Genomic DNA, 126,095 nt, shown 5'->3' with positions numbered 1-126,095 from the left:
ATTAGTTTTCAAATTTGAAAACACTTTTTTTGTTTTCTTTGTTGCTTTATTTATTTTATTTTGTTTCTACTTACAACAAAATATTTATTGTTGCTATTTTTATTTTTTTAAGTTTTTTTGTTTTGTTTTATGCATTATTTATTTTCTTTTGGTTTTTTGCTTTATTTTTTAATTCTTTTTGCTTTTAGGTCAGCAAAATTATAAACTCTCTGTTTGTGCCATTAGTTTTCAAATTTGAATTCTTTGAAATTTGTGTGAATCACAAGTTTGTGAGCTCAACAAGGCGTAGAGGGACGGGCTTATAAACCGGTGTGAGCGCCCTTCGGTTGGCGAGGTTTTCAAATTCATAGTTTTCAAATGAACTCTGAAAAAGTTGGCATAGCATGTGCATGTACAAAACGGACAATGGTATCATACTCGTCTGTTACAAAGTTGGCATGGTATCATCATAATAGTTGTGGGAGAAAGTCTTCACTTTTTCTTCGCTTGTGTCGTTTGCTTATTGCGCCGTAACCATGGATAATCTTCATCGTTTATCAGGATGATTGGGTCAGCCTTGACTTTGAAGGGGGGAATTTCATGAAACTTTTCATACTCTTCAGACATGTCTGTCTTGCCCTCCACTCCCAGGATGTCCCTTTTTCCTGAAAGAACTATGTGGCACTTTGGCTCATTGTATGATGTATTCGCTTCCTTATCTTTTCTTTTCCTCGGTCTGGTAGACATGTCCTTCACATAGATAACCTGTGCCACATCATTGGCTAGGACGAACGGTTCGTCAGTGTACCCAAGATTTTTCAGATCCACTGTTGTCATTCCGTACTGTGGGTCTACCTGTACCCCGCCTCCTGACAGATTGACCCACTTGCACTTAAACAAAGGGACCTTAAAATCTACTCCGTAGTCAAGTTCCCATATGTCTACTATGTAACCATAATATGTGTCCTTTCCCTTGTCGGTTGCTGCATCAAAGCGGACACCGCTGTTTTGGTTGGTGCTCTTTTCATCTTGGTCAATCGTGTAAATGTATTCCCATTTATCTTGTATCCTTTCCAAATCATTACAGTCGAAGATGGTCCCCTGGACAACAAGTACATCTCATCACAAATAGTGTTGTCACCTCTGAGACGTGTTTCCAACCAACTGCTGAAAGTCCTGATGTGTTCACATGTAATCCAGTCGTCGCACTGCTCCGGGTGTTTGGAGCACAGACTGTTCTTGTGTTCATCGACATACGGGGTCACCAAGGTAGAGTTCTGTAGAACTGTGTAGTGTGCTTGAGACCAAGAATATCCGTCCCTGCATATTATTGAGTCCCTTCCAAGCGTGCCTTTTCCAGTCAGTCTCCCCTCATACCGCGATTTAGGGAGACCTATCTTCTTAAGGCCAGGAATGAAGTCAACACAAAACCCGATGACATCCTCTGTTTGATGGCCCATGGAGATGCTTCCTTCTGGCCTAGCGCGGTTACGAACATATTTCTTTAGGACTCCCATGAACCTCTCAAAGGGGTACATATTGTGTAGAAATACGGGCCCCAGAATGACAATCTCGTCGACTAGATGAACTAGGACGTGCGTCATGATATTGAAGAAGGATGGTGGGAACACCAGCTCGAAACTGACAAGACATTGCGCCACATCACTCCTTAGCGTTGGTACGATTTCTGGATCGATCACCTTCTGAGATATTGCATTGAGGAATGCACATAGCTTCACAATGGCTAATCGGACGTTTTCCGGTAGAAGCCCCCTCAATGCAACCGGAAGCAGTTGCGTCATAATCACGTGGCAGTCATGAGACTTTAGGTTCTGGAACTTTTTCTCTGGCATATTTATTATTCCCTTTATATTCGACGAGAAGCCAGTCGGGACCTTCATACTGAGCAGGCATTGAAAGAAGATTTCTTTCTCTTCTTTCGTAAGAGCGTAGCTGGCAGGACCTTCATACTGCTTCGGAGGCATGCCCTCTTTTTCGTGCAAGCGTTGCAGGTCCTCTCGTGCCTCAGGTGTATCTTTTGTCTTCCCATACACGCCCAAGAAGCCTAGCAGGTTCACGCAAAGGTTCTTCGTCACGTGCATCACGTCGATCGAAGAGCGGACCTCTAGGTCTTTCCAGTAGGGTAGGTCCCAAAATATAGATTTCTTCTTCCACATGGGTGCGTGATTCTCAGCGTCATTCGGAACAGCTAGTCCGCCGGGACCCTTTCCAAAGATTACGTGTAAATCATTGACCATAGCAAGTACGTGATCACCGGTACGCATGGCGGGCTTCTTCCGGTGATCTGCCTCGCCTTTGAAATGCTTGCCTTTCTTTCGACATTGATGGTTGGTCGGAAGAAATCGACGATGGCCCAGGTACACATTCTTCCTGCAGCTTCCCAGGTATATACTATCGGTGTCAAGTAAACAGTGCGTGCATGCGTGGTATCCCTTGTTTGTCTGTCCTGAAAGGTTACTGAGAGCGGGCCAATCGTTGATGGTCACGAACAGCAACGCCTTTAGGTCAAATTCCTCCTTTTTGTGCTCATCCCACGTACGTACACCGTTTCCATTCCACAGCTGTAAAAGTTCTTCAACTAATGGCCTTAGGTACACATCAATGTCGTTGCCGGGTTGCTTAGGGCCTTGGATGAGAACTGGCATCATAATGAACTTCCGCTTCATGCACATCCAAGGAGGAAGGTTATACATACATAGAGTCACGGGCCAGGTGCTGTGATTGCTGCTCTGCTCCCCGAAAGGATTAATGCCATCCGCGCTTAAAGCAAACCATACGTTCCTTGGGTCCTTTGCAAACTCATCCCAGTACTTTCTCTCGATTTTTCTCCACTGCGACCCGTCAGCGGGTGCTCTCAACTTCCCGTCTTTCTTACGGTCCTCACTGTGCCATCGCATCAACTTGGCATGCTCTCCGTTTCTGAACAGACGTTTCAACCGTGGTATTATAGGAGCATACCACATCACCTTCGCAGGAACCCTCTTCCTGGGAGGCTCGCCGTCAACATCACCAGGGTCATCTCGTCTGATCTTATACCGCAATGCACCGCATACCGGGCATGCGTTCAGATCCTTGTAGGCACCGCGGTAGAGGATGCAGTCATTAGGGCATGCATGTATCTTCTCCACCTCCAATCCTAGAGGGCATACGACCTTCTTTGCTGCGTATGTACTGTCGGGCAATTCGTTATCCTTTGGAAGCTTCTTCTTCATTATTTTCAGTAGCTTCTCAAATCCTTTATCAGGCACAGCATTCTCTGCCTTCCACTGCAGCAATTCGAGTACGGTACCGAGCTTTGTGTTGCCATCTTCGCAATTGGGGTACAACCCTTTTTTGTGATCCTCTAACATGCGATCGAACTTCAGCTTCTCCTTTTGACTTTCGCATTGCGTCCTTGCATCGACAATGACCCGGCGGAGATCATCATCATCGGGCACATCGTCTGGTTCCTCTTGATCTTCAGCAGCTTCGCCCGTTGCAGCACCATCGTGCACATCGTCTGGTGCATCTTGATGTTCAGTAGCATCACCGTATTCAGGGGGCACATAGTTGTCATCGTACTCTTCTTCCTCGCCGTCTTCCATCATAACCCCTATTTCTCCGTGCCTCGTCCAAACATTATAGTGTGGCATGAAACCCTTGTAAAGCAGGTGGGTGTGAAGGATTTTCCGGTCAGAGTAAGACTTCGTATTCCCACATATAGGGCATGGACAACACATAAAACCATTCTGCTTGTTTGCCTCAGCCACTTCGAGAAAATCATGCACGCCCTTAATGTACTCGGAGGTGTGTCTGTCACCGTACATCCATTGCCGGTTCATCTGCGTGCATTATATATAATTAAGTGTGTCAAAAATCATTACAGAACATCATGAATAGATAATTAAGTGACCAAATTAATAGAAGTTCATCATCACATAAAAACCAAAGTACATACATAGTTCTCATCTAACAACATAAAGCTCTGCAGAGCATCTAAATTAATTAAACCATACATTGAAACTATGTAAAACATTTCAATGCGAAAACAAATGCGATCATAATCGCAACCAAGGTAACAACTGATCCAACGGCATAATGATACCAAGCCTCGGTATGAATGGCATATTTTCTAATCTTTCTCATCTTCAAGCGCATTGCATCCATCTTGATCTTGTGATCATCGACGACATCCGCAACATGCAACTCCAATATCATCTTCTCCTCCTCAAGTTTTTTTATTTTTTCCTTCAAGAAATTGTTTTCTTCTTCAACTAAATTTAACCTCTCGACAATAGGGTCGGTTGGAATTTCCGGTTCAACAACCTCCTAGATAAATAAAATCTATGTCACGTTGGTCGGCATAATTTTCATAAACAATAAATGAACCAATAGTTATGAAAAGATAATATATACCACATCCGAATCATAGACAGGACGAGGGCCGACGGGGGCGGATACCAAAACCATCGCACTATATAAGATGCAATAATAAAAGTAAGAAAATAATACAAGTATCTATCTAAACATACAAGTAAGAATATTTTTCCTTTCAGAAAGAAGATAAGAACAAGAGGCTCACCACGGTGGTGCCGGCGATGAGATCGGCGCGGGTGATCGACGGCGCTGAAGACGGGGACGGGGCGTGACGGACCGCTAAACCTAGATAAATATTGAGGAAAATGGAGCTTGGCGGTCGAGCTTGGAGAGGAGAAACCTTAAGTAGTGTGGCTCGGGCATTCCATCGAACACCTTGTGTGCATAGGAGGTGAGCTAGAGCACCACCAAGCCCTCTCCCCATCGGCCAGAAAAAACAGAGTAGTGTGCTCTGCTCTTGCGCGAGGGGGTATATATAGGCACCACCATTGGTCCCGGTTGGTGGCATGAACCGGGACTAAAGGGAAGCCTTTGGTCCCGGTTCAATGCCACCAACCGTGACCAATAGTGATGGGCCAGGAGCCAGGCCCATTGGTCCCGGTTCGTCCCACCAACCGGGACCAAAAGGTCCGGACGAACCGGGACCAATGGCCCACGTGGCCCGGCCGGCCCCCTGGGATCACGAACTGGGACAAATACCTCCATTTGTCCCGATTCGTGGCAGAACCGGGACTAATGGGCTGAACCGGCCTGGGCCATTGCCCCCTTTTCTACTAGTGGTGGGCCCTGAGATACCTCTCTGTCATACGGAGTGACAAATCCCAGTCTTGATTCATGCCAACTCATCAGACACCCTCGGAGATACCTATAGATCACCTTTATAGTCACCCAGTTACGTTGCGACGTTTGGTACACACAAGGTATTCCTCCGGTGTCAATGAGTTGCATGATCTCATGGTCATAGGAACATATAGTTGACATGCAGAAAACTACAACAGTAAACTTGATACGATCATATGTTGCGTTTATAGTCTGGGTCTTGTCCATCACATCATTCTCCTAAAGATGTGATCCCGTTATCAAATGAGAACTCATGTCTATGAAACCGTAGCCATCTTTGATCAACAAGCTAGTCCGATAGAGGCTTACTAGGGACATGTTGTTGTCTATGTATCCACACATGTATTTGAGTTTCTGGTCAATATAATTATAGCATGGATAATAAATGATTATCATGAAGAAGGAAATATAATAATAACCACTTTGTTATTGCCACTAGGGCATATTTCCAACAGGCGCAAGGCCTGTTGGTGGGCGACCTTCGTCCTGGGGTGTATGCGGCCGGGTAGATTGACCCATGTCCAGATCTTCTGAATCTAGCTCCAGCAGTCCGGTGTGTGGCGTTGAGCTTGGAGTCCGAAGACGACATCCATAGGTAGAGGCGTTGGGCGTGGTAGCGGTGGTGCAGACCTGAAGGGACAACGGCGGAGTTTCAGCGGCTTGGTTCCGATAGGTGAGGCATGGTGGTAGAGGCGACATTTCTTCACCTGGATTCGGACGGTGTTGTCTTTGACCTAGGGCTCGCGCTTGGGCAGACCAAATCAGGGCCCGAGGCGGGTCGGTGCTCTTGTTTCGAGTAAGGGTGGCTAGGCTTAGTCCGGATAGTGAAGCAGGCAGCGAGGTGTCCCTCCTCGTGGGCATGGTGTGACGTGGAGGTGGTCGTGCCATCGCTACATCGTCGAACAAATGGATGACAATGACCACAGACGTGGCGTCGTGTGAGCTTGGCTGGGACAAGGCCACGGGCTATGACCGGGGCCTGCTTCACGGCGGCCATCGGTAGCCACTGGATCCCTAGTCCATCGGGATTGCCTAGGGACGGAGGCGTTAGCACTTCCTACCATGGAGGTGCTGACCAGAACAAATGGCTAATGCCGGGCTAGGAGCCGTGGGGGTGCCTTCACTTCTACTACCGTTGTTGGTGCGTTGTGAAGTGGGAGGTTGGCGGTGTTTCGGACCTTGAATACCGGGTGGCCGCTCCAGAAGGCGGTCTACATGGTTGGCTGTACGGTGTGCGCCATGGCGACAGTGGTGGTTTTCCCCCTTAGTCGTGTGGGCAGTGAGGGGTGGAGTGACAGGTGGCTCGGGCATGCTCTTGGTCTCTAGCTATGGCGGCGTCCCGATCCGGCTGGAGGCCTCGTGGTGGCACGGAGGAGCAGCCGAACGAAATCTCTGCTCTTTATCGCCACCGACGGCGATGCTTGTGGGTTCCACTTTCTTCTTGAAGACTTTGTTGTAGTGCTCCTCTCCATGTCCGAGTTCCGGGTGTAAACCTTTGTCCGGTGAAATCAACAGTGGCGACGCCTAGCGCCGTTCTCCCTCATGAGGAAGTTCTTGTGGAACTTAGGTGTTATAGGGCGTAGCGCGGGTTTCGTTCTTCCCGTGCTTTATTTTGGTAGCATCGTCCTGTGCGTCATGCATGATCCGATTGTCTTGAGATTAGGCTTCCACATTGCTTTGTACCGTTCGGTCGTATAATTTGCCCGTGTTGTTGTTTCATATATAAAGCGGGACGACACCTATTTCGAGACATCTTCACGTATGTACTTTCTACATCAAGCTTTGTAGGTTTTGGATCCAGCCACATCGTCGCCGTCTAAACCGTGGCTATTAAAAAAAAGAGGATAAACCTCGGCCTCTACATCAGAATGATTGGTTAGACTTTGATTGGTTAGGCTTGTCTAAGTCTAAGTCTAAGCCTAAACTGTGGCTTAGACTTGTGATTGGTTAGGCTTGTCTAAGTCTAAGTCTAAGCCTAAACCGTGGCTTAGACTTGTGATTGGTTAGGACTGTCTAAGTCTAACTCTAAGCCTAAACCGTGGCTTAGACTTGTGATTGGTTAGGACTGTGTGTATATATACACAACCCATGGATCGAATAGAATGCCCTCTAAACCTTGAGTACGTGGTGACCAGTGACTCACTGACAACGTACGGCCATAATGAGCACGGCGCTACTTCGGCTGATAGCTCTGCTGTTCCTCCTCCCGCCTCCCCTCCGCCACTACCTCTCGCCAGCAAGCGGCGGCAGGGCCAGCCAGCTCAACGTCAAACACCCCATCATCCTGCTCCCCGGCTTCAGCTGCTCCAACCTCGAGGCGCGGCTGACGGACGAGTACGCGCCGTCGCAGCCCCGCTGCGGCGCCCTCAAGGGCCAGGGGTGGTTCCCGCTGTGGAACGACACCTGGGCCATCGTCAACCACGACTACCTGCCCTGCTTCGAGGAGCAGATGAGCCTCGTCTTCGACCCCATCCTTGATGACTACCGCAACATCCCCGGCGTGGAGACCCGCGTGCCGGACTTCGGCTCCACCCACGGCATCACCTCCAAGAACGACGCGTAAGTGTACATGCACTACGTACTGGTACACAAACTGTGAATTGATTATATGCTCGTGATGTGCGTCCAGGGGTCGCAACGAATTCTGCCTGATAAAGCTCCGCGACGAGCTGGAGGCGCTGGGTTACCGCGACAGGGACACCCTCTTCGGGGCTCCCTACGACCTGCGGCACGCCCCACCGCCGCCCGGCCAGCCATCCCGGGTCTACTCCGACTACTTCGCCCGCCTCGTGGAGCTGGTGGAGCACGCGAGCGACAAGAACGGGGGCAAGCCGGCCATCCTCCTCGGGCACAGCTTCGGCGGCAGGGTCCTCCTGGACTTCGTCACCTCCACGCCCCTGCCGTGGAGGCAGAGGTTCATCAAGCACCTGTTCCTCGTCTCGCCCACGACCCCCACGGGCTTCATGCTCGCGCTCACCAACCTAGCCTCCGGGTCGTCAGTCGTCCAGCTCCCCACCGTCTCATCGCTCGCACTGAGGTCCATGTGGAGGACCTTCGCCAGCTCCCTCCTGTCCATGCCGGCCCCTAGGGTTTTCGGCCGCAGGCCGCTCGTCATCACCAAGGAGAGGAACTACTCCGCCTACGACTACCCAGATTTCCTCGCGGCGCTCGGTTTCAGCGCCAACGGGATCGTGCCCTTCGTGAAACGGGTGCTCCCCACGATGGTGCGCATCGACGCGCCGATGGTGCCGACCACGTACATCAACGGCGTCGGTGTCCAGACGGCGGAGCAGGTAATGTACCTGGATGGTAACTTCGACGTCGCCACCGAGACCGTATACGGCGACGGAGACGGTACCATCAACGCGGCTAGCATTTTGGCGTTTGCCAAGGAGGTGGGCACGCAACATCGCCGGAATAATGACATACCCTTCAAGTTCGTTAAGATTCCTAATGCTACGCACGCCGGTATTGTCATCGAGAAACATCCGCTCGCTAGAGTCATGGCTGAGCTTCTGGAAGCTAATTCTTGAAGAGTCGCCATGTGGGTTACTATTTGTGTTTCCACACTTGTTATGTATGTTACCGATGTTTATGCTACTATCATTCGCAGAAAGAGAGAGAGCGTAGAGGTGCTGTGCTATCGATGTTTATGCTACTTGTTATGGATGTTTCCGTACTAGTTATGGATGGATGTTATCGTCGTTAAGTGTAGAGATACAAAAGCATTTAGATCACTAAATTAGTTATCTAAACGCTCTTATAGTCCCTCCGTCTCAAAGATACACATTTTAGTATTAGATACATCCGTATCTAGATAAATTTAAGACAACTAATTTGAGATGAAGTTATATTTCTTTATTGAGGGAGTACTATCATAAGAGAGAGAAGGCGTAGAGTACTATCGATGTTAATTAATGCTACTTCTTGGGTGTTCTTCTTACTCATCGCGTTAAGAAACTACTTGCTACCATAATGCATGCTGGGTCGGCCTAATCGAGCACATGCTTGCGGTTCCTCTCCCGCAGCAGAACAAAAAAGTGCTCCATGCGTCTGAGGGAAGATCTATTTCATAATAAAAGCACAATAGGTTTTCCTTGGAGGCATCACGTTGATCTACATCATTATAATTATTTCGACCATTCGTTTTGCAATTTAATAGATCACAGCCACTAGATCTACATAAACATACATAAAGAGATTGTACCGTTGGATTTGCATTATAATGCCTCAATAGATCATAACCATTGGATATATATATATATATATATATATATATATATATATATATATATATATATATATATATATATATTCACACCGAACGAAATCATATCTAATAGATCTACAAAACTACATCTAAATATATTACATTGTTAAATTTATTTAATCATGCCTAAACAAACAATGTCCATTGGATCATCATAATTTATCTATCTAAATTATATATTAAATTGTACTCCCTCCGTCCACAAATATAAGATGTTCTAACTTTTTCAGGTTCAAATTTATATAGACATGTTTTATTGTGTTTGTTCACTCATTTTAGTCCGTATGTAGTCTATTGAAATACGCGAAACATCTTATATTTGTGAACAGAGGGACTCTAATACCAAGGGGAAAAAGATCTGCTAGAAATTCTCAGAAAAAACAGAATATCCAACCCTTTATTTGTTGGACTAATAAAGCGAAGTTACTATTTATGTAATTTGCACCGATCTATCAAGTGGACCCTATCAGATAACGGACAAGCCTGGAAACTATGAAGACATAAGACCTCATGTGAAAAAAAAGGGAAGTAATATGAGCGCACAGATCTAATCTGGTCCGCTGAAACTCTAAAAACATGTACTCCCATCCTCCCATAATATAAGACATTTTCGTAAGTTAAAAAATCTTGCAAAAACCTCTTACATTGTGGGGCAGAGGGAGTGGTATATTTTTTTCAATAGGACACTAGGAATCTCTTCCACGTAAAAGCAAAAGACTTCTTTTTCGAAAAAACTTTAAATATATTCATCAATTGACATGCATGTACAAAGAACACTAGCTAAAAAATAATAGAAATTGCATCTAAACCCGTAGACCACCTTCGACGACTACAATCACTGGAGCGAGCAGAGGGCACGCCGCCAACATCGACCCTCGTAGACCAGAGCCGGGCCAACCATGTTGTAGTAGACATTCTGGAAGTTGCCGTGCTAAGACCCCACATGACCAACGCACTATGACAACAACCGTCACTGATGAACAGTAGTGTGGATCAAAAGGATACATCCTGTAGATACATGAATACGGATGAACAAAAAATGGGTCGACGGAGATCCACCGAATGCCAAAACCAACTGAATCCCACGAGATCCACCGGAGGCACACCTTCACACTATCTTGAACAATGCTAGACGCACAACCGAGATAGGGGCTAGGCAGGGAAAACCTTATTCAATCTTGAGGGACCCGTTGCCGTTTTGCCTTTCTGAGCAGGATACAAACCCTAATCGGTCTAAAAATTACCTAAAAACAGAGCAAGAGACAGGAAATATTCCCTCTGTACGTCCGGAATTACTTGTGAGTGAAATAGACGTATCTAGACATGTTTTAGTTCCAGATACATCATTTTTATCCATGTCTGCCACAAGTAATTCCGGATACAGGGGGTATTCAATTGCTTTAATTATTTCTTGGGGAAGAAGGTTCACTCCCCAAGTTTTAATCTGCTGCTTGTATCGAATGTATTATTCTCCATTTTAGCCGTTTGTTTAGCCGCCAAAGAAAAGGAGACTTGTACAAGAAAGAAACAAATGAACCAAGCCGAAAAACAAAATCACTCAAACCATGCTCGGCCTTATGGCCAGTAAGCATGCTTGAGTGATCGATTGGACAATCGGTTTGCGTATGCATGTGAGGAATCAATAGGAAAAGACTGTCACACGTATTATTTGCAATTAATGGCTATTTGACAATACAAAAATTAATAGTTAGTATGAATTTTACTTCCTCTATAAACTAATATAAGATGTTTTAGATCACTAAAGTAACCAATGATTTGAAACATTTTATATTGATGTACAGAGGGGGTATTTTTTAATTTCTTTAGTTGAATCTAGGCTGGGCCTTACAAATCTCACATGCAGCTTTCTTTTGTATGCTGTCCTTTGTCTTGCCAATTAACAACATGTGAAGTGTTTATAATCTATTTTCTATTGTCTTTATATGATGAATAGAGTCACAACCACACGATAATATGAGAAAAACGAAGGTAGCTAAGTTGCTCTTCTAAGACTTGAGAACTAAGTACCTCGAAAAGTAGGAAGTTATTACTGTGATGTGAGATGGGCAAATTTAGTTGCGAGAAACTATACATTTGTATGCAATGACACAATAATTTAGCCATTAATAAATAAGAAATGGAGCATAGATGAAAGTACACCAATAATTTAAAGGTGAAAAGCTATATATTGATTCGCATACTATTTTTCAGATTGAAGTGAATAATAAGGTCACTCACAAAATTGAAGCCATGGACTAATACAAGGCCGATTAAACTAGTGAGTTCACATATACACATTGGTTAAGGTCGATTATACAAATTAAGTAATTGTAACTTAATTGCATTTGTTGCAATCAAGAAAGTAATATAAAGATTGGATACAACTATAATTTAATTTACTGTTATGAGTCGGCATGATTAAATTTATGTGTCCAAATCCTATTAACATTTACATTTGTCAAAAAATTATATACTCCATTCATATTGTAAATAGATGATGTTTTCGATATTCGCTAATTCTCCTATATGCATCTTTGACTGGTTGTTTTCATCGCCATATCTTATTAAAACTTAACCAAAATTAAGTACTGCAAATAATTTTCATGGAAGACCCAATGATATTATTTTCAACCTACCTAATACAGATTTTTTTTCTCAAAATTTTTGCAAGTTAATATTTTGGTATCTATTAGTAATCAATATAACTGTAACTGCACATTATTTAAAATTTGTCTATTTACCGTGCGGGTAGTCCATTTTATTCGGTTCTCACAAAGTGTTGGAACAAAATTTGTATATATATTTCGACGGCACATACAATACCTCTTAAAATATATTTTCATGAGAAGATATGTAACACATATTCCGAATATCTGAAATAATCATTATAATAATGAATGCATAAAAATATACTAACTCAAGAAATCTCTATAACTTCTATAGCGTAGGCAATCTTGGTTAGTAATGCATCCATTTAAAAAATAATATTAATGAATTCCAAAAATCAAAACCTTGCTATATTGACCATGCTAATCTTTTTCGTTCAAACTTACTCAAGCTTTGGGAAGCTTAGCTTTTTAACAAATTAATGCATCTTGTCTTTTAGAATGGAAGAAGTATAATTTCTAAAGTACTGTAAATAGTGATAGATAACTAAAGATGTAGCCTGCACATGTGCATCATCCATTTTGTTAGTTATTGAAAACGAAAACGCTCCCTAGGGGAAAAGCCGGTAGCGCCAGGCTTCGAAGAAAGCGGGTGCTAGTTTTTTTTTACAAATTTAAAAATGTATTGCAGCAAAAAAAGATCACACATTCTAAATTGGTTTCTCAGTTTCAAAATATGTTCATGAACTTTAAAATATATCACTCATTTTTATAAAATACAAAAAAAAGTGAGGGAATGTTTACAAAATTTTAAAATGTACATAAATTTATAAATGTTCAGATATTTAAAAATCTTCATCCTTTAACATTTTTTCATGAACTTTGACAAAAGGTTCACAACTTTTAAATGTTTTCAAGAATTAAAATATTCATAAATTTTAAGAAATTCACACAGTGTGAAAAATATACATGAATTTATAAACATGTTCAATATTAAAGAAAAAACCTTTAAAAAAGAGAGAAATATGGAGAAAAGCCATGGAGAAAACACACAAAAACCATGTCGCTCTCAGCATGCACGATTTTTAGCGTTTGGAAACAGTCCTTCACTATAGGTGATTAATAGAAGATTCCTCACTTCTTTTCGTGTTCCTAAGCCCCTAAGTAAAACTAGATTTTTCATCATTACATGGCCCTAGTAATTTTGCCCGTACTCATTCCTCTTGTTTCCTTCTCCAAATTAGATTATATATGAATGAACTGGTCGGTGACTAGAAGCTGGGACAGGTGACAAAAACAAATGGATTAATGCAAATAGTACTACTTGTTCAGTGTATTTTTTTTCTGACAGATGACAAACTATCAATGGAAGAAGATGATCATAAAGCTTTTCAGTGTAACTGAATTTTAATGTTATTTTGTGTCAAGTTGTCTTTCTATTGGAAATTTGTAATGGCTACCCATTTTTGTGGTAAATATAAGCTATAAGACACTTTTGAGGGGGGTGGCTTTTTGGCTCCCGGGAGCATTTGCTGCTGGGTGAACAGTAATGTAAAAAAAATGTTAGCGAAAAATTCTAAATCTTTTTTTTAGATGATTGTATCAGTGTCGCAAACATGCATGACAATTTTCATGCGAAATGGAGCGGCGCGTTTCGTCGGCAACAAAACAAATTTGGGATGACATTTTGGGGTAACTTTCGGTGTTCAATTTGTTTTTCTTGTACAAGCCAAAATGTTAATCATTTTGCCTCAAAATTTGTAGGTGTCATTTGGATGTGACGAAGTACACAAAAAAATTGTCATGATATTTTTTTTCAAATTTTTCTTTTGGCCCCGGGAGCAATTGCTCCTGGAAGCCAAATTGCCTTTCCGACTTTTGAGTGTCTTTTCTCTCAAAAAAAGATAAACTATAAAAGAGGTTGGAGTACTCTGGTCATCTGGTGGTACTTGTTTGGTTGCACCACATGAATCAGCAATTAATGTTGTTTAATTACACCACAGAAACAACACATGGGCCTGCCTAGGCCGCGCACAGCTATCACCGGACCATGGCTGCCTTCCTCATTGATTTTCTTAAACTATGCTGACATATATTGTCGATCACTGCTGCAAGAACATGTGGCTCTAATCATGCATCATTTCAATTAAGTTCTCTGCCCTAGACAGGGAGAATCTGATTAGCGTTAGCAGTAACGTATCCAGTTTAGTAGTCAAACCAAGTATCTTTCCGGACACATGTAGTACATTGAGTGATTGATCACATAGAAATCCACAACATATATTAGTTACTTTTATCCATCGAGTTCTGTGCACTACAGGGTGATCCTCCTCTGTTTCGTGATACAGTGTGCACTGATTTTCGCAAATAGTATTAGCAATATAGTGTGATGGCCTGAACCATTGAAACTTTTATCTCTAAAATGTACGGTTACTCAGATTTATGGTATGTCTACACAGTAGGCTTTGCTTCGATGAGATCTTCGAAACAAAACCCGATGTCACTATCTTGGGACATGATTTGCAACATTTATGATTTTTTGAAGATCTGGTTCCACCACAAGGGACCTAGCCATTTGAAGTATGCTCAGTTTGCCTTTTCGGTTTGCTAAGCCCCTAACCAAAACTAGATATTTCACCCTTCCATGGCCCAGTAGTTTTGCCTCCACTCATCCATTTGTTTCTCCAAAGCAACTTGTATGCGAATGAGCTGGTGAGTGAACTGGTCTGTCACTAGAAGTGTGTAGAGACGACAAAGACAAATGGATTAACGCAAACCATATTGTAGTCGCGCGCTATGCGCAGAGCCTTGTAAATGCAAGGGGAAGAAGTACAGCATGTTCATTGTATTTTCGATTCTCCGGCAGATGACGAGCTATCAATGGAAGAAGACGATCAGAAAGCTTTTTAGTGTAACTGAACTGTTTTTATTTTAGTGTAACTGGACTGTTTTTTTTTTGAACATCAGTACAGATGCAAACGCTCATACACTCATCCCTATGAACGCACACACGCACACCCTATCCCTATGAGCACCTCCGAGAGACTGAACCGGCATGCCATCTTGAAATTTACGAAGTCACCGTAGGCACCTCGTCGTCGACGGGAACGTCTCCTCCCACTGAAAGCGCATCGCCGGAAATCCTGAAATAAATTCAGAAATAATGCGAGCACCAGGACTTGAATCCTAGTGAGCTGGGGATACCACTATCCCTCTAACCATCCAACCACAGGTTGGTTCGCGTGTAACTGGACTGTTGAAATGTTGTTTTGTGTCGCTTTTGTGTATCTTCTCTCTCATATACACAAAAGAAAACAAAATGCAAGAGAATGGGGTACTTTTTTGTGGGGAAGAGGATGGGGTACTAATGCGCGCTCGCCCGCTGAAGCGCTCGATTTCGAACACGGCTAGTTAGGAAACAATGCAATCCGTTTAATTACGTGAGGCTTAGGCTGGACCCGCCTTGGAAATCAGGGGAAAGGTTGTGATTACGTAAGGGCATGTACAATCGTTCCGACGCTGGGTGTCTGTAAAACTTCTCCACGTCACGTACTAATAAAAGGCACGTGCCATGCACGTACAGACTTGAGAATTATTGCAAAATGGTGTATGTAATTGAGAGGGATTGAAGTCATTTTTATTTACTATATAATCAGGTTGTTAGTATTTGTTAACTTATTCAAGTAAAGTCCATACACATGCATGCATATAGTGATTAGTCAATCTAATTGAGTAGATGTTTACGTAAAAAAGTATTGGTAGAACAATGGGAAAGCTGGGCCAAAATATTTGCAAAACGAATTGATAAGAGAAAGTAGAAAAATTGAGAGATCGAGGTTTTTTTTAAGTAACAAAGCAGCTTTTGGGCTCTCAGGCACCCGTGCTCCTTGTGAGCAATTTATCAAATATGCTTAGTAATAACAAAGAAAAATCATGCATGCAGAATGGGTTGTTCTTAAGCATAGCAGAAGGTTTAAAAAATGATAGGGCTACCAAGATTTGCATGTCGTACAAAAAAAAACAATAGAAACATTCCAGAGTTCTTATTTTTTGCACAGGCCATATTCGTTAGAATTATTCTACGAAAAAGTATCAGTTTAGTAAACCTGCAGATTACTACATGTTTCATTTTTTGACAAAAAAAATGAGAAAATATTTCTGGCACCAAGAGTACTGGTGCCCGAGAGTGAAATTTTGAAAGTAACAATCTTATATTTTACTTGTTGTTTCTAATCTGCTAAATGCATCCTTACAGAGGCTGCAGGTTCCATGTGTGTGTTTTTTTCTCCCTCACCACGCTGCATAGTAGTACTCTTTGCCTCGTAGGTTGACAGTACTGTGGTCAGTGGGGCAGCGTCTTTTTATCACGGGGGCCTGCGAAAGATTCTAGGTGCCAGTGGCCGGTAGAAGAATCGCGAGCCTGCAAGTACTCTGCCCATGGCAGTCTAGCAGCACCAAAATGAACCCCCACCGCGAATCCCTGCGTGCTGGCCCGTTAGATTGGCCTATCCTATGGTCTATATATAAGGCCACGTAGTCCTCTATCCAGAGCAATTGAATCTGAGCCGTTCAATAACAAAGATCCAACGGTCCGTATAACTTGATACTAGTATACTATATAAGAGTATAGATATAGATATAGATATAGACATCGTAACGGACAGCATATACAGCGGGGAGTCTATTTGACTACCGCTAATCACCAAATTTCACGGGAAAGGAGAGAGGTAGTTTCCGTGGAAGATGGGATCCCATCGACGATGCTCTCGGTACAACGGGAAATAGACTGTCGGTAATCAGCGATTTTCACGCTAATAGAATGTCGTTATTTCTACCGACGGACTATGCTATTTATTTCTTCTCTTTCCCCCACAGCATCTAATTTCCTACGTGGCATGTGTTGCAGACAGCTGACTAAACACTGTTGTACATGCCCTAAGGGAGAGAGTTTAGGCAGATTTAGGTGTGGCCTACCCTGAAAATCAGGGGGCGGTGTGATTATGTTAGGAAGCAAGCAGGGGAAAAAGGAATGAAAATCGATCATGCGTATCTCTCGAGAAAAGCGGTCGGCCGGCTGGGATAGATCGCTCCATGCATGGGATCACTCTAGGGATGAAAACGGAGCGGAAATGGACGGAACTGAGTGCTATCATATTTGTTTTCATATTTTTTTGCAGAAGCGGAAAAGAATACAGAAACCCCGGAAATGAATATGGAAACAGATACTACCGGAAACGGACACGGAGCGAATACAAAGCGGATACGGAAACAGAAATAGGCATTGATCGGAACTTAAAAACCCCTTGAATCATAGAGAAATACACACAAAAACAAACAAATTTAATGAGTTGTTAACATGGCTACAAAATAATATCATTATGTTAGCAACTTAGCGTAGTATTGTAGTAGTACCGGACAATTTTGTATAGGATCAAGCTGAGTACATGTGTGGTAGTAGAAGTTGGGCCTTAGATCCATTATACTAATTGTGTCATTGTGTTCAACTTAACGTAGTATTGTAGTAGTACCGGACAATTGTGTATAGGATCAAGCTGAGTACATGTGTGGTAGTAGAAGTTGGGCCTTAAATCCATTCTACTAATTGTGTCATTGTGTTCTCTTTGGTGGTTGGGCTACATAGCAGCTATAGGTCTATAGTAAAAATAGAAATTTCATATTCACGGAAACGGAAAGTTCCATTTCCATGTATGTTCCACCGGAAAATACCGTTCCGTTTTTGTTTCCGTTTTCGCATAAAAAATTCCATTTCCACTTTCGTTTTGCAAATTTCCATTTCCGTTTTCATATTTCCTCTCCGTTTTCATTTTTCCTCCGGAAAAACAAAAAGTTTCCACTCCATTTTCATCACTAGATCACTCGCTGCAGCGAGAGAAGGCAAAGGAGTAGTCGCTCTCCAGATACTTGTTTTGTTGCACCACATGAATGAGCAATTAATGTTTTTTTTTGAGACACATGGGCTTGCCTGGTCCACACACACAGCTATCACCGGACCATGGATGCCTTCTTCACTGATTTCATTATTCGAGTTAGATGAGTTTATGTTGTTGTGTCATACTTTTTTATACGTCTGATTCTTTATGAAAGTAAAATCTTTTATTGACACAATGGCGAAGATATAGTGATTCAACATCCTGCACTTCTAGGGGGTCGTTCCCGGCTCAAGTACGTTCATCGATCAAAGCTTTCCATCTTTTTGGATGGGTGACCCAAGACACTTTCAAAAATCATTATTGGTAATGTTCGTGCGGATGAAAGAGTGATAAGATCGTTGTTACAGTTAAATTGCAGTCTCTTTATCGAAGTCTTTGGAGTATTTCTTCGAACAGAGATTGACATCGCGAAAAATGTGTTTTCAAGAGATTTCACGGTAGTTCTTAGTCATATGAGTTACTTTGTATTTTATTCATCTTAGGTCCAAATCAGTGTACTCCTTCTGTTCCTATATATAAGGCCTTTTAGAGATTCCAATAAATACCATATATGGAGTAAAATAACTGAATCTATACTCTAAAGTGCATCAATATACATCTGTCTGTAGTCCCTATTGAAATCTCCAAAAGGTCTTATATTTAGAAATGGGGGGAGTACTTGTAATTGTTATGAGTATGAATAAAATTACAAGTGTTTTAACAAAAATATCTATGCTGCCATATTTTGTCGATAGCTGCTGCAAGAACATGTGGCGCTAACCATGCATCAACCCAATTAAGTTATCTGCCCTAGATAGAGGGTGGAGACATCTGGGCACTCCATGAATGCTCGCTCTTATTGAGTTCTGATGCTAGGGTCACGGTCGCCCCTGATACTGTTTCTTCGGAACCTGCCATATTCAAAGCTAATCAAACGGTCGCCCAGGCTCTTCAGGGTGGTGCTAGTGTACAATTTAGCGGGTAATTTTAACATGCACCCTCTTACCTTCTCTTTTTACATGAAAAGTAAGAAGGTAAGATTTAATCAGACCACCACCTGATCATACAATGGTTCAGATGTATTATACAGTCTTTTGATGTGAAAAGAAGAGGCAAGAGGAACCATATTAAAATTTGCCACAACTTAACCGAATATGTTGCCCACCACGCATGGCTTGAAGAGACTGGCCCCCGTCGAAAGGTAGTTACGCAAAGCCACTACCTATGAGATTGGAGTAACTAATTGGTACTCTCTCCGTCCCATAATATAAGAACGTTTTTGACACTAGTGTAGCGTAAAAATGTTCTTATATTTTGGGACAGAGGGAGTACCATATTTAGGACAGCTCACACCTAACCATCATTTTTTAGGCTAATGAGTAACACACACCACTAATCGTCAGATGAGGTCGGCAAAACAGTATCACCAGACCGTGACTGCCTTCCTCATTGATTAAACTGTCCTGCCATATTTTGCCGATTCCTACTGCAAAAGCATGTGGTTCTAACCATGCATTAACCTAATTAAGTAAGTTCTCTGCCGCAGATCTTGGAGCCATCTGGGCACTCCTTGAATGCTCAACATATCTAGGTTAGTAGACAAACCACGCATCTTGTCAGCCACATGTAGTAGTAGATCGAGTGATAGTACATGGAGTGATCGATCACATAGAAATCCGCAACATATATCAGTTTCTTATATCCATCACCTGCCGTGCCGTACAGGACGATACTCCTCCATTTCATGAAACAGTGTACACTGGTTTTCTCAAAGGACTGGAAAATAGTACAAACTCCCGTGCTTAGCAATATAGTGTGACGGCATGCACGCACCACCGAAACCTTTATCTCTGAATTGTACCGTTACTAGGATTATGGTATATCTCCATAGTTGGCTTTATTTTGACGACGACTTTTGAAACAAAACCCCATGTTGCCCGCAGGGTGCATGATTTATAGCGTTTGCGTACAGTCCTTCACTATAGGCGATGAATAGAAGATTTCATACTTCTTTTAGGTTTGGGACCCTAAACAAAACTAGATTTTCCATAATTCATGGCCCTAGAATTTTTCCCATCACCCATCTTACTAATTTTTTTCTCCAAATTAAATTATATGCAAATGAACTGGTCAGTGACCAAAAGTGGGAGAGATGGCAAAGACAAATGGATTAATGCAAATCACATTGTAGTATCGTGCACAGAGTAATTGCAATATGGAGTAATGAACTTTACATTTTTTTATTCTTTAGATATGCCCTTTAAATCGAAACGGAGTAGTTAGCACGAAACGAAGATGGGTAAGCTTGAGATTTGTTAGGGTCAACTAATGATGGAAGGCACATGGAATTATCAGGGCATTCACATCGAAGGAGGCGCACTAGTGCTTGATGCAAGCCAATCAAGAACAACACATGTCAGAACTCGGAAGAGGGCAGGGTCGGGGAGAGAGACTCAGTAGTACACTTACTGCAGGTTAAATAAAACTGGAGGAGAAAAAGATGCCTTCAACCACAATGTATCTTAGAGGCACTTGTACGTTTAAACTAGCCTTCCATCTTACCGGAAACTGCATATGGGAACGGGCAGCAGAGAGCCCGTTATTCTTTTTTTCAGCGAATGTTCATTTTCACACAGCTCAAAAGACTCTGCAAAAAAGGACACACATAAGCATATATTTGTAGTGTACAGGTTAAATTTTCATATGTGTTGTACACAAAAAGAAAAATACATAGATTAACTGGGATTTTTCTTCGTTATATTTTGGCCATATTTTTTTCTTTTTTGTGCAGGCTACAAATAATGCTACATACTCCCTCCATTCCAAAATATAGTGCGCCCGCGCTTCCCGAGGTTCAACTTTGACCGTAAATTTAACCAACAAGACCAACTGCGGCGGAAGAAAAAATTATATAATTGAAAACTTCTTTCGAATACGAATTCACTGATATAATTTTTGCTCCCGCCGCAATCGGTCTTGGTAGTTAAATTTACGGTCAAAGTTGAAGCACGTAGATAGAAGAAGCACTACATTGTGGAATGGAGGGAGTATTATTTAATGGAAATTTGTAGATACTTAGAGAACATGTATATGTATTTGTAGAAAATTATGAGTTTTCGAAACTCTTAATAGTATTTTCATTTGTTTTCAAGTTTTTTTTAGACAATCATTTGTTTTCACGTAACGGGTTTCATGGAGCCGTCCTCCACAAAATTCTCGTCTCCCCTTCTTACGTGCGACTAGATCATAACATGACGAACCAACGTGGTGAGCTTCCAGTCCACAACACAATGAGCCAACTGCAACGCGGCGCACCCTGTGTCAACACGTTCCTAGACTCAGCACGGCATCTCCCTCTGCCTCAGTTTGGTGGGTGTTGTAGATAACAATGGTGATTCTTGCAAAAGAAAACAAGGGCAGTTGCTTGATTTACCTGCCAGTCGCTGAATTAAGAATCAACCTATATATTCAGATTTCAGATCATGAATTTCCGACAGGGAGAACCTGATTAGTAGTAACATATCCAGGATAGTAGTCATACCAGGCATCTTGCAGGCGACATGTTACATCAAGTGATCGATCACATAGAAATCCGCAACCTATATTGGTTTCTTATGTCCATCAAGTTCCATGCACTACAGGGTGATACTCCTCCATTGCATGATACTGTGTGCAAGGGTTTTTTCTTTTTTTCTTTTCTTTCGAAATGGCAGGATTCCTACATTTATATGAAGAAAAGTTTCTCAACAGTCTCATCATTTAGCTTGCGGCCGATAATCCCAAGGCTAAGTTGGTGAGCGACATCTGGTTTTTTCAAAGGACTAGATAATTGTACGAACTTCAGTCATTAGCGATATAATGCGATGGCATGCATGCACCATTGAAATTTTTATCTCTGAAATGTACTGTTATTCGGATTTATCCATAGTTGCCTTTGTTTCGACAAGATCTTGCACACAAAACCACATGTCGCTCTGGGGATACGATGCACCGCAAGCATCGGTGCATCAGATATTCTCCACATAGTTGCCTTCCTCATTGATTAAACTATACTGCCATATTTTTGTCAATTACTGCTGCTAATCATGTGGCTCTAACCATGCATCAGCAGAATTAATTAAGTTCTCTGGTGCAGACAGGCCATGGAGCCATCTAGGCACTCCTTGAATGCTCAGCACCAGCTCTTATTCAATTCTACGGCTAGGCTCACCATTGCGCCTCATACTGTTTCTTCTACCCCTGCCGTATTCAAAGCCAATCGCATGGTCGGTGATGCTCTCTGTGGTGCTGCTAGGATGCAACTTAGCCGAATATGTCCCAGACCATGTCTTGAAGGGATGAGACGCTATCATCTACTATTCCGACGACCTCAGCCACCGCGCGCGTGCGTGTCGGTTAGACTCGAGTGGTCGAGGCTTCAGGCCATCTCTCCATCTTTGACACAAAACCACAAGTCGCTCTGAGGATGCGGTGCACCGCAAGCATCGGTGCATCAGATATTCTCCATGCATCAGCACAATTAATTAAGTTCTCTGCTACAGACAGGGCATGGAGCCATCTAGGCACTCCTTGAATGCTCAGCACCAGCTCTTATTCAATTCTACGGCTAGGCTCACCATTGCGCCTCATACTGTTTCTTCTACCCCTGCCGTATTCAAAGCCAATCGCATGGTCGGTGATGCTCTCTGTGGTGCTGCTAGGATGCAACTTAGCCGAATATGTCCCAGACCATGTCTTGAAGGGATGAGACGCTATCATCTACTATTCCGACGACCTCAGCCACCGCGCGCGTGCGTGTCGGTTAGACTCGAGTGGTCGAGGCTTCAGGCCATCTCTCCATCTTTGACACAAAACCACAAGTCGCTCTGAGGATACGGTGCACCGCAAGCATCGGTGCATCAGATATTCTCCATGCATCAGCACAATTAATTAAGTTCTCTGCTACAGACAGGGCATGGAGCCATCTAGGCACTCCTTGAATGCTCAGCACCAGCTCTTATTCAATTCTACGGCTAGGCTCACCATTGCGCCTCATACTGTTTCTTCTACCCCTGCCGTATTCAAAGCCAATCGCATGGTCGGTGATGCTCTCTGTGGTGCTGCTAGGATGCAACTTAGCCGAATATGTCCCAGACCATGTCTTGAAGGGATGAGACGCTATCATCTACTATTCCGACGACCTCAGCCACCGCGCGCGTGCGTGTCGGTTAGACTCGAGTGGTCGAGGCTTCAGGCCATCTCTCCATCTTTGACACAAAACCACAAGTCGCTCTGAGGATGCGGTGCACCGCAAGCATCGGTGCATCAGATATTCTCCATGCATCAGCACAATTAATTAAGTTCTCTGCTACAGACAGGGCATGGAGCCATCTAGGCACTCCTTGAATGCTCAGCACCAGCTCTTATTCAATTCTACGGCTAGGCTCACCATTGCGCCTCATACTGTTTCTTCTACCCCTGCCGTATTCAAAGCCAATCGCATGGTCGGTGATGCTCTCTGTGGTGCTGCTAGGATGCAACTTAGCCGAATATGTCCCAGACCATGTCTTGAAGGGATGAGACGCTATCATCTACTATTCCGACGACCTCAGCCACCGCGCGCGTGCGTGTCGGTTAGACTCGAGTGGTCGAGGCTTCAGGCCATCTCTCCATCTTTGACACAAAACCACAAGTCGCTCTGAGGATGCGGTGCACCGCAAGCATCGGTGCATCAGATATTCTCCATGCATCAGCACAATTAATTAAGTTCTCTGCTACAGACAGGGCATGGAGCCATCTAGGCACTCCTTGAATGCTCAGCACCAGCTCTTATTCAATTCTACGGCTAGGCTCACCATTGCGCCTCATACTGTTTCTTCTACCCCTGCCGTATTCAAAGCCAATCGCATGGTCGGTGATGCTCTCTGTGGTGCTGCTAGGATGCAACTTAGCCGAATATGTCCCAGACCATGTCTTGAAGGGATGAGACGCTATCATCTACTATTCCGACGACCTCAGCCACCGCGCGCGTGCGTGTCGGTTAGACTCGAGTGGTCGAGGCTTCAGGCCATCTCTCCATCTTTGACACAAAACCACAAGTCGCTCTGAGGATGCGGTGCACCGCAAGCATCGGTGCATCAGATATTCTCCATGCATCAGCACAATTAATTAAGTTCTCTGCTACAGACAGGGCATGGAGCCATCTAGGCACTCCTTGAATGCTCAGCACCGGCTCTTATTCAATTCTACGGCTAGGCTCACCATTGCGCCTCATACTGTTTCTTCTACCCCTGCCGTATTCAAAGCCAATCGCATGGTCGGTGATGCTCTCTGTGGTGCTACTAGGATGCAACTTAGCCGAATATGTCCCAGACCATGTCTTGAAGGGATGAGACGCTATCATCTACTATTCCGACGACCTCAGCCACCGCGCGCGTGCGTGTCGGTTAGACTCGAGTGGTCGAGGCTTCAGGCCATCTCTCCATCTTTGACACAAAACCACAAGTCGCTCTGAGGATGCGGTGCACCGCAAGCATCGGTGCATCAGATATTCTCCATGCATCAGCACAATTAATTAAGTTCTCTGCTACAGACAGGGCATGGAGCCATCTAGGCACTCCTTGAATGCTCAGCACCGGCTCTTATTCAATTCTACGGCTAGGCTCACCATTGCGCCTTATACTATTTCTTCTGCCCCTGTCGTATTCAAAGCCAATCACACGGTCGCTGATGATCTCTGGGGTGCTCCTAGGATGCAACTTAGCGGAATATGTCCCGACCATGCCTTGAAGGGACGAGACGCTATCATCTACTATTCCGCCGACCTCAGCCACCGCGCGCATGCGCGTCGGCTAGACTCGAGCGGTCGATCTTCATGCCATGTCTCCCACTAGTGATTATCGAAGTCTTTGGAGTATTTCTTCGAGTAGAGATTGATATCGCGAAAAAGGTGTTTTCAAAAGATTTTATTGTAATTCTTAGTCATATGAGTTACTTTGTATTTTATTGCATCTTAGGTCCAAATCTGTGTATGGAGTACTTGTAATTATTACGGGTATGAATAAAGTTACAAGTGTTTTAAAAAAATTACTATGCTGCCATATTTTGTCGATCACTGTGGCAAGAACATGTGGCTCTAACCATGCATCAACCCAATTAAGTTCTCTGCCCTAGACAGACGGTGGAGCCATCCGGGCACTCCATGAACGCTCGCTCTTATTGAGTTCTGATGCTAGGGTCACGATTGCCCCTGATATTGTTTCTTCGGTCCCTGCCATCTTCAAAGCTAACCAAACGGTCGCTGAGGCTCTCCAAGGTGCTGCTAGTGTACAACTTAGCGGGTAACTTTAACACGCTCCCTGTTATTCCCTCTTTTTATATAAAAAGTAAGAAGGTAAGAGTCAATCAGACCACTACTTATCATAAAATGATTCAGATCTAATATACATCGATTTTCATGTGAAAAGAAGAGGTAAGAGGAACCATATTAAAATTTGCCACAACTTAGCCGAATATGTTGCCCACCACGCATGGCTTTATGAGACGGGCCCCATGAAAAGGTAACTACGCAAAGCCGCCATCTATGAGATTAGAGTAACTAATTGGTACCATATTTAGGACAGCTCACACGTAACCATCATTTTTAAGGCTAATGAGTAACACACACCAGTAATCGTCAGATGAGGTCGGCAAAACAGTATCAGCAGACCGTGACTGCCTTCCTCACTGATTAAACTGTCCTGCCATATTTTGTCGATTCCTACTGCAAATACATGTGGTTCTAACCATGCATTAATCCAATTAATTAAGTTCTCGGCCGCAGATCTTGGAGCCATCTGGGCACTCCTTGAATGCTCAACATATCTAGGTTAGTAGACAAACCACGCATCTTGTCAGCCACATGTAGTAGTAGATCGAGTGATAGTACATTGAGTGATCGATCAGTTTCTTATATCCATCGACTTCCGTGCCGTAAAGGATGATACTCCTCCATTTCACGAAACAGTGTACACTGGTTTTCTCAAGGGACTGGAAAATAGTACAAATTCCAGTGCTTAGCAATATATTGTGAAGGCATGCATGCACCACTGAAACCTTTATCTCTGAAATGTACCGTTACTCGGATTATGGTATGTGTCTCCATAGTTGGCTTTATTTTGACGGCAACTTTTGAAACAAAACCCTATGTCGCCCTCAGGGTGCATGATTTGTAGCGTTTGCGTACAGTCCTTCGCTATAGGCGATGAATAGAAGATTCCTTACTTCTAAAATGTTTGATATGCCCCTAACCAGAACTACATTTTCCGTCATTATATGGCCCTAGTAGTTTTACCCCCACCCATCTCTCTCGTCTTTTATCCAAATTAAAATATATGCGAATGAGTTGGTCAGTGACCAAAAGTGGGAGAGAGGGCAAAGACAAATGGGTTAATGCAAATCACATTGTAGTATCGTGCACAGAGCAATTGCAATATGGAGTACTGAACTTTACATTTTTTTTTATTCTTTAGATATGCCCTTTAAATCGAAAGGGAGTAGTTAGCAAGAAAATGAAGATGAGCAAGCTTGAGATTTGTTGGGTCAACTAATGATGGAAGGCACATGGAATTATCAGGGCATTCACATCGAAGGAGGCGCGCTAGTGCTTGATGCAAGCGAATCAAGAACAACTCGTGTCAGAACTCAGAAAAGGGCAGGGTCGGGGAGAGAGCCTCAGTAGTACACTTACTGCAAATTAAATAAAACTGGAGCAGAAAAGATGCCTTCAACCACAATGTAGCTTAGCGGCACTTGTACGTTTAAACTAGCCTTCCATCTTACCGGAAACTGCATATTGGAACGGCACGAGGATCCTCTACCGTTCGGCAGCGTGCCGTTCTACCACTGACATGTGGGCCTGTGGAAAACCTGGCCCACATGTCAGCGGCCCAACGTCACCTAGCGCACGGCAGAGGAGCCGTGTCCATTGGAACGGGCAGCAGAGAGTCCGTCATTCTTTTTTTTAGCAAATGTTCATTTTCACACAGCTCAAAAGACTCTGCATAAAAGGACACACATAAGCATATATTTGTAGTGTACATGTTAAATTTTCATTAATACATATGTTCGTATGTGTTCTACACAAAAATAAAAATACATAGACAAAAGCTAAAAGGCATGTTCTACAGGACAACTGTTCGACCCGCAATGTTGTATGGCGCTGAGTGTTGGCCGACTAAAAGGCGACATGTTCAACAATTAGGTGTGGCGGAGATGCGTATGTTGCGATGGATGTGTGGCCACACGAGGAAGGATAGATTCCAGAATGATGATATATGGGATAGAGTTGGGGTAGCACCAATTGAAGAGAATCTTGTCCAATATCGTTTGAGATGGTTTGGGCATATTTAGCGCAGGCCTCTAGAAGCTCCAGTGCATAGCGGGCGGCTAAAGCGGGCGAAGAATGTCAAGAGAGGCTGGGGTAGATCAAATTTGACAATGGGAGGGGTCCGTTAAGAGAGACCTGAAGGATTGGAGTATCATCAGAGAACTAGCTGTGGACAGGGGTGCGTGGAAGCTTGCTATCCATGTGCCAGAGCCATGAGTTGGTCGCGAGATCTTATGGGTTTCACTTCTAGCCTACCCCAACTTGTTTGGGACTAAAAGATTTGTTGTTGTTGTTGTTGTTGTTGTTGTTGTTGTTGTTGTTGTTGTTATAGATTAATTGGGATTTTTCATCGTTATATTTTGGCCATATTTTCTTTTTTTTTGTGCAGGCTACAAATAATGGTACATATTATTTGATGGAAATTTGTAGATATTTAGAGAACATGTATATGTATTTGTAGAAAAATTTGAGTTTTTAAAACTCTTAATAGTATTTTAATTTGTTTTCAAGTTTTTTTTAGACAATCATTTGTTTTTCAAGTAACGGGCTTCATGGAGCCGTCCTCCACAAAATTCTCGTCTCCCCTTCTTACGTGCAACTAGATCATAACATAATGAACTAACGCGGTGAGGTTCCAGTCCATGACACAATGAGCCAACTGCAACGCGGTGCACCCAGTGGCCAACACGTTCCTAGACTCAGCACCTCATCTCCCTCTCCCTCAATTTGGTCGGTGCTATAGCTAACAATGGTCATTCTCGCAAAAGAAAACAAGGGCAGTTGCTTGATGTACCTGCCAATAGCTGGATTAAGAATCGACCTATATATTCAGATTTCAGATCATGAATTTCCGATAGGGAGAAGCTGATTAGCAGTAACATATCCAGGATAGTAGTCAAGCAGGCATCTTGCAGGCGACATGTACCATCGAGTTCCATGCACTAGAGGATCACATAGAAATCCGCAACATATATTACTTTCTTATGTCCATCGAGTTCCATGCACAAGAGGGTGATACTCCATTTCATGATACAGTGTGCACTTGTTTTTTCTTTCGAAATGGAAGAATTCCTACATTTATTAAGAAGAAAAGATTCTCGACCATCTCATCGCTTACCTTGCGACCCACGATCCCGTGGGTAAGTTTGTGAGCAACATCTGGTTTTTTCAATGGCCTGGAAAATAGTACAAACCAGATGGACGCTGGTTTTGTTCTGAGTATGAATAAAGTTACAAGTGTTTTAAAGAAAATTAACTATGCTACCATATTTTGTCGACCACTGCTGCAAGAACATGTGGCTCTAACCATGCATCAACCCAATTAAGTTCTCTGCCCTAGACAGATGGTGGAACCATTTGGGCACTCCATGAACGCTCGCTCTTATTGAGTTATGATGCTAGGGTCACGATTGCCTCTGATACTGTTTCTTCGGTCCTGCCGTATTCAAAGCTAATCACACGGTCGCTGAGGCTCTCCAGGGTGCTGCTAGTGTACAACTTAGCGGGTAATTTTAACATGTTCCCTTTTACCTTCTCTTTTTACATGAAAATTAAGAAGGCAAGAGTTAGTCAGACCACTACTTAATCGTAAAATGATTCCGATATATTATAAACTCTTTTTTTTCATGTAAAAAGAGGTAAAAGAAACCATATTAAAATTTGCCACAACTTAGCCGAATATGTTGCCCACCACGCCTGGATTGAAGAGACTGGCCCCGTCCAAAGGTAATTACGCGAAGCCACCACCTGTGAGGTTACAGTAACTAATTGGTATTACTACCATATTTGGGACAGCTCACACCTAACCATCATTCTTAAGGCTAATGAGTAACACACACCACTAAGGCTGGTCACAATGGGCAAGAACATAAGTTAGTTACTTCACACTTCCCTAGACTATGTTACTACCTCCATAGTGGGTAGGAACATCTATGTAGTGTCATGCAACAAAGTATTTATTAGGTTATAGACTCATTGTTTCTTGGAGTGTGTGATGTTCCGGTAACTTAGCTAGTTACCACAAGCACCTCTCTCTTCATTAAATACGTGCCACATAAGCAAAGTTGTATTGGAGCGTGTGATGTTACTTCTAAGTTTCTCCCCACTGTGACCAGCCTAATCGTGGGATGAGGTCAGCAAAACAGTATCACCGGATCTAGGGCAGAGAACTTAATTGGGCTCTAAAACCATGCCATATTTTGTCGATTCCTACTGCAAAAATATGTGGCTCTAAAACCATGCATTAACCCAATTAATTAACTTCTCTACCGCATATCTTGGACCCATCTGGGCACTCCTTGAATGCTCAGCAGTCAGCACTGACCATGCATTGAAGGGACGGGACACTCTCATCTACTTTCTCCTTTTCTAAATATAAATTTTTGGAGAGATTTCACTATGAACCACATACGAATGTATGTAGATACATTTTAGAATATAGATTCACTCATTTTGCTTCGTATGTAGTCCATAGTGAAATCTCTAGAAAGACTTATATTTAGGAATGGAGTACTTTACGAGTGCATCAGATATCCCTCCCATCAATTTGGTTGGCGCTATAGCTAACAATGGTGATCTTCACAAAAAAAAAAAACAAGGGAAGTTGCTTCATTTACCTACAAATGGTTGAATTAAGATTTCAGATCACGAATTTCCGACAGGGAGAACCTGATTAGCAGTAACATATCTAGGTTAGTAGACAGACCACGCATCTTGCCAGCCACATGTAGTAGATCGAGTGATAGTACATTGAGTGACCGATCACATAGAAATGTGCAACTTATATTGGTTTCTTATTTCCATCGAGTTCCGTGCAGTGCAGGATGATACTCCTCCATGTCATGATATAGTGTACACTGGTTTTCTCAATGGACTGCAAAATAGTATGAACTTTAGTGTTTAGCAATATAGTGTGACGGCATGCATGCACCATTATATCACTGAAATGTACCGTTACGCGGATTTATACTCTTTATGGTATGTCTCCATAGCTGCCTTTATTTCTATGACAACTTGGAAACAAAACTACATGTCGCTCCCAGGGTGCATGATTTAATTTGTAGCGTCTGCGTACAGTCCTTAGCTATAGACAAATGGAGTTTGATAAGCCCCTAACTAAAACTAGATTTTTCGTCATTAGAGCATCTCTAGCAGACCTTGTATATCCCCGACCTGCGAAACTTGTTTATAATTCGTGGAAAAACGTCTTTGCGGGCTGCCGCTGGCGCCGGCCGAGCAGACCCCGCATAGTGGAACTGTAAAACTGTTTTACAGTTCCGCTATGCGCGGTCTGCTCGGCCGGCGCCCGTGGCGGCCCGCATATCAGATGCGGTTTTATCTGAATTTGACACATATGCACATATTCAGAAAATACTAATTTGCATTTTAAGAAAAATGTCAATATTACAATACAATAATCATCCAAATTACAATAATTATTCAAATAACCGAAGCAAACTAAATAATTCGATACAAAACTTGTCCTGAATCGAACGAATTGTCGAGCAAAAACGTGTTGCACGGGCTCAATTCCATCTAAATTCACAAATAAGCGTGCCGTGTTAACTAACTATGCATACCTCTCGGCACAAGCACTAGTACAAACTCACCGGCTGCTTAGGGGCGGTGGCTCTCCGGCGGCGGATCCCGAGGTGGTGACGGCGACTAGGGGCGGCTCGGTTGCGGTGGATCCCGGGTGGTGACAGCGGCTAGGGGGCGGCTCGGATCGGCGGATCCGGAGAACCAGTGCAGCGGCTCTGTGGAAGAGGGTAGGGGCGCTGCCGCGGAGCGATTCTGCCCGCAGATGTGGCCGGAATCGCCGGTGGCGGGCGGCGGCAGAAGGGGGTGGGGAAAGGGCGCGGGGTGAAATGCCCCTCCCGTCAACCGCTTTCCTGGGATACGGGGCACCGTAGGGGCGAGGCCGAAACCAGCGTTTTCGCGGGTTGGGGTCGGGATTTTGCCGCGTCCCTCAAAAATTTTTACGGGTCGGACGCGTTTGCAAGGTCTGGTCTGGCAGCATTTTGTGTGCCCACCCGTATTTTGACGGTTATTTTGCGGGTGACGGCTTTATACGGGGTCTGCTAGAGATGCTCTTACATGGCCCTAGTAGTTTTACCCCCACCCATCTCTTGTTTTTTTCTCCAAATTAAAATGATTGCGAATGAGCTGGTCAGCAGTGACCAAAAGTGGGAGAGATGGCAAAGACAAATGGAGTAATGCAAATCACATATGTAGTATCGTGCCCAGAGCAATTGCAATATAATGAAATTTACATTTTATTTATTTATTTTAGATATGCCCTTTAAATAGAAAGGGAGTAGTTAGCCGGAAAACGAAGATGAGCAAGCTTGAGATTTATTGGGGTCAACTGATGATGGAAGGCACATGATTTATCAGGCGCTAGTATGGGCATTCACATCGCGAAGGAGGCGAGCTAGTGCTTGATGCAAGCGAATCAAGAACAACTCGTGTCAGAACTCAGATTTGCAGCCAGTGCTTGATACTAGCATGGGCAGGGTCGGGGAGAGAACCTCGGTAGTACAATTATTGGACGTTAAATAAAACTAGAGCAGAAAATGATTCCTTTTTTTTTTGAGACAGCAGAAAATGATTCCTTCAACCACAATGTATCTTAGCGGCAGGTTGTACATTTAGGCCTTGTTTGGTTTCCTCGAATCCTCTCGGGATCCCCGTCTAATCCATGGGGAGGGAGCCCACAGGCTAAGAGCATCTCCAGCCGTTGGAGCCCCCCAGAACAATCGTCGAACCAAAAATAGCATGTCTCGGGGGGCAAAACACTTTCGTAGGATGAAACCTGAGTATGTTTTTCCAGCCGTTGGTGCACCCAGGATAATCGCCAGGCAAAAGGTGATTGGGTGGGCCAAGAAAAAGGACGCGTGGGGGAATATAATTGCTTGTTGCTTCCGCCGGCACCCCCAAGAGCCCCCCAGCGCGCTGAGTTTGGCCTGGGTTTGCCGGCTCTAATTTGAGGTCTTGGGGGCACGGCTGGGCCGTTTTTTTGCCCTTTTTACATTGCCGGTGCAGAAAAGGTGATCATGGGGCGGGGGGGGGGGGGGGGGGGGGGGGGCTGGAGATGCTCTAAATCTGAACCGAGCAGGCCCCCGACAGGGTTTGTCAACCCTATCCACCTCACTTTCCTGGGCGTCAAATCCACACCTCCCGACGTCGGGGAGGAAACCCACGTCTCTATTGTGACACTGAAGCCTCGCGACCGAACATCTCTCTGGCGACCGCCTCCGCTCTACCTCGCGACGTCCTCCGCCTCCCTCCAGCACAACCACGTCCTTCTGCTTCCTACGACCCCCCCCCCCCCCACCCCTCCTCATCAAAGAGATGTTTAGAATTATCTGGAATTTGATTTCTTATTTCAGATTGTTTTGGTGGCAGGGGTTCTTCCCCTTGTGTTTGTGAAATTGCCCCCTAGGGTATTCTCGCCATGGATTTTCCTTACCGTACTACCAAACAAAGCCTTAAACTATTCCTCCATCTTACTGGAAACTGCATAATGGAACGGGCTACAGAGAGTCCACCATTCTTTTTTTTTTCAGCGAATGTTCATTTTAGCACCTCAAAAAAATCTGCAAAAAAGTATACACATAAGCATATATTTGTAGTATACATGTACACAATTTCATTAACATATATGTTCATACCTGGTGTGCACAAAAAGAAAAATACATTGATTAAACGGAATTTTTCTTTGTTATATTTGGGCCATATTTTTGTCTTTTTTCTGCAAGCTACAAATAATGGTACATATTATGTAATAGAAATTTATAGACACTTAGCAAAAATGTATATATATTTTTAGAAAATTTGGAGTTTTGAAACTGTTAATAGTATCTCCATTTGTTTTCAAGTAACGGGCTCCATGGAGCTGTCCTCCCCAAAAATCTCGTCTCCCCATCTTACGTGCGATTAGTTCATAACATAATGAACCAACGCGGTGAGGTTCCACGGCAATGAGCCAACAACTGCAACGCGGCGCACCCAGTGGCCAACACGTTCCTAGACTCAGCACCGCATCTCCCTCTCCATCAATTTGGTGGGTGTTATAGCTAACAATGGCGATTCTCTCAAAAGTAAACAAGGGTAGTTGCTTGATTTACCTACCAATGGCTCAATTAAGAATCAACCTATGTATTCAGATTTCAGGTCATGAATGTCCGACAAGGAGAACCTGATTAGCAGTAACATATCAAGGATAGTAGTCAAGCCAGGCATCTTGCAGGCAAAATGTACTACTTCCTCTGTTCCTAAATATTTATCTTTTTAGAGATTTTAACAAATAACTACATACGAAGCAAAATGAGTGAGTCTACACATGGCTGCCTTCCTCATTGATTAAACTATACTGCCATATTTTTGTCTATTACTGATGCTAGATCATGTGGCTCTAGCCATGCATCAGCACAATTAATTAAGTTCTCTGCCACAGGCAGGCCTTGGAGCCATCTAGGCACTCCGTGAATGCTCAGCACCAGCTCTTATTCAATTCTACGGCTAGGCTCACCATTGCGCCTCATACTGTTTCTTCTTCCCCTGCCGTATGCAAAGCCAATCACACGGTCGCTGATGCTCTCCGGGGTGCTGCTAGGATGCAACTTAGCGGAATATGTCACAGACCATGTCTTGAAGGGACGAGACGCTATCATCTACTATTCCGACGACCTCAGCCACCACGCGCGTGCACGTCCGCTAGACTCGAGCGGTCGATCTTCATGCCATGTCTCCACTAGCGATTTATGTCCTCCCTACTTCTTAAGTGGGCAGAAGAAATTGACTACGAGGAGCCGAGGAGCCCCTTTATAAAATTCTTGTTTCTGTAGGGGCCTAGCAAACCTATAAAGAGGAAGTAGCAAAACAATATACTCAATAGCTTTATTGGGGGCCAATAGCTCCTGTGCGACATTTTTCATGGGAATTGGAAAGAGTGTGATGTAGTTCGAATGAATGGTTGTGATGCACGTCTTCGAAGCCAACAATAACTCCAATGCGACATGGCTCTGTTTAATCGTGAAATGAAAAACACGAGGGGTTAGCGATTTGAGTTATGACACGCGGGACCCACCAGTTACTCGCATGCGGGTGGGACCCACAACTTATCCACACAAGCATGCCCGTGCTCATCAGCGCGCCCCGACCCGAGCCACCCACGAGCCCGAGCCAGCCCGCCCCCCTCCATTGCTTGCCCTGCCCCTTTCCTTTCCCACCTTCTTCTTCCGCTGCTCCGGCAATGAAGCGCGCCGCCGGCGAGTGATGTCTAGCTCGACTTCGGCCACCCGTCAATCACGGACGCAGTACGGTCCACTGCCGTTGACAAGATGCCCCAATTGCCCGTGCATGGAGCCTCTGAAGCGTTTGACTTGTGTGAGGGAAGAAAATGGCAACTGTGGGCGCGAGTTTGTGAAATGATTGAGCAAGCTACAGCCGGGGCAGGTTAGATCTGTGTTCTTGACCAATCCTATGGTCTAATTTCTCCCGATTTCTTTCTTTTTTCCTCGAATTAGGGCGGTGGATCTGGGTGGTGGATCTAGGATTCATGCGCCGCCGGCCCCCTGTTTTTCAGGTTCTGATGAAATGTGGGCATTTTGAGTGGCTCGATGACTATGTTGAAAGGTTGCAATTGGAGAGATCAACCCCAACCTAAGAGCTCAATTTTGGGGGGCGGCTTGCCGTGGAACAAGCCCCCAATTTGGCGGATAGCGCCGATCCGATGATGCACCGTGCAGAACTGAAGTGTGAATTGAAGAAAATCGGCAAGCAACTAAAGCATCTGATCAATTTGAAGCAGCAAGCAAATATGATGGCTGGAGCATTTTATGGTTGTGTCATTGCTATGGGTTTATTTTACTTGATATTCATCAATCGCTAGAATTTGTTAGAGTTTCAGTTGGTTAGTCAGCTAGTTTCAGGGGTGCCCAGTAGTTTGAGTTAGCGAGGGATCATTTGTTAGATGAATTTGAATTTGTGTGAAGCAAAACTTGCTTGAATTGTTGTAATGATATTCTCAGGGGCCCTATTCAGTGTTCATGCTCTGTTTCCTCTGTTTTTGTTCTTCAGTTAACAAAGTACACACCCAAAATCAGTTTTAGTAAAAGAACAAAACTGGGCTGCCGAAGAGATGTTCGGCCGTGAGAAAATGGGCCCTGAGAAAATAACCATGCCCAAATAGAGACCAGCCCACCCACGTAAGGGCACCAGCCCACCTCTATCTTCGGCAAATAAAATGTTACTTGTTTTTACTTTGGCCTTTTTCTTGCACTAAATTTTGTGATGGATCATTTTTTGATGCACTAAAACTAATGCATGTCTACGGTTCCATGAACTAAATGAGTTGCATGCTCGCATGAAGTGCCCGAAGTAAATCAGTTTGCATTTCCTAGTTGCACCCATGTCCATAGTGGGTTTGCATGGGGCTCCTAGTTGCATGTCCATGGTTTGGCCAATATTTTGAAGATGGTGTGTGTGGTGAGGGCGCCCGTGTGGTGATTGGGGTGTAGAAACCCGGGCCCGTGGCAACCCATAGCAATACATGAATAATAAGCAAAAACAACCCATAGCAATCCACAAATAATAGCACGAAACACACAATATATATAGTAGCAAAACGATTATATAGAAGCATAAAGATTGCAACCCATAGTTCCACGATAGCCTTACAACTCCATGATAGCCTTACAACTTAAAGTACTAATAAAACTTAATAATAGTAGCATAATGATTACAACTTAAAAAAACTAATACGATAGATCTCGCTAGATAGATAGGGGGGCACCAAATGCGGGTTCTTCGGGTTCTTCTTCTCCTCCTCCTCCGGGGCCACCTCGCTCCTCCGGGCGCCGCCCTTCACTCCTCCCCCCTCCCCCCGCGTTGTTGATGGGGTACGGGAGCGTGTGCATAACGCCGTTGTTGGGGAAGATGCCGTTGAAGTCGGTGTAGATATTGTAGGTTGTGAAAGCTATGAACTCACAACCAACCCAATACGCTCGCCCGAGGAGATGGAAAGCATCGAAAGGGTTAGTGAACGTGGCGAGGAGCCCAACCACAATGCCGTTGTGGTTGACCTCCTCAAGATGGTACATCCAAGGAGAGCCACGGGGGAGGTGGCGAAAGCCGGCCCCAAGGAAGAACTCCGTTAACTCCCTTGCGCCCCTCCACCTCGAGATCGCCCAAACCCTAAGGGTTCTCTCTACATACACTCCATCCCGGTAGAGCCTTTCCGGCATGGTTGGGGGAAAGCGGTAGGTGGGGCCTGTGTACTGCATGGTGGCGGGGTGGCTCGAGGGCTCGATCGGGTTTGATGGAGAAGAAGGAAGAAGGAGGGCAGAGGAGGCGGATGGGGTGTGGATGAGGAGGGAGAGGAAGAAGATAGTGCCCGACTTAAATAGCCCAAGTGCTACGTTGTTTCACCCCGTAGAATTAATGGGCGGGCGGCGTTTGGTGGCGCCCCATGAAAGTGTGTACACGAGCGTGGGAAACGGGCTGTGATCCTTCTGTGCCACCGGTCGCGGGTCAAGGGGGACGGGCTCACGCACGCGTCTATGCCGTCATGGGTCAAGGGGACACGCCTGCCTGGGTTCTTTGCGTGTGCCGCCTGTGCATTCATGCCCTAGCCCATTAATTTGCACATCTTGCTAGGGCCTGGCTAGAGGGCAACGTTCGGTCGATGGGAGACGTGACAATAATGGACGCCTTCATTTGCCCATCTTGTAACGGGCAGCACGCCGTTTGAATTTCATCGATACCCACATCGATACCCCATGCCAATATTGCGTCCTCAAAGAGGAGCACGCCATGTACAGCACGCCATGCAGCGTTGGCTTTTTGGTTGTCTTCATCGGGCTGCTGCATTGTGGCCGGGTGCATGCTTTGATGCGACGATGCATTGGTTCTAATGGTAGGCATGCGACAGCTTACTGCGTCGATGGGGGTGGCGGAGCAGGGCTACGTCGAGGGCATGCATGCAACGCACGGGGCGCAGTTCTGCAGGTGGGCATGCATGCTGCGGGTAGGCTCAGGCACGCATGCAATGATGGAAAGGGCACTGCGTAGGCTTGGTCCATGCACCGCGTCAACTCTTGCCGTTGGATTCAAATGAACGGTCCCGATGCCCCAATGAGAGAGGCTGATCCAAACCCCACCGATTCAACCAATCAGTGCGTCTCATGCGGATCGATGCACACTGATTCAACCAATCAGCGCGTCTCATGCGGATCGATGCACACTGTAGCTAACCCTAGCGCCTGATCTCAACCATCCACGCACAACGATCGACGACCCGGTAGTGTGCGGGGTTTTGAGGGGTTTTGAGAGGGGTTTTGAGGGGTTAGGGTTGAGCATAACTAATTCAAAAAAAATCAAAAAAATATAAAACTTGCGCACATAGTCTTATTATGTCGTGTAGTAATGAGAAAAAAATATAAATATGGTTTACATATATTTTTACGAAAAATCCTTCACAAAATTGTCATTCCTCGAACAATGTAGTATGGAGTTCAAGGGAGAGAGTAGTGGGCACCCGAGAGAGTAGGTGGGGTTTTGAAAATGAAAAGTGTGAAAACCTCACCAAAACTTCATTTTGGATTGACTAAGAAAGATCTTAACTTACTTTTCTCATTTTCATGTTTTAAACTTGTTTTATATATAATTTTTTTATTAAACCTTGTTTTCTCAAAAAAATAGAAAATTAATTCAATAAATAGTGAGACTTTAGATTTACACTATATAGGTAGAATAGATGTGTAGAAAAATTATTTGGCTAGTTTAGACAAGGTGCCAAAAAAACTTGCTTATATATGAGGCCGTTTACCCTACCTTTGGAGGTCATTGAGACACACTTTTCATGACTATGAGTTTAACTTACCAAAAGGGCTCGGAATGATCAGCAAGCAAACATAATTTTAGTTGAGGTACTTTAGATAGCATTAAAACATCAATACCCCATCCCTAATCAAATTTGAGCCCAAATTTGAATTGAAATTTGAATTTTATTTGGCTGGTTTAGACAAGGTACCAACAAACAAGTTCGAATAGAAATACGGGGATACATAGTGACTACCAGTACGCATCAAGTTACAAATATTATTACATGCCCCAAATTTTCAAACTGTTCTCTGTTCTACCTCTTCCTACCACGTCGCGTGCCCTTATTCGCCTTAGCACTCTTGTTTTTGGTTCTACTACACACACAAGTTCACTGATCATCTTGGTTTTCTTCACTGGTCTTTTCAACACCTCGCCAACACCCTCATGATCAATGTCTTCAGTCTCAATGTTGACAGCAGTTTCAGTTTCTTCGGTGTGTACCTCAACATGGGTTTCTTCAGTCTGAACCTCGACACGCTCAGGTTCAGTTTCAACCTCGAGAGCAGTTTCTTCGGTGTGTACCTCAACATGGGTTTCTTCAGTCTGAACCTCGACACGCTTAGGTTCAGTTTCAACCTCGAGAGCAGTTTCTTCAGTCTGAATGTTGACTGCAGCAGGGTTTCTTCAGTCTGCTCAGGCTCAGGCACACTTCTCTTCTTTCTACCGCCATTGGCTCTTGCTTTTTTTGTTGGCCAACACTGTTCAACAACAAGGGGTTTACTTGCTCGCTTCCTCCTGGCCATTGGGAAAATGTTATACATATAGTAATTAGGAAGAAGCACCAAATCAAAACACAGACAAATAAACAAGAACATACTTTGGCTTATCAGGAGTGTAGCGGTATTTGACAGATCCCACTCTATGCCCAAGTTCTTGGCACAACTTGCATCTATTTTTGTTACCTTTTTGGGCCCTTTTTGGCTTTCCATCTTTCTTTCCCTTCTTACTACTCCCACCTTTCTCAAACCATGCCTTGTATCTACTCTGTTTAGGCCTGCCAGCCTTTCTTTTCGTCAAGGGAGGACACATGGAAAATTCAATGTCCACTTCAGGCCACTGAGACTGATCTATAAGTGCTGGAATTGGAGTAGCATATGCAGCTTTGAATCTTGCTACCGAATAATATTCATGCAAATATGGGTGCATGTTTATCTTCGGTTGGGATGCTAAGAAGAGAATGGCATGCTCACATGGTTTACCAGTGTGTTGCCACTCGAGGCAAGTGTAATCATGCAATTCAGTGTTAACAACATGTCTCCTTCCAGTTTTGTTATCTCTAACTTCAGCACCCCAAGGTGAAGATTTTTCAACAAACAAATGTGAAAGATTTCTGCTCCTATTGACCACCTGTTGTACCACTGCTGGAAGCTTATCACCTTGCAGACAATCACCTATCCTTCTTCTCAATTCCCACAACCGCATGAGCATGATCCTGATTTGGTCAACCATGTCATGCACAGGCAAATCTTTTAACTCCTTCACCTTGTTGTTAAAACTCTCTGCCAAATTGTTGTTGATGTGGTCACACTTGATGGCAGTGTTGAATGCTGATCTGTACCATAACAAAGAATGGTGGGTGTTCAGCCATGGACCAAACTCATCACATGTTGCCATTATCTTATCAAGATGATATTTGTGTGTCTGTCTAGTGTAAGATCTTGCTGCTGGCCACATGCGCCCAAATTCTTCTCCTCTAAATTTTTTGATCAAATTCATCCACAAATGACCGAAGCACTCCCTCTGCTCAGCATGTGGGAAAACATTTTTCACTGAATTTTCAAGCCCCTTACATGCATCTGTGTGTATAGCCAAAGGTGACACTGGCCCTAGGCATCTTTTCAACTGGATCATGAACCATGTCCATGAAGCCTCTGTTTCTGACTGAAACAAGCCAACAGCAATAGGAAACATCCAGTTGTGTCCATCTAGAGCATTGCATGCTGCCAACTGACCAGTCCACTTGCCTGTCAAAAATGACGAGTCTATGCTCAAATATGGACGGCACCCTGCTTTGAACCCATCGATGCAAGGCTTCAAAGCCATAAAAACTTGGAGAACTTGACTTCACCTGAGGGTGATACCTCTGTATCTATCTCCACAACACTGCCAGGTGACCTCTTTTCATTGCCCTTTGTTTTGCCTTTCACACTGTGGTATATTTCAGTTTAATGGGCTACATCTTTTCCAAGTCTACTTTGAGTTTCTTGGCAGTAGTGTTTGGTGTTTTGGCTAAAATTGGGGTGATCTTTTCTGCAACCCAAAGTTGTGATGTCATGGTTGATACTGTCTGTGAACTTGTAATACAAGTATGTTGATTGGGGATTTGGTTAACCCTGACAGTACTTCCATCAGGTTGCATTCTAGCAGATATGTACCGCTTGCAAGGCTTCACACTACCATCAAATCCTCTGCACCTCACATAAAACTTCTTTCTATCAATCCAAACAGTCTTGGCATCAAACTCATGTTTCACTGCATAAGTCTTGAAACATATCATAAACTCCTTCATGCTTGGGAACAACTTGCCTACTTCAATGACAGGGTTTTCTTTGTCATACACATGCACCAGCTCATCATCATGTGCATCATCTACTTCATCTGTAGTTTGTTCCATCAACTGTCCATCTACTTCTTCATCAGCATTAGTAGGCAAACAACATTTGCCCTTCTCCTGGTTATCTCTGTCATCAACTGGAATGCCAAAAAGTTTGGCCATCTCAATGTCAAGCATTGGTGCAATGACCAAATCAGTAGGCTCATCTAATTCAACTACATTCCAATCAACAGTTGCTGCAGTTTCAGTTTCAGTTCCAGTCACATGTCCCTCTTCGGCTATTACTGTATGTTTAGTACACATGGGAATCAATGGCCTCTGTGTAGCCCAATCATCGTCTACCATCTGCGCAGCCAATTGTGATGGCACATATCCAACCTTCGAAAAAAATGTTCAGATCAACGAGCTCAGCAAAAAAATTAGCCCGTTTGCTTGTCCAGCCGTTTTGCCGATCGATTTCTTCAACAATCTGTTCACCATCTTCCATTCTAACATACTCTCCTTTCCAATCATCAAACCGCAACAGTGATACTTCTTGCTCTGGACCCCAAACAATATTCTCCCCAATTTTTTCCACCCATTTCTTCACTGCCGTCTCTCCCATGTTCTGTAGAACTTGTGGATCAATCTCTGTAAACTCAACCTCCCATTTAACAATTATGTCTCTCTCAATGTTCTGTATGCTACCATCAACTAATTTTGCCTTTGACTAAAAGAAATTGACTGTCAATTCGAAGGTCCGAGCGGCAGCATCCCCTCTATCTGTGGCGGACAGTGTGAGCCCGTGAGAAAGAGCAGATGAGGCCACCCCCTAATTGCATGCAAAATTGGATCGGAGAGACGCGCATTACCAATTTGAAGTTGAATCTGGCGGCTCCATCTCAGTATGCCCATGGGCTCCCCTCACAACCTATCGATTCCGTAAGCGCAAACAGAGGAAACGAGCTGAGATCTACGGGCCCGAGAGAGGAACGGGAAGGCGACTTGTGACGCCCGGATAATTAAGCTGCAGTAAACCGCTGCTAATGATGCCATGTCACCTTGGTTATTGTTGATAAACTCGCGTCGGTTCGAAACCCAGTTCACACTTCAAATTTAACATCAAGGCAACATCAAAAGTTTTCAAACATTAAAACTAAAATATTCGAGAGGTGACAAATAATTCATAGATAATTATGGTGGAGAATCCACATTTTTAGAAAATATTTAATGCACTAAAATAAATAAAACTGTGGCTAAAATAAATATATAAATACCATTTAAATAATAAAAATGTACCAAGTATTTTATTATTGCACCAAACTTTTTGAGGTAGTGGGCTATATTATAACAATATTTAAGAGTTTGTTTTGTATTTTATAAAAACTGAAAATAAAGTGTAAGTAAAATAAAACAGAAAAGAAAAGTGGAAATAAAACAAAACAAGTAAAAGGGACCTCCCTGGCCAACTGGGCCAAACGGCCCCCGCCGACTAGCCCACTGGCCCGGCCGACCCATCCCCACTCCCTTATCCCCAGAGGCGACCCAAACCCTAACCACCGACACCCCACTGCCGCCCCACCCCACGATCCCCCTCATCTCTGCCCTCCCCCCTCGATCTGGATCGGGGGGGGGGGGGGCGCACGCCCGATTCCGCCGCTGCCCGACGCGGCCCGGCTCCGACCCTATCGCTCTGACGCCGTCGCCCTGGACCTCCCCGCTTCGTCCTCAACCGCCCAACGCCGGACCGCCTCGCCTCCCCCTCTTCCCCGATCTGGATGCGCCGCCGCCCGAGGAGCTCGCCGGATGCCACGACGTCGGAGCCACCCCGCCGGCCTGCATCCTCTCCGCCGCTCGTCCCCGTCGCCCTCCTCGCGCCCCGCTGCTCTGACCCTACTCCTCCTCTGTGAGCTCCCGCCACTCTCCTCGCACACCCTCGCCCCGCGACCATCGCCGCGCCCCGCGCGCTCCGCGGGCGGGCCGCGCCCTGGACACGGGCGGCACCGGCTGGCCGTGCCCGTCGTCCCGCGCCCTCTACCGCCCCGGGGCCGCGACCTCCTCCCCGTGCAGGACTCACCCCGCCATCATCTGCGCGCGTGCCCGCCGTGGCCGCGTTTGGTCACCAGACCACACCGCCTCGCCTGCCCATTGCCGTGCTCCGGCACCTGAAGCCCCTCTGCCCCCTGCGGCCTTCGGCCTGCGCCGAGTACGCGCTCGACGCGCCGGGCCCGTGCCTCGGTCGCGCTCACCGCGACCCCGCCTCCTTCGTGCCCGCACGTCGCCGTCCTTGCCTGGCCCCGCGAGCGCACGGCCCCTGCCTCCCTGCATCGCCGACGCCCCACCATGCCCCGCCAGTCCCGCCCCGCGGGTGGCCTGGGCGAGTGCGCGCTTGGGTGCGCCCGCACCCGGCACCCCAGCGCCCGCTAGCAACCGCCCTGCGGTGGCCTTGTGTGCCACTGACTAGGGGGCCCCACACCTCAGAACAAAAACTAAAAAAAGGATTTTTTATATAAAAAAATATAATAATAATAATTAAAATAACAATTAATTATTTACTTAAATAATTAATTAACTTAATTAATCCTGTTAGTTAATCTAATTAAGCCTAATTAATTAACCTAATCACTTTAAATAAATTGGCTAATCCTGTTTAGTTAACTGTGTCAATGACAGACGGGACCCACACGTCAGTTTGACCCAGTCAACCCCCTGTTGAGTGCTGACGTCATGATGACGTTAGCAAACACTATTCTGGATAATGTTAGTTTAAATTAATTAAATAAATTTTAAGAATGATTTAAAACTTTAGAAAATCATTTAAAATAAATCGTAGCTCAGATGAAAATACTTTCTACATGAAAGTTGCTTAGAACGACGAGACGAATCCGGATACGCAGCCCGTTCGTACGCCACGCATCCCTAACCTATGGAACCTGCAACTTTTCACCTCTGGTTCATCTGTCCAAAAACACGAAACACCGGGAATACTATCCCGGTTGTTTCCCCCTTTTCCCGGTATCACCTATCCCTGCGTTAGGTCACCCCTAGCACAACGTATTGCCGCGTCTTGCTTTGTGTTACATTTGATTGCTCTGTTATTTATTGTGTTCCCCCTCCGTTACTTCTTTCCGGTAGACTCGGAGACCGCTGCCGATGTTCGTGTGTTCGACAACATCGAAGACGACCCCTCCTACTTGCCAGAACAACCAGGCAAGCCCCCCCCCCCTTGATCACCAGATATCGCCTATTCTTCTCTATACTGCTTGCATTAGAGTAGTGTAGCATGTTACTGCTTTCCGTTAATCCTGTCCTGATGCATAGCCTGTCCTTGCTACTACTGTTGTTACCTTTATCTGCAATCCTACATGCTTAGTATAGGATGCTAGTATTCCATCAGTGGCCCTACATTCTTGTCCGTCTGCTGTGCTATACTATCGGGCTGTGATCACTTGGGAGTTGATCACGGGTATATACTATATACTTTATACATGATACATGTGGTGACTAAAGTCGGGTCGGCTCGAGGAGCACCCGCAAGTGATTCACGAATTGGGGGCTGAAAGGACATTTTTCCCAACGGCCCTCTGTGTGGATCTTTGTGGCGGAGCGACAGGGTAGGTTGAGACCGCCTAGGAGAGAGGTGGTCCTGGCCCTGTTCGGCGTTCGTGGATACTTAACACGCTTAACGAGATCTTGGTATTTGATCTGAGTTGGGTCGTTGACCCTATACGCACTAACCGCCACGTGGGACAAGATATGGGCAACCGGCGTCGTGGTATCAGCCGAAGCCTTCGTGACGTCAGCGACTGAGCGGCGCGCGCCGGATTGGACTGGAACGCCTGCTAGACTAGGTCTGCTTCCGGCCGCGTACGCAACGTGCAGGTGTGCTAAGGGCGATGGGCCCAGACCCCTATGCGCTTAGGTTTAGACCGGCCTGCTGACCTCTCTGTTGTGCCTAGGTGGGGCTGCGACGTGTTGATCTTCCGCGGTCGGGCATGACCCAGAAAAGTGTGTCCGGCCAAATGGGATCGACCTTGTCAGGTAATGTGGTGCACCCCTGCAGGGAAATTAATCTATTCGAATAGCCGTGATCTTCGGTAACAGGACGACTTGGAGTTGTACCTTGACCTTATGACAACTAGAACTGGATACTTAATAAAACACACCCTTCCAAGTGCCAGATATAACCCGGTGAACGCTCTCTAACAGGGCAACAAGGAGGGGATCGCCGGGTAGGTTTATGCTATGCGATGCTACTTGGAGGACTTCAGTCTACTCTCTTCTACATGCTGCAAGACGGAGGCTTCCCGAAGCGTAGTCTTCGACAGGATTAGTTATCCCCCTCTTATTCTGGCATTCTCCAGTTCAGTCCACTGATATGGCCCTTTACACATATACCCATGCATATGTAGTGTAGCTCCTTGCTTGCGAGTACTTTGGATGAGTACTCACGGTTGCTTTCTCCCCCCCCCCTTTTTCCCCCTTTCCTTTCTTTCTGGTTGTCGCAACCAGATGCTAGAGTCCAGGAACCAGACGCCACCGTCGACGACGACTACTACTACACCGGAGGTGCCTACTACTATGTGCAGCCCGCTGACGATGACCAAGAGTAGTTTAGGAGGATCCCAGGCAGGAGGCCTGCACCTCTTTCGATCGGTATCCCAGTTTGTGCTAGCCATCTTATGGCAACTTGTTTAACTTATGTCTATACTCAGATATTGTTGCTTCCGCTGACTCGTCTATGATCGAGCACTTGTATTCGAGCCCTCGAGGCCCCTGTCTTGTATTATGATGCTTGTATGACTTATTTATGTTTTTAGAGTTGTGTTGTGATATCCTCCCGTGAGTCCCTGATCTTGATCGTACATGTTTGCGTGCATGATTAGTGTATGATTGAATCGGGGGCGTCACAAGTTGGTATCAGAGCCGACTGCCTGTAGGAATCCCCCTTTCCAACTCCTTGGCTGAAGTCGAGTCTAGACGTTGCAAAAACTTTTACTAACATGGCTGTGTGTCTTACGGGCACACGTCGCCATTGGGTGGTAGTAGGATCTTTTATTCCTCGACCTATACTCTGGGACTCTGACATCTCTTCTATTCAGGTTAAACGATTTTACTAACTCGGACTCTAGGTTCTCGATAATACTTTCTCCTGGAGAGCCCCTTATTACAGATGATCGTCTGCTGCACCAGAAGGATCCGAAGATAATCTCCATGTTTTCTCGAGACTTGTCCCCGTTGCTTTTGCAATTCCCTACCACCGAAATATCCCTATGGATAAATACTTACACCTGTCGTTCTTACTTTTATTCACAATTGATCTTGTTATTACAAGATACCTCGAGAATACTTGTGCCTACTTCCTTGCAGTTCTTTGCCCCCTGAATACCCCTACAAATATTTTCTCGCACTTATCGAGTATTTGCTCATCCCAATTGATTCAAGTAATTCACAAAGGTCTTCAAAATGCTATTCGATCTTCCGAAAATCCTCAACAGCTTATTGCTCCTGAAATTCTTACTTGCTTGCATTTTGGTTAATCCCATAAGTCTAGTAATCTTGTTGACATCCATTGTCATTATCATTTTGATCCTATTGATTCAACATGAGTGCGAATGCATGCAATCATTAGTTGATCCTTTTAAATTATCTTTCTGGCTCAGACGTCATTTTGAACATGAGCTTGTTATCGACCAATCTATTTGCCGTCAAATGTACCCTTAGGTCTATTGAACTTATCCACCCTTGATCAGAGCGTCTGCTCCTGATCCCTTGATTTGAAAATCATAATTCCTTTGCTATTTAAACATTGAATTATTCAGATCTTCTATGAACCGATGCATTTGCATTCTTTCTTCCTCTGATTGGGTATCGATACTCACATCAGCTCCACTGTGGATCGCCATATCCACTGTTGGGTTATTATATCCGACAGTGTCCTTCATAATTAATTACCTTGTGAGTTCTTTCTCCGATACATAACGCCTTTGGTAAATTGTATCCTCTCCTTTTGTCAACCATGCTCTGCTTTCGAGCTGGTGATATTTACTCTTGAAGCTTATGGTATATGTTCGTAAGAAGCCCCGATGGGATTGAACCAACGCCTTCCCTCATCGGTGTGAACCCGAAAGATTTCACGGGTCATACTTATCTGGTATTGCACCAGGTAAAACTTTCAACAACTAAGGTCATCTTCGAAATACAAGAGGTGAATGGAAGATTATGCATTGAGGAAGTGGGTGTCGACCTTGAACTTTGTGTTCATGCCCATGGACATGATGTAGATCCTATCATAGAAGCTTCTTCTAATGATAACTATTTCCTTGATATGAAATCATCTGGTATCTATATATTGATCATTTGCAATCGTTGTTCCGACCATGTTCTCCTTTTAAATACCATTTCTCGGACAAGTTGAAGTACTTGTCTTCTGCAGAGCAATACCCTAGTCCAACCTCTATTATGATCTACCTTCGAGTATTACCCCGTGGTATCTCGATAATATCACAGAACCATATTACTTCTTATGAGTTCTTCTTCAAGTATTATTTCTCACCGATTCCAATTTTCCTGGGTTCTGGGTTGTCGTCAACCGAGAACACTGATAAGTGAATCAATTCCGCACTTCGATTCAATAACTCTAAGTATTCTTCATTGCTTATGAGTTTATTAATCCTTCAAGTCATTGCTAGCCTGATCGGCTATATCATTATCCTGCAACTTTTTAACTGTGCTACCTGGCCCCTCTTTCACGGAGCACAGATTTAGATGGTAAGCTAATCTTCCGTGATCTTCCTCGTCATATCATTTCTCCTTGAACAGACTTGATTTTGAGTTTGTGTCGTACCCATGGTTCCAATAACCTTTCGCTTCGTTTGACTCGATGTCGTCGCTGATTGATTACATCTTCATGAAATCTCTCGACAAATGTGTCGTGATCATCATCAACCTTATGAGCTCTTCCAGGATATCAATCGGATTCATGAAGAGAAATACCATCCTTGCCCTTGATGAGTCGTGTTATCATCGGCCACTTTATTGCCTTCCCTCCGTCACAAACTTGTTCGTGTTTTGTGTTATACCTTGAGTTCGTTGCTACCCAGCATTGTTCTCCTTTACATTGTAGTATTACCATCTGTTATGTCAAAAATGTTGTGAGGATTTCACCACCTCTTAAGAAATTCTTGTTACAGTGATGCTTCTCACCATCACCATTCTTTTCTTGGCCCCCGTGTTGAGTGAACTCTGTTGTGGGAATTTGATATCTCTAGCAACCCTATTGTTTTGAAGTGAATGGCCGATAGTTTCGTTATCGAATCACCATTCTAACTTTGAATGTCCTACTTGGTCCATATTTCCAGGTGCATTTTCGTTCAATATTTAATTGTGGAAACCCATCATTTGGAAATCTTGATGAATTGTCGTTGAGTCCATCAGCCACATCCTCTTCCTCTCCTTGGTTTAATGATGAACTCTTGTTTCGGAACTCGCTCACACAGTTCAATTCCCGAGAATCTTACAATGTCATCTCGACAATTGGTGTTGCACCTTTCTTCTCAGGCATCGTGAGTCTGAGTTATCCTGCCACCTATCCAAACTGAATCTCGGCCTGATATGATGGTTGGAACATAATTCCAAGAGTTATAACGTTGGTCTTTATATGGCCCAGTAAGGTGATGTCATGCCTAGCATACCTAGCCGGAGGACCTATTGTTATAGTTTCCTTTTTGGCAAGGTTAGTCATTCTTCCGTGAGGAAATGGTAAGACTTATTCTATAAGTTGTTCCTGATGGATCCTTTTGTTTCCAAAGTCTGATCTTCACCTGTTGACCATGTCAATGCTACCTTGAAGCATGTCTGTGGTACTCTAATCATCGATAAGAACATTTGAAGCGCCATGCTAAATTTCCTTTATCAATTAGTCAAACACCCTTGTTTGGGTAATGTCATGAACTTCCTCTTCCCTAGCCTAAATGGATTTCTACGTTATATCATGTCATGGATATCATGCTCTGCTTGTCCTTGGGAAGGATATACCCTTGAAATATGTGTTTAAACACATTTTCTCTTCCATTATTCTGTTTAATCTGATAATCATATTTTCCTTTCCATTATTTGGTTTAACCTTTCTTATGATCTATATGATCTAAGCAGTAATATTCTCCTGCTTATGTAAACACCTCGGTGTACAATCGTGTCGGTAAGACCCTGTTACTATTGTTAATGACATTCCGGTAACCACCAACGGACGAGAACTTTGCATATTGGTCCGCCTCGTTCAACGAGCAGGAAGATGGTTCTCTTCGTCCCTCGCCCTTGGTACCGACGTTGTTACCGACATAACTGACAGGTTATTCTCTGGCATGCCTTGCTATCATAACCGTGCAAGATGTCACCGCTCTTTCAATGTTTAACCCACATGGTGGGCCCATAACCCACAGTTCCATAGGATCGAAACTTGACTCTCCCGCACCCCCTGTTCCCAAGGTTCTTCCTCGCGTGTGACCTCGTATGTAATTCACGAGCCACCTTCCGAGAGATCATCAAATCTGTTACCGGACGCAATACTTATTCCCGATTGCTTTGAGCCCCTTTCGAGTCCTGTTTCAGGCATCGAACGGTTGCCTGCTCGCTCGAAACATCCCATGAAACCTCATTACTTGGTTCTCGATATTTTCTTAAGTTGCAATTCGAGAGCTACTTTCTGCCACCTTCCCTGATGTTATCGACCAGATAGTCAACCTTTTAGAGGTTCGTTCTCCTGAAATACCCCCCTTATTCTTTCGTAAGTACGATGGAACCCCCGAAGAAAGGATGACGACTTCATCTTGATGACTTGAAGCAAAAAAATAATAATAAATGAAGACATCAATATATTGGATCGACCACTTCCAGAAGAGCAACCAAGACCGAGAAGATCCGTTAGAATTTCGTAACCAGACCTTTCCCCCGTTTTCCACCTCTTAAATCTCGGGACGAGATTTCTTGTAGTGGAGGAGAATTGTGACGCCCGGATAATTAAGCTACAGTAAACCACTGTTAATGATGCTACGTCACCTTGGTTATTGTTGATAAACTCGCGTCGGTTCGAAACCCAGTCCAAACTTCAAATTTAAAATCAAGGCAACATCAAAAGTTTTCAAACATTAAAACTAAAATATTCGAGAGGTGACAAATAATGCATAGGTACTTATGGTGGAGAATCCACATTTTTATAAAATATTTGATGCACTAAAATAAATAAAACTGTGGCTAAAATAAATATATAAATACCATTTAAATAATAAAAATGTACCAAGTATTTTATTATTGCACCAAACTTTTTGAGGTAGTGGGCTATATTATAACAATATTTTAGGAGTTTGTTTTGTATTTTATAAAAACTGAAAATAAAGTGTAAGTAAAATAAAACAGAAAAGAAAAGTGGAAATAAAACAAAACAAGTAAAAGGGACCTCCCTGGCCAACTAGGCCAAACGGCCCCCGCCGACCAGCCCACTCGCCCGGCCGACCCATCCCCACTCCCTTATCCCCAGAGGCGACCCAAACCCTAACCACCGACACCCCACTGCCCCCCCCACGATCCCCCTCATCTCTTCCCTCCGCCCCCCCTCGATCTGGATCGGGGGGGCGGACACCCGATTCCGCCGCTGCCCGACGCGGCCCGGCTCCGACCCTATCGCTCCGACGCCGTCGCCCTGGACCTCGCCGCTTTGTCCTCAACCGCCCAACGCCAGACCGCCTCGCCTCCCCCTCTTCCCCGATCTGGATGCGCCGCCGCCCGAAGAGCTCGCCGGAGGCCACGACGTCGGAGCCACCCCGCCGGCCTGCATCCTCTCCGCCGCTCGTCACCGTCGCCCTCCTCGCGCCCCGCTACCCTGACCCTACTCCTCCTCTGTGAGCTCCCGCCCCTCTCCTCGCACACCCTCGCACCGTGACCATCGCTGCGCCCCGCACGCTCCGGCCCCGCGCTCGCCGCGGGCGGGCCGCGCCCTGGACACGGGCGGCGCCGACCGGTCGTGCCCGTCGTCCCGCGCCCTCTACCGCCCCGGGGCCGCGGCCTCCTCCCCGTGCTGGCCTCACCCCGCAATCGTCTGCGCGCATGCCCGCCGTGGCCGCGTTCGGTCACCAGACCACACCGCCTCGCCTGCCGGTTGCCGTGCTCCGGCACCCGAAGCCCCTCTGCCACCTGCGGCCTTCGGCCTGCGCCGCGTACGCGCTCGATGCACCGGGCCCATGCCTCGGCCGCGCTCACTGCGACCCCGCCTCCTTCTTGCCCGCACGTCGCCATCCTTGCCCGGCCCCGCGAGCGCACGGCCCCTGCCTCCCTGCGTCGCCGGCGCCCCACCGTGCCCTGCCAGTCCCGCCCCGCGGCTGGCCTGGGCGAGTGCCCGCTCGGGTGCGCCCGCACCCGGCACCCCAGCGCCCGCTAGCAACCGCCCTGCGGTGGCCCTGTGTGCCACTAACTAGGGGGCCCCACCCCTCAGAAAGAAAACTAAAAAAAGGAATTTATATATAAAAAATATAATAATAATAATTAAAATAACAATTAATTATTTACTTAAATAATTAATTAACTTAATTAATCATGTTAGTTAATCTAATTAAGCCTAATTAATTAACCTAATCACTTTAAATAAATTGACTAATCCTGTTTAGTTAACTGTGTCAATGACAGACGGGACCCACACGTCAGTTTGACCCAGTCAACCCCCTGTTGACTGCTGACGTCATGATGATGTCAGCAAACACTATTCTTGATAATATTAGTTTAAATTAATTAAATAAATTCTAAAAATGATTTAAAACTTTAGAAAATCATATAAAATAAATCGTAGCTCAGATGAAAATACTTTCTACATGAAAGTTGTTCAGAACGACGAGACAAATCCGGATATGCAGCCCGTTCGTCTACCACGCATCCCTAACCTATGAAACCTGCAACTTTTCACCTCTGGTTGATCTGTCCGAAAACACGAAACACCGGGAATACTTTCCCGGTTGTTTCCCCCTTTCGCCGGTATCACCTATCCCTGCCTTAGGTCACCCCTAGCACAACGTATTTCCGCGTCTTGCTTTGTGTTACATTTGATTGCTCTGTTATTTATTGTGTTCCCCCTCCGTTACTTCTTTCCGGTAGACTCCGAGACCGCTGCCGATGTTCGTGTGTTCGACTACATCGAAGATGACCCCTCCTACTTGCCAGAACAACCAGGCAAGCCCCCCCTTGATCACCAGATATCGCCTATTCTTCTCTATACTGCTTGCATTAGAGTAGTGTAGCATGTAACTGCTTTCCGTTAATCCTATCCTGATGCATAGCCTGTCCTTGCTACTACTATTGTTACCTTTACCTGCAAACCTACATGCTTAGTATAGGATGCTAGTATTCCATAAGTGGCCCTACATTCTTGTCCGTCTGATGTGCTATACTATCGGGCTGTGATCACTTGGGAGGTGATCACGGGTATATACTATATACTTTATAAATGATACATGTGGTGACTAAAGTCGGGTCAGCTCGAGGAGCACCCGCGAGTGATTCACGGATTGGGGGCTGAAAGGACCTTTGCCCAACGGCCCTCTGTGTGGATCTTTGTGGCAGAGCGACAGGGCAGGTTGAGACCGCCTACGAGAGAGGTGGGCCTGGCCCTGTTCGGCGTTCGCGGATACTTAACACACTTAACGAGATCTTGGTATTTGATCTGAGTTGGGTCGTTGAACTTATACGCACTAACCGCCACATGGGACAAGATATGGGCAACCGGCATCGTGGTATCAGCCGAAGCCTTCGTGACGTCAGCGACTGAGCGGCGCCCGCCGGATTGGCCTGGAACGCCTGCTAGGCTAGGTCTGCTTCCGGCCGCGTACGCAACGTGCAGGTGTGCTAAGCGCGATGGGCCCAGACCCCTGTGCGCTTAGGTTTAGACCGATGTGCTGACCTCTCTGTTGTGCCTAGGTGGGGCTGCGACGTGTTGATATTCCGCGGCAGGGAATGACCCAGAAAAGTGTGTCCGGTCAAATGGGATCGAGCGTGTCGAGTAATGTGGTGCACCCCTGCAGGGAAGTTCATCTATTCGAATAGCCGTGATCTTCGGTAACAAGACGACTTGGAGTTGTACCTTGACCTTATGACAACTAGAACTGGATACATAATAAAACACACCCTTCCAAGTGCCAGATATAACCCGGTGATCGCTCTCTAACAGGGCAACGAGGAGGGGATCACCGGGTAGGTTTATGATATGCGATGCTACTTGGAGGACTTCAGTCTACTCTCTTCTACATGCTGCAAGATGGAGGCTGCCAGAAGTGTAGTCTTCAACAGGATTAGTTATCCCCCTCTTATTCTGGCATTCTGCAGTTCAGTCCACTGATATGTCCCTTTACACATATACCCATGCATATGTAGTGTAGCTCTTGCTTGCGAGTACTTTGGATGAGTACTCCGGTTGCTTTCTCCCCCCTTTTCCCCCCTTTCCTTTCTTTCTGGTTGTCGCAACCAGATGCTGGAGTCCAGCAGCCAGACGCCACCATTGACGACGACTACTACTACACCGGAGGTGCCTACTACTACGTGCAGCCCGCTGACGACGACCAAGAGTAGTTTAGGAGGATCCCAGGCAGGAGGCCTACGCCTCTTTCGATCTGTAGCCCAGTTTGTGCTAGCCATCTTATGGCAACTTGTTTAACTTATGTCTGTACTCAGATATTGTTGCTTCCGCTGACTCGTCTATGATCGAGCACTTGTATTCGAGCCCTCGAGGCCCCTGGCTTATATTATGATGCTTGTATGACTTATTTATGTTTTTAGAGTTGTGTTGTGATATCTTCCCGTGAGTCCCTGATCTTGATCGTACACGTTTGCGTGCATGATTAGTGTACGATTGAATCGGGGGCGTCACAAGTTGGTATCAGAGCCGAGTGCCTGTAGGAATCCCCCTTTCCAACTCCTTGGCCGAAGTCGAGTCTAGACATTGCAAAAACTTTTACTAACATGGCTGTGTGTCTTACAGGCACACGTCGCCATTGGGTGGTAGTAGGATCTTTTATTCCTCGACCTATACTCTGGGACTCTGACATCTCTTCTATTCGGGTTAAACGATTTTACTAACTCGGACTCTAGGTTCTCGATAATACTTTCTCCCGGAGAGCCCCTTATTACAGATGATCGTCTGCTGCACCAGAAGGATTCGAAGGTAATCTCAATGTTTTCTCGAGACTTGTCCCCGTTGCTTTTGCAATTCCCTACCACCGAAATATCCCTATGGATAAATACTTACACCTGTCGTTCTTACTTTTATTCACAATTGATCTTGTTATTACAAGATACCTCGAGAATACTTGTGCCTACTTCCTTGCAGTTCTTTCCCCCTGAATACCCCTACAAATAGTTTCTCGCACTTATCGAGTATTTGCTCATCCCCAATTGATTCAAGTAATTCACAAAGGTCTTCAAAATACTATTCGATCTTCCGAAAATCCTCAACAGCTTATTGCTCTTGAAATTCTTACTTGCTTGCATTTTGGTTAATCCCATAAGTCTAGTAATGTAAATATGGTTTACATACATTTTTACGAAAAATCCTTCACAAAATTGTCATTCCTCGAACAATGTAGTATGGAGTTCAAGGGAGAGAGTAGTGGGCACCCGAGAGAGTAGGTGGGGTTTTGAAAATGAGAAGTGTGAAAACCTCACCAAAACTTCATTTTGTATTGACTAAGAAAGATCTTAACTTACTTTTCTCATTTTCATGTTTTAAACTAGTTTTATATATAATTTTCTATTAAACCTTGTTTTCTCAAAAAAATAGAAAATTAATTCAATAAATAGTGAGACTTTAGATTTACACTATATAGGTAGAATAGATGTGTAGAAAAATTATTTGGCTGGTTTAGACAGGGTGCCAAAAAAACTTGCTTAAATATGAGGCCGTTTACCCTACCTTTGGAGGTCATTGAGACACACTTTTCATGACTATGAGTTCATCTTACCAAAAGGGCTCGGAATGATAAGCAAGCAAACATAATTTCAGCTGAGGTACTTTAGATAGCATTAAAACATCAATACCCCATCCCTAATCAAATTTGAGCCCAAATTTGAATTTTATTTGGCTGGTTTAGACAAGGTACCAACAAGCAAGTTCGAATAGAAATACGAGGATACATAGTGACTACCAGTACGCATCAAGTTACAAATATTATTACATGCCCCAAATTTTCAAACTGTTCTCTGTTCTACCTCTTCCTACCACGTCGCGTGCCCTTATTCGCCTTAGCACTCTTGTTTTTGGTTCTACTACACACACAAGTTCACTGATCATCTTGGTTTTCTTCACTGGTCTTTTCAACACCTCGCCAACACCCTCATGATCAGTGTCTTCAGTCTCAATGTTGACAGCAGTTTCAGTTTCTTCGGTGTGTACCTCAACATGGGTTTCTTCAGTCTGAACCTCGACGCGCTCAGGTTCAGTTTCAACCTCGAGAGCAGTTTCCTCGGTGTGTACCTCAACATGGGTTTCTTCAGTCTGAACCTCGATACGCTCAGGTTCAGTTTCAACCTCGAGAGCAGTTTCTTCAGTCTGAATGTTGACTGCAGCAGGGTTTTCTTCAGTCTGCTCAGGCTCACGCACACTTCTCTTCTTTCTACCGCCATTGGCTCTTGCTTTTTTTGTTGGCCAACACTGTTCAACAACAAGGGGTTTACTTGCTCGCTTCCTCCTGGCCATTGGGAAAATGTTATACATATAGTAATTAGGAAAAAGCACCAAATCAAAACACAGACAAATAAACAAGAACATACTTTGGCTTATCAGGAGTGTAACGGCATTTGACAGATCCCACTCTATGCCCAAGTTCCTGGCACAACTTGCATCTGTTTTTTACCTTTTGGGGCCCTTTTTGGCTTTCCATCTTTCTTTCCCTTCTTACTACTCCCACCTTTCTCAAACCATGCCTTGAATCTACTCTGTTTAGGCCTGTCAGCCTTTCTTTTCGTCAAGGGAGGACACATGGAAAATTCAATGTCCACTTCAGGCCACTGAGACTAGTCTATAAGTGCTGGAATTGGAGTAGCATATGCAGCTTTGAATCTTGCTACGGAATAATATTCATGCAAATATGGGTGCATGTTTATCTTCGGTTGGGATGCTAAGAAGAGAATGGCATGCTCACATGGTTTACCAGTGTGTTGCCACTCGAGGCAAGTGCAATCATGCAATTCAGTGTTAACAACATGTCTCCTTCTAGTTTTGTTATCTCTAACTTTAGCACCCCAAGGTGAAGATTTTTCAACAAACAAATATGAAAGATTTCTGCTCCTATTGACCACCTGTTGTACCACTGCTGGAAGCTTATCACCTTGTAGACAATCACCTATCCTTCTTCTCAATTCCCACAACCGCATGAGCATGATCCTGATTTGGTCAACCATGTCATGCACAGGCAAATATTTTAACTCATTCACCTTGTTGTTGAAACTCTCTGCCAAATTGTTGTTGATGTGGTCACACTTGATGGCAGTGTTGAATGCTGACCTGTACCATAACAAAGAATGGTAGGTGTTCAGCCATGGACCAAACTCATCACATGCTGCCATTATCTTATCAAGATGATATTTGTGTGTCTGTCTAGTGTAAGATCTTGTTGCTGGCCACATGCGCCCAAATTCTTCTCCTCTAAATTTTTGATCAAATTCATCCACAAATGACCGAAGCACTCCCTCTTCTCAGCATGTGGGAAAACATTTTTCACTGAATTTTCAAGCCACTTACATGCATCTGTGTGTATAGCCAAAGGTGACACTGGCCCTAGGCATCTTTTCAACTGGATCATGAACCATGTCCATGAAGCCTCTGTTTCTGACTGAAACAAGCCAACAGCAATAGGAAACATCCAGTTGTGTCCATCTAGAGCATTGCATGCAGCCAACTGACCATTCCACTTGCCTATCAAAAATGATGAGTCTATGCTCAAATATGGACAGCACCCTGCTTTGAACCCATCGATGCAAGGCTTCAAAGCCATAAAAACTTGGAGAACTTGACTTCACCTGAGGGTGATACCTCTGTATCTATCTCCACAACACTGCCAGGTGACCTCTTTTCCACCTCCTCTTTGAAGTTGTAAAGCATCCTAAATGTATTTGCCCAATCACCATATAAATTTTTCATTGCCCTTTGTTTTGCCTTCCACACTGTGGTATATTTCAGTTTAATGGGGTACATCTTTTCCAAGTCTACTTTGAGTTTCTTGGCAGTAGTGTTTGGTGTTTTGGCTAAAATTGGGGTGATCTTTTCTGCAACCCAAAGTTGTGATGTCATGGTTGATACTGTCTGTGAACTTGTAATACAAGTATGTTGATTGGGGATTTGGTTAACCCTGACAGTACTTCCATCAGGTTGCAGTCTAGCAGATATGTACCGCTTGCAAGGCTTCACACTACCATCAAATCCTCTGCACCTCGCGTAAAACTTCTTTTTATCAGTCCAAACAGTCTTGGCATCAAACTCATGTTTTACTGCATAAGTCTTGAAACACATCCTACACTCCTTCATGCTTGGGAACAACTTGCCTACTTCAATGACAGGGTTTTCTTTGTCATACACATGCACCAGCTCATCATGTGCATCATCTACTTCATCTGCAGCTTGTTCCATCAACTGTCCATCTACTTCTTCATCAGCATTAGCAGGCAAACTAGATTCACCCTTCTCCTGCTTATCTCTGTCATCAACTGGAATGCCAAAAAGTTTGGCCATCTCAATGTCAGGCATTGGTGCAATGACAAAATCAGTAGGCTCATCTAATTCAACTACATTCCAATCAACAGTTGCTGCAGTTTCAGTTTCAGTTCCAATCACATGTCCCTCTTCGGCTATTACTGTAAGTTCAGTACACATGGGAATCAATGGCCTCTGTGTAGCCCAATCATCGTCTACCATCTCCGCAGCCAATTGTGATGGCACATATCCAACCTTCGAAAAAATGTTTAGATCAACGAGCTCAGCAAAAAAATTAGCCCTTTTGCTTGTCCAGCCATTTTGCCGATCGATTTCTTCAACAATCTGTTCACCATCTTCTATTCTAACATACTCTCCTTTCCGATCATCAAACCGCAACAGTGATTTCTTGCTCTGGACCCCAAACAATATTCTCCCCAATTTTTTCCACCCATTTCTTCACTGCCGTCTCTCCCATGTTCTGTAGAACTTGTGGATCAATCTCTGTAAACTCAACCTCCCATTTGACAATTGTGTCTCTCTCAATGTTCTGTATGCTACTATCAACTAATTTTGCCTTTGATGGAAAAAAATTGACTGGCAATTCAAAGGTCCGAGCGGCAGCATCCCCTCTGTCAGTGGCGGACAGTGTGAGCCCGTGAGAAAGAGCAGACGAAGCCACCCCCTAATTGCATGCAAAATTGGATCGGAGAGAGTCGCATTACCTATTCGAAGTTGAATCTGGCGGCTCCATCTCAGTATGCCCACGGGCTCCCCTCACAACCTATCGATTCCGCAAGCGAAAACAGAGGAAACGAGCTGAGATCTACGGGCCCGAGAGAGGAATGGGAAGGCGAGTAGGGTTTGAATTCACTCACCATTTTCTGAGGACGAAGGCTCCGCCGCCGTTGAGAACGAGGGCTCCGCCGCCGCCACCGAGAATGCAAGATTCGCCGCCACCGGAGAAGAAGGGGGGCAGAGTGGCGGGCCCGGCACGGTCGGGCGGCAGGGCACGGTCAGCTGTTTTGAGGAACAATTAAGTTGGACCCACATGTCCTAACATAAACGGGCGGGCTTGGTTGACGACCAATTTAACCACATTTAAGAGCCATGTTGTGCGTGGGCTATTTACCTGCTCAAATGTGTCGCACCACAGCCATTCGCTCGAACAACGTCGCACACTTGCCAATTCACCTCAAAAACGTCGAACAGGAGCTATTGGCCCCTTTATTGGATGGTAACATCCTATATATACATAAGGGAGTGATCCCCATTAACTTATTTATCCTAATATGCAAGTATGGCAAATCATCATACAATTATGAATGAAATAAGGCCCACCTCAACATGGAACCATGCAAACATGCAGACATAAATTTTATTTTATTACATATAATAAATATTTTACAAGTATAGATAATCAAATACTCCTTCCATCCGAGGAATCTTGTCCCTCAAATTGATGTATCTAGCACCAAATTAGTGCTACATACATTCATTTGAGAAACAAGCTTGTGACAACTTTTTTCGGACGAAGAGAGTAGTAAGTTGTATGTATTTTAATTTTGATTCACATACTATTAATCTAAAATTTTATATTCCACACAATCAAATATCAATGAAATATATTGCAACCGATTATGCAGCAACGCGCGGGGTATCAAGTAGTTCATGATAAGTACTAGTATAAATATTCAAACCCAAAAGAAAAACACATGACAACTCTTTATTAGCTATTATTAGCTTGTAGAATCTCAGCCATGACCCTACGGAGTGCATGTTCCTCGATGACAATGCCAGCGTGCGTAGCATTAGGAATCTTGACGAACTTGAAGAATGTGTTGTTTCGTCGTTGTTGCGAACCCAACTCCCTAGCGAACGCCAAGATGCTAGCAAGAGTCGCGGCCCCATCTCCGTGGCCATACACCGTCTCCGTGGCGGCATCGAAGTTGCCTTCCAGGTACATCACCTGCTCCATTGTCCGGAAGCCAATGCCATTGAGGTACGTAGTCGGCACCATCGGCGCGTCGACGCGCAGCATTGTCGGGAGCACCCGTTTCACGAAGCGCACGATCTCGTCGGTGCTGAAACCGAGCGCCGCAAGGAAATCAGGATAGTCATACGCCGAGTAGTTCCTCTCCTTGGTGACGACGAGCGGCCTGTGGCCAAATACCCTGGGAGCCGGCATGGACAGAAAGGAACTCGCGAAGGTCCTCCACATCGGCCGCAAGGCAAGCGATGAGACGGTTGGGAGCTGGACTGCGGACGATCCTGAGGCTAAGTTGGTGACCGCCAGCATGTAGCCCGTGGGGGGCGAGGGCGAGATTAGGAACAAATGCTTGATGAACCTTCGCCTCCACGGCAAGGGCGTCGAGTTGAGGAAGTCCAGGACGACCCTGCCGCCGAAGCTATGCGCGACCAGGATGACAGGCTTATCCCCGTTCTTCTTGCTCGCGTGCTGCACCAGGCCCATGAGACGAGCGAAGTAATCGGAGTAGACCTGGGATGGCTGGCCGGGCGGCGGTGGAGCGTGTCGTAGGTCGTAAGGAGCTCCGAAGAGGGTATCTCCATCGCGGTATCCCAGTGCTTCCAGCTCGTCGCGGAGCTTTATCAGGCAGACTTTGTCACGACCCCTGGACATGACCAACAATCGTATAATTAACTAAGAACAGTCTTCTATTTGTATATTGTTGAAATAAGATGGATATATTAGCCTATATTGTATGAGAACAAGAAAGATATATGCCACCAATTTCATGCTTATTTACACCCCACGAGAATCGCATTGGTTAGACAAAATTGTGTACCAATAAAGGCGGTAAAGGAGAATAAGCTACGGCATCTTCTCCGTCCCCAGAGACATGCTGTTTGGTGGGCGATTGAACTGAGATAGCTACAGGAGGGGGAGTATGAGTAAGCATGGAGAAAAAGTTGGTTGTAATTAATAAACACTGCCGTAGGAGGAGCCGCCAACCTCATCCCCGTCTCGCCCTCCTCCTCCCTCATCCCCCTTCGCCGCCGCCGGCTGAGACCTCCGGCGTGCCTGGGTGGCGCCGGCGGCGGCGGACGTCCCTTCCCCGCGCGCCGGGAGGGGGAGTCAGGGCTCCCTCCTACCCGACGGCGGTAATGCTCGGCTGGCGGCGGTGAGGCTCGGCGGCGGCGTTCTGCGGGCCTCGGGTGCCCTCGACGCGACGGCCTGGCCGTTGGCTGCGGGGCGGCGCGGTGGGTGGCTGGCCGGCGGCGCCCGCTCGGTCCAAATCTGGACCCTTACGGGGCCCATCTGGGCTGGGGCGGGCCTGCGGTCCGGTGCGTGATGGCGTGGCTCCCTAGTGGTGTGACGAGGGGGCCGTGGCTGCGGTGGTGGTGGCTCCGGCGGCCGGCGTGCTGCAGCGTGGCTGCAGGGACTGTCCGGACCCGTTAGGGTCCGGCCGGGCCGGTGGTGGCCTGGCAAGTCCCTGTCGCCACGTCCGGTCGGCTCCGCGCGGCGGTGGAGGTTGTTCCCTCCTGTCGGCTGCGGTGCGGTTGCCTCCGAGCCCGGTGTCTTCTCGTCCTTCCTCCAGGTCTCATGTTGGTGGCCTCAGTAAAACGGTGAAGATGGTGCGGTATCCGTGGTGGCACAGGCTGGTGGGCGGCATGTTGGCCGGTGCGCTTCCGATTGTCTGAGGTGGCGGTGGTGGTTTCGGGGCGGGAGAAATCTCTGGTGGCTCGTTCGCCACCGGCGCGGCTGCGCCCGTGGGTGTTGCCGGACCCTCCTGAGGGGCGTCGGTGATACCCCCTTCCCCACTGCCATCCGCGTACCGGGGGAAACCCTAGGACTTGTCCGGGCAGCAGCGGCGTCATTGTCGCATTTCTTCCTCAAGATGTTGCTTGGTACGCGAGGCTTCGGAGTGCTTAGCGGGCGGTGGTTCTTCTCCGGTGGGTGCAGCGGGTGTCGGTCATCTTTGCTTAGTTGAGCTGCCGGTGTTGGCATTTGTTTCTTTTTTCTTTCTCTTCTTTTTCTTTTGGGCTTGTTTGTGCTGCAGCCCCAGCAAGCTGGTTGTATCGGTTGGATGTTACTTTATAATCTAAAACGGGGGGAAACCCTTTTTCGTAGGAGGAGCCGCCAATAACCGACTACATATGCACGGAATAAAAAGCAAAAACTATAGTTGATACTGTTACATAGGCAAGTTCAACTAAAGGTGTATTTTCTTTTCTTTTTCTGTGGGGCGACTAAAGGTGTATCCATGAACATAGTAGTAAATAAAAATTCAACGTAGTAGTAAAAAATACGAGCAGAGGTAATTCATGAATACATGCTAACTAACAACAGAAATAAGTTCACCATAGGTGATGTAGGAATACTTGATTGGGATGAACCAGTGTTGCAAATCGATAGAGATATACGTACACATGGACATGAGAAATGGAAGAGGAAAAACTAAAAATTAGTGTGAAAGATTATACTAGTTTCCAATGGGAAACCACGTAGCATACTGTTGTGGTTGTTCTGTTTTCACATACCTTATCAACTTCATACGCTACACTTAATGAGAAAATTTCATACTCTAGGATAAGACTTTTAATTATCAAAATTAACTAAAAGAAAAATAAATTTAATTGATTTTCGATAAAGAATATTTCATTCAATTGATATATCGAGGTATCTAATTGATAAAATTGTACATTAGCGGAAATTTTAATCCATATACAGTACAAAATAAGCTATTGCATGGTGTACATTAGGTACATGCTTCAATTGTAATTTGTATACCAAAGAGAGTACACCCAAAGCATTAAGCTAATATAATAAAAAAGTTAAAAATATAATGGTACAAGAAAAAGAAAGTGGAGAGTACGTACGCGTTGTTCTTGGGGGTGACGCTGTGGGCGGAGCCAAAGTCCGGCACACGCGTCTCTACGCCGGCTAGGTTGCGGTAGTCGTCGAGGTCGGAGTCGAAGACGAGGCTCATCTGCTCCACGAAGCAGGGCAGGTAATCGTGGTTGACGATGGTCCAGGTGTCGTTCCACAGCGGGAACCACCCCTTGCCCTTGAGCGCACCGCAGCGGGGCAGCGACGGCGCGTAGGCGTCGGTGAGCCGTGCCTCGAGGTTGGAGCAGCTGAAGCCAGGGAGCAGGATGATGGGGTGGTAGACGTTGAGCTGGCTGGCCCCACCGCCGCTTGCTGGCGAGAGGTAGTGGCGGAGGGGAGGCGGGAGGAGGAGGAGCAGCAGAGGTAGCAGACGAAGGAGCGCCGTTCCCATTATGGTCATGGTGGCGACAACGTGAGTGGTCACATGGTTCTTTCTTTCTAGTCAGCCTGAAGCAGATATGTTGGCTGAGACTGCTCACAGGAAAAGTCCGGCGCTATGGAAATATCTAATTTTGTGTGAAAGGCACTCGATATAAAGGTAAATGGTTTTGCTAAATCTCAGTCGACTGAGACCTCATTATGTCTCAGTCGATCCTATATTCCTTTAATCTTGCATGGAGGTTCATACAAAAAATTCTCTTTAGTTTTTTTCTTCTTCCTATATAAAATATCATTTGATTGAGACTTTGTTAAGTCTCAGTCGACTGAGACATAACCACACCCAAGGGTAAAAGGAAAACTCGGCAAACACGACTGAACGCCTGTCGGCAAAGTTAAGTTTGTACTGGAACTCGGCAAACACGGCAAAAAAATCTTTGCCGGGTGCAAAAAAGAAAAACATGTACTCGGCAAACGTATAACGTCGACTAAACTCTCACGATATCGGTGTCACAAGTTTTGCCTAGTGTCATACTCGAAATCAGGGCAGGCTAAGCCGACTGTTACACTTATAGCATAAATAAAAAAAATCAATGACACTATTGTCACCGTGGTCGCAATATCCCAGCCGGCTGATCCGAGCTGCTCGCCGCGCCAGTTGCAACATCCCGGCATGCTAGTTGAATTGCACATCCCGACATGCCTCCACTCGGTGCACACCAAAACTGCGCTGCACAAACGAACGTGATGGGGGTGTGAGCGCCGTCGTGTGCGAGAGAGATGGAGAAGGGGGCCAGGAACCTGTAGTGGAGGTCGCCTCGCGGTTGGATAAGGGTGGGGCGGTGGTTACCCTGCATAATGGCCGAGATGGGCAAAGGGAAGCACCGTCGCATGCGAGATAGGAGAAAGGGAGAGACTGGAGATAAACCTGTGAAGGAGGTCGCCTCATGGTTGGATATAGGCTGGCAAATTTGACAAATTTGACCTATAGACGGAATCAAATCATAGAATGAACTATCCGTGAAACTATTTCACGCGGCTGACCTTTTTCTGTGACGCCCGACACGAAGACGCCACACTACACTATGCAACGCCTCACAGATAGGCGCTACACGGCCAGCGTCGCACGCGTGTGATCAGAAAATTACTAAGTCGTGTGCAGCGCCTGAAAGCTAGGCGCCACACTATACAGTGTAGCGCCTAGCTCCTAGGTGTTGCACTAGTGCAGCGCCTAGCTCCCAGGCGTTGCACTAGTGCAGCGCCTGAGAGCTAGGCGCCACGGGTCAGCCGCGTGAAATAGTTTCACGGACAGTTCATTCTGTGATTTAATTTCGTCTATAGGTCAAATTTGTCAAATTTGCCATATAGGCTGGGGTGCTACCGCTTTCGGGTGTGGGCCCAACAGGACACGTGTTCCGTGCGCGCGATCGACTTGGAGCTGAGATCGGCAAGCCTATTTTCAACCTTTACCTTCATTTTTGTGCAGGGTCCAACCTTTACCTTCAAGTTTTGAATTATATTTTAAGATAATTTATCACATATGCCATGTGGTAGGAAGAACTTCATGTTTCTTGAATACTTTCGTCATAATGAAACACACCTATCCATAACGGTATAGCAGTGTATATGGGCTTCCTTAATTTCGTAAAAGATCCACAATGGAACCCTAAAAATTTCCCCTATACGTCAGGATAGAAAGCCTAGATAGTGTTTGGACAGGTGAAAGAAAAAAGACATCCAACCGGATCCCTCAAATTATCCTCATATATGCCTGAGTTGTCTACAAAATCTTCGTATTCAATCCATATATGAAGAGGATATGAGGGTGGTTGGCATTTTTGCGCAAACCGCCCCATCACATTTGGCCCATCCAGACCACTTTCTCTCTTTATTTTATTTTCTTTCTTGTTCATCTCCATCAATCATATGCATGAAACCGCACACATAAGAGAGAATGAAAGGATGGTTGTGTGCACAAACAAGTGACGGCTTAAAGTAGACACGTAACGTATAGGGTTTTAAATTCTGAATCCACCCGATGGCAAGCATCCCCTACACGCATCAGAGGACACATCACGTGGCATGGTCACTCTCATCACTGAGCAAGAAAGAAGGGCCCCACCCCTGACCGCCATGTATAAGGCTGGTCTATAATAGGAAGTAACTTAGACTAGTAACATGTATATTATTATTAGGTTGTAGACTTTCTTGTCTTGGTATATGTGATTTTATCCCTAGTGTGCGTAACATATTATGTTACCCCATGTCTCTTTTCTTTCTGATTAATTATTTAACACACATCTATTATGTCTAGATATGTATGATGTTAGTACCATTTATGTTAGTCTAAGCGAGAGAATGGGCGAGACTGTGCTACTTAGGTGGTAACGAGGGACTGGGAGAACCATTTCCGGAGAGCGCTGACGGATCTGAACGGTACTCAACTACCATTTCCCCAACTCTCCTTCCTCCTTCCAGTTCCCCTTACTACTCAGAAATCCTCGCCTTGCTGCTCTGTAGTTCCAAGACTGCATTGCCTTCTTCCTCGCCGGCAGCCATGGGCGCCATCGGTGTTGCCTTGTTCCTCGCCGTGGCTCTAGCAGCGACATCTGGCGGCGGCGATGCTGTGATCGTGGAGCACACGTTCGTCGTAAGCGCCCCTAGCTAGCTCCCTCCCTTGTCTTCTAAGCATTTGCTTGTTTAGTTGCTGAACTAGAAACTGGAGGTCTGTTCTTATGATTTGCTGGAATATAATGTATATGTAGGTGAGCCAGATTAAGCTGCGTTACCTGTGCAACGACACGCTAGTCACATTGGTCAACGGCCAGCTCCCCGGTCCAGCAATTGAGGTCACGGAAGGAGATTCTCTGGTTGTTCATGTCATCAACAAGTCGCCCTCTGGGTTAACTATTCATTGGTAATTAATTAGTACCTAATTTTGTGTAGCACTAGTTTATATGCCCCTACTTGTTCTATGCGTTATGCACGTTTTCTTGCCTGGTACGCTTCAGCCGGGCAAATTATCACAGTATTCTTTGGAGAGAGAGAGAGAGAGAGAGAGAGAGTTCTCCTTGGCTCACAATTTCCTGGGCCTCACTATTCGCAAAAAAAAGTTTCCTCGGGCATCACCATGTTGTACTAGTATGAATTGATTTTTACCGGCAACAACCTACCAATAAATGTGCGTGAGAGCTCGAACCAAAGATGTTACACCATTATAACAGACAAACGTGAAAATTTTGAGTCATATTCATATGAGGCAAATATATTGGTGGTACTGTTGAAGTTGTGTCGAATATAGTGTACGAGGTAGGTTACAGTTGGACTTGTAGTTGTACTGTGTTTACATAGGATGTGGAGTCGTGTCCAAGTAGGACACTTATATCCTAGGCCTCTCTTATACAGCGAGGGTAGACACACGATGTAACCTATGCCAACATAATAGCACCGGAACGCAGGGGAAGCCGGCGGCATGTGCCGGTGTCTAGGGCGACCGGGTGCGGTATTGTGACGGTGTCACGGGGAGGAGCGCCCGTAGTCAAGCCCTGGGGATGTAGCCATATCGGTGAACCTCGTTAACAAATCTCGGTGTCGTGCTCGTGCGATTGCTTGGTCCTCGGATGATCAACGGTATGCCTCGGATTTATTCTAATAAGTGATGTCATGAGCTAGGTTATTCGAAGGTCGTTGTGTTGATCAAGAGGTGGCCGAACCGTGTGTTGATTTCGTTCATCGTGAATGGCGTGCGTGGATATCGGCATAATCGGACAGCGGCGGAAAAGAAGCAATGGAAAGCTGGCGGAGTTCTCGACAAGATCAGAAAGCAGCAACAAAGGACGTGCGGCGATCGATCTGGATCGATCGGGCGAGCGTACAGGCGCGCGTGCGCATGGCAGCCGGGAGGCTGCGGCCAGGCGAGGCGATACGGCCAAAGGCCCAGTTGGACGCGGCTGGACGGATGGCCGCTTGCTGGCCCATGGCTGCTGACTGGTTGGCGCTAGTCTACCCTGATGGTTGAGATAGCTGGCTTCTTCGCTGGTGGCACGGCGGCAGAGACTTCAGAGATTTGTTTGGACCAAAACGGAGACCGAGTCTCCACGTGACATGGAGATAGGCAGGCAAATCAATCGGCGGAAGGAGAAAATCCATCAGCGAAACAGGGGCTTGGCAAAAGCAATAGCTAGCGTCAGGAGTTGTGCATAGGAGCTACGTGAAAAGACCAAGTTTGGTTAGATTTTGCTATTAGTACATCGGGGTGTACCTCATCAGGTTTTGCTCGTGTACTTTAGGCATTGCAGTGGAAGCTCGGTTAATTTTCACAGTGTCAGTCATACAAAGAGCTATGGCGCCAACGGGTACCTAGTTTGAGGTGGAGAAGTTCACGGAATTGAAAACCTTGGGTTATGGCAGACACGGGTGAAAGATTTATTGGAACAACAGGGATGCTTGAAGGCGTTGCGGGAAGTCATGTCAGCTGAGATGAAATTATCATGTGATGGATGGAAATTTCGTGGAAGACGATTTGGGAGCCTTGAGCGTGTCATACAGTCGGATATGTTCGGCTGGGTTGGACTAGGCAGTCTGACGGGATCGACGCAAGTCGGTTGATACAGAAGACGGTGGTGGGATCGGCGACAACGATGTAGGAGCGTGATGCTGATGGTGACCGACTTCTGGGCATGGAAACACGTGGCGCAGGCCCGAGTGCTTGTGTGGCCTCGACAAGACTATGGCGCGGGGTTGATTCAAGACGGTGCACATGTGAGCTCGAAGTCGACGGGGCGCGGGGTGGACTGATCATCTATCATGGAGTCATGTTGAAGGTGGAGCTGGATTGAGGGGCTACGGTGTAAGGATCCAGAGAATCGAAGCCTATTCAGCGGATGAGAAAAGCGAGTGACATGTAGTTCGGACTGGAGCCCAGTGGTCTGATGGAAGCGTGAAACTCGTCATCGGTCGGTGGTGATCGGTGGTACTCTGCAGTGGGGGTTGAGTGGTGTGGGTTCGCGACCCTTGAGACTCGAACGGGACAGCGGAGGCTCGACGCGGTAATAGCGGCGAGGCGTGCGGTATGCACGGGCATGGAGACGGGCCAGGGTTCTGGTGGTCATACATGTGGTGAGACAACTGCGAATTTGACTCGGGATGACTACAAGCAATGGTGAAATTCCTTCAAGTTTCAGACAGGCAGTCAAGAAGGAGCGGTGATGTTGAGTTCAGGTAACTCTTATGTGTGACACCCAATATGTGAGTTGTTCACTTTCACGCAGGTCATCGATTGGTGTGTGATGGCGTTGGACTGATACTCTGGAAGTTGAGAGCGCAAACTAGAGTAATTTGGAACTTGCTTTTGCTCGAGTGTTGACTGTGGTCAAGAAAAGAAGGGACTACAAGTTGCAGGTGGAGTCATATGGAGTCTTTGGAGTAGCAGCGGTGCTCATGGGATAAGCTCAAGTCCAATGTACATAGAAATTTGACGCACGGACAAATCCAGGGTGGTGGAGTATATTCGTCAAGGTGGAGTTTGTTGGAGTTGTGTCGAATATAGTGTACGAGGTAGGTTACAGTTGGACTTGTAGTTGTATTGTGTTTACATAACATGTGGAGTCGTGTCCAAGTAGGACACTTATATCCTAGGCCTCTCTTATACAGCGAGGGTAGACACACGATATAACCTATGCCAACATAATAGCACCGGAACGCAGGGGAAGCCGGCGGCATGTGCCGGTGTCTAGGGCGACCGGGTGCGGTATTGTGACGGTGTCACGGGGAGGAGCGCCCGTAGTCAAGCCCCGGGGATGTAGCCATATCGGTGAACCTCGTTAACAAATCTCGGTGTCGTGCTCGTGCGATTGCTTGGTCCTCGGATGATCAACGGTATGCCTCGGATTTATGCTAACAGATACATCAAGTTGCACACGATGACCGCTTTGATGCCTAAAATTTAAAAAAACATGAAATTGATGCTTAAACTGACCTGGACGGCACAACCAACCTGGACGGATTGAGCCTAGCCAGCTCAACAGTTAAGGTGGCCTTAGGCCCAACAGGACACATGAGGAGAGTGGCTGGGCTTGGCTCAGCTTAGACGGAAATGTAGCGATGTCTCCACATAGGCTCATTAAGAGAATATAAGGTGTCGGGAGAGCGGAGAGAGAAGGCAGCGAACCGGTATGCAGCCCTTGAGTCACTTGGCAGTGGCATTACTCTGTACTTTGGGCTAACTCCTGATTTCGCTTTTCCTGAATCGCCAAAAACGCCACTCCAGCTTTATGTATGTGGACTCTCCTCTCATTTGGGAAGCTATCTTCCCTGAGGCTGGTCACAATGGGCAAGAACATAAGCTAGTAACTTCACACTTTCCTAGACTATGTTACTACCTCCATAGTGGGTAGGAACATCTATGTAGTGTCATGCAACGATGTATTTATTAGGTTATAGACTCATTGTTTCTTGGAGTGTGTGATGTTCCGGTAACTTAGCTAGTTACCACAAGCACCTCTCTCTTCATTAAATACGTGCCACATAAGCAAAATTGTATTGGAGTATGTGATGTTACTCCTAAGTTCCTCCCCACTGTGACCAGCCTGAGCCGAACTGTTCGCCCAGCTCCAATGAAGATTTGGCGGATCTAGAAGCTAGCCAACTACCAAACAGGCCCTTAATCACTTATAACGGACCACCCTCGTGGGGCATAAATGGGCCATAGTTAGTGCGGCCCATTTTGCGATATGTTAGATATTTTCTCTTTTCTTGGAACTTTGTAAAAGCCAATAAAAATAGAGAAATTTGTAAAATAAATATACATTATTATCATGGTTAGAAAAAATCAAGCATTATTTTAGAAAGTACATATAGCTACAATAATATATATAATTTCAGGAACTACTGTCCGAGCACACGAAGCTCTTTTTACTTTTTTCATGTACCACTAGTGTATTTGCCTCTATTCTTATATATGCATGTACAAAAAGTGTCAGGTATAGATTTAATTCTTATAGATCTTCACACGGTACATCAGATTATAGCTGTCAACTATTTGAAAACTGTGAGAACTGAATATCTGAAAAATCAATGGATTTGGCCCACGATGAGTCAAGTACTCCTTGCGATGGCGAATCTGCACATGTGTATACGAACCCAGTCATAAGATTAGTAAAAAAAATTGAGTCATAAGATAGCTATATATTCCTTTAAATTGTTCTATGTATGCAGGCACGGAGTGAAGCAGCAGCTGAATTGCTGGGCTGATGGAGCAGGGATGATAACACAATGCCCAATCCAACCAAACAAGAATTTCACGTATCGATTCAACGTCAGGGGCCAGGAGGGCACGTTGTGGTGGCATGCTCACGTCGGCTGCCTCCGTGCAACCATTCATGGCGCACTGCTCATCCGGCCAAGATCCGGGCCCAATTCTTACCCATTTCCTAGACCTCACAAAGAGATCCCCATCGTTATAGGTTTGTATGCGCTGATTTATATTTAATTCTTATTTGCAAGAATCGCACATACAAACCTATAACAAAGAGATCCGCATCGTTATAGGTTTGTATGTGCGGATCCTATCGACAAAGAGACTGTTGAGTTAGGCCAGTTAAAGCTTTCTAAACTTGCAGGTGAATGGTTGGGAATGGATCCTATTAAATTGGAAACGAGAATTCAGAGCAGTATTTTAAGTGATGAGCCCCTTTCAGCTACAATCAATGGAAAGCTTGGAGACGCCAATAATTGTTCAGGTAATTACCATCACTACTATTCAAGTCTTAAACACAAACTACTCCCTCCGTCCCAAAATATAAGAGCGTTTTTGAAATGTCAGAAACGCTCTTGTATTATGGGACGGAGGGAGTAGGAAAGAATATGTACTATAAAATGGGACGACTATCAGCAAACTCAAAAACCCTCTTGCAAATTTACTTAGAAACTAAATGGTAAACTTCCAATAGTAGTTTTAATCTGGCACAAAGTTTCTTGCAAATAATAAACGTTGGATTGATGCATCTATTTCTACTTAATTTTTGCAACCATATTATAAAAGGATGTTGCTGTTCATTTTTGTAGATAGGCTGCTAGACAAATTAGTACTCCGTTTATTCCAGTATAAGCAAACTTATACATATACAATACGCAATCAAAAGTTCTAATCTTGAATTTTGGTTCCATGTGTAGGGGTCATCGAAGACAACTACATTCTAAATGTCGAGCAGGGCAAGACATATCTCTTACGGATAGTAAACGCTGCGCTCCACTCAGAGTACTACGTGAAAATCGCTGGGCATACCTTCACAGTGGTCGCCGCTGATGCCAATTATGTGAAACCATACACCACAGATATAATTGCAATCGCGCCAGGTGAGACGTTGGACGCTCTGCTAGTTGCCGATGCATCACCTGGCAGGTACTACATTGTGGCGAACAGCAAGTCAATGAGAGTGAAAACAAGAGGGATTGTGTACTACAATCCAAGCAAAAGATCTGATGACACTCAAGTAATGGAGCCAGACATGCCCGGTAAAGATGATGCAGCCGCATCCTTCTACTTCCATGGAAACTTGACCAGTTTGCCTCACCCGCTTGCGCAACCGGTGCCAGCAAACGTTGATGAGCAACTGTTCATGGCCATTGACACGACACACATGTGCAGAGAAGGTGGATCAGTCTGTGGTTTGGTGTCCCGTATGAACAACATCTCGTTCCAGCTTCCCCCCAGGATACCATTGCTCAAAGCGCACTACTACCACAATGTGAGCAGCAGCGTAAGCACACTCCAAGAGTTCCCAAGCATCATACCACCTGGGTTAGTGTACAACGACGGCCAGACGTCCAAGGCGACATCCGTGAGGAGGCTGCGGTACAACACCACAGTGGAGATTGTATTCCAGTGTCCTCCAGTGATGTACAGCTACTCTAACCCTATGCACCTCCACGGACACGACTTCTTTGTTCTCGCACAGGGGCATGGAAAATACGATGCGGACAAGGATATGCAGACATACAATTTGGTGGATCCACCCGTGAGGAACACAATCCTTGTCCCAGTAGTGGGGTGGACTGTCATCCGATTCATCGCAAGTAATCCTGGTATGTAATAATGTATATGTTGCATTGCATATATGCCCTAAATCCATTAACAAGTAATATGGAATCTATCTAGCTATACATGAAAGTTTATATATAATACGGATTGCAACTGAAAATTTGACATTTAAACAGGGGTGTGGTTCTTGCATTGCCATTATGAGAAGCACGCGTCGTCAGGCATGGCAATGGCATTCATGGTGGAGAACGGGCCGACATTGGACTCCACTCTTCCACCACCTCCAAGCGACTATCCAAGCTGTGATGACCAAAACAATGGTCTGGAATTTGAGTAATGGAAATTAGTGTACTTAAAGTTTGAACAAAATATATCAGCTTTATGTGATGATATGGTTAATAAATATTTCATGATGAAAAGGGTTTTGTTAGCAATAATCACGACATGCATGTATTATAGGAGCTATCCCAGTAGGACTAGAAGTCTTCACCAAATAGGACTCTTAGTTAGCTAGCTTTACACCTATCTATGCATGTGTACCCCTTACTTATAATATCAACACCATGATATCGATAAAGAAAATCATTGATCACGGTACCGTTGCCATCAGCTAGTTCTTGAATGGGTGCATATTGTTCCCGTTAGAATCAATCGGCCCAAGCATAAGGTAGCTTTTCTGTCTTGGTCACAAGTACAAGCTAGCTAGAAGCCTAGAACTCATCCATGCTAGTCAACATCTTATCCATTGCTTTCGACAAGAAAGTACTTCAGCGAGTTGCATGAACAGATTGGGTCTACGCCAACGAGTTCAGTTGTTGCATGTATTTTGATAAGGCTAACAATTGGTATCAGAGCCAAGTTGGTTTTCTAATGATGGGAGGTCGATGTTGATAAGAAAAGTTGTTGATGCCACGAAAGTACTCATGACAACGAGAATGGCTATAAATAAAGATTTCATTATAGGGAAAAGTCGGTACGTGCCCACTGCTGAAGTTGCATATTCGAATCCTGCCACATTAATCAAACTCTTGGCCAGCCATCTATGGAAGATTATTCTTAAACTCATACACCACAACTAGTATGATTTTCTTAAAGGAAAATCTATTCTGAATTGCCTTGCTTGGGCGTATGAATTTATATTTTTGTGCCAAGCCTCGAAGAATGAAATTGTCCTACTAAAATTAGATTTTGCTAAAGCTTTTGACACGATACAAGATTGGACTATGATTGAAATTATGTTTTAGCAGATGTTGATGCATCATCGAGTTCCACCATACATATCATCACTCAAACAAGGGAAGCCTAATTAACCCCATCATTCTACATATAGTGTTTTTATACAGAAAGAAAGTCCACACAATGGCCGTCGTACTTTCTTAGCGCAAAGTGGTTTCTAACTGTTTCACTACCTAAACTATCAGCCAACCACAGTCCTCCAGCTCACTTGGTACTTCTCGACCCCCCCCCCTCCAATGTATTTTGATAATATATATTTCATATATGAATTTTACTTTTTCTTGTATTATATAAATATAGTAAATATATTCAAAAGTTTGACAAAACCGAAATGATGTTGGGATTTTAGTTTTCGAACATAGATAACAAATTTAATTATAAACTATGATATAAAAATATGATTATTAAAAAGATGGTATCAATCATTTGAGACAAGTTTAAGTCCAATATTTATAGAACAACTTCAACATTTTTCTTAAAATGCGCTGACACTTTTTAAACTTGAACATTACTATATTTAAGTAAGCTGAATTTTTAGATTAAATGGACATTTACTAAAAATATGGACACACTTTTTAACATTTTTGTAAAGTCATAAATACTTTTGAATAACTACATGGAAAAAATGTTAATACACAAACAATTTTAAAATTATAACAATTTTCCGGTGTTGCTTCGTAGTTCCGATAACGTTGCGGATTGTGAGGACTCGTTCTTCTACGCCTGTTCGTCTTCTTCATGGACTCGATCTTCTTCCTAGCAGGATCTCAGGCAAGATGACCGCTACCTTGGATACCACTACTATCTTTGTTTTGCTAGTTGTCTCGATACTATCGCTATGTCGCGCTACCCACCACTTGTTTATCAAGCCTCCCAAATTGCCATGAAACAACCTCTAACTTTTTCCACCATCCCAGCAAACCGTTGTTTGGCTATGTTCCGCTTTGCTCAGCCCCTCTTATACCGTTGCTAATTGCAGGTGCAGTTGCAGGTTCTTCTATGTTGGGACATGGATATCATGGGATATCACAATATCTTTTATTTAATTAATGCATCTATATACTTGGTAAAGGATGGAAGGCTCGACCTTTTGCCTGGTGTTTTGTTCCACTCTTGCCGCCCTAGTTTCCGTCATACCGGTGTTGTGTTCCTTGATTTTGCGTTCCTAACACACACAGGGTTTATGGGCCCCCCTTGACAGTTCGCTTTGAATAAAACTTTCCCAGCAAGGCCCAGTATTGTTTTACCATTTGCCTAATAACAACTAAAACTTGCATAGGGACTTTCCGGACCCCGAGGATAATTAATTAACAACCCCAGGCCAGTCCTCCTCATGAGTGTTGGTCCAAAATGGGCAGACTGCGGGGCCACCATGGGGCAACTCATGGATTGGTTTTACTCGTAGGCTGACCTATCCGATCGTGGCCTGAGACGAGATACGCGCGGCTCCTATCAGGGTGTCGGCACGTCGGGAGGTCTTGCTGGTTTTGTTTTACCATTGTCGAAATGTCTTGTGAATCGGGATTCCGAGCTTGATCGGGTTGTTCCGGGAGGAGTATTTTCCCCCGTTGATCGTGAGAGTTTGTGATGGACTAAGTTTGGACACCCCTGTAGGGTTTAAACTTTCGAGAGACGTGCCCGCAGTTCTGTGGCAGATGGGAGTTTTTAGTATCCGGTTGTAGTGAACTTGACACCAGATCCAAATTAAAATACACCAACCGCGTGTGTAACCGTGATCGTCTCTTTTCGACGAAATTCGGGAAGAGAACACAATGGGGTTATGTTTGAACGTAAGTAGTTCAGGATCATTTCTTGATTATTACTAGTTTGTGACCGTTTGTGTAGTTTGTCATCTTATTCTTGTACTCGTAAGTTAGCCACCATATAATGCTTAATGATGTTGCAGCCTCACCACTTACCCATTCCATACCCATTAAGCTTTGCTAGTCTTGATACCCATGGCTATGGGATTGCTGAGTCCTCGTGGCTCACAGATTACTACAACAAAAGTTGCAGGTACATGTAATGCGATGATCTGACGTGAAAGCGATGCTTGATTGCGCTTGGAGTTCTTCTTCTTCGATCAAGGGATAGGTTCTGGGTCGGGAGCCTAGGCTAGCAGGGTGGATGTCGTTCTTCTTTTTCGTTTGATTGCATCTGTACTCGGAACCTGCTCTTCTGTATGATGATTGCTATGTATTGATGTATTATTGTATTGATTGATGCTGCAGCTTGTGGCGAGTGTAAGCCTTTATCTAGTACTCTCATCTATTCAATACATGGTAATGTTGTAATGATATCCACCTTGCTATGGGCTCGAAATGCGATTGTGCCCCAATCATGAATTCATCACGTGATTGGGATAGAATCACATCTTGGGCGCTACAGTGCCTCTAGTCCCGGTTCGTCTCATGAACCGGGACTAAAGGGACTCGTGGGGTCCCAGCCTGACACCAGCCTGCCACCACCCCTTTAGTCCCAGTTTGTGTTACGAACCGATACTAGAGGTTCAACACGAATAGGGACTAATGATTCCCGCCCCCTAGCCGTTGGAACCGGCACTAATTGCCATATTAGTACCGGTCCGTTTGCAAACCACGACTAATGGGGCTCATGTAAAGTCGTTTATCTACTAGTGTATATCGTCACAGTCCAATCAATTTAGATTGGCAAGCCAAAACAATGAGTATTTGTCACAATGGGCAGGAAACCATTATTCCTTCTGATAGCAGCAATACTACTTCTTCAACATTTTTAGACCCTGATGTCTACTACACAACCTTCTTCTTGTAGACGTTGTTGGGCCTGCAAGTGCACAGGTTTGTAGGACAGTAGCAAATTTCCCTCAAGTGGATGACCTAAGGTTTATCAATCCGTGGGAGGCGTAGGATGAAGATGGTCTCTCTCAAAACAACCCTGCAACCAAATAACAAAGAGTCTCTTGTGTCCCCAACACACCCAATACAACGGTAAATTGTATAGGTACACTAGTTCGGCGAAGAGATGGTGATACAAGTGCAATATGGATGGTAGATATGGGTATTTGTAATCTGAAATTATAAAGACAGCAAGGTAGCAAGCGATAAAAGTGAGTGTAAACGGTATTGCAATGGTAGGAAACAAGGCCTAAGTTTCATACTTTCACTAGTGCAAGTTCTCTCAACAATAATAACATAATTGGATCACATAACTATCCCTCAACATGCAACAAAGAGTCACTCCAAAGACACTAATAGCAGAGAACAAACGAAGAGATTATGATAGGGTACGAAACCACCTCAAAGTTATCCTTTCTGTTTTATCTATTTAAGAGTCCGTAATAAAATAACACGAAGCTATTCTTTCCGTTCGATCTATCATAGAGTTCATACTAGAATAACACCTTAAGACACAAATCAACCAAAACCCTAATGTCACCTAGATACTCCATTGTCACCTCAAGTATCCGTGGGCATGATTATACAATATGCATCACACAATCTCAGATTCATCTATTCAACCAACACAAAGTACTTCAAAGAGTGCCCCAAAGTTTCTACTGGAGAGTCAAGACGAAAACGTGTGCCAACCCCTATGCATAGGTTCATGGGCGGAACCCGCAAGTTGATCACCAAAACATACATCAAGTGGATCACGTGAATATCCCATTGTCATCACAGATAAACACGGCAAGACATACATCAAGTGTTCTCAAATCCTTAAAGACTCAATCCGATAAGATAACTTCAAAGGGAAAACTCAATCCATTACAACAGAGTAGAGGGGGAGAAACATCATAAGATCCAACTATAATAGCAAAGCTCGCGATACATCAAGATCATGCCATAGAGAGAACACGAGAGAGAGAGAGAGAGATCAAACACATAGCTACTGGTACATACCCTCAGCCCCGAGGGTGAACTACTCCTTCCTCGTCATGGAGAGCGTCGGGATAATGAAGATGGCCACCGGTGATGGGTTTCCCCTCCGGCAGGGTGCCGGAACAGGCTCCCGAGAGGTTTTTGGTGGCTACAGAGGCTTGCGGTGGCGGAACTCCCGATCTATTGTTGTCTTCGATGTTGTTAGGGTATATGCAAATATATATAGGCGAAAGAAATCGGTCGGAGGAGCCTCAAGGGGCCCACGAGATAGGGGGGCGCCCAGGGGGGTGGGCGCGCCCTCCTATCTCCTGGCCTCCTCGAAGCTTCCCTGGCTTGTACTCCAAGTCTCCCGGATCATGTTCGTTCCAAAAATCATGCTCCCGAAGGTTTCATTCCGTTTGGACCCCGCTTGATATTCCTTTTCTTCGAAACACTGAAATAGGCAATAAAACAGCAATATGGGCTGGGCCTCCGGTTAATAGGTTAGTCCCAAAAGTAATATAAAAGTGTATAATAAAGCCCGTAATCATTCAAAACAGATAGTATAATAGCATGAATGCTTCATAAATTATAGATACGTAGGAGACGTATCAGAGCCTGATAAGTTTCAGAAGGAAATTGATAAAGGATCTATGGGCTACTATCTTTATCCCTTATCTTATGACTCTGCTGATACCGATGATGAAAATACTTTGGAGGAACTTAACTTGGTATAGTGAGCCTAGCAGGCGGCGGGAGTCCAGTACGATTGCTTGCATTTCTCTAGAATTGAACTAGCCCTTGGGAAAGGTAGACGTGAAGGTACCATGATTTCTCACTTTATAGAAGCGTTAGAGCTCGGCTGACACAGTGATCGAAAGATGCGCGACCAAAACAACTTGAAACTGCCCAAGCACCTTTTGCTTTTCCTAATATCATCCGTTTGGGTAGTTGGATATGAGCATATTCAAATTGGAATTCTTCTGATCCAAGATCCAATAGAAGTTTTGAGGTAAGAGGTACTGTGAGAAGATTTCTTTGTTCGATACCCAGTTTTTGATCTCGCAAGCAAGGAAATCGAAGAATAGCTCAGTATTATTACGTCTGGTAGTGAGCTCTGCCCTAGAGAATGAAGACTCCAAGTAGCATCTCAGTCTCGATTTTTGCCTTCTCGGGAGATGACTTGTGATAAGCAAGTCAACCATGTCCTAAAGAAGTAGTGGGAGTGCATGGTTATAAAGGAAGGCGCGAATGTATTACGGAGCGAAGAAGCTTTAGATAAAGTTCTACCTCGCGGGTGAAACCATAGATTGGAAGGTGTAGGTCACTCACCCGTTTAAACAAAGAGAAATCATAGAGCATAGCTCGTTTGTAATGCCCCTGTCTGAACTGACAACAGGATTTAGGTCGTCCCGGCCAGTAACAAAGGAGAAATTCCCTTGCTTGTTAGGAGTTCCTTTAGTTTGCAGTTGAGTGCAGCAGGATGGTTCTCTCTGTGTATTCCTGAAAAAGTGATTGGAGGTTCGTTGCTTACCTTAAGTCATTATCAACCGAAACTCATAGAGAAAGGGATCCGCAAAACCCCTCGCCATTACCGTAGGAGCAGGTTTTTAAAGCCTACAAGTTAAGTTGTTGGCTGCTCTTAGAGATAGAGTGCCAACATGAGACCTATTTGTTAGCTTTGAACCGGGAAGGTCCCTCAACCATACCGTGATATGAACCAGTGGCTTCCCTACCGAAACCCAAGATCAAATATTGGGTTGTGCGGACCACTAATTTGGTACATATTATCACAATTTGCAAGGCTTGTGACATGTTCAAGTAAATGAGCTATGGGTATAGGTATAGGTTAGGGGGGCGTCAACCCTTGTGGGGCTGGGTGGGGTATCCTGAACTACTAGAGCAGCTCCCCCTTGTGGCACCGGTTAAACGTTTTCTAATGGTGGAATTGCCAAACCTTTGCCCATGCCGAACTGCCAAAGACAACGTTGGCATGATCGATCCGCCGCCGGAGATGGAGCCCCCGGGAGACGAAGACGACAAGTCGCAGGAGCTCGTCTTCACCAAGCCCGCACTACGGACGCTGACGCCACGGAGTTCGATGCCCCGGAGGTCAACGCCACGGAGGCCGCCCCCACTTTGTCACGGCGGCTCCATGGTGGACGACGACACAGAAGCTCGCCGAGATGCCGCCCACTTCATCACAACGTCGCCGTGGAGGTCGGCGGCACCGAAGTCGTCACCACCGCTCTTTGTCTAGTTCATCATGATGGTGCCACGGAAGAGGATGACATGGAGCTCGCCCAGATGCCACCCGCCATCAATGTCGTCATGCCAGGATCCATTAAGGTCGGTGGCCACCGCCATGGAGGTCGATGCCCCGGAGGTCGCCATCACCACTCGCGTACACCTCGTCACGGCGGTACGTTGAGGACGTCGACATGGAGCACGCCATGAAGTCGCCCACTGTCGATGTCGCGAAACCGGCGCCCTGGCGGACGACGCCATAGAGGACGCCATCGCCCACTTCGTCACAACGGTGACATCGATGACGGCGATGTTAGAGTTAACCTTGTTGTTTTTGTTTTTTTTTCGTTACATTTACTTAGTGTCTTGCACGTAGACATGCTCAACCATTAGGCTGCGGCCATACACTCACGTAGAGATGAGATGGCGTGTGTGTACAAGCTAGTGATGAGTAGGTAGTCTGCTGCATGGATGTGTTGGTTAGCAAAATGGGTACAGCTCCGTAGAGTCACAACGTCCAAGTCTGAGTTAATTACACGATAGTACCACAATTGGGGCCGTGGTGGCGAATTGGTACCAGTTTTGAAAAATTTTACGTGTCAGTACCATGTTTGGACCGAACCGTTGCAAATCGGGCTAAACTTTGTATTTGTACGTATTGACGCTGGAACTGACCGCCCGGGCCCGCGCGTCAGATGCCACGCTGGCGAATCGGCACGCGCCTGCTCGCTCGATAGGTGCGGTCCGGCTCGAACCGGACCGGCCCGTGCTCCACTCTGTTCCTCCTCGCTCCCGCCTCCCTCCTTGCTCCTCTCTCGTCGCCCTCGTCACCGCCGGCAGCTTTGCCGGAGCGGAGCGCCGCCGCCCGCCATGGTTTTCAAAGACGAAAGCAGTGAGGACACGTCCAGCCTGCTGTACATGCACTCGACCTCATCCACGGACGGGCTTAACCAGGTGATTTTCCTTGAGCTAGGTCTAGGGTTAGGGTTTCAGATTTGGGGCTTTTTGATTTGGTTGATTTCGCTGGGTTTTGATTTGGGCATTTTGATTGTACGAGCTTCGGTAGGTCCCTTTCAGCGTTGAAGATCCAGATTACCAGGGGCTTGAGCTGGAAACGATGTCGCCATGTGAGAAGCACGGCAAGGCATCTGAGAGGCTTGTCGCATTTGAAGGAACAGACACAGGGAGAAGGTTCCTAGCATGTGCAGAGCCGGTATGAATTCTATGCTGATAGTGGGATATTATATATAGGTTGATAGTGTCATATTATTGTTGGTTTGACAGTGCCATATTGAACATGAGTGAACATGAGTACAAGGCCTGATTATTAAGGGCATATTCATTTTTGCAACAACAGTAGCTTGTGTAGTTTAATGACAGTGGTACTGTTATTTTGCAGTGGCATTGTTCTTGCTATCATGTGAAATAATCAGTTTGAGGTTTCTACAGGTTTACTGTTGCTGTTGTGGCATTTTTATGTAGTAGAATGGAGTACTCAGTTGAATGACAGTGCTACTGTTAATTATGTTCCTGTTATTTTTGGTCCTGTTTGGAACTAAATATTGAGTGAACTGTAACTTTTATGTTGGGATGGACCTGCTGTTATGTATCTAATTACTTGAAATATCCAGTTGAATGGATAGTATGTACTGCATATGCTTTGGCAGTTCACCAAATTTGCAGTTTGAGATTGCTCTCTCTTGTTTTGTAGCTGATTAGCAAAATCTAGTTCAAAGCTGTAGCTGAGTGGTGCTGTAATTTGTCATGCTATTATTTAGTGGGTAGGTACATCTCAATTACTAGTGTAGCTTAGTGGTGCTATTATTACCAATGTACAGTGTTATTGCTTTGCACTAGTTATTTACCTGTGCTTCTGAAGTAACATGTTTATTTTTTTATCTTTTTTCCTTTTTGCAGGAACGGCAGAATTGTGGGTTTGTTGAATGGGTTGATCACCAGTGGCCCACAACAATGCAAAATGCATTGTTGAAGCTGTGGGCCATGGTTGAAGATAGCAAGAGTGCTAGGGTGAATGATAATCTTGAAAGTTCTTTCACTATCCACCATCTGACAGAAGAGAAGAACAAGCTGAAGGCCAACTATGACAAGTTAGTCCAAGATGTGCATCAACTTATGAGCTTCCAGGAGGACAGGGTGGTGGATTTCAGATATCTGCAGGATAACCTTACATATCAGCAGCAATGCAGAAGTGAACCGGTGGCTGATATGAAGGCATAGATGGCAAAGAAAGATGCAGAGTTTGAGAAGCTTAAGCAGAATTATGAAGTGCTACTGAACCTGACAAGAGCACAAGCAACAGTCATCCAGAACTTGAAGTTGAAGCATATTAAAGACAAGCAATTGCTTAGTGAAGATAAGATGAACTTGGAGTTGAAGAATGCAGAGCTCACAAAGTCTGAGGAGAAGCTCACCCGAGAGAAGCTAGAGTTGAAGCTTCAGATTGCTGAGCTGATGAAGGCAGAGGAGAAGCTGAAGGAGAAGATCAAGGGGATCCAGGCCATCTTAGAGAAGTGAAGAAAATGAATATGAGACTAGTGGGTAATGCTGACCTTTTGGGCATGATGGTTGTGTAGTGTATGGCTCTACTAATTGTGAACTATGTCTGTGTATGTATGTAGTAGATATGCTTTTCATCCTTTTGTGAGAAAAGGATGAACTATGCATTTAAACTCAAACTCCACTATGTATTTGTGATGGACCTGCTGTGTACCCTATAATATGTTGAACTCCAGTAAGTATTGTGTGTTATGTTGGCTAGACTTGAAATGATGATATATCATGCATTGGAAGATGGATCAGATATTCTGTGCCATGAGATGTAGACTAAAAGTTATGATTTCTCTTGCAATAGGTTTTATATTTTTATATTAGATGATTATGTTAGCATTGGAAGACTATTTGATGGTTATGTTAGCACTGGAATATTATATGGTTATGTTATATCATGCATTGGAAGCCCATGTTGGTTAGGTTAAGTTGGTTCCGTCGACCCCTAGCCACCGTAAACCCTAATGGTTAGATTAAGGTGGTTCCGTCGACCCCGAGCCACCATAAACCATCATGGTTAGGTTAAGTTGGTTCCGTCGACCCCTAGCCACCATAAACCCTAATGGTTAGATTAAGGTGGTTCCGTCGACCCCGAGCCACCGTAAACCATCATGGTTAGGTTAAGGTGGTTCCGTCGACCCCGAGCCACCGTAAACACTAATGGTTAGGTTAAGTTGGTTCCGTCGACCCCTAGCCACCATAAACCCTAATGGTTAGATTAAGGTGATTCCGTCGACCCCGAGCAACCATAAACCATCATGGTTAGGTTAAGGTGCTTCCATCGACCCCGAGCCACCGTAAACCATCATGGTTAGGTTAAGTTGGTTCTGTCAACCCCTAGCCACCATAAACCCTAATGGTTAGATTAAGGTGGTTCCGTCGACCCCGAGCCACCGTAAACCATCATGGTTAGGTTAAGGTGGTTCCGTCGACCCCGAGCCACCGTAAACACTAATGGTTAGGTTAAGTTGGTTCCGTCGACCCCTAGCCACCATAAACCCTAATGGTTAGATTAAGGTGATTCCGTCGACCCCGAGCAACCATAAACCATCATGGTTAGGTTAAGGTGCTTCCATCGACCCCGAGCCACCGTAAACCATCATGCTTAGGTTAAGTTGGTTCCGTCGACCCCTAGCCACCATAAACCCTAATGGTTAGATTAAGGTGATTCCGTCGACCCCGAGCCACCGTAAACCATCATGGTTAGGTTAAGGTGCTTCCATCGACCCCAAGCCACCCAAGTGGACATAAACCATCAAGTTATCCACCCAAGTGGCATCAATCCATCAACCATCAAGTTATCCCCAACAGAACCATCAAGATATCCATTGGCATCAGCAAAAGTTGCTTTAGTGGCATCAAACCCAAAAGAAAACACATTGTAGTGGCATCAAACTCTAAATAGTATATCATTGTAGCATGAGCACAAGTTACTGCAGTGGCATCAAACCAAAATAAAGCACATGTAGCAGGAATACAAGACATTGTAGTGGCATCAAACCAAAAGATAACATGCCACATTGTAGCAGGTGCACATTGTAGAATCAACAGAAGTTTGCATCACCTTCTGCCACCTCTACTAGCATTGAACCAGGCCATCCATCCAGTGTGTGTGCCATCAGTTGGTGGAGGAGCACTAGAAGTTGAGGCACCATACTGCCTTGGGGCAGAGAAAGGCCTTGAAGAATTTGCACCTCTCCCAGCAGAAGATTGAGCACTAGAAGATGCTCTTCCAGATCCTCTTCCACCACCAGCCCTTCTTCCTGCACCTCTACCAGCACCACTTCCACCACCTCTACTAGCAGCACTTCCAGTTCTTCCTCCTGGTGTTGGAGCAGGAGCCCTAGTTGTTGCAGGTGGAGCAGCTCTTGGTGTTGGTGCAGGAGCTTTAGGTGTTGGTGTAGGAGCCCTAGTTGTTGCAGGTGGAGCAGCTCTTGGTGTTGGTGCAGGAGCTTTAGGTATTGGTGTAGGAGCCCTAGTTGTTGGTGCAGGAGATCTAGATGTTGCTGAAGCAGCTCTAGGTGTTGTTGCAGGAGTTGTAGGAGCAACACCTCTTGCTTGTGAATTCCTTCCGGCAGGCTTGGAAAACAATTCAAAGGAAACACAGTTAACAATACTACAAATAAGAAAGGTAATTTATAGAAACATCAAAATGAAGAACTAGTACAAAGGGGCTTACCACATGTTTGTTCTTTCTTAAGGCCAACTCAGGTTTCAACTGTTTAAGGCAGGTTGTGTATTTATGCCCTTGTAATCCACAATTGCTACAAGTTATTGTCCCCATTCTTGAGGTGGACTTTGGCTTTGGAACTTCAAATTTTCCCTTTATTCTCTTCTCTTTCCTTCTTCCTTTCTTCACTTTAAATGCTGGTGGTTCTATGTCTGGACCTGGGGTCTTTGTCCAGTCATGCTCACCAGGGACAGGATATATCATTGGTTCATATGCTGCCAAATAATATGGTTTCTTGAAGAATTTGCTTACAAAGTCCTCTGGAAACCTTTTTGCCTTGTTGATTGCTGAGATGGCATGGTTACATGGGATGCCACTGAGGTCCCACTTTCTGCAACCACAGGTTTCAACTTCCAAATTGACAGCATGTGTTTGCTCACCACTAGTTACTTGCCACAAGTTAACACCTGCTTGAATGGGTTTGCAGTACCTGGCCCTTTCCTTTTCAATCTCCAACTTCTCACTGTAATGTGGTGTGATCTCCCATCTAGCTTCCCTTCCACTCTCTCTATTCCTGTGCCACCTAACCATCTGCTTATCCTTTATGCCATCACACATAGTTCTTATTGGTTTTTTCCTATGATCTAGGATGTACTTGTTAAACACCTCTGACAAATTGTTGACAACCAAGTCAGTCTTGCTATTTGTGTCAAATGCATGCCTAGCCCATGTTTTCTTGGGTATTGCACTAAGCCACTGCCAAGCTTCCACACTCTCAGCTTTGAGATCATCCATTGCTTTATTAAATTTGTGTTCATTATATGCATAACTGGCATTATCCATGCACTTCTTAAGGTCCTCCCCCCTAAAGCCAGCATTCTGGAAGTTTGCATATATGTGTCTTAAGCAGAATCTTTGATGACTGTTAGGAAAAACTCTATTCACTGCATATAATAGCCCCTGGTGCACACAATTTAAACAGCTAAGCTACTGTCTAATACACATGTAAACACATATTTAGCAGGCAAAGCAAGGTGGATAAACATACCTTCTGTCTGTCTGACATTATAGTATATGGACCATACTGTCCAACTTCTCCTCCAAGACAAATCTTCAGTTGGTGTAGAAACCAGCACCAGTTTGCTTTGTCCTCTTGTCCAACAATGCCAAATGCCAGTGGGTATATGTTGTTATTGCCATCTCTACCAGTGGCAGCAAGGATTTGTGCACCAGTGGTCAGCTTGATAAAACATCCATCAATACCTAAAACAGGAAGTAAACATAACATGTCAAATGCATTTATATGTGCAACCTATTGAAACTAACAACATCAAAGTAGTGTACAAGCTAAAATGAACTAACCAATGAATGGTCTACAGCCCTGTAGAAATCCCTCCCTTGCTCCATTGATGCAGTAAAACATGGCATGGAATCTTGGTCCTGGATGTGGGATTTTTTCAGTGGCTTTTGGAGTTACAGTGGTGACTATAACTCTACTCCCAGGGTTTGTATCCATCACAGTCTGAGCATAGTCTCTCAGCCTTGGGTATTGCTTCCTATGATCTCCCAACACAGCCTCAACAGCTAAGTTTTTTGCCCTATATGCCATAGCCTTGGGCACATCCACACCATACTTTTCCATGCAGGCATCAATAAGTGTATGTATGCTAGTACTGACATCAGATCTGAATAGTGGCTCATATTGCTTTGCAAGCCACTTTGCACTTACCCTGCTTGTTTCAGTAGAACTAGGGCAGGTGTGTTGTATCCTCATCTTCTTAATTACAAAAGTGTTTTCCCCTTTTATAACAGCTGCCACAATGCAGAACTTACAATGTTCATTCTTGCAATGCACAATGATCCTCTGATCTGAGTTCCTGTGATACTTGAAGTCTCTGCACTGAGTGATGTGCAAGCTCAACAGAGCATCTCTGAATTGATGTTGATCTTTGAAGCACATATGCAGTTTTAGTTGTTGGTGTGGTTGTTCCAAATCCTCATTGTACCATACTCTAGCTGGCCTCTTCTTTGCCCTACTCTTCCTTTTTTGAGGTAGCACAAATGCTAGTGGCTCAAACCCATCATCTTCACTGTCCTTCAATAAACTATCATCTTCTTCATCTGATGATGGTTTCCAATCAGGTTGCACTTCTTCTAAAACACTGGAATGTGACCTTGTTGTTGGTCCCCTCCTTACTTGCAACTTCTGCTTCTTCTTTGCTGGCACATATATTTTTTCCTCCTCTTCTGGAACAATAGGGTCATCATCCTCCAACTCAAATAATTCCTCTACCTCTGTGTCACCCTCATAATGCACTTGTTCTTCATCCTCTAATTCTTCTTCTGATTCTTCATCCTCTGTTTCTTCCTCATGTTGCTCTTGTACTTCTTCCTCTCTCTGTCTATTTCCCTCTTCCATCTCCATGTCTTCAGCATCATGCATTTCCTCATTATAGTTAGGCCTTAAATCCCCCATGTCACTATCATACTGCCCTTCAGATCCTTCAGATGAACATGCATAACTGCCATCATAGCCAACTTGTTCTTCTTCCACAACTTCTTTTAACTTGGGATTTAGAACACTCCTGCTCTCTTGTGTTAAAACAGCAGGGCCTACAGCTGCAATATAACTGCTACTCTGACCTTCATAAGCAACACCTTGCTGATCAACAGCATAAACAGGAGGATCGGCAAGATCAAAAACAACAGGCTCAGAATATTCAGTTATATCTAAATTTTGCTTCTGTACAAAACCCTTCTGTGGTACACTGACAGCTGGTGGACAAGCCCTAAATAGCAAATTAAGCACCAAACTCTCCTCATTCTGCCTCTTGATCAACTGTAGTTTAACATTACTATCAACCAATTCCAAGCCCTGCTCTCCTGGGGTCTCCATGTAAAACATCAGTGAATCATCAATACTAAAGCCTTGGGTTTCCATCAATGCAACCATATTTAGATATGTCACATCTGAACAGCTTAATTTCCTCTCTAACAGATCATTATTGTCAAAATGGATCCTAACATTCCATATGTCTTCATATAAACTACAATTCACATGCAATTTGCCTAATCAGTACACTATAACCCTAATTAGCAAATAAATGAGAAGAAAAAAAGAGACAGAAACAGAAACTTACAGGACGCCGCCGAGCCCGTGGGTCAGCTCATGGCTATTGCTAGGGTTCGCCACCCATTGCTTTGCCAGCCGTACCCGCTGCTCCATGGACAGTGCGGGCTCAATGAACTCGTCGTCGTCGCTGGAGTACTCAGAGCTCGAGTAGCCATCGCCGCCCTCGATTGGAGATCTCCCCTCGATTCCTCCTGCCGCGCCGATGCCGAAGAGGGGAAGGTTTGCGCCGCCGCCATCGCCGTCGCCGCCATCGCCGTCGCCGCCACCGCCGCTACCGCCACCACCGCCCGGGAGCGCCGCCGCCATCGCCTTACGCGCAGGGGAGCTAGGGTTCGTCGACGAACAGAGACGGCGAGGAGGAACAGAGTGGAGCACGGGCCGGTCCGGTTCGAGCCGGACCGCACCTATCGAGCGAGCGGGCGCGTGCCGATTCGCCAGCGTGGCATCTGACGCGCGGGCCCGGGTGGTCAGTTCCAGCGTCAATACGTACAAATACAAAGTTTAGCCCGATTTGCAATGGTTCGGTCCAAACATGGTACTGACACGTAAATTTTTTCAAAACTGGTACCAATTCGCCACCACGGCCCCAATTGTGGTACTATCGTGTAATTAACTGGGTGGAGCAAGAAGCGGACGCAATCAGTTGTGGCGTGCGTCAAGTGTGTCGTGGGTAAGCTCATATCTGTTGCAAACTTGGAGGTGACTCAAGCTTGTACGCGTGTGTGCTGGAGTGATTAAGGTGTCAAGCCGTTAGTGGCGTGGCCGTGTGTGTTGCATGCAGAATTATGTGGAGTGCATGCAAGGTAGTGGTTAGTGGGTGCGTTGGGGCTGGGTTAGTCCGGCTACTTAATCCCATGTAATCATGTCCATTGTTAAGAGAGTAAGAGAAACGGAAAAGGAACAAGTTGTGCGGTGCCCCAAAATTTCCTGCGTCCTTTTCTTCCACCTCTAGTACATGTATGTTTTCTTGAGAGAATCCTTGGGCTGAGAGAGTTGCAAGGTAGAGAAGAAGCGGCGCTGCGAGAGGTGGCGCCAACACGCGATGCAGAGGTCGCCGAGATGCCGCCCGCCGTCGATGTCGTCAAGCCAGTGCCATTAAGGTCCACCATCCGTTTCGTCGAGCCGGACGGACACCACCCAAGATGAAGACTTGGCTCTCGGCCTCACTTCGTCAGGCCAGCGCGACGTAGACGTGGACAGGCGCATCAACCAGCTGGAACCCGTGGTACACTTGGCCATACCGGCCGGAGGTCGCCGATGACTTACGTGATGGTATTGAAGGCGGCTTCATCGGACTGCTTCGATGCAGCTCGTAGCAAGATGTACTCCGATTCCATTTTCAGCAAGGATCGAAGACGGCGCCCCTGGGCTGCTGACACACCGAACCTGACAGTGTACTCGCCGGCGTGCTCCTGTCACGCTCGCCGGGATATCACCTTGGACGGCTCTTCATCAACTGGCTAGTCACGTCGGTGCGCCGGTCCTCCATCAGGCTGGCCGGAAGTGCGTCAGTACGCACACGCGTGTGTGAGCTGCCACGAGCCGGCCGGCTACTCACTCATCACACATGCATGTTTACATGTACGTGCATGACATGAAGCTAGCCAAGAAACACAAGCAAGCAACGCGCGCAGGAGGGTCGATTGTACGGGAGCATGCATGCTATCTCGTAGGCGACATCATCAACGTCCATCTTCACTTTGTCACGGGGAGGTCAACGTCGTTGTCATGGAAGTCGCACACTATCTACTCAACCCAGAACCTACTAACAGGTCATGGGGCATCAGCAACACTATCCGGAGTCGAGGAAAGCAGCGACATGCCATCATCATCTGTGCCTGGGAAGACGGTGCCCGCGTCCCGCTCGAGAAGGATGATGTTCCGCCGCGGCGCCACCCGCGTCACCCTCATCGGAGACTGGAGTCAAGAAAGGTGACGCCATCCGAAGACAAGGCGCGACGGCAAGGCGAAGCGACGCGACTTCAACAACACCACCCCTCTACGGTCTCGTGAGACGACGCCGACTGCCCTGGACTCAGCGTTGACCACACAGGCCATGGTGGCGTGAGCAACGCGACGGTCATACACTAACGTTTGGTCTCCACCGACAATTACTCCTGCAAGGTGTAGCCCCTTGCACACCCTGAGAAGCTATTGGTCGTCGAGAAGTCTGAGCCGAACGCGATCCATGCTACCCCAACAACAACTCCGCCAAGACCGACGAGGCACGGCGGCACGGGCGGAGACAGGGGGTGCGAGCAGGGGTCAGACACCCCCCATCGCCTCCCCCCCCCCCCTATGTGTTTCGGTTACCAGGTACTTATACGTATAGTGCAGATCTGTTGTACATACATAGAGTAAATTGCACAAAACCATCACTTTGAATGCTAGGTTTGTGAAAAACACTATAATACATTTTTTTCGCAGAAAACACCATGTCTACGATAATCTTTTTGCAAATAACATTAATCGGCGGCTTTGGCTCGGTTGACCGCGTTTATGACAGATGGGGCCTGCCAGTTAGGTTGACGTGGCACCACTTAACATCTCACATATAACGACAGACAATTGATACCATTATCATCATGTGTGACCTTGTGGGATCCGCCTGTCATTGAAAGAAAGAAAAGCTGGTTCCTCCACTGTACCGCACCAAATAAAGTCAACCACCCCGTCCTGCCGCCGCCCACTGTACCGCACCAAATAAAGTCAACCACCCCGTCCTGCCGCCGCCCACTGTATCGCCCCGCCGCCGTCGTCCACTGTACCGCCGCCGCCCGTCCCGCCGCCGTCTGCGGCGAAGTGCCCGCAGACGCACGTGCCGCCGTCCTTCCCACGCTCCTACGTCGCCCCCCCCCCCCCCCCTCATCCTCTCCTCCCTCTCCGGCGTGCACCTGGACTCCGCGGTCTTTGCTCCCGGCGGCGCCGGCGCCGGCGCCATCCACCTCCGTGTGTTCTTCAGAGGGCCCTACCTGCTCCGCCTCGCCACGGACGCAGGGGACTCCATGGCCGTGCGCCTTGGCTGGCAGCCACACCTTCTGCCGGTTCTCGACCCAGAGGCGGCGGTGCCGGACGCCGAGCACTGTGCGCCGCTGCACACGGCTGCTGCGCGGGGCAACTGGGAGAGGTGAGCAGGCTGGAGGGGCGGCCTTCCACCACATGCCGAGGACGCCGTGAGCGTGCTCCAGGACGACTAGATCGCCAGAGGTCGCGGCAAGGGCTCCCTGTTCTTGCGAGATCCGTGTCAAATTGGAGTGGAGGACCACGAATATGAGGTGCAGAAGGGGACGACAGCTCGATTCTTGCCGGATTGGGAGGAGTGTTGGTTAACGGCGGCGAAATTGGTGGAACTCAGGGGCCCTCGACGGCGGCGGCGCTGTGCTGGCTTGGGGAGAGAGAGAGATTAGGGAGGAGAGAAGAACGGGATGAAATGCTGACAAATGGGCGCCGTGTCCAGGAAAACGGTTCAACTAACGGCGTTAAGAATTTGTTCCACATCAGCCTGATTGGCGGGTCCCATCTGTCATAAACATGCTTAGCCGAGGCAAATCCGCCGATCAGTGTTATTTCCAAAAAGATTACCGTAGACGTGGTGTTTTCTGCAAAAAAAAATGTATTGTAGTGTTTTTCGCAAACCTAGCCTTCGAAGTGGTGGTTTTGTGCAATTTACTCAGGTACACACGTCTATTTAATTAATTTTATATTATTATAATGGCCTAACACGCCACTTTCCAGCCCAAAGGCCCAACGTGAGAAAGCATTGCTTGATGCCTTGATCACTAGATGTACGCATCAGAAAAAGGGATTGCGTTGCATGCAGCCATGAGATCTGGCAGTCAGTTCCCTGTAATTTTGTTCATGGGCATCGTGGCTCCTGGGTCTGGTTGCTCGGTACGCCCCAGCGCCGCCGCGGTCGCCATCGCCTCTCGGCTCTCGCTGCTTCCGCCGTTGTGGCTCAGGGCCGAGGGCACTCCACTCCAGCGAGGATTGAATCCATGATAGAGGCTATGACAGTTTGTTTCCTTCACCGGCATCATGCATCACAAAATCAACTTCAAGGAATTGAGATAGGAATTGAGGTACGTACTGCTAAACACTAATAATCTTTGAGAATTAGTACAATTCCACAGTAGGATTGTAATTTAAGAATCTAATTTTACTCCTCATTTAATGTTTCAATGACTGAAGTATGAAGAGAGAAAATATAACAAAAAAATCGTTTCTCAAACCCATTGCTTCTGGGTTAAATATTACCGAAAATGCAGATCCACCTAAGGAGCAACCGGTAGATGATAATTCCAACCCAAATCCAGTTGATATGCTACAAATAGAAATGTATTTTTTTATTACTAACATATATTTCCACACATTCATATCAATTACACTTTTGATATTATGTTATTGTGTTGTGTCTTTCGAACAATCATTATCTTCCTCGCCCCCCTCATGTCTAAATCCTGACTCCGCCCCTGCACGGTGGCGAGGGAGAGCGCGGCCACCGCAAAGGCCATGCTACTTGCGGCGCATGTACCGACGAGGACACGGGCTCTGCCGCCGCCCACACACACATCAGCATCATCTTCCAGTTTTCTTTTTATTTATTTTCCATGTTCCTATCTTTTTTATTTCGAGTGAAGTCCTATATAATTTTCATGACATAAATTTTCCCATATGAAAAAATACAATGTTTATCAATATGCACTTTTTTTATTTATATTTTCATTATTGCGTATTTTGAAAGATAAACCTGAAGTTTTTCTAAAATTTATCTGGATTTCAAAATTTTCAATGTATACTAAAATTTATTTGTGTAAATTCATGAATCTTCATTCAGGACCACAAGCACACACAATATTTTGCATCTTCATCATATTTTTAAAATACAGAATTACGAAAAATTGACAATATTGTATTTTAAAAACTGTTCAATGTGTATTAAAAATTATTGTGTAATAATTATAAATTCTAGAAATGTACTGACATGTTAAGCGTGTTAGTATAAATGTAAGAATAATTTTACACAATATTTTATGAATACACATTGAACATTTTCCAAAAGCATGATGAGCATATTTTGGAATACACGTTCCAGTTCATGTTCATTTTTCATTTTGGTATTGTTTTTTCCCATATGAAAAAGAAAGAAATCTAAGAAAAATTACAACTGCCACAAGATTCAATGAAAGTGTTAGTTCATTTAGAAAAATGTTCAACATGTTTTTGAAAAATGTTCAATGATTATTAAAATTTTGTAAATGTGTTATTCAAAAATGTTTGTCATGCATTAAAAAATTTAACAACCTGTATATCAAAATGAAAAAAAGAACATGAACTTGAACAGCGTGTTTATGTCACATCTATTAAAAAATTGAACAAAATGTATGTCATGCATTAAAAATTAACAACATGTATTTATTTTATATTTATTATTATTACACAATAATTTTATTAAAAAGTTCAACAGTTTTTAAAAATACAATATTGTCATTTTTTAATAATTGTTTATTTAAAAAATACAATGGAAATACACTAGTTGTGCATGCTTCTGGTCTTGAATGAAGATACATATTTACACAATAATTTTTAATACAGGTTCAAATATTTAAATCCATATCAATTTGAGAAAAAAAATATCTTTATCTTTTCAAAGTACACAATATTAAAAATTGAATAAAAATATAATATGTTTAGTGATGATGCAGGGGAGGGGGCCATGCCCCCCCCCCCCCCCCCCCCCCCCCCACCCACCCACCCACCCATCCAAAAATGATAGAATTGTGTTTATACCCTTTTGTCCTCGTCGTTGTTATCGAACAACAATCCGAGTCCATTCAAGCTGCCCAGGTCCTCGAGCCTGTCCACACCATCCAATGAACTCATGATAATATCAAACACTGCGGTTAGTAATAAAGCGCCCCTTTTCGAAAAATCAAACACTGCGGTCACACGTAAGCAACTCATATTCCTGATCCCGTTAGGTGCCTTGTGGAATGTTACAGTGGGTAGATATTGTAGTTTAGTGAGATGAACAATTCCAGGTACCAACTCTTCTATGTATGCTCCTTAAGATCTTGGACCTCTAGATTATGTAGCATCAAATCCTTGGTGGTAGCTTTGATATGGACGCGGCCCTGAGGCTTAGATACTTTAGCTCGAATAATTTGTCCATATGTTCATGCTCTTTTAACCCTTGACAACCTAGTGATATTACTATTAGAGATCGATTACGATATATCTTCATTTGACAACGCAGATGCCAACTCCTGGTCAATGTGCCAAAGTGATAGTCCCCGAATGAAACCATGGCGATTTGTGAAACATGTTTGGCCTTTTCCAACCATAGAGATAAAAAATGATCTTCAACCTATTTTGAAATAATAATTTCAAGCACCATGTCATGAACTCAGCAGAAACGATCTTGCCATCACACAGCATGTCACTGGCTATACCATGCTTTACTCGATAAGCTCGTAAAAGTAGTTCTCAGCAACCACATCTTATTGTATATATGCAGCATGCGAATTTCATTGACATTTTAACTATGATTAAAACTCAATTTTAGTTACTAATCAAAAACAAAAAAATATTTTTCATTTCTTCCTTATGACATGAAAAGCCTTTTATAATGCTTATCCGAGTCTATATGAAATGAAGAGTAGAAATAATGAACATGTGATGAAGCTCTAACATTGCATATACTTTAGGTACACATCTAGTTAATTAAGTGTATAAATATGCTATTGCAGCCGTTTCCATATGCATTTTATTGCACATATGTACTACGCACACTTTGAAGTTAAACTAATCAAACTCATCTCTATTTACAACATGAATTACAGAGTCTGGGCAAACCAGATACAACATGAATTACAAAGTCTGGGCAAACCAGATACAACATGAATTACAAAGTCTGGGCAAACCGGTTCAGAAAGTGCAGCTAGAGAATGACAACTGCTTTGCCTGTGAGCAAGTTTGATACACAAAAACAGATCCACAGAGTCTGCATTTTTTGTTTAGAACCCGGTGAGCACAATTGTGGACAACTCTATTAAGATCTCTAAGTAGTAGGTATTACATCTGTTCATAAATATAAGACGTTTTTGCAGTTTAAACTGAACTGCAAAAACGACTTATATTTTAGGAACAGAGGTAGTACAATGCAGTGATCTAAGCAAGCACAAAGATCAGGAGTTTCCATTACATAAGTTGTTCAAATCTTCTGATGCGAGTAATGGTTTCAATCCTAACAACCGAACTGGGTCATGCTGTATTTTACCAAATGCAACTGAAATTATTACTTCAGGAAACGAGTGACACTCTCTTATCGCACAGAGATTACAACAGCTCATGTGCCAACAAACACAAAGGTAAACAAGATACGCCTCATATTTACAGCTCATCGTGAATGGTACATGCAGGGTGATATCTTGCAGCGGTACATACAAGCTCTGGCAAGCTTGGCATCTGACCTTTTGAACGTCGATAGGGTGAGACAAGAGATATCGTCCTTCACAGCACCTCGTCTTCGTGGTACAGGTACAGCCCAAAACCGAACCTTGCGCAAGCCTTGCAGAACGCCGCCTCTTCTGCAGCCGCCACGGGGTCGTCGAGCCGTGCATCGCTCAGTGAAGCTGTTCCAGCAGCCTCCCGATGAACCTGCACAGACAAAAGCAGAGTTCCAGTGAAGATTGTCAAACAACGACTTTGTTCGTTGTTGAATTTTTTAGAAATAAGTGCTGTTCCAATATTAGTTATTGTCCATAGCTGTGATTTACTTGACTCAAGAAGTTGCCACAGTGCTATGTCTGTTTGCAAGTTTTACCAATCACGGGGTGTTTGCAATTGCATAAATAGATAGTATACAACAACAATAATGCAGTGATTGCATCTGATTTGCTGCCTGCACAACCAGGCAACTCAAGACCACCTTGCAAAGACTGGCTGATTATGTAACTGAGCCCATATTTCTTTTTTTTTTGGGGGGGGGGGGACTGGAACTGAAGTTTGTATGTTGAAACATCACAAGATAAACACACTGATTAATATTCCTAGTAAGATGTTAACAGAGTAGTATACTACAATGTCTACACAGAGACTTGAGATCTCGAGTGTAGGACCTGAATTCATTAATAGATAATGACGGGTGCAATTGTGGTTATGGATTGTTGACCGTCTAGTGCTGATTTTTATTACACTGAGTGGTTATGAACCTGATTAACACGCTGAAAGTTGAACATGCCACTTATCTCCTCCCTAAGTAATAGTATAACTCAGCAAACTGGATTCATAAACTCAAACAATATCTGTTTGGTGAACCAGCGGAGCATGTACTCTGTATTTTGGATACAGACACAGCTGGCAAATGACAGATGTAATCGGTTGCAGGTTATAACTAATGCCTAGAACAAACAGAGAATAATTGATTTGCCCCTTGGATAGGCAGGGGCTCCTGCAACTTGACATTGGATGCCACAAGCATAAGGGGTGAACTCACAAATGTATCTGAATTCAGTTTATTTGTCCCAACCCCAGCTACCCAAGTCAATCAGTTCACAGGCCAACCTAAACAATCATCCTGCCAACCAAGTGAATTTCCGAAATTTGAGATTTTCTAGGAGATTTGTTCCAACCCCAGCTACCCAAGTCAATCAGTTCACAGGCCAACCTAAACAATCATCCTGCCAACCAAGTGAATTTCCGAAATTTGAGATTTTCTAGGAGATTTGTTCCAACCCCAGCAACCCAGGTCTTAGTAACTCTTCTAATGTATGTGTACCTTGTAAGGTTGAATCCTGAACTATAAGAGATTTATAAAATTAGGAGATTGATGATTGATCCATTGAAAACAAGAGATGGTAGTTAGGTACCTCTCCATCTATCCCTCGTATTGTGACGCGGTACACCACGGTCACCTTCCCATTGTCATTGTAAATAACATCACGGACCTCTCCACACCAGCCTGGAAACAGGGCATAATCCAAGAATACCATAAAGAGCAAACGGTTAGCATGTCGGTCATCACATTTCAAGTAGAAACACTATATATGTGAAATCAACTGGTCAGATAAGATATACAAGCACGCTGCCTACGTGCCCTTGAACTGTCCAATACGAGACCATTAATCCATGATAAACTAGAACAGGCTTGTGATCATGTACACAGCAATCACATAACAAGTAGTAGCCATAAATAAACAGAGTGAAGCAAGCAAATTAACATGGATCGACCCACTGGGATCACAAACCAACCATATGTGAGCAGAGATAGAATTCAGCAAATGGGTGGGGTGGGGGAGGCTCACCGGGGGCGTAGAAGCTGAGCATCCGGTTGGCATGGTACCTGACAGACAGAGGAATGGAGATCCATGAGTGACCAGGAGAATGCGTGAGGTTACCATCACGAGCAGTGGGAGGATCCGTGTGCCTAACTGCCTATGGTTGGTGGATCGGCCAGGATTTGGTGGTTAACAAGCCCCTCATACATACAGTAGATCTCTCGGACGCGACAAGCATCCGAGTGGATCTCGGGCGGGCGCGACAAGGGAATGGGGAATCGGAGCAGAGAGGGAGAGGGAGAGGGAGGTACCATGGGATGGCGGGGGCGGAGGCGGAGGCGCGGCGGGAGGCGGGGAGGACGATGGTCTCCGGGACGCGCTTGTTGAGGTCGCGCAGGATCTCCACGAGCGGCCGCGTGATCCCCGACGGCGCCGCGTCCAGCGGCACCACGTAGTTGCCCGTGGAGGCCGCCGCGGCCACCAACCCCCTCGTACGCCGCTCCGGCGCCATGGCCACGCACACTCGGCTACGGCGGTGGGGGAGCGGCGAGGAGGCGAGGGGCCGCGCGAGGGAGGCCGAGCAGGCGGCGGTGGCTTCCATGGGGATCGGAGGAGGGTGGGAACGGCGAGGTAGGTGGTGGACGGACTCAAGGCCAGTTTGACTTAAAATTGACTTAAAATTTACTTCATCTATAGTTCTATATACCAGGCCAGTTCATTTGGACAACTTAAAAGATAAGTTGCCTCACCTCAGCTTAAAAAATAAGTCGCTCCAAAAATTGGTTAAGGCTTCTAGATTAGCAATCCAATAACTAGTTTAGAAATCCGAATGAACGAGGGAGACGGCTTACGGAAAAAGCTAGGGAGAAGGAGGCTTATAATATGATGTTTTAGCAGTTCAAATTGACTCCCCTAAAATAAAGCGGTTCAAATTGTTAAAAAAGTATCAACATTCGCAATGCCGAGTCAATATTGTCGTATTTGTTACGAAATGTGGTTTCATAGTATATACTCCCTCCGTTCCTAAGTATAGGGTGTATTATTATTTTTTTTCAAAAAGTCAAACTTCCCTAACTTTGACCGAGCTAATAGACAAAAATATCAAAGTCTAGAATACCAAACCACTGTTGTCACTAGATTCACCATGAACTATTTTATTTTATTTGATATGTTTAATTTTGATACTTTTTATATTTATTTATTTTATTTTATTTTTATGATTTTATATATTTAGTATCGATATTTTTCATTTACAATTTTTTTATAACCAAATGGCCCTCCTTTGGATTCAGAGGGATGAAGCACCCAAGCTTGGTCTAAAATGCGTGGCTGGAAGATGAAACCCAACCATCCAAGCTGGAGGAAAAAAATAACTTGTATCTATTTCGGAGAAACAACATGAAGCCATCTCATCCTGGTGTAGACAAACTGAAACTGATAGATCCTTAAGAGCAGGGTCGAACCCTAGAAGAATTTAGTACAGCTCTTTTTAGAACCTGTAACTCTACGTTCCGTCCATATAATAGATATACATGGCCTATAAATTCAACAAATCTAGCACCCAGGAACTAGTAGGGAGAAAAGAACTGTAAGAAGCAAGTCTAAGAAAGTGCTCCACCAAGCAAGTTCAGTTCCTCAATCTCTGCCTGCCTACACGTTCATCCAACACGGTAATAAATACTCCTATATGCAAAGAATCACAAAGAAAAACATGTCGTGGTTACGCCTTAGCAATGTGCAGATCCTATTTCCTCCTCTTACAGGACCGTAGGACGGTAGTCTGTAGAATGGAGATGCAGTTTTGCTACTCCATGGTCAACAAAACCCACCTTGAGTGAATAAATCCATAAAGGCATGCTCAAACCCTAGAAGAATTTAATAAAAAGATTTATAGAACCTATAACTTGAATTACGGAATGGATTGACTTGGAAATAAAACATAACAAGAGATTTCATGATTCATTCATGCTTGGCCAAAGTAAAACACGAGCTTTCCAAACGGGCCACCAGTCAAAGTCTCAAACGGATGTTCTGAAAGGTTCGGAGATGGAAGGATGATGCGGTATTCAGAACAATCCCCAAAATCCATCTCTTCCAAATATGGAACATTACCAAGCTTGCTGTTTTGGGGAAACAGGCCGAGGCTGCTACAAGCAGGTATAAGTTCAACCACAACATATTGTCATACTGTGCGCCTTGAGGTATATTACTAGGCTGGGTATAATTCTATCATCAGGTGTGTATAATGGATACTTGAGGAGCCCAGAAAGACTTCCTACAAGTCCATACAGTATAGTACGGCTGGATCCATGTCAAAATTCGTATAGCTGCAGTGTTTGAACTGCAGAACTGGTCTGTTAAGCTCTCCTCGCTCGTAACGGTGTTGCTTCTGCAGTTCATGATTTATGTTAGATCATTAGAAAGGCTTGGTTTGGCTCGCTTCGCTCAGAAAAGCTTGGTTCGCGACTCTCTTCACTCAGAAAGGCTTGGTTTGGCTTTCCGACACGTTCTTCTAGCAGTTTAATCCTCTCAGCAAAACTGGGACAAGACATTTCTGAAAAAGATGGCTTGCGCTCCTGCACATATCTTGATATTGATCTCCAAAGAATCAACTCCTCTTCATCACGTTTTTTCTGCACAGAAAACAAGCAGGATGTGCTCATTAGAGATGAAGCATTTAAGATGGAACGTGTTTATGATTAAATACATGATAGCATTAATAATGGATATCAAATATATATCGCGACATAAAGGTGCATAAGGTTAAATATAGCACAGGATATATAATCGTTAACGAATATATCTCGATATATAGAACGTGGTGACGAATATATTTAACATATCATACAATGGTTATCAAATATATCGCTACATGTAGAAGGTTCTGAAGATTAAATGTAACATAGGATATAAAAGTTATTGAATATATCACAACATATGAAGGTGTTGAAGATTATATCTGACATCTATAACGGTTATCCAATCAACGCAATAGTGGAAAGAATATCTTGCCAGGTCAGTAATTAAATATAGCACAGGATATATAATGGTTCTAGAATATATCACGACAATTAAATATAGCACACGATACATAATGGGTATCGAATATATCGTGTCATCGCGATACACAGAAGGTGCTGAAGACTATATTTAACATATCATAATACAATGGTTACTGAATATATCACGACATAAAGAAGGTGCTGAAAATTATATGTAACATCTTATATAGCAGTTATCAAATAAATCGCGACATATGAAGGTGTTGAAGATTACATCTGACATCTATAACGGCTATCGAATCTACGCAATAGTGGAAATAATTTGCCAGATCAGTTATTAAATCCTTCTGACCACCACATACATCAGTTAACTCTCTTTTCAGTAGTGATAAACTGATTGCATGAGAAATCGACAGAACATACCGATCCCGCCAAATCACACTCCACCTCGCTCTCTTGCTCCTTCCTATTGCGCACAACCTTGTCAACGATGTAAGACAGTACGCCATCGAGCGGGAACGCCTCCTGCAGGTCAAATGCAAGGATCACACCAATCGCTTCGCGATAACTTCCCCTGTTCAGCATATCAGCAACAACATCTGCAACAGAAGAACAACCTTGGTTAGTCAGGAGGAAGCAAGGATAATTAGGCGGTGCCGAATTGCTGATAATGCAGAAGGTGTGGTAGGGTGCCCTCACCACGCAGCTTCTTCATGAAGGGCTGGGAGCATCTGAGCACGTCGACGCAGGTGAAGCAGCCACCGGCTAGCAGCAGCTGGTAGAGCTCCTGCAGAGGGAACTCGGCGGGCGCGCCGAAGGCGGCCATGAGGAGGACGAGGCCGCGGGCGTCCCTGGCGGTGGCGTCGGCGACCCGGCCCTTCTCCCGCACGATCCGGCTGCGCCATGAGAGCGCGGACACGCGCGCCTCGGCCCGCACCTCGGCGTCCCCCTCCCCCTCCGGCCGGCGGGGGCAGCCCGCGCGCACGTAGAGCTCCAGGAGGAGCACACAGGCGGTCTCCGCGTTCTCGTTCTCGGCGCAGATGTAGCTGCGGCTGACGGCGCGGATGACGAGCACGGCGGGGTCCGGGGCGCGGCGCAGCGCGGCCGGGCCCACGCGGCGCAGCCAGGCGCGGTCCCGCAGGTGCGCGGCGACGAAGCCGCGCAGCGACCGCGACCCCATCTGCTCGCAGATGCCCCCCAGCGCCTCCGCCTCCTGCTCGCCGGCCCTGCGCTCGCGGCCGGGGGCGGGCTTGGGTGCGGGCTTGGGCGCGCGAACGGGCCCGACCTCAGCCGGGAGGACGGGTTTCGGCTCGGGCTCCGGGACGGGGTCGGCGACCGGGAACCCGGCGGCGGCGGCGGCGGCGGGGGCGGAGGCGGAGGTGCGCGGCTGGGGCGCAGGCAGGGGACTGTGCTCGCGGCGCTCGAGCACGGGGTCGGGTTTAGGGCTCGATTCATGCCGCTGGGGGAGGGGATCTTCTCCGGTCTCAGGCACGGGACTGCGCTCGCGGCGGTCGGCCACGGGGTCGGGTAATCTAGGGTTGGATTCGTCCGCTACGCGGTCGGCGAGGGGGGATGCGGCGGCGGCGGGGAGGACGGGGTTCCACTGGCCGAGGAGGGCCCCGAGCTGTCCCACGGGGCTGGGCTTGGGGTCATCGTCGTCGGCGAGCGGGGGCAGGGCGGCGGCGATGGAGTTGGCGTCGAGGTGGAACTCGCGCCACTCGTCGAGGAACTCGACGAGCACGTCGTTGAAGCAGGCGAGGCCCTCGACGGTGCTCGCAATGTCCGCGAGAGACGCATAGGCCGCGGCGGCGCTGGTGGGAGGAACGGCGGGAGGCGGCGGCGGCGGCGGCGGCGGCGACGACATGGGGGAGAGACGGGGAGGAGTTGCCGGTCGGGCAGGCTGGGATCGCTTCACTGCTAGACAAGTAGACAGCCTCCAACCAACCGAGGAAGGAAGGAAGGAACGCGTGTCTACTCGCATTGTGTTTCTTAACAATCCTTATCATGTCATAAATCCTTTCTTAAACCCATGTTCGCTTTTTAGGTAAAAACTTATACTCTTCCTTTGGAAATACATTAAAAAATAAATGTATCTAGACGTATTTTAGTAATAAATACATCTACTTTTATATATTTTTGCGACAGTAATTTCAGACGGGCGGAGTATTACTCAACCATCAACCATGCAATCTTCCTTACATAATTCCATAACTTTTGGAAGGCTCGAGCCTAACCAGATAACCGTTCTACTCTCAGTTCTAGCAAACTTAGCTAACAAAATCACTAACTACATTCCGATCGCGGTTGGTACGAGTAACACGAGTCGTACGAAGCGACTTCGGAAGCTTTATGTCTGCCATCAAAGACACATAGACCGACCTATCTATGTCATTTGTCACATAAAATGTTCAAAGCTGATTGTATATCAATCTCAAGAAGAATGGGAAGATCCGTAAGCGAGAGACAATCCCTCCATGCACACACTTATTCCTGCCTCAATGGCATCTTTGGTATGCCAGAAACTCACAATAACATCAACGTGCTGCAGTGCTCTCCTATCTTTGCCAAGCTTGTTGAAGGCCATTCTCCTCCGGGGAACTTCGAGGTCAATGGGCGGCACTACAACAAGGGGTGGTACCTAGCTGATGGCATCTATCCAAGATGGTCTACATTTGCGAAGACTATCTCAAATTCTGTGCCAGGAGACAAGAACTCCCACTTTGCGAAGGTTCAGGAGGCTTGCAGGAAGGATGTCGAGCGGGCATTTGATGTGCTCCAATCTCGATTTGCTATTGTCTGGTACCCTGCTCAGACCTAGTCGAAAGATCAAATATGGGAGATCATGACTTGCTGTGTCATCTTGCACAACATGATCATTGAGAGCGAGCAGGAAGAGTTAGTGTTTGACACTGAACCATATTACAGGCAGGGTCCTCTTGCGCAAGTTGATCACCAACTACCGGCAACCTGGACCGGCTTCCTCAATATGCGTCAGGAGATTCAAGACCCACAGATGCATCAACAACTGCAGCAGGATATGGTGGAGCACCTATGAAGGCTCAAGGGCAACGCCTAGCACGACGTGTGATGAAATATGAGTTTTTATTTGTTGAACAATATAATTTGTATTGAATTATTTGTTGTTGAACCATTTGATTTCTATTGATTTTTGGTGATGAATTATGTGATAAAAGAATTACTTGTGTTGAATTTGCGCCGAACCACGGCGAATATGGGCAGATTTGCACCGATATCGGGTTGATCTTTCGCCGAAACTGGGAAGAAAAGCAGGCACTTTGCTAAAACAATGGGCCGATATCGGCGCCTGGGGGTGACCTGGGGGCGACGCCTGGGAACCCAATCGCCCCCAGCGCCGATTTTTGCGCCGGCTCGCCCCCAGGCGGCGATTTTCAAGCCTCCTGGGGGGCCAACGGCTGGAGATGCTCTTATCGTGTAATAAATCCTTTCTTAAACTGTGTTCCTTTTTTAAGGTAAAAACTTATATTCCCTCTCTCGGAAATACTTGTCGGGGAAACGAATGTATCTAGATGTATTTTCATTCTAAATATATTATTTTTATATATATTTAGGACAAGTAGTTTCGGACGGACAGAGTGTTAGTCAACCATCAACATGCAATCTTCCTTACATAATTCAATAACTTCTGGGAGACATCAGCCTAACCAGACAATAGTTATACTCTCAGTTCTAACAAATTTAGCTAAAAAAACCACAAACTATATTCCGATCACGACTGATATGAGTAACACAAGTCATACGAAGCTACTTCAGAAGCTTTATCTCTCCCATGTACGTTGGATAGCCAGAGACAATCCCTCCATGCACGCACTTATTTCTGCTTCAAGGCCATCTATGAAGTTAAATAATTCCCTGTATGAGTAAATGATTGTGCATGCCATTTGTATCCCGAACAACCATGCCAGGTCTTATTCTGCCATCATCCCAAGATCTGTCGGTATTAAACTTTACCCATCGTGACGGAGGTGGGAAACACCTCACCGAAGACTTTGGTTTGGTATTTCATGTGAACTCTTGGCTAGCAGGGCATATTACATCTTTCGTTGGATCACAAAATGGAATTTTAAGCGATAGCAATCATTGAATCCAAGTAGCTGCAAGGGAATCGGCGGGACACATGCATCAGTGATGATGCTTCCTCATGTACTACTTCATTCCAGTTATGCCAGCTCCTTCAGAAAGTGAACAACACCATGGCTCGTTTCAACCGTCCCAGTGGGTGCAATACCTCCAACAACCACTCTCCAATATGGGATATTTCCCTTAGTTTCAGCAAGGGCCAAATCTCACTCATGCACTCCCAAAGTTGGACCGCGAGGAGGCAACAGGGCATAGTATATTACTGTTTTGCCTTTCACTGGATCACACGTGGAATTTTGGGCGATAGCAATCATCGAACCCAAGTAGCTGCACAGGAATCAGCGGGACACAACCATTGGGGATTTTTCATATACTACTTCATTACAGTTATGCCAGCTCCTCCAGAAAATGAACAACGCCATTTCCCATTCCAACTCTCACAGTGGGTGCATAACCTCCAGCAATCACTCAACTCCAACATAGGATATCTCCCTTACTTTTAGCAAGGGCCAAATCTCACTCATACACTCCCAAAGTTGGACCACAAGGAGGCAGCTGGGCATAGGATATTACTGTTTTGCCTTTCACTGGCTCACACATGGAATCTTGGGTGATAGGAATCATCGAATCCAAGTAGCTCACAGGAATCAACGGGACACAACCATTTGGGCTTTTTCATGTACTACTTCATTACGGTTATGCCAGCTCCTCTAGAAAGTGAACAACGCCATTTCCCATTCCAACTCTCCCAGTGGGTGCAAAACCACCAGCAACCATCAACTCCAACATAGGATATCTCGCTTAGTTTCGGCAAGGGCCAAAGCTCACTCATGCACTCCCCAAGAATAGGATATTACTGTTTTGCCTTTCACTGAATCACACATGAAATCTTGGGCGATGGCAATTATCGAATCCAAGTAGTTGTATAGGAATTAGTGGGACACATGGTGTTGAGGCTTTTTCATGTACTACTTCATTATGGTTATGCTAGCTCCTCCAGAAAGTGAACAACGCCATTTCCCGTTCCAACTCTCTCAGTGTGTGCAAAACCTCCAGCAACCACTCAACTCCAACATAGGATATCTCCCTTAGTTTCGGCAAGGGCCAAATCTCACTCATGCACTCGCAAAGTTGGACACAATGGGGCAATGGGGCATATGATATTACTCTTTTACCTTTTACTGGATCACAAATGGAATCTTGGGCGATAGCAATCATTGAACAATGTAGCTACATACGAACCAACGGGACACAACCATTCGTGTTGGGGCTTTTTCATGTACAACTTCATTGCTAGCTCCTCCAGAAAGTGAACAACACCATTTCCCATTCCAACTCTCTCAGTGGGTGCAAAACCACCAGCAACCATCAACTCCAACATAGGATATCTTCCTTAGTTTCGGCAAGGGCCAAATCTCACTCATGCACTCCCCAAGAATAGGATATTACTGTTTTGCCTTTCACTGAATCACACATGAAATCTTGGGCAATAGCAATCATCGAATCCAAGTAGCTGTATAGGAATCAGCGGGACACAACCATTGGTGTTGGGGCTTTTTCATGTACTACTTCATTACGGTTATGCTAGTTCCTCCAGAAAGTGAACAACGCCATTTTCCGTTCCAACTCTCTCAGTGTGTGCAAAACCTCCAGCAAGCACTCAACTCCAACATAGGATATCTCCCTTAGTTTCAGCAAGGGCCAAATCTCATTCATGCACTCCCAAAGTTGGACACAAGGGGGCAATGGGGCATGTGATATTACTCTTTTACCTTTTACTGGATCACAAATGGAATCTTGGGCGTAGCAATCATTGAATCCACGTAGCTACATACGAACCAACGGGACACAACCATTGGTGTTGGGGCTTTTTCTTGTACAACTTCATTACGGTTATGCTAGCTCCTCCAGAAAGTGAACAACGCCATTTCCTGTTCCAACTCTTCCAGTGGGTGCAAAACCTCCAACAACCACTCAACTCCAACATGGGATATCTCCCTTAGTTTCGGCAAGGGCCAAATCTCACTCATGCACTTCCGAAGTTGGACCATCAGGGCGGGGCATATGATATTACTGTTTTGCCTTTCTCTAGATCACAAATGGAATCTGGGGCGATAGGAATCATCGAATCCAAGTAGCTGCATAGGATTCCGTGGGACACAACCATTGGTGTTGGAGCTTTTTCATGTACTATTTCATTACGGTTATGCCACCTCCTCCAGAAAGTGAACAACGCCATTTCCCGTTCCAACTCTCCCAGTGGGTGCAAAACCTCCAGCAACGACTCAACTCCAACATAGGATATCTCCCTTAGTTTCGGCAAGGGCCAAATCTAACTCATGCACTCCCAAAGTTGGACCACAAGGGGGCAATGGGCCGTATGATATTATTGTTTTGCCTTTCACTAGATCACAAATGGAATCTTGGGCGATAGCAATCATTGAATCCAAGTAGCTGCATAGGAATCGGTAGGACACAACCATTGGTGCTAGGGCTTTCTCATCTCCTACTTCATTTCAGTTATGCCAGCTCCTGCAGAAAGTGAACAATACCATGGCACGTTGCAACTCTCCAAATGGGTGCAAGACCTCCAACAACCACTCAACTCCAACATTGGCTATCTCCCTTAGTTTCCGCAAGGGGCCAAATCTCTATCTACCCTTGTTCTTAATCCTCAAAGAAAAAACCTGGACTTACTACTCAAAGAAAAAACTCTTGTTCTTAATTGCATCTGGTGTTTCCTGTCGGAAACAATGAGATTACATGTACATCATTTAACCATTGGCTCTTTTTTAGGAGAGGGGTTGAAAGGGGATATAAGTGGTGATGAGGGTATCTTCACTAGCCCTCCCTCTCTCGCGAGGAGTGGGGTGGCGGGAGATGTTGGTGGTGTCGTCTCTTGCGCGATGTCTGAAGTGCATCTAATCCCAAGGTGGATTTTGGTAATTCATGTCAATATATCTCAAAAAATTAAGTAAAATTTAGAAAAGGTTCTTGTAGTAACAACATTGAAATGGAAGCTGACCCCTAAAAAGCTTAAGAATAAGTGTTGGACAAGTCAAAGATTTCACATTTTCATTTTAGTGATCCAACATCACATTGAGTTATTTAAAATCTTTTTCATGTAAAAGAAAATATTAACTTCTTCATGTAACTTGCTTAAAACCATTGTCCTTACTACTCCATCTAGATACATCAATTTGAGCGACAAGTAATATCTTTTTTTTGCAGGATGAGCGACAAGAAATATCCATCGAAAGGAGTACTCTTTTTTTCTAACTTTAGGATTGCATTTGGTGTTCGTTTTTATTTTCAAATAGTTTGGATAACTTAGCACATATGCCACATGTGTTGGGGATATACCCCATGGTATAACCCGCCCTGGAGGGGCCAGGTCAAGTCATTGGCGACTCTTAGGAGACAAGCTTCAGTTGGGCCAGGACGATCAAGATGTAGGACCAGAAGGGCGGCTCACAAGATGTGTCGGCTTAGAGCTCGAAACCAGAAGACGGCAGGCGGCCCGGAGGTGTAAGCCGCCATATGGTTGGTTAGCATAGAAGGCAAGGCGACTTAGAGTTAGGCTCGGTCATGAGTCATGATCTGACCTAGACTCTTGTAAACCAGAGTCCTCGACCTGTATATGAAGGCGAGTCCCTGACATAGAATAGGACAGGTGACAATTGTTCGATAACTAGGTCAAACGAATCCGCTCCCTTGTAATCGATACTGAAGCAATAAGCAACAAGAGCAGGAGTAGGCTTTACCACCCCCGTGAGGGGCCGAACCTGGGTAAACATGTTTCTCTCGTCCCGCTCAACCCCGACAAGGTAATCACCGTTGCGATGGCCTCACAACTAAGTCCTTTCACTAGGACATCTGCCGTGACAAAACCACGACAGTATCCTTAATTAACCCACTTCATTGGAGATGCAATAATACTCTCAATTCTGTAAGGCAGACTAACTTTTGTCTTAATGTGTTCCAAAGCTTATGTAAGCAAATGCTAACCTATAGAGCATTCTTTAGAGGAACATGCCTATGTGAGCCCGAATGCTGGTCACAGTCTATGAAATTGGGTGATCTCTAGGAAGCTCATGAGAAGGTACAGAGTATGACTAATAAGCTCCACCCGTGGGGTTTAGCCTTTGGCAGTCACGTATCAGCTGACAATAGGCGAAATTTTTGCACGCTAAACTGACAATTCAAGGCATAGTCCATTGTTCAGTTGTGAAGAAGTCTAATCCTATTTCTCTAGGTGGAAATTCAACTTAACAATTCTGGTATAACAAACATTATTTGGAACAGTTGACAAACTTCAGTGCCTCGAGATCTGCTGGGGCATTGATGAATTATGGATGGGCTTAGGCCCATATAAAACAATAATCCCTGGTTAATCTCTAAGGCCCATTAATGTGCACGACAAGTGGTGGGAAATGTGTGAAGTTTAGTACCCCAGTACCATACTGCTACAGTAAGAAGAGTACCGAGACCTCTTTATAAGGGCTGCTCTACCACTTGCTACTGGGAGCTTGGAAATATGAGCTGTACACGCGCGCTCCTCCTCCTCCACCGCTTGCCTCTGCTTCCACTACTTCCCCTGCGTCGACTTCATGGCTGACGACGAAGCCGCCAAGAAGAAGGCCTCAGCCGATGCCGAGGTTGCCGCTGTCGCGTTGGCCTGGCCAAACGGAGGGTACGGCTTGACACTAACGCCCGTCACCTGCCTCCGGCACCACCACAGCAGCCACCGAAGAAAAGAATGACGGATCACCTCCTCAGCCGAGCTCGACACGGCTCCATCGCTGATATGCAGCTTTGCGGACCTCCAAAGTAGCTCACCAAAAATGAAGCCATTGCCGTTGAACGAATCAGACCAGGGCAACACCCCGGACACGCCATCGAACTCCAGATCTGACACCCCACCACGACTAAGACACCGAAGGAGGAAACCATACCTGCCATCCACGAACCACGAACCCAGCACACGTTCCGTCTTCCAGATGTCGTCGATGCAGACCACAATCTGCATCCGCTCCTTGACTACCTCCCAAGCTCCACACCGACGCTGGAGCAAACGTTGTCGCAACGACGGAGCCCGAGGACACAGGTCCACCACGAGGATACCGCCGCCGCCACGCCATCCTTGCTTGAACAGACTGATTTCCAGATCCATCCCCAACCATAGGACCGATGGCCTCGTCAGGAAAGGATCCGAAGAATATTTATTCAGCATCGTCATTGCCGCCGCCGAAGCAAAGGCGATGAACAACCTAGAACCTAGACTACAGATGAGTAAAAACGATTCACACGCGTGGATCCGGCGACCCCCCTCACCACCGACGACCGAGGTCGCCGGCGGAGGGGAGCCGCCGGAGAACGGCGTTGGAAGATTGGCCTCTGGCGGCGGCTAGGGTTGCAGCCGCCAGGTACCAGTACTCCTACTACCACATTGTTAGTAGCTTAGCAGTAGGAGATTTTTCAGCGCGGATTACATCAGTTATTACGGTCAATCTTCACACGCGTACGCACCTGGACCGAGGATTATACTACCAGTATAATACTACACTTGCACCAGCATTTCTTCTGTAAATATATAATCGATCCGTTGGGCTGTTTGATGCAGCATTTGTCTCTGTACATGAATTTTAAGTTGCTTGTTAAATCTGTATGTATGAGTGTATGTACGTATGTATATAAGGTCCGTGGAGTACGTGCAAGATCCACCGACTAATAATCTTTGAGAAAATGGTGTGAGAATCTACTACTAGCTGTAAACTAGGGAGTACGAGGATGAGAAATAAATTCAATGGTGTGCTCAACTTTGGTTTCACCCATCAACGCTTTGTTTGTTTGTTTGATTTATTTATTACTCCCTCAGTCCGAAAATACTTGTCATTCAAATGGATGCATCTAGATATATTTTAGTTTTAAATACATACATTTTCATCCATTTTGATGACAAGTAATTTCGGACGGAAGTAGTATCACGGTGTCGTGCAAGGATCTGGTTTGTGTTCTTGTGTATGTCTCTGGCTGACGAGGATTTCCTGTGGGTCGTTTCACTCGTGTGCCTCCGTGCACAAAACCACGGGTTATACATACACTTACACTAGACGGTCTATGTTCTCTCCTTGTGTCTGCTCTGCCCCCTCGTTCCCCTCGGACGGACGGGCGCACTCCCAAGAATGGACGGCGCGATTGGGTGGCTGGTGCGCAACATTCTGGACACCCTCGCCGCCGCGCAGCTGCAGGCGTGGATCCGCCGGGCGGGGCTGGCCCATGACATCCAGATGCTCGAGGCAGAGGTCGAGATGGACGACGCCGCCGTGGGCGCGAGGGGGAGGCTTGCCGGGGACAGGCCGCTGCTCGCGCGCTCCATCGCCCGCCTCGAGGATCTGCTCCATCAAGCCGACGACCTGGTGGACGAGCTTGACTACTACCGCCTCCTCCACAGCTTCACCTCGCCGCCTGCTACGGCTTCCTCATCAGGTACCTACAGCAGATCTGCTTCTGCTAACCCGTTCGTTCGTTCGTTATATTTCCTACTTCCTCCGTTTGAAATTACTTGTCTTGGAAATGAATGTATCTAAGTCTAGATACATTCATTTCTGCGACAAGTAATTTCGATCGGAGTGAGTATATATCAAGCGAATATTTGTGCTATCTTGTTGACTTTGGTTTATGTAGCCTGCCGGATTTCGACTGCTTTCCATCTCTTTTTAACCCATCTATTTCGACTACTCATCGATCAATTTTGCAGCTCCGCGGTATATACGATTCTAAAAGTCTTTTTTTTTCTTTTCTCTCATCTTGTGTGTGTATGTATGTACGTATGTATTCCCTCTGTTCGGAATTAGTTGTCGCGAAAATGGATGTATCTAGAGTTCTAGACGTATTTTAGTTCTAGATACATCCATTTTCGAGACAAGTAATTCCGAACGGAGGGAGTATGCAAAAAAGTAGTCGGGTGCAATGACACGCCCATACAATCTACGCTCGCCGACCTACTCATCCACTCCCCTTGTACAGATTCCTTAGGTAAGCCTACCTGCCTAATCTCTGCTAGCTACCTATCTGCTGCTAACTTTGTCTTCACTAGGTAGAGATTTCTGGCCAGGACCGTGCTGATTCATATTACTCTTGTGTTGTAGCTCAGATGATGATTTGGGCGAGCAGGAAGACGTATTTGGGGGTGAGCAACTCCATGAGAGATCAAACTACAGGGGAGGAGATATGGGTATGGTGACTAGCCAGCTTGCCGACAAGAGGCAGCCGTTTGCGATATGGGACCATTACGAGCTCCTGGATCAAGACGGAAATGATTGTCAGGTCAAATGTTTTCGCTGCGGCTCGGAGCTGATGGGTGATGGCCAGGCACGGATTGAGCGCATCACATTTGAGGAGGCGCCATGTCAAGAGTGCATCTTGTCAGAACAAAAGCGAAGCAACTGAATTTTCGAACCGCACACATAGTGCTTGGAGGGAGCAGGAAGACATATTTGGGGCGGTGCTAGTCAATAAGAAATCAAGGGGAGATATAGATACCCAGAGCAGGCAGGGTGGCAAGACACAGTCTCCGGTATGGGAGCACTTTGTCATCTCAGAAGCTGATGAGAACAGCAGGCCTGTGAAAGCCAAGTGTGTTCACTGTGCCTCAGAGCTCAACTGTGGACCCAAACATGGGACGTCAGGTTTGAAACGCCATATTGATAGTGCAGCTTGTACCAAGAAAAAACAAGCAGCCGACAAGCCGCTAAACACTTCAAGGTACTGCACTTGATCACTGCATAACCCCCCACACGCACACGCACACGCACACAACTCTTTTTAATACTCCCTCCGTCCCAAAATAAGTTTAGTACAAAGTTGTACTAAGCTTGAGACAGTTATTTTGGGACGGAGGGAGTAGCATATTAGTAACAGGGTAATGATACCTTAGGAAAATATTACTACTAATTTAGTTAATTCAGTTACCAAGCCAACAATCTTGATTCGCTTCCAAATTTATATGTAGTTTAGTTAATCAGAGTAATTCTCCCACCCCAGGAACATTTATTTGCATGTGAAATCTTGTTCATTTCAGCATCTGTGCAATTTGGACAACCCACAATTATTCTTTTACCTTTCCCTGCAGCAGCGCTGACAGTATAGAAAATGTTGAAACTGGTGTGATTCCTGGTGACAGTAGAATGGATGCGGAGTCAACATGTGGGACCAAACCTAAAACACACCTTTGGAACAAGGCTGAATCTTTGCATATGATACAAGAAATAACTCGCCTGTTACAAGACATATCTGGGGTTCTGAGTAAGGTTCTCAAGTTATATGGATCAGATTTTGTTGCAAGCTCAAATCACTATCGAAGTACAATATCGGATCAACACCTACGAACATCAAGTGTTGTTGCAAGGAAAGTCTATGGAAGAGTTACAGAGAAGGACTACATCATAAAGTTCATGACACAAGACAAACCCGATGGTTCATATCATATGTTCTTCCTATTGTAGGCGGTGCAGGAGTTGGGAAGACTGCTCTTGCTCAGCTTGTATACAATGACCCAATCGTGGCAGAGCACTTTGACCAAAGGATATGGGTTTCGGTGTCTAACAACTTCGATGAATTAAGACTCTCTAGAGAGATCTTAGATTTTGTCTCTCAGAAGCAAATACATGAAGGATTATGCAGCTTTCCCAAGCTTCAGGAGGTCTTGAAGATGCATATCACATCAAAGAGGGTTCTGCTTATTTTGGATGATGTTTGGGATGACTTTAACTTCCGCAGATGGAGCCAACTATTGGCTCCTTTGCAGTGTAACGCAAAGGGTACAAAGATTCTTTTGACAACTCAAAAATTGTCTGTTGCACAAACTGTTGATATAGTTGAACCAATTAAGTTACGTAGTTTAGCATATGCCGATTTTTGGTTATTATTTAAGTCATGTGCTTTTGGTGATGAGAACTATGAAAGGAATCAAAATCTTAGCAACATTGGATCGCAAATAGTAAAGAAGTTAAAGGGAAACCCATTAGCAGCAGCAACGGCAGGGGAACTATTACGAAGGAACCTTACTATTGACCACTGGAATAACATTCTGAAGAACGAAGATTGGAAATCTCTGCAACTCAGTGGAGGTATAATGTCTGCTCTGAAGCTTAGCTTTGATCAGCTCCCCTACAGGTTACAACAATGCTTCTTATTTTGTGCTCTATTCCCTGAGACATATAAGTTTGCTGATGAGGAGCTAGTCCAAATTTGGATTTCGCAGGGATTTGTGAAGTGTGATAATTCAAGTAAGAGACTTGAGGAGAAAGGATTGGACTATCTGGCTGATCTTGTGAACTTGGGCTTCTTACAGCTGTAGAAACCTATGGGTAAGCGTCTCAATCTCCATACATGGAGACCCGCGATGTATATATTGATCAGGGGGTCGGTACAGGAGATAGCAGCGTCAAGGCTAACTATCAATAGATATTACAGGAGGGTTTTAGGAGATAAGAGAGAGATAAACATAAAGAGAATAAACTCCCTAACTACCATTGCCGTGGCCCTCAAGGGATAACCTGAACCTGAATACATATACGTGTTTAACATCCTCACTTAATCTGAACTTCTCAAGTTTAGATTACGCTTAAATTCTTCAAATGATCTTGTGGGCAAAGCTTTTGTAAAACCATCAGCGACTTGGTCTTTTGAGGGAATGAACCGAATTTCCAATTCCTTACTAGCAACCCTCTCTCTCACAAAATGATAGTCAATCTCAATATGTTTGGTTCTTGCATGAAAGACAGGATTAGCAGAGAGATATGTTGTACCAATATTATCACACCAGAGACATGGAGTTTGTGTATAACATATACCAAGTTCTCTAAGCAGAGCTTGAACCCATATTATCTCAGTTGTAGCATTTGCCAGTGCTTTATATTCTGCCTCAGTACTTGACCTTGATATAGTTGCCTGTTTCTTTGCACACCAAGAAATTAAGTTGGGCCCAAAGAAGACTAAAAATCCGCCTGCAGACCTCCTATCATCCAGACAGCCTGCCCAGTCAGAGTCAGAGAAGGCACTAACCAAAGTGGAGGTTGACCTGGTGAAAGTTAACCCAACACTCAACGTGTGCTTCACATATCTGAGTATACGTTGGCTGCAGTCAAATGAGTAGAAGTAGGTGCATGAAGAAATTGACATACTTTATTTACTGCAAACGAAATGTCAGGTCTGGTGAGTGTCAAGTACTGGAGTGCTCCTACCAAACTCCTATATTTGGTGCCATCCTCTGAACTCAAAGGAACACCCTCTGCAAGAGACAACTGTTCTGAACTGGAGAGTGGTGTTGGTGATGGTTTGCAACCCTGCATCCCTGCCTTGCTCAGAAGATCAGTGGCATATTTCTCTTGAGAAAGATGGAGGCCACCTTCCAGATTCCTCTTGACCTCAATGCCAAGGAAAAAGTGCAAATCGCCGAGATCTTTGATAGCAAAATCTGACTGCAAGTCTTTCAGGAGAGCTGTGACTGCCTCATTAGATGAACTAGTGACAATAATGTCATCAACATAAATAAGCACGAAGATAACAGTGTTGGATTTGTTGTAAATAAATAATGAAGTATCAGACTTGGAGGGAACAAATTCAAGAGTGTGCAGTTTGGAGCTGAGACGAGAATACCAGGCCCTTGGAGCTTGTTTCAGTCCATAGAGCGATTTATCCAGTTTACAGATATGGAATGGTTTATTAGGATCAACAAACCCAGGAGGTTGCTTCATGTAAACTTCCTCTTCCAGAACACCATGAAGGAACGCGTTCTGCACATCTAGCTGACGCAATCACCAACCTCGAGAGACAGCTATGGATAAAACGAGACGAATAGTGGCGGCTTTAACAACCGGACTGAATGTGTCCTCATAGTCAAGGTCGTACCTTTGCTTGAATCCTTTTGCAACCAGACGAGCTTTATAGCGATCTATGGAACCATCTGACCGTCGCTTGATATGAAACACCCATTTACAATCAATCAGGTTTGTACCTGGACGGAAAGGAACTAGATGCCAAGTGTGATTTTTTTGAAGTGCTCCAAACTCTTCTCGCATGGCAAGCGTCCACTTTGGATCAGCGAGAGCCTGAGAAACAGTCCGCGGTTCCCCTGTAGCAACATCAGAAGCAATTAAACCATATTTGGTTTTATAATTAAGGGGTGCAATTGTTCCTGTACGAAGGCGAGTGCGAGGCAGGGTGGATGGCACATGATCAGGCGTAGAAGATCCATCAGAAGTGGTGGGGATCGCGTCAGGAGATCCAGCCAATCCCGAGATGGCAGGCGATCCAGCCGATCCCGAGGCAGCAGGCGCGTCAGGGCTGCCGGGATCTTCTATGGCGGGCGCAGGCGTCGAAGTGGAGGAAACCGCCACAGACGATCCGGGCGAGCCAGCCGCATCCAGCTCGGGGCGCGAGTCGGGCCCGTCTGGCGCGACCGTGGTGGAGCGCGGGGCCCGCATGGTGAAGACCCGTGGGGTTGTCGCATAGCGCGCGAGCGACAGAGCTGCAACCGCTGATTGGCGCGCTGAGCCCATGGGGTCCGATGCTACAACACGTGACGACGTGGCGCGGTCAGGTTGGTGCAGAGGAACGAGGCAATCCGCCTGCTGCATGGGAGATCCCGAGGCGGATCCTGTCAGGTCTGACGCAGATGGGCGCACGGATCCCGAAGGAGATTGCGCCAGATTGTCTATGTTTGCTGCTGCATCATCCGGGGCACTATTTTGACTGATGTCTGCACCATTTAAACTACAGTTTTTTTCTGTATCACACTCAGGCAAGGGATTAGGAGTATTAGTCAATACATGATCATCACAATTATCATTACCCACACGAAGACTAGTTGGAAGGAGAAGGATTTCTTTCCTAAGAAGAGCTCCGGCATTGGGATGAAGTTTGGCGAATGGAAACTGTGTTTCATCAAACACGACATCACGTGAAATGTAGACACGGCCGGTTGCAACATCAAGGCATTTAACACCCTTGTGTTGAGCACTATACCCAAGGAAAACGCACTCTTTGGATCGAAACATGAGCTTACGAGTATTATAGGGACGAAGGTTGGGCCAACAGGCACAACCAAAGACACGAAGAGTGGTGTAATCTGGTGTAACATGCAAGAGGCATTCAGTGGGAGTTTCATTGGAAATAACACGACTTGGCCACATGTTAATGAGGTGTACGGCAGTGAGAAACGCTTCATCCCAAAACTTGAGTGGCATGGAAGCTGAAGCTAGAAGAGCGAGGCCTACTTCAACGATGTGACGGTGCTTGCGCTCGGCAGAACCGTTTTGCTGATGAGCATGTGGGCATGAAACCTGGTGAGAGATACCAATCTTTTGGAAAAAAGAGTTCAATTTTTCATACTCACCACCCCAGTCCGACTGCATGGCTATGATTTTACTATCGAATTTACGTTCCACTAGAGCTTGAAAGTTGTGAAACACTTGAAACACGTCGGATCGCTTCTTGAGGAGATAGATCCAGGTATACTTACTATAATCGTCTACAAAGCTTACATAGTAAGTATGCCTACCAACAGAAGTAGGTGCTGGACCCCAAAAATCAGAAAAAATAAGCTGCAAGGGCTTGGTTGACACACTAGTGGAAACAGGATATGGCAATTGGTGACTTTTTGCCTTCTGGCATGAATCAGAAATAGTTTCTGGATTTCTCTCACCAACAACTGGGAGTTTATTTCTACTAAGAATTTGATGGACAGTAGAAAAAGATGGGTGGCCTAAGCGACTGTGCCACCTTTCAGCAGAAAGCTTGATGGCAGCATGGACTTGTTTATTGAACTGGCAGTACTTGGGAAGCAATGCATAGAGCCCTTGCACACAAATGCCCCTATGAAGAACCCTCTCCGTGACCTGATCCTTGATCAAAAAGAAGAACGGGTGAAATTCTAGAAAAACATTATTGTCAAGGGCAATGCGATGAACAGATAACAAGGTTTTGGAGGCATTAGGGACATGCAAAATTTCATTGATCTTGAGGTTTTTATGTGGGGTTCTGATAACTGCTTGACCAATATGACCAATCTCCATACCTGCACCGTTTGCTGCGGTGTAGACTTGATCTTGGCCACGATATTGTTCGTGCATTGTCAGCTTCTCCAGTTTGCCAGTGATGTGATTGGTGGCACCTGTGTCCATATACCAGTTGGTATCGACACCATATGACGTATTTGCTGCAGCTGCAATTTTTCTCTTTTGGGCACCATCCTCGGCATAACGCCAATTACAGTCCTTAGCTATATGATTTGTTTTCTTACAAATTTGACATTTACCCTCGTAGCCATCATAGCCTTGGAAGTTGCGCCCCCTATTTTTGTTGTTGGGGGGGGGCGCCGCGCGTTGTTGGCGCTGTTTGGGGGACCCTGGTGATGGTAGCCGCCACCACCACCATGATAGCCGCCACCACCACCGTGATAGCCCCCGCCGCCGCCTTGGTTGTTGTTCAGGTGGTAGTTGCCACCACCGTTGTAGCCGCCACCACCATTGTAGCCGCTGCCTCCATTGCCGTGGCTGGTGCCACCATAGTTGCCGCCACGGGAGCCACCACCGTTGCCCTTCTGGTTGCGGTAGTTGCCCTTGTTGCCGCGACCGCGAGAAGCAATGTTTGCCGACAACTTGAAGGCGCCGCCGCCGTTGCCGTGGAACATCTCGACCCGCTGGTCAAAGTTCGCCACCATGGAGAAGAGGATGTCGATGGTGATCGGCTCGGTGCGGACGTCCAGCGCAGAGACGATCGGCTGATATTCCATGTCAAGGCCCGCGATGATGAAGGAGATGAGTTCTGGCTCGCCAATGGGTTTGCCCGCCGCCCCGAGTTCGTCGGAGAGCGAGCGCATGTGGCCGAAGTATGCTGAGGCGGATTGGGACCCCTTCTGTGCGTTGGTGAGAGCGACGTTGTTGGCGCGAGAGAGGGAAACAGCGGAGAACATGTTCCCTAAAGCACTCCAGATCGCATGTGATCGCTCAAGCGATGCGACCTGGACGAGGACCTCTTTGGAGAGATTCCTGAGAAGGTAAGCTACGATCTGTTGGTCCTGGATTAACCAGGGGGCATAGGCAGGGTTCACAACAGCCTGGTCCTTGCCATCGGAGGTTTTGGTGGTGATTGTTTTGGAAGGTTCTTCGATGGTTTGATCGAGATAACCATATAGGCCAGCGCCCATGATCTGTGATCTGGCTTGAGCGCGCCATAGGATGTAGTTGGTGCAGGTAAGAGGTTCAGATGTATTGTTGTTGAGGCCAGAGGAGATGGCAGAGGTGGAAGACGACATGGTGGATGAAGATTGATAGCGCTAGATGTGATTGAAGGGACTAGCTCTCTATACCATGTAGAAACCTATGGGTAAGCGTCTCAATCTCCATACATGGAGACCCACGATGTATATATTGATCAGGGGGGTCGGTACAGGAGATAGCAGCGTCAAGGCTAACTATCAAGAGATATTACAGGAGGGTTTTAGGAGATAAGAGAGAGATAAACATAAAGAGAATAAACTCCCTAACTACCATTGCCGTGGCCCTCAAGGGATAACCTGAACCTGAATACATATACGTGTTTAACAACAGCAAGTTGAAAGAGAAGAGACCTATCCAGGCAGTCAAACTTGCTATGTTATGTGTGGTCTTATGCATGATTTTGCAAGGGTAATGTCAAGAACTGAGTGTGCAACTATAGATGGCCGGCAGTACTGTGAGATGCTGCCAACTATACGCCATTTGTCAATAGTAAGTGATTCTGGATATAACACAGATCAGCATGAAAACATACCTCGCAGTAAGAAGCTTGAGAAGAAAATGCTCGCCGGATGTACATCGCTGAGGAAATTGAGGACATTGGTATTCATTGTGCAGTATGACATGTTCTTCTACAAATTGTTTCAAGATATATTACGACAGACACATAATTTGCGCCTGCTGCAAATTTCTGCAGCATCTGCTGGTTTAAATCCTTTACTGTGCAGTTCAGTGAATTTCACCCATCTTCGCTACTTAAAAGTTGAAGCTGCTGATGGGCTTGGGGCTTTGCCTCAAATTTTGAGCAAGTTTTGCCATCTTCAAGTATTACATTTGCATGTTGGCTCGTGTACTAAGCCTACTATACCTGTCAGGATTGACCATATTGTTGGCTTGCGGCATCTTGTTACAGCAGAGTATAAAGCATTAGCAAATGCTACAGTAGAAATAATATGGGTTCAGTCCATGTTAAAGGAGCTCGGTGTCAAGAGTACACAAGCTCCATGTTTATGGTGTGACAATCTTGGTGCCACCTATCTTTTTGCAAATCCAGTTTTTCATGCAAGAATGAAGCATATAGAGATTGATTTCCACTTTGTCAGAGAAAGGGTTGCTCAGAAACAACTCGATATTCGCTTTGTGCATTTCAGAGATCAAGTTGCAGATTGTTTCACAAAGGCCTTGCCTGTACGAAGCTTTGAAGACTTCAAACATAATCTTAACTTGTCCAAGTTGTGATTAAGGGAGGGTGTCAAACACAATACATATATGTGCGCATATGCTTTGTAACGTGACAGAGAGATATGAGATATTCTTGATAGTTAGCTAGGAGGTAGTTAGCCGGACTCTTATCTGTTGTAACTAGCTAGGTCTATCTCCTCCTTTGCTTCTTCCTCAAGATGTAATCTAGATTCTCTCCAACCGATTGTATGCGCCTCAGGGTTATTGCGCCCCTGCTATTTAACACGCAACACGTCTCCTCATACGAGGTAAGACGTTTCTGCCTAACGCACACTTTGCAGGGTGGTACAAAGGGTACTGTGATTCTTTTAACAACTCAAAAATTGTCTGTTGCACAAACTGTTGGTACAGTTGAACCAATTAAGTTACGTAGTTTAGCATATGCCGATTTTTGGTTATTATTTAAGTCATGTGCTTTTGGTGATGAGAACTATGAAAGCAATCAAAATCTTAGCAACATTGGATCGTAAATAGTAAAGAAGTTAAAGGGAAACCCATTAGCAGCAGCAACGGCAGGGGAACTATTACGAAGGAACCTTACTATTGATCACTGGAATAACATTCTGAAGAATGAAGATTGGAAATCTCTGCAACTCAGTGGAGGTATAATGTCTGCTCTGAGGCTTAGCTTTGATCAGCTCCCCTACAGGTTACAACAATGCTTCTTATTTTGTGCTCTATTCCCTGAGACATATAAGTTTGCTGATGAGGAGCTAGTCCAAATTTGGATTTCGCAGGGATTTGTGAAGTGTGATAATTCAAGTAAGAGACTTGAGGAGAAAGGATTGGACTATCTGGCTGATCTTGTGAACTTGGGCTTCTTACAGCAAGTTGAAAGAGAAGAGACCTATCAAGGCAGTCAAACTTGCTATGTTATGTATGGTCTTATGCATGATTTTGCAAGGGTAATCTCAAGAACTGAGTGTGCAACTATAGATGGCCGGCAGTACTGTGAGATGCTGCCAACTATACGCCATTTTTCAATAGTAAGTGATTCTGGATATAACACAGATCAGCATGAAAACATACCTCGCAGTAAGAAGCTTGAGAAGAAAATGCTCGCCGGATGTACATCGCTGAGGAAATTGAGGACATTGGTATTCATTGCGCAGTATGACATGTTCTTTTACAAATTGTTTCAAGATATATTACGACAGGCACATAATTTGCGCCTGCTGCAAATTTCTGCAGCATCTGCTGGTTTAAATCCTTTACTGTGCAGTTCGGTGAATTTCACCCATCTTCGCTACTTAAAAGTTGAAGCTGCTGATGGGCTTGGGGCTCTGCCTCAAATTTTGAGCAAGTTTTGCCATCTTCAAGTATTACATGTTGGCTCATGTACTAAACCTACTATACCTGTCAGGATTGACCATGTTTTTAGGTTGCGGCATCTTGTTACAGAAGAGGGGGCATACTCTTCCATTGCTAACATTGGTAACCTGACATCTCTTCAGGAGCTACCCAATTTTGTTGTTCAGAATTCCAGCGGCTTTGAGATAACACAACTCCAGTCCATGAAAGAGCTTGTACGACTTGGGGTGTCTCAACTTGAAAATGTTAAAACTCGGGAGGAGGCTTATGGGGCAGGATTAAGAGAGAAACAACACTTGAAAGAGCTGCACTTGTCCTGGGGGGTTGCCTCGTCGGATGATGAATATGGTATGTACATGAGCTCCGGTATGGATTGGTTATCAGTAGAGATTATTGAGGGCCTTGAACCACACAATAACCTAAAGCATCTGCGGATATCTGGGTACAATGGGCATCTCTCCCCAAGTTGGCTTGCCAACAGTATCTCTTTGCAGACTCTTCATATAGAGGATTGTGGAAAATTGGAAATACTTCCATCTTTTGAACAGCTCTCGTTCCTTAGGAAGTTGAAGTTGACAGAAATGCCAAGTATGACAGAAGTATCAATTCCTTCGTTGGAGGAACTGGTGTTAATTCAAATGCCAAAGTTGGAGCGGTTTTCCTGCATTTCCACTAGGGACTTGAACTCAAATTTAAGGGTTCTGAAGAACCAGAGATGTCCTGCAATGAAGATCTTTCCTCTATTTGAGAGCTCCCAGAAATTTAAAATCGAGCAGAAGTCATGGTTGCCCAGTCTGAGGGAACTCATTATCAATGGATGTTCTAATTTACTTGTGCCACATCCCCTTCCTCCATCACCTACCATTTCCAAACTATCCATCGTTGACGTTCCAACACTCCCAAGGATAGAGGGATCATCTGGCGACACACTAACAATTGGATTGAGGAGTGAGGGCTATGATAATTTTGATCCTTCTTCTGATGTGATGACTATGCTGGATTGCAGAATTTTGGCATTCCACAACCTGAGGGGCCTCAGATACCTCCGTATAGATGGTTGCCAAAATCTGGTGTCTATTTCATTCACAGGATTAGGGGAACTTATTTCTTTAAGGAGTTTGGAAATATGTAGCTGTTGAAAACTTTTCTCTTCAAATGTTATACCAGAGCATACCCGTGCAGATGAGACAGCTGCAAGTTGCAATTCCCTCCCATCTCTTGTCACTCTCAGAATTAAGTGTTGTGGAATAGCAGGAAAGTGGCTATCTCTGATGTTGAGATATATGCAGGCACTAGAGGAGTTGTTTCTAGAGGACTGCCCAGGGATAACACAGTTAGCAATAGAAGAAGAAGAAGAAAACATTCAATCTTATAGTATCTCAGTTCCAGTGCATTCGTCGTCAGGAGGTCCAGGTGACACATTGTTGACAAGCTCAGATCAAGATGGACTCTTGTGCCTTCCGCTAAATCTCATGTCCTCTCTCAAGAAGATATCAATTCGTGAATTTCCACACCAAGTATTTCGCAGGAACCACAAAGACTTGTCTAGATTTACCTGCCTTGAGAAGCTAATAATTTGGGGATGCCCAAGGCTGCTGTCATCTTTGGTGGATAAAGATGGAAATGATGATCAGATGAACGGAACATGGCTCCTGCCAAAATCACTTGAAGAACTCGAGATCCGTGGTGATTCACCGGCAATGCTGCAGCCCTGTTTCCCCGGGAATCTAACCTGCCTCAGAAAATTACAAGTGTGGTTCAGCCCAAGTCTGAGATCTCTACAGCTGCGTAACTGCACGACACTGGAAGAGTTGGTAATTGGAAACTGTGGATCACTTGCTGCAGTAGAGAGCTTGCAATTCCTTGGCAGCCTTAAGTATTTCAAAGTATTCAGATCCCCTGGCGTGCTTCGATGTTTGGAGAATCTGTCAAGGCAGGGCTATGCTCTATTCCCTGGACTAGAAAGGCTTGTGGTCGATGGGCCCTCTGTATTTACCATGTCAGTTTGCAAGCAACTCACCTCCCTCCAATACCTACAACTTGAAAATTGGGAGTTTGTAACGAGACTAACAGAAGAGCAAGAGAGAGGGCTTCAGCTCCTGCAGTCCTTGCAAGAGCTGGAATTCCGGGATTGCAGTTACGATCTCAAATATCTCCCTGCGGCGTTGCACAGCCTTCCTTCGCTCAAGAGGTTGAAGATCAGTGGTTGTTTGGGAATCTCAAGGCTGCCGGAACAGGGCCTTCCGCTCTCGCTGCAAGAACTGGATATCAGTAATTGCAGCAAGGTGTTCAATGATCACTGCAAGTCTCTAGAAACAGGGAAGCTAAAGGTCAACGTTGTTGGAAATACACAAACTGCTTGATGATTGGCGTGTCAAGGACATATCCTACCAGTGCTTTCTAAGGTATTTTACCGTTATAATCATTTTTCCTTCAGAGTTGACACATCACCAGTGTAATGCTAATCTAATTACACTGGACCACCAGAGGTTCCTGGATCACAAGTTTATGCTTGCAGACCGCAGCCTAAATCGTATTGTCTCTGTCCCAAATTACTTGTCGCGGAAATGGATGGACTATGACAAGTAATTAGGGACGGAGGGAGTATGTTTCTCTTCCTTCAGAAGAAGAATCTGGCATGTAAATTAATTAGTGTCTGCTTAAATAAAGACCCTGTGAAATTAGTGTTTTCTTTTTCTTTGCATGGAATCAGTCCATTGCGAGAGGAGAGGTGACATGCACAGCATGGGGGGAATAACTAGCGAGACAACGCATGTAGTGCAGCCACGCAATAGAAAAACCTAAAACCATCCATAGAATAAGCTTCCCTCGGGTAAGAAAGTACTCCCTCCGTCTGAAAATACTTATCATCAAAATGAATAAACAAAGATGTATTTAGAATTAAAATATATTAAGATATATCCTCTTTCATCCATTTTGATGACAAGTATTTTCGGACGGATGTGTACTTGCACGAAAATAAAGGAATAAGTTTCCATGGTGGATGTGTCGATCAAGTGACGGAGAGGCGTACGTGCAAAGGACAAGTGGCAATGAGCACGTGAGTCCACAAATATCTCTGGATGTTTTTTTTTTCTTTGCGAGAACCTTCTGATCCATAAACAACTAAAAGCACTGAATCGAGCTGAAGGTGTGCCGCTGCCTCCCTTGCCAAAGCTAGATGAAACTTGTTGTAGTACGGGATGTTATCGTGCTAAGACCCATGGGACCAGCGCACCAAAATAGCAACCGCTGCTGATGAAGAGTAGCGTGGATCGAAATGATCTAATTTGAAGACACATGAATTTAGACAAACGACGACGAGATCCGAGCAATTCCAACAAAGACAGATTCGCCGGAGGCATACCTCCACACTCCTACCGATGATGCTAAACACACCACTAGGAGGGAGGCTAAACGGGGAGAACCTTATTTCATCTTTCAAGTTGCCGCCGCCGCCGCCTTCTTCCTGACCAGTACACAAACCTTAACAAAAGGCAAAAAGAAAAACATGTAAAATTGAAGCCCTCCTGCCGGCATGGATAGAGATCCACCGCGCACCCACGATCTTGGGGCCACCAAAAACGAGGTGGATCATCGGCACCCGCCAGCGGGAAGGAACCCTAGTCTTTTTGGGAGGAGGCAGCTGCGTGAGGAGGCGGTGGCTGCGAGGGATTTGTGTCGTTGTCTACACGACCTAATCCAATGGGTATCGGATTTGTGATTGTTGTCTGGCTAGCAAGCAGAGACGCACCACCGTATATGTGCATCTTTGTTGCTCGTCTGAAAAGGCATGGCGATTGTTTATTTCATGCTGTTGCTACGCTGTATATATGTACAAATATTCTTCGCAAGTGCTTTATTTTTTGGTTTTCACTTGAGGTGTGAAATGCGTAACTTAAAAGCAAGTGAAAGAGAAATCAGAAGAAAGAAGGCATTGAAATTAGTGGTATGTTGTAACATAAAGATGATGAAAAACATGCATCGAATCAGTCCGAGAGGCAGGTGACATGCTTGGATGATGATGCATGGGCATGGGGATAACTAACTAACGAGACAACTGATCATATACGTAGTGCAGCCACGCAAAAGCAGTGCAAAAGGGAACATGGATAAAGCTACCATGGTCGATGTGTCAAAGCGTACGTGCAGTGCAAAGGAAGGAAAAGAGGCAATATATGTACGCTTTGCAATGAATGGAGTATTCCCTCCATTTCAAAATATAGTGCGCTCGCGTTTTTTGAGGTTCAATTTTAACCATAAATTTAAGTAAGGAGACCGACTGCGGCGGGAGCAAAAATTATATAAATTGAAAAGTTTTTTTGAATACGAATTCATTGGTATAAATTTCGCTTCCGTCGGAGTCGGTCTCGTTGGTTGAATTATGATCAAAATTGAAACACGGGACCCGATAATGCACTATATTTAAGAAAAGGGGTTTCCCCCCGCTTTGTATTCCAAAGCAACCATCCGAAACATCCAACGATAGGTGCTGGGACGGAAGCAGCACAAGCACGTCCAAAAGAAAAGAAAAAGAAACAAATGCCGATAACGGCGGATCGACAAAAACCAAGAAGCCTCGCGACCGCTGCGTCCACAAGAGATCGCCCACCAAGCTCCGAGACTTCGAAGCGCCGGTACCAATCAACACCTCCAAGAAGGAACGCGACGATGATGACGCTGCTGCCAAGGGTTTCCCCCGGTACGTGGCGAGGAGTGAGGAAGGGTAGCCCCGATGCCCTTCAGGAAGGTTTGGCGGCACCCTCAAGCGCCACCGCGTCGGTGTCGGCCAAACCAACAGGGATTTCTCCCAATCCCATCCTCTACCTCAGGCACTTCAGAGTTCGCCACCAAACCGACCACCACCCAGCGCCAATACGGACACGAAGCTTCCCACGCTGTCTCACCACAGCACCACGAAGATAGCCTGCACAACGAAGAAGAGGAGCCGGGACTAGTGCAGCAGCACCGTCGGCATACGGGAGGGCCCCACCTTCACCATCCACGACGGTAGCCGACCGGACGCCATAGCAGGAGCCTACCGGGCCAGTGGCCCCACAGGCCCGGCCGGGCCCTCAAAGGTCCGGACAGCTCCCGCCTCCGCGCAGCAGCTGGCATGCCGCCGGCATCACTGTCCCAATCCAAGCCGTTCCCCTGCCTTCCCATACAGAGGGCGTCGCGATCGCGCCGGAGTCGGCCCTCAAGGACCCAAACGGGACCCTACGGGGCTAGATCTGGGCCGGGGGCATGCCGCCGGCCGACCAGCACCACCGGACCGCCCTGCCACCAAGAGGCGGCACCACCACGGCGAGCGCCGCCGGACCGCCACCGGCCGAGCAGCACCGCCGCGTCCCCCCACCCCGGGAAGGAGGAGCGCGCGCGGGGAAGGAGGAAGCAGGAGTATGTGCCAAAGCAAATCCCGCCCATGAAAACCAAAAGCGATCTGTGGTTCACGCACGCACGCGAGTCCAAATAAGAATCTTTGGTGCTCGCTCACTTTGTGCCATCCTTCCTTTATCAGTTACGAGAAAAAAAGCAGCGATGGTATATGTCCTGTAGCTCACTATACTACCTACAATCGTGTCGACCACACGGTTGCTTGTGCACATGAATTAATCACCTGACTGGAAAGAGATCGAGAAAGCGTGAGATACGATGGCGACTAAGCAGTCCTGTAGTCCTGCCTCTTGTGCTCTGCTCCCTGGAATAAGATGCATGCGCGTGGTCGCTGGCCGGCTGGGTGCGAATGAGTGGACATCGTTTTCCTTTCTCCATTCCAACTTTCCAAGCCACGAGCATAAATCTTCTCTATCTTGCCAAACACATACATTTATTTACTGCACACCATAAAACATGTTGAATCACATATTTTAAGCAGTGTTTAGAAAACGAATATTTGATGCCACCAACTAG

General features: G+C 45.5%; 6 protein-coding genes and 1 pseudogene across 6 annotated transcripts; 3 read left to right on the top strand and 4 right to left on the bottom strand.

The window, feature by feature from the left end:
• The first annotated feature begins 7,316 nt into the window (after positions 1–7,316).
• Positions 7,317–8,957, top strand: LOC123117819 (lecithin-cholesterol acyltransferase-like 1). Its single transcript, XM_044538492.1, has 2 exons — positions 7,317–7,755; positions 7,826–8,957. The coding sequence occupies exons 1-2, from the start codon at positions 7,358–7,360 to the stop codon at positions 8,727–8,729; spliced, it is 1,302 nt and encodes a 433-aa protein (XP_044394427.1). The 5' UTR covers positions 7,317–7,357; the 3' UTR covers positions 8,730–8,957.
• Positions 8,958–59,123: 50,166 nt separating this feature from the next.
• On the bottom strand, positions 59,124–62,762 carry LOC123117818 (lecithin-cholesterol acyltransferase-like 1). The gene is made up of 2 exons (XM_044538491.1): positions 62,331–62,762; positions 59,124–60,121 (listed from the first exon to the last, which is right to left on the bottom strand). Exons 1-2 carry the CDS (start codon positions 62,738–62,740, stop codon positions 59,218–59,220), a joined length of 1,314 nt encoding a protein of 437 aa, XP_044394426.1. The 5' UTR covers positions 62,741–62,762; the 3' UTR covers positions 59,124–59,217.
• Positions 62,763–65,121: 2,359 nt separating this feature from the next.
• Positions 65,122–72,177, top strand: LOC123117817 (laccase-15). Its single transcript, XM_044538489.1, has 7 exons — positions 65,122–65,154; positions 65,239–65,368; positions 65,484–65,635; positions 69,934–70,181; positions 70,338–70,457; positions 70,891–71,802; positions 71,935–72,177. Exons 2-7 carry the CDS (start codon positions 65,276–65,278, stop codon positions 72,093–72,095), a joined length of 1,686 nt encoding a protein of 561 aa, XP_044394424.1. The 5' UTR covers positions 65,122–65,154; positions 65,239–65,275; the 3' UTR covers positions 72,096–72,177.
• An 11,557-nt stretch (positions 72,178–83,734) lies between these two features.
• Positions 83,735–87,044, bottom strand: LOC123115340 (uncharacterized). The gene is made up of 4 exons (XM_044536513.1): positions 86,959–87,044; positions 85,181–86,865; positions 84,867–85,081; positions 83,735–84,778 (listed from the first exon to the last, which is right to left on the bottom strand). Exons 1-4 carry the CDS (start codon positions 87,042–87,044, stop codon positions 83,765–83,767), a joined length of 3,000 nt encoding a protein of 999 aa, XP_044392448.1. The 3' UTR covers positions 83,735–83,764.
• Positions 87,045–94,133: 7,089 nt separating this feature from the next.
• Positions 94,134–96,864, bottom strand: LOC123114362 (DNA repair RAD52-like protein 2, chloroplastic). Its single transcript, XM_044535804.1, has 4 exons — positions 96,538–96,864; positions 96,254–96,291; positions 95,819–95,910; positions 94,134–94,607 (listed from the first exon to the last, which is right to left on the bottom strand). Exons 1-4 carry the CDS (start codon positions 96,825–96,827, stop codon positions 94,461–94,463), a joined length of 567 nt encoding a protein of 188 aa, XP_044391739.1. The 5' UTR covers positions 96,828–96,864; the 3' UTR covers positions 94,134–94,460.
• A 784-nt stretch (positions 96,865–97,648) lies between these two features.
• LOC123114361 (uncharacterized) lies at positions 97,649–101,197 on the bottom strand. The gene is made up of 3 exons (XM_044535803.1): positions 99,928–101,197; positions 99,652–99,827; positions 97,649–98,859 (listed from the first exon to the last, which is right to left on the bottom strand). The coding sequence occupies exons 1-3, from the start codon at positions 101,090–101,092 to the stop codon at positions 98,635–98,637; spliced, it is 1,566 nt and encodes a 521-aa protein (XP_044391738.1). The 5' UTR covers positions 101,093–101,197; the 3' UTR covers positions 97,649–98,634.
• An 8,335-nt stretch (positions 101,198–109,532) lies between these two features.
• LOC123117816 (putative disease resistance protein RGA4) lies at positions 109,533–122,545 on the top strand (annotated as a pseudogene).
• The last annotated feature ends 3,550 nt before the right edge of the window (positions 122,546–126,095 follow it).

Source organism: Triticum aestivum, chromosome 5B, assembly GCF_018294505.1.
Source record: "Triticum aestivum cultivar Chinese Spring chromosome 5B, IWGSC CS RefSeq v2.1, whole genome shotgun sequence".
In the NCBI taxonomy this organism is placed as follows: domain Eukaryota; kingdom Viridiplantae; phylum Streptophyta; class Magnoliopsida; order Poales; family Poaceae; genus Triticum; species Triticum aestivum.
Note: the sequence above shows the minus strand (reverse complement) of the source record. Positions and strands in the feature narration are given on the sequence as shown.

Excerpts from the sequence above, each read along its gene's own strand:
- LOC123117819 (XM_044538492.1), top strand. The coding sequence starts at position 7,358 with ATGAGCACGGCGCTACTTCGGCTGATAGCTCTGCTGTTCCTCCTCCCG. Across the intron at positions 7,756-7,825 it reads ATCACCTCCAAGAACGACGC|GGGTCGCAACGAATTCTGCC; the intron begins GTAAGTGTACAT and ends ATGTGCGTCCAG.
- LOC123117818 (XM_044538491.1), bottom strand. The coding sequence starts at position 62,740 with ATGACCATAATGGGAACGGCGCTCCTTCGTCTGCTACCTCTGCTGCTC. Across the intron at positions 60,122-62,330 it reads GTCACCCCCAAGAACAACGC|GGGTCGTGACAAAGTCTGCC; the intron begins GTACGTACTCTC and ends GGTCATGTCCAG.
- LOC123117817 (XM_044538489.1), top strand. The coding sequence starts at position 65,276 with ATGGGCGCCATCGGTGTTGCCTTGTTCCTCGCCGTGGCTCTAGCAGCG. Across the intron at positions 65,636-69,933 it reads TCTGGGTTAACTATTCATTG|GCACGGAGTGAAGCAGCAGC; the intron begins GTAATTAATTAG and ends CTATGTATGCAG. Across the intron at positions 70,458-70,890 it reads AGACGCCAATAATTGTTCAG|GGGTCATCGAAGACAACTAC; the intron begins GTAATTACCATC and ends TTCCATGTGTAG.
- LOC123115340 (XM_044536513.1), bottom strand. The coding sequence starts at position 87,044 with ATGGAGCAGCGGGTACGGCTGGCAAAGCAATGGGTGGCGAACCCTAGC. Across the intron at positions 86,866-86,958 it reads CACGGGCTCGGCGGCGTCCT|TTTATATGAAGACATATGGA; the intron begins GTAAGTTTCTGT and ends TGTGAATTGTAG. Across the intron at positions 84,779-84,866 it reads TAATGTCAGACAGACAGAAG|GGGCTATTATATGCAGTGAA; the intron begins GTATGTTTATCC and ends TGTGTGCACCAG.
- LOC123114362 (XM_044535804.1), bottom strand. The coding sequence starts at position 96,827 with ATGGAAGCCACCGCCGCCTGCTCGGCCTCCCTCGCGCGGCCCCTCGCC. Across the intron at positions 96,292-96,537 it reads TCCGCCCCCGCCATCCCATG|GTACCATGCCAACCGGATGC; the intron begins GTACCTCCCTCT and ends TCTGTCTGTCAG. Across the intron at positions 94,608-95,818 it reads TACGAGGGATAGATGGAGAG|GTTCATCGGGAGGCTGCTGG; the intron begins GTACCTAACTAC and ends TTGTCTGTGCAG.
- LOC123114361 (XM_044535803.1), bottom strand. The coding sequence starts at position 101,092 with ATGTCGTCGCCGCCGCCGCCGCCGCCGCCGCCTCCCGCCGTTCCTCCC. Across the intron at positions 99,828-99,927 it reads CTTCATGAAGAAGCTGCGTG|ATGTTGTTGCTGATATGCTG; the intron begins GTGAGGGCACCC and ends CTTCTGTTGCAG. Across the intron at positions 98,860-99,651 it reads AGTGTGATTTGGCGGGATCG|AAAAAACGTGATGAAGAGGA; the intron begins GTATGTTCTGTC and ends TTTTCTGTGCAG.